This window comes from Podarcis raffonei, chromosome 13 (genome assembly GCF_027172205.1).
Source record: "Podarcis raffonei isolate rPodRaf1 chromosome 13, rPodRaf1.pri, whole genome shotgun sequence".
Lineage (NCBI taxonomy): Eukaryota > Metazoa > Chordata > Lepidosauria > Squamata > Lacertidae > Podarcis > Podarcis raffonei.
In genome coordinates this window covers 41373501-41513065 of record NC_070614.1, presented here as the reverse complement: position 1 = coordinate 41513065, position 139565 = coordinate 41373501, and the positions used below count along the sequence as shown (strand labels likewise).

The 139565-nt window shown below is 47.9% G+C and overlaps 9 protein-coding genes across 15 annotated transcripts in view; 1 reads left to right on the top strand and 8 right to left on the bottom strand.

Annotated features, from left to right (window-relative positions):
• The window catches only part of MAPK7 (mitogen-activated protein kinase 7), a 12261-nt gene extending 4125 nt beyond the window's left edge, over positions 1-8136 (bottom strand). The window contains exons 1-5 of the mRNA XM_053362980.1: positions 7966-8136; positions 5172-5404; positions 3796-3961; positions 1924-3053; positions 1-549 (exon numbers count right to left, since the gene is read on the bottom strand). The exon at positions 1-549 is cut by the window's left edge and continues 380 nt beyond it. Coding sequence (XP_053218955.1) covers positions 1-549; positions 1924-3053; positions 3796-3961; positions 5172-5391 — 2065 coding nt within the window. The 5' untranslated portion in view covers positions 5392-5404; positions 7966-8136. The remainder of the gene's footprint in view (positions 550-1923; positions 3054-3795; positions 3962-5171; positions 5405-7965) is intronic.
• A 3562-nt stretch (positions 8137-11698) lies between these two features.
• Positions 11699-17628, bottom strand: LOC128400640 (zinc finger protein 345-like). Its single transcript, XM_053362981.1, has 2 exons — positions 17416-17628; positions 11699-14520 (listed from the first exon to the last, which is right to left on the bottom strand). Exon 2 carries the CDS (start codon positions 14468-14470, stop codon positions 12350-12352), a length of 2121 nt encoding a protein of 706 aa, XP_053218956.1. The 5' UTR covers positions 14471-14520; positions 17416-17628; the 3' UTR covers positions 11699-12349.
• A 5760-nt stretch (positions 17629-23388) lies between these two features.
• On the bottom strand, positions 23389-41546 carry LOC128400643 (zinc finger protein 721-like). Its single transcript, XM_053362985.1, has 2 exons — positions 39396-41546; positions 23389-26858 (listed from the first exon to the last, which is right to left on the bottom strand). Exons 1-2 carry the CDS (start codon positions 41273-41275, stop codon positions 23849-23851), a joined length of 4890 nt encoding a protein of 1629 aa, XP_053218960.1. The 5' UTR covers positions 41276-41546; the 3' UTR covers positions 23389-23848.
• Positions 41547-44762: 3216 nt separating this feature from the next.
• Positions 44763-54651, bottom strand: LOC128400641 (nuclear factor 7, brain-like). 2 transcript variants are annotated; one of them, XM_053362982.1, is made up of 6 exons: positions 53400-54645; positions 51820-51915; positions 51490-51723; positions 50479-50501; positions 50235-50359; positions 44763-46487 (listed from the first exon to the last, which is right to left on the bottom strand). In XM_053362982.1, the coding sequence occupies exons 1-6, from the start codon at positions 53745-53747 to the stop codon at positions 45937-45939; spliced, it is 1377 nt and encodes a 458-aa protein (XP_053218957.1). In that variant the 5' UTR covers positions 53748-54645; the 3' UTR covers positions 44763-45936. The 2 variants fall into 2 exon arrangements, with proteins under 2 accessions (XP_053218957.1, XP_053218958.1); XM_053362983.1 differs by lacking the exon at positions 50235-50359 and having other exon boundaries at positions 46350-46487; positions 53400-54651.
• Positions 54652-55481: 830 nt separating this feature from the next.
• Positions 55482-67019, bottom strand: LOC128400638 (zinc finger protein 420-like). The gene is made up of 5 exons (XM_053362979.1): positions 66766-67019; positions 62248-63477; positions 61545-61671; positions 60640-60753; positions 55482-58250 (listed from the first exon to the last, which is right to left on the bottom strand). Exons 2-5 carry the CDS (start codon positions 63367-63369, stop codon positions 56773-56775), a joined length of 2841 nt encoding a protein of 946 aa, XP_053218954.1. The 5' UTR covers positions 63370-63477; positions 66766-67019; the 3' UTR covers positions 55482-56772.
• Positions 67020-71104: 4085 nt separating this feature from the next.
• On the bottom strand, positions 71105-90260 carry BCL7C (BAF chromatin remodeling complex subunit BCL7C). 4 transcript variants are annotated; one of them, XM_053361484.1, is made up of 8 exons: positions 89248-90260; positions 81991-82166; positions 81381-81485; positions 79421-79499; positions 78016-78124; positions 75505-75666; positions 74140-74225; positions 71105-72088 (listed from the first exon to the last, which is right to left on the bottom strand). In XM_053361484.1, exons 3-8 carry the CDS (start codon positions 81470-81472, stop codon positions 71945-71947), a joined length of 672 nt encoding a protein of 223 aa, XP_053217459.1. In that variant the 5' UTR covers positions 81473-81485; positions 81991-82166; positions 89248-90260; the 3' UTR covers positions 71105-71944. The 4 variants fall into 4 exon arrangements, with proteins under 4 accessions (XP_053217459.1, XP_053217462.1, XP_053217461.1 ...); XM_053361487.1 differs by lacking the exon at positions 89248-90260 and having other exon boundaries at positions 81991-82185; XM_053361486.1 differs by lacking the exons at positions 81991-82166; positions 89248-90260 and adding an exon at positions 81868-81968.
• Positions 90261-91143: 883 nt separating this feature from the next.
• LOC128399966 (cardiotrophin-2-like) lies at positions 91144-99911 on the top strand. 2 transcript variants are annotated; one of them, XM_053361864.1, is made up of 3 exons: positions 91144-91393; positions 97324-97505; positions 98230-99911. In XM_053361864.1, the coding sequence occupies exons 1-3, from the start codon at positions 91378-91380 to the stop codon at positions 98689-98691; spliced, it is 660 nt and encodes a 219-aa protein (XP_053217839.1). In that variant the 5' UTR covers positions 91144-91377; the 3' UTR covers positions 98692-99911. The 2 variants fall into 2 exon arrangements, with proteins under 2 accessions (XP_053217839.1, XP_053217840.1); XM_053361865.1 differs by having other exon boundaries at positions 91145-91393; positions 97324-97454.
• A 9955-nt stretch (positions 99912-109866) lies between these two features.
• Positions 109867-117016, bottom strand: CTF1 (cardiotrophin 1). 2 transcript variants are annotated; one of them, XM_053362266.1, is made up of 3 exons: positions 116811-117016; positions 114022-114164; positions 109867-111063 (listed from the first exon to the last, which is right to left on the bottom strand). In XM_053362266.1, the coding sequence occupies exons 1-3, from the start codon at positions 116824-116826 to the stop codon at positions 110605-110607; spliced, it is 618 nt and encodes a 205-aa protein (XP_053218241.1). In that variant the 5' UTR covers positions 116827-117016; the 3' UTR covers positions 109867-110604. The 2 variants fall into 2 exon arrangements, with proteins under 2 accessions (XP_053218241.1, XP_053218239.1); XM_053362264.1 differs by lacking the exon at positions 116811-117016 and having other exon boundaries at positions 114022-114594.
• Positions 117017-133366: 16350 nt separating this feature from the next.
• Positions 133367-139565, bottom strand: part of LOC128399825 (zinc finger protein 316-like) — a 10581-nt gene continuing 4382 nt past the window's right edge. Inside the window, exons 2-3 of the mRNA XM_053361603.1 lie at positions 138223-138345; positions 133367-136219 (exon numbers count right to left, since the gene is read on the bottom strand). Coding sequence (XP_053217578.1) covers positions 135294-136219; positions 138223-138322 — 1026 coding nt within the window. The 5' untranslated portion in view covers positions 138323-138345 and the 3' untranslated portion in view covers positions 133367-135293. The remainder of the gene's footprint in view (positions 136220-138222; positions 138346-139565) is intronic.

Sequence of the window (139565 nt, the reverse complement as noted above, 5' to 3'; positions counted from 1 at the left end):
GGGGGGCGGCTTTTGGACACGCCGGGGCAGTGACCAAGAAGGGGGCTGGCTGCGCTGGGAAGAAGTGGACCACGTTGGCGGCAGAGCCCTGGACGGGGGCCAGCTCCGCCCCCACAGGCACGAGAGTCAGCTTGGGCCCACACAAGCTGGGCACCCTCTTGTCCGGGAAGGCGAGGAAGTCGGCAGGCGCGCCGCCGGCAGGGGTCGTGGGGACGTGGCTGGCAGGGGGCGGCTGAGGTGGCAAGGGGTTAGCAGGAGGGGCCTGAGGCAGGATGTGGGCGGCTGCGTTCGCCTGAAGAGGGACAGCGGACCCATTCTGGAGTGGCTTGTTCTGGTTACGGTCCACCATCTTGGTCCACCTTTCCAGAAGGTTCCGGTCGTTCTCGGTCAACATTCCCTTCCGCTCCCGCTCCTTCTCCTTCTTCTGCTTCTCACGCTCCTTGGCTCGCTCCTGGCGCCGCTTACGCTTCTCCTCACGTTCGCGCTGGCGCTCCTTTGCCGTGACCGGTCTGCGGATATCAGGCGTCTCGGGCAGCGTAGAGGGCGTATCTGCGGAAGAAAGGGAGAGATTGCGGGAAGTGGATAAACACCCAGCATTTACTGCTGCCCTGTATTATGCAGCCGCTACGTCTATGGTCAGCGATTCAGTTTCACCTGTGTATCATAGAATTCCAGATTTGGAAGGGAACCCCAAGGGTCATCTAGTCCAATCCCCTGCAATGCAAGAATATACAGGTGGCCTGAATGGGAATCAAACCCACAACCTTGGCATTATCAGCACCACACCGTAACCACCTGAGTTAACTTTCCATGCTAGGAAGCTTATGCTTGTGGAAAATCACTAAATTTGTGAATTCCACCAATAGTCCAGCTCTGCAGGAATCACTTCACACAGGGCACATCTTTGGAAATATCCCAGATCACCTAGCCTACCCTTCCCTTCATGACAGCAGCTGCAGTCCACAACATCTGGAGAGTGTTAAGCAGGGGGAAAGTGGCTTAGAGGGTCCTACTGCCCATCAGCCTCTTCTTTTCTCTGCCTCCCAGAACAATTGGAAAGACTCCGCTCTCATAGGGGAACATTTCCCCCAAATGTGAAGATCTGGGATGGGGAATGTGTAGTCTGTTGAACTACAACTTCCTTCAGCCCCAATTAGAGTGCCGAAATCCTCCAGTCCATTGAGGGCTACCTTTGCAGGTGACCCGGAAACTACAACTAATCCAGAATGCGGCAGCTAGACTGGTGACTGGAGTGGCTGCCGAGACAACATAACACTGGTCCTGAAAGACCTACATTGGCTCCCAGTACGTTTCCGAGCACAATTCAAACTGTTGGTGCTGACCGTTAAAGCCGTAAACGGCCTCGGCCTACTATATCTGAAGGAGCGTCTCCACCCCCATCGTTCAGCTCAGGTCCAGCTCAGAGGGCCTTCTGGCAAGAAGCAAGGTTACACTGAACCAGGCAGAGGGCCTTCTCAGTAGTGGCACCTGCCCTCTGGAACGCCCTCTCTTCAGAAGTCAAGAAAATAAACAACTATCTGACTTTTAGAAGACACCTGAAGACAGCCCTGTATTGGGAAGTTTTTAATGTTTGATGTTTTATTCTGTTTTTAATCTGCTGGGAGCCACCCAGAGTGACTGGAGAAACCAGGCAGGTATAAATAATAAATAATTATTATCTCCTCTCACTGCTGCCTTGCACCAAACTGCTTCCTTGAAACCCTTGGGAAATGGCCGTAGCACCAAAGTAAGCCTTGCATTAAGAAGGGTCCCAGGTTCAATTCCCAGCATCTCCAGGCAGGACTACAAATGTCCTGTCAGAAACCCTGCAGATACACTGCCAATCAGCGGAGCTAATCTTGACCTAGATGGACCAATGGCGTGGCTCGATATACGTCAGCTTCCTTTGCTCCAAACCCTTACCTCTGGCCTTGTGCCGGAGAGTCGATGACAAAATGGCCGCACGGAGGGCAGCCTTGGTGTCGTCCGAGATAGCGCCTTCCCGCTTAGGTGGAACAGCGGCCGGAGCGCCCTCTTCGGCCTTCACCTCCGGCTGCACAACGGCCGACGGCACTGGCGAAGAGGTGAGGTCAATCGTCTCCGTCAGCAAGTAGGGCCCGGGAGACGCCATGGCATAGTCTCCGTCTCCAGCCCGAGGCGAGCCGGCACTGGGCATGTCAACGTCGCGGCAGCAGAGGAGCAATGCCTGGCCGCCTCCGCCGACGACTGCCTGCTTCAGGGCCGGCTTGAAGCTGATCTGCCGCCGAATGCCCTCCCGGCGCTCGTGGAAGTCGTTGATCTCGGCCACAATGGCCTCCTTGATCTGCTCCTTGGTGAGCACCCGCTTGTCGAAGTCGAAGTCGAAAGCCGGGACGCAGTCAGGCTCGTCGTCCGGGTCGTGGTACTTGGCCAGGAAGGGGTAGTTCAGCGCCTCCACCACAGAGATCCGCTCGCGGGGGTCGAAGCGCAGCATCTTGGAGAGCAAGGCCAAGGCCTTGCGGTCGGCGTTCTGGTAGAGGCTCTCCCAAGGCACCGGCTGGCGCGACGGCAGGCTCTGGACGTAGGCGCGCACACGGTCGGCCCCAATGGAGTGGACCACTTTGGCCGGAGGGGTCCCCAGGACCGTGATGATCAGCTGCAGCTGGTGGATGTAGTTCTTCCCCGGGAACAGCTGCTTCCGCCCCAGCATCTCGGCGAAGATGCACCCGACCGACCACATGTCGATGGCTTCCGTGTACTCGTGGAGGGAGAGCATCAGTTCCGGGGCCCGGTACCAGCGCGTGGCCACGTACTCGGTCATGAAGTACTTGTACTCGTCGGGCTTGGTGCAGAGGCCGCGGGCCATGCCAAAGTCGCCGATCTTGAGCTCGCAGTTCTCGTTGATCAGGAGGTTGCTGGGCTTCAGGTCCCGGTGGATGACGTTGGCCGAGTGGATGTACTTGAGGCCCCGGAGGAGCTGGTAGAGGAAGTAGCGCACGTGCTCCAAGGTGAGGGGCTGAGAGGAGTGGATGATCTGGTGCAGGTCGCTCTCCATCAGGTCCAGCACAACGTACCTGGCCAAGGGAAGAGCAGGTGTGGTCAGTCAAGGAGAGAACCTGAATATTGTTCCACCACAATATTCACTGGAGGCCTTTTGGCCAGACTCTGTCTCTATCTCACTCTCTCTTTTCATATCATTTTTTAAATATAAAATTTATTTATTTGTTTTTTACAGAGATATGTCAAACGTAAATCATAAAAACAAGATTCCAAAGAATCTTCTGGACTTCCGTCTTTCCCTTTGTGGGTCCTATTCTTAATCCTTTCCTCCCACATCTTTTATGATAATTCAAATCCTTTACCTCTTTCATTATATCCAGAATTCCTTTTCATACCATTTTTATTGTCTCCAAAAACATTTCAAAGTGTTTATCAACATATACTTTTTTAAAAACATACGAAGTTTCTTCTTGACTTCCCACCGCTTCTTTCCCCAATGTTTGTTTTTTATTCCTTTTTATTAGCTGTTTTGTAGCACATCTATTTGTATTGTCTAAACCTTGCTACCATTAAATCTACTGCTTATATTTCAATTTCTGCCAGCGACTTCATATACGGGTGATCATTTGATAGATCAGTGGTCTCCATTCTTCCTTAAACACTTCATCATTATGCCCTCTTGATTTGGCAGTTAATTTTGCCATTTCAGCCTAGTCCATGATAACGGATATATTAATGAGGATACTGGGAGGAAACTGAGATTTTATTTTTTCTTAAGGGCCGCCCCCCTTTATCCAGGGAAAGAATAGCACTTACACAGATTTGAATTCCGCATAAGGCACAGAGGGCTTAAGGATGTCCTTGATGGCAATGATGTTGTCATGCTTGAAATGTTTGAGGATCTTCAGTTCGCGCAAAGTGCGCTTGGCGTTCATCACCACATCGAAAGCGTTGGGGATTTTCTTGATCGCCACCTGCTGGCCTGGCAAGGGAAGAGCAGGGGAAACAGGTTCAAAGCATTAAATCAGAAAGGCATACATCTCATGCATCCGGATGCGTCACTCACCTGGTCTTTCCCTCCTTCCCCTGGAGTGCATTATGGTATTTCTCCCCCTCGCAACAACCCTGTAAGGAAAGCTAGGCTAGGCTCAATGCACCTGATGTCTCCCACTAAGGTTTAAAACCAGCTCCCTCTGCTTCACGTCCAACACCCTGAGTCAAATTAGATGTGATGGGGCAGCCCAGTTTACTTTGACATGTGATTGTCTTGTTCACATATGACATGTGAAGAATTGAGAACTGCTCTCTTTTTTAGGGAGGGAATCCTTTGATTTTTCAATTTTTAAAAAATCATTTTTAATAACAGATTACAGAAAAAATAAAGAAAAAATAGTTTAAACTTGGTAAGCTGTCACAATTGTAAATGAAGAAATATTTATTTTTTGCATTTCTATCCCACGTTCCCTCGCAAAAGTAGCTCAGGTTGGTGCACATGGTTCTCCCCCTCCTCATTTAATCCCCACAACAGCCCTGCGAGGTAGGTCAGGCTGAGAGGCAGAGACTGGCCCAAGGTCACCCAGTGAACTTCATGACTGAGTGGGGATTTGAACCCTGCTCTCTCCCAGGTCCTAGTCTGATGCCACACGACAGGATACAGCTATGCAATTTACCAAGTTAACATACCAAGAGGAAAGCGATGTGTGGCATATGATCACAAAGGGTACAGTTACAGTTCAGTGTTTAACATCAATGGGTGCGTCACCACCACCCCCAAACTCTGTTTTTATTCCCAGCCAGGCTCCAATGAGTTGAGCCGGAGAGAAAAGAAATCCCTGGGGCATCACAGCGCAGAGCAGCCAATAAGGACAAGGCCCCAAAGCCTCAATAGTCAGCTGGGGGACACAATCCGGCCTTACTGGGCAAAGCCAAAGCCTCACCCCAGTCAGACAGTGGACAACCAGGTGTCTAGAGAACCAAAACCTGAGCACAAGAGCATTCTTTCCACTTGGGACTCCCAGGAACTGGTATTCAGACACAGACTGCCTCCAACAGTGGAGGGAGAACAAAGCCCCTGTGGAGAGACTTATTCGCATCCATCCATTTGCACGGGCCCCACCTCTGCGCAGTCAGAGACCAAACAACGGCATCCTCTCAGCTTCCATCCAGCCCTGGCGCTTTCCTCCCTCCCTTACCTGTGTCCTTGCGGCGTGCCGAGCTCACCACGCCGTAAGCGCCGGTGCCAATCGTCTCAATGACCTCATATTCGTCCCCCACCTCAAAGGTGACGTCGAAGGAGCGCGCCTTCAAGATGGCCAGGTTCTTGGCTGCCACCGTGGCCTGGTGAGCTGGCTCCGGCTTGGCTTGGGCCCGAGCCGCTTCCTCGCCGTCATCTTCAATCGGTGGCTCCGCCATGGTCTGTGGGCTCCTGTCAGAAAAGGCCAAACGTGTTTAAGGAAGGACCACTGCCCTCCTTACCAAGGGGCACCATCTACCATCCCCCTTCTCCACTGCATGAGATACAGCAGACAGTTAAAATAATAATAATAATAATAATAATAATAATAATAATAATAATAATAATAATAATTGTATTATTTGTGCCCTGCCCATCTGACTGGGTTGCCCCAGCCACTCTGGGCGCCTTTGAGGTGTTGGCACACAGTTTCCAGGGTGAATCCCATTCAGCTCCTTCATTGCACAGCTTTTGACACACAGTGAAAGTATTGCTTTTACAGTGAGCATTATTTGTTTACTGATTAACATTTGTTTATTAAAAAATACTGCTATATGGCCTGCCTCATTAATTCTGGAGGCCAGCAATGTCCAAATGGGTATAAAAACATTATAATACGGGGCAGCGGGGTGTTCATGTGTGTGTGTGTGAAATTGTAAGACTAGGGCACAGTTAAAATGGTACGGTACCAGCAAAAGCCGCAGACATTAAAAACATTTAAAGCAGACATTGGCAGTCCTGGGGTCCTTCAGGAAGATGGGCATGATATCACTTTGATAAATAAATTTGATAGACAGAAACAGATCTGTGTTTTTAAAAGGACACCTGAAGATGACTAATGGGTGCATTTGCCAAGGGAATGGTAGTCCCACAGTGCAGGAATCACCACAGGAAAAGTCCTTCCTCTATGACTGTTTACTGCACTTCCATGGCAGTGATGCAACCAGGAGGGACTCATCAGTTGATCATAATGATCATGTGGGGCAGAGGTGGGGAAGCTCCAGCCCACAAGCCTAGTTAGGCCCGGAATGGGTCACAATTTGGTCCCAAGGCCATTCCCACCCATCCACCCACCCACACCCTCCTATCACACATTTGACGTTGTAAGTAATTTCAGGTGTGCAGCAGGTAAGGACACAACAATCGGATGTTACCACAACCCCTTTGAAGTTTGACAGGGGGTACCTCCACTCACTTATCAAGGTTTTGGGGGTTTAATCCAGTTCCTCACTCCTGGTGTAGGAAAACAGGGAGAAAGGTATCCTGGTCCCAAGATATTTAGGGCTTTCTAGGTCCATACCAAAATATCAAACATGACCCAGTAGCTTGGGGGCAGCCAGTATAACTCCTTTAAGCGTGATATAATATGTACAGTAATAGTATTTCCCAGTAAGTAGCCAAGTGGCTGCATTTTATATCAGTTACAGCTTCCAGACCAGCCTAAAAAGCAGTCCCAGACACAGCGTGTTAGTGATACTGAGAGGCATTGTTTTTTTAAAATATGCTGTTCACGTTATGTGTTCCAAACATTTTAATCAGCATTTAACCGTTTTATAGTTCTCCAACTCAGGGTCCTTGATGAACAGAAAGAACTATACGGTATTTCAAATATATTGGCATGTGCCAAGGTTACTTAGAGATATCAGCTACCCAATGTGGTTTATTTCCCCACCCCCCGGGTAGTTGTTTTTAATTGCTATAGCTGTCACCTAGGCAAAATATATTAAGATAAGCCAACAGTACAGTGATTTGCAAATCAAGAGCAAAAAAAAAATGGGATTAGAGGATGAAAGGAGTAACAAATATCTTATCCCTGAATGGGATTTATTCCTTATTTCAGAAAACCTGGAACCCCACATTAGGCACACACTATCCCACAGAATAATAATCCTTAGCTGCTTGCACAAAGCAAAAGGAGATCAACACACAGGTTTGTGGAGGTTCTCCGTCGTCACCCAGGATATTCAGGGGGAAGGCAGGTGGGAAGGACAGACAGCAGAGAATGGTGCGTGGAAGGCAAACAAACAATGGCAGCTGCCATTCTTTTTAATTTCATGGGACAGAGGAAAAACGATTGGGAGGGCAGGCTGGGGGAAAATGCCAGCTAGGTCTGGGATAAGCGAGGAAGGGGACATGATGGGATGGCCAGAGCAAAGACATTATTCCCCCACCCGACATGTGGTGGAATGCTGCGAATGGGGGAAAGGGAAAGATGCCAAAGAGAGCATCTTAGCCCATCACAGCCCCCCCCCACCAGAAAATAAATTGGAATGGAAGCTATTATGGGATAGAAGAGAAAAGGGCTGCCCCTCCATATCTCCCAGCAAACCAGCGGCGATAAGGATCCATCAGAAGCGGGCAGTGGGGAGAGTTGGGGTTCGAGATGTCAGTAAGGAAGAATAGGGAATATTATGGAATAGAAAAGGAGGGGTTGTCTTCCGCCATGCAGTGGGTGGAGGGGAGGGCGGAGAGAAGGGGAGATGTGAGTTGGGGGGGGACGTGCATTTCGAGGCTTTTGGTCCTCGGGGGGCGGAAAGGGGAAAGAGGCGACGTATCGGGCGGAGGAAAGGAGGAGAATAATAATTATAGTAGTAGTAATTTTATTATTTATACTTATCATGGGGAGAAAGAAGCATTGCAAAGGCAGGAAGGGATCTTGCAGTGGGAAAGGCTGAACCCTGAACCCCTTCGCCGTGCTTCTTAATGGAGGGGGGCGGAAAGAAGGGAGGGGGGAATGAAAGGTGCTTGCTCACCTGCCAGAATGCAAGGGGAGGCGCAGCAGCCCTCCGGCAGACTTGGGCGGTTCCCTCTCCGGTCCGCCACTCCCTCGCCCTGGCCGCCACCTCCTTCTTACCTCGCCTCCCCCAGAATGCCCGGATGTCACCGCTCCGAACCCGCCTGGGCCAATCAGAACGCGTGGGGCGTGGCCTCAGCCGGCGAAGATCTAAGCGGCGGCTCGTCCAAAAAAAAAAAGGAAAAAGGAAAATCCCGCCTCGCTCGCTCCAATGAGCCAATCGTAGAGCGGCAGAGAGAGAGGGAACCACTGAGAGGTGAGAGATGGGGGGGGGGGAGAACCACAATGGCGGGGGCGGAGCCAAAGCTCTCCTCGCACCTGGAAGCAGATGCATTGGCAGCAGTCAGAGAAGGCGTCGGTCTATTTGCTGCGGATTTTGGGAGCGACGCGGGGACCTTTGTTTTCTGCGTGGGGAAGAAAAGCCGCTCCTAAGTCCATAGGCGGAGTTCCAATGCTTGGCGGTGCAGTAATGGGGGAAAGCTTCACCGGTTGGACTTCTGCCTGTCCGGCAGGTGTTGGCAGCTTTTCCAGCGACTATGCGGAGCCACTCGGGGCAGCAGGGCAGGGAAAGCCCCGGTGCAGAGGTCTGCGAGGCACCAAATCCTGCCATCCTGCTTCCCCAACTGAACTGCCTACGTGTTTAATAATAATAATAATAATTTTTATTTATACCCCGCCCATCTGACTGGGTTTCCCCAGCCACTCTGAGCGGCTTCCAGCAAAATATTAAAATACAATAATTCATCAAATGTTAAAAGTTTCCCTAAACACAGCTGCCTTCAGAAGTCCACAAGTCAGATAGTTGTTTATTTCTTTGACATCTGGTGGGAAGGCATTTCACATATCCATGACTGTTTCTTCCTAATGGTTCCCTGCCTCACTGTCAAGTGTGACTATAATCATCTCAACAAATCATCTCAAGATTATACTGTGGGGGTTTTTTAATCATGCATGTAAACTGATTATCACTGACTGTATTTTCAACTCCCACCTTACCATTTTCTCTCTTACAGTGTCTACCAATTTAAGATTTCCCTTCATGCATAGGATGAAGTGGCCTTGAACCCATGAAATTATGAATCTTGCTTGTCTTTCAGGGGACACAAGATGTCACCTCCCCTGGGATGAGGGATGGACTGTGAAACCACTCTGCGAATTATAGCTCTGCGAGGGCAACAGGAAGTCTCCTACCAACCTACAGCACTCTTAAATGACAGTCCCCTGGACACTTTGAGGGAAAGCCAGGACTGTTTAGAGCAATTTGCTGCTTTAAATGCAATAGTCTGGAGAAGGCCTGCATTACTGATTGAGCCTCTGCAGTGGGAGTGAGTGAATGACCCAACTCAGTAGAATTAGCCACTCCCAACAAAGGCCGACTGGAAAAATGGAAGCAACTGTCATCCTCCTCGGATGGAAGCTTTGAGCCCAGAGGAAGCCTAGAATTTATTTACTTACCAGAGTCAAGAAAATCTACCGTTCTTGCCCCACTGAAGCTTTGGAACAGCTTTTGTTGTTGTTTCTTAATTCCCTAAAGCAGTGGTTTTTAACCAGCGTGCCGTGGCCCTGGGGTGCCTTGAATGATGATTGGGGTGCTACAAGCAACACTGGCCTCTATCCCTCTTTCCTCCCTCCTGATGCCCTCTCATGTCTCTGCCTACCAAAGGCATGTGCGGCTGTTTGATGCAGCAGCCCTGGCTACAAGCTCCCCAGGCGAATGGTACCTCTGGGGTTGGCCAGGGGTTGCCTCACATCCCCTTGTGGGGCTGTGTGAGGAGGCACCTCTCCTTGGGGCAAGGGGAGCAGCTCAGAGACCAGGGGCAGCAGCTGCGGCTGCCCAGAGGACTCCCGAAGAGGGAGGAGGCTGAGGGAACACTCCACAAGGAAGGGTGTTCAAAAAAGGGTGAGAGGCTGCCCGCTCTGCAGGCAAGGGGTGACATAACTCGGCTCCTGAGCCCCACAGGGGTGCCGCAGAAAGAATGCAGTGGGTCAATTGTTTTTGTATGCCACAGCTGCAGCTAGAATTTTGTTAGCTAAGAATTGGAAAACACAAGAAGTCCCAACAGTGGAGGAATGGCAGATGAAAATGATGGACTTTTCGGAGCTAGCCAACCTGACTGGAAGAGTCCGCGACCAGAAGGAGGAGGAGCACCAGAAGGAATGGATGAAATTTAAAAGACTGTTTAGTTAAATATGTTAAGATAACTTAATTGGAAAAATTTGCAAATATCAGATAGGCTTAGGATTTAAATATGTGATGTTAGAGAATAAATCTTTAAAGTTAAATGAAAAGAAAGAACGATCTTAAGTGATTAAGTTAATTTGATGAGAAATTTGGTTTTGAAAAAAGTGTTACAAAGATATATACTGAAACTCAGCCAGAGGGATTAGAGGAAGTCACCTAACAATGTTATGAAGATTGGATTAAGTACAGTTAAGATTTATGTTTGTTTGTTTATTGTTCAAAAAAATTGGAAAATCAATTTTAAAAAAATGGAAAAGAAAGAAAGAATGTAGTGGGTCAAGGGAGCCATGGACTCAAAAAAGTTGAAAAGCTCCGCCCTATAGGCTCATGACACAATTGCACAACCAAACACAGGATTCATGTTTTTCAAATGTATTTTTAGCTGCTTTCTTCAAACAAGAAAGAAATAACTCTCACACGGGTTTGCACAGACATTCTCAACCTCTTACTGAATACATAAACAAGGAGATTATTTGATGTTATCTGCAGAACCAAAGCAAAAGCGTTATCAGCTCGAGGGGTGCGAGGTAGAGAAGGGGTTCTTGAGGACATTACACACAGTCCAATTCTAAACTTCATTTCTCCAGAGTTAACCTCCTTGGATTCCAATTTCTAAGGGGGTCCCTGGCATTCTGACACGAAGGTAGGAGGATAATACTTAAAACATCTCAAAAGGCAGTAACAGAAGACAGAAATTTTAGTTTCTCTCTACAGTTTGAAAGGGCAAAATGGGGCTGAGGAAGTCAGAAAGGAAGGAGAAAGGAGCTGAACCCAGCAGGGTTGCCTTGTAGTGGAATTCAATAGCAGTTAGGGCCCACAAGCCCAAGACTTCTGTGTGCAAATCCCAAATCTGGAAGCAGGATATGGGCAAGATCTTGTGTGCTGGGTATTTAGGGTTGTATCCAAGGCTGGTCCTACACGGTGCAGACCCACTGAAATTAGTGACTCTTAAGTTAGTAGTGTCACTGGGCCTTCTCTGAGTCGGACAGGATACACCCCTTAACCCCTGCATTGAAGCCCAGCTTTACCCAAAGTGCCCTGGTACCCTCCAGATGTTTAGGGACTACAATTCCCATCAGCAACAGCCAGCAGGGGCAACAGTAGAGGATGACTGGAATTGTAGTCCAAAACGCCTAGAAGATGCCAGGTTGGGGAAAGGTTTTTCTAGCCCATGGGTAGGCAAACTAAGGCCCGGGGGCTGGATCCGGCCCAATCACCTTCTAAATCCGGCCCGCGAATGGTTCGAGAATCAGCCTGTTTTTACATTAGTAGAATGTGTCCTTTTATTTAAAATGCATCTCTGGGTTATTTATGGGGCCTGCCTGGTGTTTTTACATGAGCAGAATGTGTGCTTTTATTTAAAATGCATCCCTGGGTTATATGTGGGGCATAGGAATTCATTTATTCCCCCCCCCAAAAAAAATTAATAATAATATATACTCCGGCCCCCCACAAGGTCTGAGGGACAGTGGAGTGGCCCCCTGCTGAAAAAGTTTGCTGACCCCCCCTGTTCTAGCCTTTACCCAACTTTTTATGACAAACACGCCCTCTACTGAGCATACGTTTAACATCAGGCAATTGAAAAGCACTCTTCCCCACCCCATGAAATCACTAACCCGAAAGGTACAGAGGGTTCACAGCTGCCTGCCTCTGGCCAGGAACACACGGGAGCTGGTTGTGGTGATGCAGCCACACCCTTTGGGGAGCCCCTCCAGGAATTCTGCACGTGCTCTTTATCCTTCAGAGATCGCTGTGGCATTCAGGTGGGGCTAATAACGGTTTGTGAGGGTTTTTTTGTCTTCGTTTGTTTTTTTATGGTACATATTCTTGTGTTTTTATATTGCAAACCGCCCTGTGATCATAGAATCATGGAAGGAAACCCTGGGGGTCATTGAATCCAAACCCCGGCAATGCAGGAAACAAGAGGCTCAAACCCACAACCCTGGGATTAAGAGTCTTATGCTCTACCGACTGAACTATGACCTTCAGATGAAAGGCAGTATAGAATCTAAGGAATAATAAGCCATTCTCCGATATTAACCTTGCTCTGACTCCTTGTCCCCACCCACAACCCACAACTTTCCACCCCTGCAGGATTCCTTCATACGCACTCTGGGCTCCCCGAATCGGCTTGCACCCCATCAGCCCCTCTGGGAGACCCGGGCAACAAGCGATGCACCCGCCGGTGAGAGTCCAAGTGCCCCTTCTTGCCGAAGCAGCGCCCGCAGTCCACACACTCGTAGGGCCTCTCGCCCGTGTGCAGCCTCTGGTGCTCCATGAGGTGTGTGCTTTGGGTGTAGCTCTTCCCGCAGTCGCCGCAGACGTAGGGGCGCTCGTGGGTGTGCACCCGCCGGTGGCGAGACAGGTTGGAGCTGCGCCCAAAGGCCTTGCCGCAGTCCCCGCAGGCGTAGGGTCGCTCGCCGCTGTGCACCCGCCCGTGGGCCAGCAGGTCGGAGCTCTGCCCAAAAGTCTGCCCACACACCTCGCACTTGTAGGCCTGCTGAGCCGTGGGGAGGTGCGATCGGCGGTGCCGGGCCAGCGTGGCGGCCTCGGCGAAGGACTTGCCGCAGAAGCTGCAGACGTAGGGCCGCTCGCCGCGGTGCGTGGCCCCGTGCTGCTCCAAGTCGGCCAGGTCCACAAAGCGCTTCCCGCACTCCCCACAGCGGTGGGGCCGCACGCTGCCTTCGGCGTGGGTGACGTAGTGGCGGGCCAGGTCGGGCCGGCGGGCAAAGCGGCGGCCGCACAGCGAGCAGGCGAAAGGGCGCTCGCCCAGGTGGTTCCTGCGGTGCTGCAAGAGGTTGGAGCTGGTGCTGAACTGGCGGCCGCAGTCGGGGCAGCTGTACGGCTTCTCCCCTGTGTGTGTCCGGAGGTGCTGGACGAGGGTGGGCCGGCCGGCGAAGGCTTTGCCGCAGTACTGGCAGGAGAAGGGGCGCTGCCCCGAGTGGACCTGGCGGTGGTTGGCTAGGGCCGAGTTCTGCCGGAAGGTCTGGCCGCACTCGGCACAGCGGTACGGCCGCTCCTCGGTGTGGATGCGCCGGTGCTGATTCAAGGTGGTGCGGTGCCCGAATGCCTGGCCGCAGTCAGGGCAGGAAAAAGGCCGCCCGTTGACGTGGATCAACTGGTGCTTGGTCAGGACGGAGAGGTCGGCGTAGGCCTTGCCACACTCCCCACACACGTAGGGCCTCTCGCTCGTGTGCAGGGCCCGCTGGTGGCGGACGAGGGCCGAGCGGACTCCGAAGGCCTTGCCACACTCGCCGCAGACGTACGGGCGCTCACCCCGGTGGGCCCGGAGGTGGCGGACGAGGGCCGAGGACTGCCGGAAGCGCCGCCCGCACTCTGTGCACGCGTACGGAAGCTCTCCGGTGTGGATAAGGCAGTGGCGGACGAGGGCAGAGTGGCTGGCCAAGCTGCGGCCGCACTCGCTGCAGATGTGGCGAGGCTTGGAAGGCCGCTGCTCGGCTACCAGCGCCTGCACTGGGTCAGCCCAGCCGCTGAACGCCTCCTCATCGGAGCCATTCCCAGAAAGAGAGCCCTGCTGAGAGTGGATTTCTTCCTGCTCCTCGCCACTGGATCCCTCCCTGGCCAGAGAACCCTCCTGGTAAACGACGGCCTCCGATTGCCCCGCAAGGTCCACTCCTCCCAGGTGAGCTGCTCCCCAGCAAGGGATCTCTTCGGACTCCTCCCCATTGGATCCCTCAGCTTCAAGGGTCATCTCAGATTCAACCCCAAGAGAGGATGCACCCTCATAACCAACGGTCCCAGTTTCCTCCTCAGAATCCTCCCTTCCCAGAGCTGCCTCTGGACACAGGAGCAGTTGGGCTTCATCGCCACTTTCTCTGTGGTAAGCTATTTGCTCAGATTCTTCTGCAGCAAACTCATCATCCGGCAGAGACCCCTCTGGATAGACAAACACCTCTGTGTCTTCCCCAATCTCCCCTATGACTTCCTCCACCTGGGCAGAGGGCTCCTCGACATCCTCTAAGTCAGACACACACCCAACATCTCCTTGCTCCTCAACGAAGACCACGGAGCTGCTCTCAGAGGCTTCCTCCTGATCACGGTCTCCACGATCGTCCAAGCTGCCTTCCAGCCACGGCAGGTTCTCCCACTTGGCTTGGCTGTTCCTCTCCTGGAGCTCCTCCTTGGAGGACACTCTTGAAAAGCAAGCTTCCTCTGTGGACAGAGAGCGTGTTCCCTGAAACCTCTGCTGACGGCGATCCATTTCTTGCTGGGGATGGTTCTCCTCATCCTCAATTACAATCCCAATTCATCCTGGAGGGAGGTGGGGGGGAGGGAGAGAGAGAGAGATGAGCACAGCTCAGGAATACAGTGGTACCTCGGGTTACATACGCTTCAGGTTACAGACTCCGCTACCCCAGAAATAGTACCTCGGGTTAAGAACTTTGCTTCAGGATGAGAACAGAAATCGTGCGGCGGCAGTGGGAGGCCCCATTAGCTAAAGTGGTACCTCAGGTTAAGAATAGTTTCAGGTTAAGAACGGACCTCCGGAACGAATTAAGTTCGTAACCTGAGGTACCCCTGTACTAAAATACATTAAAGTCTTCCTAAGCAGTTGCACTATGTAATTCCCTCACAACAGGGTAAGTACAGAGTCCTCGCTCATCAGGAATTTGGGGAAGGGCTTCCAGATCAGAGGCTGAGGTTTGCTGCCCTCACACTCAGCTTGTTGGTTTTCTGGGAATCATCTATCTGACCATCACCAAAAACAGGATAACCGATTTGATGGACCACTGCTCTGATCTAGCAGGGCTCTCCTTTCTGCAATGAGCTTAGCTACCTTTGAGTACAAATACACCTATTACTGTAGTTCTGTCCAGTGAGCTTGGTGGGTGATCAAGCACTTGACAAATGGCCTGGATCTATTATCCTCGGTGGTGCCAGCCTTTGGAATGCAGAACCCACCAGCATTCGGAGGGGCGGGCAGGAAAAGGGGTTTTTTTTGCAGTTTGAGTGTGGGCAGAGGAAGAACTGTGTGTTGACTGAAGGTGAAGGAAAACTTTCTTTATTCGAGAACCTGAGATCAGAGGCTGTGGTGCCTGTTTTAATGAACCTGCTTGCAAAATGCACTGTTTGCATAACCTTAAGCAAAACAGACACCCAAAAGGTGAGACACTGTAAACCTCTTCTCTTGTGCAAAGGAAATTAAAACTGCTATACTCACTTAACTGAGAGTAAGACCAACTATAAAATCAGTAAGGTTCACTTCCAAGTATAGGATTGCACTGTTAAGTCCTGTACAGCTATCTTTGCTTGGGGAAAACAGGGCAAAATTTCCAGTGGGAGCCACAACAAAATGTTGCAGTTTACGAGCATACTTTTACAGTGTGTGAGTCAAACCAGCCAGGCCATCATTTCCTATGCTCCATTCTGTTTCCCCTCACTTGTTTTTCTCCCTCCCTCATTGAATCATAGAGCTGGAAGGAATCTCAGCCAGCATTCTGTGGCCATTTAGCAGACTCAATCCTTACTGAGCTATTTCCCACACCTTAGGCTTCTTTTTAATGTACTTTTACAAACTTGGGGGGGAGGTGTTCATCCAAACCTGCTGATATTTCCCCTGTTCTGAGTTGTTGTTTTGACTTCAATAAGCAATAGCAATCAAAGTCAGCACTTGCAGGGGGAGAAGAATCAGTGGTGCTGTTTCCTCAGACTTCCAACATGCACAGCTCCTCACATTATCCTGCAAATAGGCAGGAACCCCCTCAATCTCACACACAAAGACCATGCAAAGAACCTTGCAGGATCAAACAAAGCACCCACGTAGTCTTGCACCCAGTTCCCCACACTGGACAAGATCTTACTGGGAAGCCCAGAAGCAAGAGATGGGCAATGATACATGCAAATGCAAACAAACACACCATCATTTGCCTCCTGCCAACTCATATTCGGAGGTGAGGTTACAGGGAACCAGGCAGAGGGCCTTCTCGGTAGTGGCGCCTGTCCTGTGGAACGCCCTCCCATCAGATGTCAAAGAAATAAACAACAATCTGACTTTTAGAAGACATCTGAAGGCAGCCCTGTTTAGGGAAGTTTTTAATGTTTGATGTTTTATTGTATTTAATTTTTTTATTCTGTTGAGAGCCGCCCAGAGTGGCTGGGGATGGGTGGGGTATAAATTTATTATTATTATCATCATCATCATCATCATCATCATTATTCAGAGGTATCCTACGCCCAAACAAGCCCATTCAGCAATGGCTACCTCTCTTTCTCCAATCCCGACAGCAACTACTGAACTGACATTCTGGGAGCTGTAGATTGTTAGCGATGCTGAGCGTTATCTGGAGATCCCTATACCTGAGCTACAATTCCCACCCAGGGCAGTTTAACGATCAATCCATCTTCCGGGAGCTCTGGAAATTGCAGCTTTGGGAGGGGAACAGGGGCCTCCTATCAACTTTCAGCACCTTAACAAACTACATCTCCCAGGAGCCTTTTGGGGAAAGCCATGACTACTTAAATTGGTATCTCAGGGCTTGAAAGGTATGTTGGGGATGTGGCCCAACACCTCCCTTTGTTCTCAAATTAGCTTGCACAGCTGAATGCAGCTATCCTTCTTGGGGCAGCCTAGCTTGCATCCTTCCATAGCATTAGAATGTTTGTCCTGTATGCTCGTTTTGTGTCTATTTTAAGATATCTTCTTGTTTAATAAAGTTTATTTTTTTAAAAAAGAATTGCAAAAAAAAAGGATGGGTACCCAATAGATGGAAAGCACACGTCAAAAGCCTTGTCACCCCAAAATGCAAATCCATAGCACACAAGAGACCATCTATAACGAAACAGCAAAACGCTCTTACACAACGGACTCCCTATACCACAGCTTTAAAGTAATTCTGGCATTATTATTATTTTTTGCATTAAACCAATCCGAAATTCAACATTTGGAAAACCTCCCCAAATATGGTGAAAACCATTTTGGAGGCGAGCTTCCAGAACGATTTAACTCCTCCCCGAGGTATTTTGCTACCAATGCCTTGTTTTATTTGCAATTAAGGTCGTATGGATAAAATAAAAGACTCATTAACCATAACGGGATTGGGATTCATATAAAGAACACAGACCCGTTATTTTTTTAAATTAAAAAAAAAACCATTTAACCTTTCGCTAAAATCTTCGCCGTTCACGAATTCTCACGATAGCACTTACCCAACTCGGTTTCAAATCCATCCCATCTTTCGGAATAAATGCAACGAAAAAGAAAAGGGAAAGTGACGGAGAAGTAGTTTTTTTATTTTTATTTTTTCAAAGTAAGAGATCCAAAACCATCAGCACCCAAACCGAGATGGAAATAGCCAGCTTCTTCTGTGGAGTCCGTTTCCTTTGCAAGGGAGCCTGGGAAACGAAATGGTAAAAAGAGCATTCTGGGAGTTGCAGTTTCCTTTTTAACCTCCCCCCCCTTAAAGAAACAAGCTATTTTATCATTCGTTACATTTATTAACTGCATTTTTTAAAAAAATCTTTATTGAATGTTCAAAAAGTACATAATTATATAGGCACTAAACATGGTAAGATGTAAATAAAAGAGAGAAAAACAAAAACAAAAACAGCACCAGTGTAGAAGGGAAAATAAGGAGGGAAAGGGGGAAAACCCCAAACTATAAGTTGTTATTGTACTTTACCACATCTTAACCTATTACAGTATTTGTAACAATGGGTTCCAATTAATTGCATTTTTTAATTTTAATTTTCCTATGCAGCGAGAAGTCATTTTTAGCCATTGCAAAAGATGAGACTGAAATAATAAAGATTTCTGAAACTTTTTTTTTAACCCACCATAGCTGCTTGCTTCCTTTATGCAGCAGCTCTGCAACCCTGAAGAGTTACAGCCCATCAGAATAGACAGCACTGACCAATGGTTTGGCTGCAGACTTCTCACAAAACTACAATTCCCAGAATCCTTTGCTGGGGAATCAGTAGGCTGGAAGTTGCTGCATGGTTGCTTGCAGAGCACCAGGTATCCTAGATTTCCCGTGGCTTCATGCCATCCCAGCTTTGTATTGCGGAACCTAGATTGTAACAGGTTTGTATGGAGAAAACACAGGAATATTCCTGTTCTGTACATCCCTGGGCATCTCCTGCTCTGAGCTTGAGTCCGCATCACAATGCAGGCCAGGCTCCTGAACCGCCTTCCGATTCTCTGCAGGGTGCAAGGCAGCCAAGCCTACTGGCTGAAGTGTATATAAATCAGAGCTTTTTCAGACATCTGAAGCCAGTCCTGTTTAGGGAAGTTTTTAATGTTTGATGTTTTATCGTGTTTTTAATATTCTGTTGGGAGCTACCCAGCGTGGCTGGGGAGGCCTGGGGTATAAGTAATACATTATTATTATTATTATTATTATTATTATTATTATTATTATTATTATTATTTGGTTGGACAGTGTTCTCAAAGCTACCAGCATGAGTTTGACCAAACTGCGGGAGGCAGTGGAAGACAGGAGTGCCTGGCGTGCTCTGGTCCAGGGGGTCACGAAGAGTCAGACACGACTAAACAACTAAACAACAACAACATCATCATCATCATTATTATTATTATTCTCTGTTTCCCCCAGTCTGTTCCTGAGATCTCCATAAAGCCTTTATCACTGCCTTGGGTGAACTGCCGGGGATCTGTCACCTCAGCTGAATCGCCGCTGAAGACTTGTCGCCTTATCCACCTGGAATTACTGACCGCAGCCGCAAGGCCGGGCACACAGAGCAGACCTCATGGCCACCCAGAGCCACATCAAAATGGGACAGTCCCAAGGAAATGGGACTACTACACCACACGAATCGAGTTTTTCCTCGCAGTCAATCAGGTGATCTAGCCTGAACGGAAGTGGGTCACACTGTTCAGTGTGTGTGGACCTGCCATGTTTGAGATCACCCAGGGTCTATTAGCCCCGGCCCAGCTGACCAAGACTCCGTTTGACACAATAATGGAGAAGCTGAGGGCACACGTCGCTCTTCAGCTGTCAGAGATCGCCTGCCGGCATGCCTTCTACAGACAGGACCAGGCCCCAGGTGAATCCATAGGGGCCTTTGTTGCGGCCGGCCGCCTACCACTACAACTTCAGTGACCTGCACATAATGCTCCATGACCGTCTTGTGTGCGGCCTGAGGGACAAGAAGCTACAATGGCGCCTTTTAGCCATGAAGGACCTGACCATCCAGGTTGCTCCGCCTCATGGCAGAGACAGCCGACAAGATGAGGAGAGGGGTTCGCCAAGCACACAGCCCATCTATGGCCCAGAAGGCCGAGGCTGTGCACTCAGAGGTTATTGACAGTGAGGAAGGCGAGGAGGTCCCAAGACCGCGCACTGGCTTGTCCAAGCATTTTGGCCAACAGGGAGGTGCAGGGGTGCCTTGTGCCAGTTGCAGGGGCCCGCATGAACAGCCATCATGCCATTTCCGCAATGCCCAGTGCCAGGCATGTGGGAAGACCAGCCATATTGCACGCACCTGCCGAGCAAAGGAGCAGCTTGAACTCACATATACTTCAGTTCCAACTCTACAATTCTCTGATTCTGTGTGTTGCATTGTATGATATTTGCATTGACATTTAGCGTTTGTATGGCAATACAATAAAAGGGTTTGGGTTGCAAAGGATCTTTCTTTGCTGCTATAATTTGAACTTTGAACACCATAGGATATCAGGTTTGGTCCAGCTCTCCGTTCCCTACCCCTGTTCCAGCCTGATGAACAGCTCTGTGGAACTGAAAAGCTTGCACACCATTTCACATTTTGGTTGGGCCTAGTAAAGATTTTGGAATGCATAGCACTGGCCTGTGAGCAGATTAATTGGTTATAGTTACAAACCTTTGAAAGCAGACCTAGGAATAAGCCTCATTGAACATAGTAACTCTTGCTTCTGAGTAAACATGCATAGGCCTGGGCTGTAAACCAGCATACATCTATTTGCATGAGAGAGGAAAAATAGCTTTTTTCTCTTTTAATAAAGAGGTGGCATGGCTGCTGACTATGCTGTTATTTTTAAAACCAGGACAGAGGGTAGCTCTTTTGCCTTTCAAAATAGCTTTATGTCAATTAATCAACTAAAAACCACAGCCCTATTACAGTCATACCTCAGGATAAATACGCTTCAGGTTGAGCGCTTTCAGGTTGCGCTCCGCGGTGACCCGGAAGTAATGGAGCATGTTACTTCCAGGTTTCACTGCTCGCACATGCACAGACGGTCAAAATGACGTCACACGCATGCGCAGAAGCGGCGAAACTCCACCCACACACACACAGGTGCGCTGTCGCGTCTTACGTTCTGTTTGAGATGCGAACGGGGCTCCAGAACGGATCCCATTCACATCCCGAGGTACCACTGTATATCAGTTAATCAACAACAAAAACAGCAGCCCTGGTATGTTTGTTTTTAATCTGTGCCCCCTTCACTTTTATATGCAAAACCGGAGGAAGTAATAATGACGCCAACACAAAACAATCTGAATAAACCAATCTTGAGTTTGTATTAGTCTCAGGGTTGATACATTCCTAGAATTACAGAGAAAATTCAGTGACAAACCACAGAATTGAATCCATCAAGGGGAGGGGAAAAATCATCCTTGGACAGGGAAGAGGTAAGGAATCTTTGCTACCACAACCCCTTCAAAACTAACAGTCGCAGACATAAATATATGGAGAGATTCCTAGAGAGTTATCATTTGGATGCTACAGGAGACATTTTCGGTGGGGGACGGGGAGATGAGATGTTCGCCCTGAGTTACAAAAGATGAGTGCTTAAGGCTACAATCCAGCACACACTTACTTAGGAGTAAACCCCACCCCCAATGAACAAAGCGGGGCTTACTTCTGAGTAGACAGGCCTAGGATTGCGCTGCTGGAAACAAAGAGGACAGCCCCAGCAAACAAGGCTGGGGAGGAAAGGAAGATGATGAGGCTGAAGGAAAGGGTGGAGGGAAACACAAGGAAAAGTATTGATTGAATTAACACTCAATTATATCCCGCTCAGGAGATGCAGAAAGCTTCCAGTGGTCTCTCTTCCAAGCCAGGGGCATCTGAAGGTACATTTGACCAGCCTGCACTGGGCACCTCATTCTCCATGTCACAAAGGATTCTGGGACACGCCGTCTTCTGTTCTGCATCTGGGCTCTGCACAAGAAACCAAGGTTTGCATGCTGCTTCAGAGATACCTTTTTAACCGGTCCACCTTCGGCAGCTACTAAGCCTGCCTGTACAATCGTGCAGGTCCCTGATGAAGCCACAGGGAAGGCCCATTGCAGGAGATCTCTGCAGTGCTACAATAAGAAGCAACCCACACGTACAAACAACGGTTCAAATGGCGCCCGTCTTCATTGGAAGTTCAGAAAATAGCAAGAACGAGGCAGCAAAGGATGCATCAGGATCGCTCCCCTGCTTCTCTAGAGTAGCCTCATTTAACCATAGAGTGAACAGGCCAGGAGCCTGCGTAGGTTCGACTCAAGTACATTGTGGGTTGAAGGATGAGGACAACACTGTGAACTATTGCTGTGGGTGGTTTAGAGGAGCTTCAGTCTCAATGAACGTGTAAACTGGCTAGTTCTATGTAGCAGCGGTGGGGAACCTCTGGTCCTCCAGATACTGCTGAACTACGTCTCCCATCAGCCCCAGTGTGAATGGCCAATAGTCCATGGGAGTCTTGGTCCCAACAACATCTGGATAACCAAAGCTTCCCCACCCTTGCTCTACATTTTCCAAGGTGGGTCTTGTACACTGTGCTGGAATCTACCCATGTCACGGCTGGTCTCATTGTCCATGCTACTAAGCTCTCCATCTTACTATGGGTATCATGTGACCAGGAGTTCCACCTGACGCAAGCAGCCAATTTTTCTGCTTTGTCAAGGATCACGCCTCAGCTCACTTGAATAGGTGAGGTAGATGCCAGCGCCAGGGAAGAAGTTTAAAATCAAAGCTGTGCCAGGGTAAGGGAGATCTGTTTGTTTGCTTGCTTGCTTGCTTGCAGTGTATTAGGAAAAACCTAACAGCACATTCCTACTCCGAAGTGAGCCCCACTGAATTAAATGGGCCCTGCTCCCGTTTAAAGGAAGTCTAGAAACCCAGACAGATGGGCAGGGTATAAATAATAAATTATTATTATTACTATTATTATTATTATTATAGGATTGCAAACAGGTAAGAAAAGGATTCATAGCTATGAACAGCATTCAGAGATTCAGATGGGGCAAGTTAAGAGTCTGCTGCCATATATTTCCTGTGTCAGGGAATTCCACAGATTGTGTTTGTCTTTGAAGATTATTACTTTATCAACTCTACAGCACTTTCTATGGGCAAAGACCTCAACGTGGATTGGTGAGGTAGACGTTGGCACTGAATGACTGAGCAAACCTAAAATGTACAGGGATGGGGAGTATTTTTTTTGTTTTAAAATCTAACTAGGAACCCCCTCTCCCCACAGAAAAAGAAATACAACCAGTAGAAGTCAGAGATACATTGAGGGTGCAGAAATATGGAGAACCTGCTTTACTTAAGATGTGCCAAGTAGATCCTATCTCTTCACACATGTCCACAGGAACCCATTTCTGATCATCAGTGTTTTCACCTGAAAGTAGACTGGGTGGAACAGTGGAAATGTGAGGTTAGAGAAAAGCTGGTGGGTGGGAGGAGACAGGCTGCCAGCGAAATATCCTGGTTTACTTGATGCCATGTACTGGGAAGCAAGCATGTCATGGAAGGAGGAAGCAAACTCACATTCAAAGACCTAAAACCAGCCTCAGCATCCTGCTAAGTGTGGTCAGAACAGAGAAGCAACCACAAGTGGCAAGCAGGAGTAGATACAGAACGTACCCCAATGAGCCATTCCAGTATGTTGTATTTTCAGGTGATTTAAAAAACAAAACAAAAAAAACCTCCTATCTCACCTTATTTCACAAAATCTGTCTGCATTGGAATAGCTCTTATAGGAAATACCCCAAAAAAAATTGCAGGGGGAGAAAGATGGACTTTGGAAACTAGCCCTCCCACTAGATACAGAAACACAGAGAGAAACCATTCCACTTTTTGTACAAGGCCACCTGCTGTCAGCTCCTGGCTAATTCCATGTTTTAAAGGGGGGGGGACTAAGCTGAAGCTATCAAGGTGTTGCTAGGACTTCAATTTCCACCAGCCCCAGCAGGAATGATGGGAGCTGTAGTCCAGCAACATCCGGAGGACCACAAGCTTAGCTACCCTTCAAAGAGACTTGAGCTCATCTGATTCAGAGGGAAAACCAAGGATGAACGAAGGGAAAAATACCTGAAAAGGAAGAGCCACTGTGTATTTTGCTGGTAAAGAACCTCGAGGGTTTCCCCAACTTGCATTGTTTGCTGCAGCACCTCCCGTTTCGATTCTGCGCATCTGCACAGACCCCCCACCCTAATAATAATAATAATAATAATAATGTCCGTAGTATCTTCTCTCCATCGAGGGCATGTCTCCAAACCTGGGCAGACTGAGTTGCCCCAGTTTACCCCTATGTACACCCCACCCTCAGCTTTGACCATCGAACAGGGGGTGGGGAGCGTGACAGAAGACAGAGCATCACAGGTCACACCTGCCTGGTACTGACCAAATTCCACCGAGACAATCCCCCAGGGCTTCAGGGCTGCTCTGCCGTGTGGTTCTGGAGGTGCTGCAGCAATATCGAGCTGTTGCGGGAGATCTTCCCAGGCTCAGAGTGCCCAAAGTATCTGCCCTTCTCCTGCTGCCCATGGCGCTGGCCCAGCACTCCCATGGCACCCGAGGCTTTCCCCAAATCAAGGTGGAAGTAGGGCTCCGTGGTCTGCAAAGGGTCGCCTAAACTCTGCTTCTCGTTCCCACCACGATCCTTTGGCCGCAGCGATGCGCCCCTTTTAGAGACGTGGTTTTCCCTCTGAAAAAGGACAGCCGAGATCTCTGTGAAGCTCTCCCCGAATTCCAGGGGGCTCCCGGGGTCCCTCTCCTTGCCGCGATTGTTTCTCGGTGGTGGCGTCTGCCGCACGGCCCTGGCTTTCTCTACCGTGTGTTCCATCTGGTGCCGGATCAGAGCCAGCCTCTCCGGGAAGCCCTTCCCGCACTCGGGACACTTCAGCAGCCGCCCCTTCGTGTGGCCGGCCTGGTGGCATGACAAGCCACCGGCGTCCGCAAAGCTCTGCTCGCAGTCGTGGCACTTGTAGGGCTTGGTGCTCGGGCGGCGGATGAGGGCAGCCATTTCGGTGGAGACCGGAGGAGGTCTGTCGGCGGAAGAAGCTCTCTTCTGCAGCGGAGCGGCAACCAAGCTGACTTTAAGGGAGCTGTCACCCAGGGGGCCCAGACCAGCCTCTTCTTCGGGTGGGGTTTGTGAGGCAAGAGCTGAGCTGTCCTGGAGGCCCAGCCCACCCAAAGACGCCGCCTCTTCTTCAGGGATGCTCTCAGGTGTGACACCGTCCAGAGTCTGAGCTTTCGGGTGGATTCTCTGGTGCAAAGTAGGCCTCAAGGGGTCACTAAAGGGCTGTTCATCCAGTGGGACACTCTCATGGCGGCTGGACACCACTTTTTCGTTGGAGGGCTGGTCACCAGAGAATATTTTCTGGGCTGTGGTAAAACCTGTGTCAGCAGGCTCCTCCATGGGATCGCTCAGTTGAGTTACAAGATCTGAGTCGGCCTGAGGAGGTTCTCTGGATTCAAGACGTCCGTGCAATTTGTCCCCCAAGCTCTTCTGGTGGAGCAAGAGGCCTTCACGGTCCTCAAAGGCCTGGCCACACTCCAGACACTTCTCGCAGACGTGTTCCCCCCGGTGCCGAGTGAGGGCCAAAAGGCCCTCAAAGCTCTGCTCGCACTGGGGACATTTGTACAAATCCGCTTCCATGTGGGTCATCCGATGGCGTGAGAGGGCTGCGCCATCGGCAAAGGCCTGTCCACACTTGGAGCAGGTGTGAGGCCTCCGCCGGTGGCTCTGCTGGTGGTACTCCAAGGCCGAACTATCCTTGCAGCCTTCCCCACGCTCCAGACAGCCCCACGACGCTTCCCCCTCCTTACGCGGCACGAGAGCCGTCCCAACAGCAAAGCTCTCCCTAGAATCCACACGCACCGGCGTCTTCGGGGATCCTGGGCCAAACAGGAGCTTGGAGTCCTCCTTGCACCTCCCGCTCTCCTCGTGCTCCTCAAGTGCCTGGCTGTCGACAAAGCTCTCTCCGCACGCCCCGCAGATGTGCAGCGAGTGTGCTTCTTGGTGCTGCACCAGGGCCAAGCGGTCCTTGCAGTTCTGCCCGCAGATGCCACATATCCAAGATTCATGGTTCTCCTGATGGCAGGCTAAGGCACCGGAGTCCCCAAAGCTCCTCCCACATTCGGTACAGATGTAAGACGTGTGGCTTTCCTGGTGCTGCGCTAACTTGGCACCATCTTGGAAGCTCTCCCCGCATATGTTGCAGACGAAGGGGATGTGGCCTTTCTGGTGCTGCATGAGTCCGGCTGCATCTTTGCACTCTGGCCCGCACATGGCGCAAGTGGCGCCGCTCTCCGGGTGCGATGCCGGTGCATGGCTTTCCCCACAGGTTTCCCCCAGGCCCTCTGGCTCTCTGGCACCTCCTTTGCCGCTGCATTTCCCGTCCTCCTGTTGCTGGTGGCGCTGCAGCTCCTCCTCCTGGGCAAAGCGCCGCCCACAGCCATGGCAGACGTGGGGCCGCTCCTCCATGTGGATGCGCTGGTGGGTGATGAGGTTGGAGCTCTGGGAGAAGCGCCGCCCGCACTCCTCGCAGTGGTAGGGCCGCTCGCCCGTGTGCGTCCGCCGGTGCTGCGTGAGGTGGGAGCTGCGGACGAAGGCCTTGCCGCAGTCGGGGCAGGCGTAGGGCTTCTCGCCCGTGTGGATGCGCTGGTGGCGGATGAGGGTGGAGCTCATGCCAAAGCACTTGCCGCAGTCGGCGCAGCGGTACGGCTTCTCCCCCCGGTGGATGCGCGAGTGCAGCGTGAGGTTGGAGGCCAGCGAGAAGCTCTGCCCGCACTCCCCGCAGGCGTAGGGGCGGCTCTCGCTGTGGCAGCGCCGGTGCCGCTCCAGCGCCGAGCTGAGCCCAAAGGTCTTGCCGCAGTCAGCGCAGCGGTACGGCTCCACCCCCATGTGCAGGCGCTGGTGCTTGACCAGGGTGGCGCCGTGGCCGAAGCGCTTGCCGCACTCCTGGCACTGGTAAGGCTTCTCGCCCGAGTGCGTCCGCTGGTGCTGGATGAGCTCCGAGCTCTGGATGAAAGTTTTGCCGCAGTCGTTGCAGCGGAAGGGCTTCTCCCCGGCGTGGATCTTGCGGTGCTTGACCAGGTTGGCACTCTGGGTGAAGCCCTTGCCACACTCGTCGCACTTGAAGGGGCGTTCGCCCGTGTGCGTGATCTGGTGTTGGATGAGGTCCGAGGAGCGGTAGAAGCTTTTTGGGCACTCCGGGCAGCGATAGGGCTTTTCCCCCGTGTGGCTGCGCTGGTGTTTGATGAGGTTGGTGCTCTGGGAGAAGGCCTTGCCGCACTCCCGGCACACATAAGGCTTCTCCCCGGTGTGGGTCCGCTGGTGCTGAGCCAGGTTGGAGCTCCAGGAAAAGGCCTTGCCGCAGTCGCCGCAGACGTAGGGCTTCTCGCCCGTGTGCGTCCGCCGGTGCTGCACCAGGTGGGAGCTCTGGGTGAAGGACTTGCCACAGTCGGTGCACGTGTTGGGGCGCTCGCCCGTGTGGATGCGCCGGTGGCGCACCAGCTTCGACCACTGGCTGAACGCTTTCCCGCACTCGCCGCAGGGGTATGGGCGCTCCCCCTTCCCGCGTTGCGGAAGGGCCGCAGTGGGCGAGTCGTCATCCCCGACACGGCGTCCGGACTCCATACATAAAATGCCCTCTTCTTCTTCCTCCTCCTCCTCCACCTCCTTCAAGGGCTCCATCTTCTCAGCATCACCTGGCAAAGAGGCAACGAAGGAAGAAGGAATCAGAAACGGGGAGGTCTCAAATAACCTGGAACGGGCAGAAACTTTAATCTGCCAGAGCTCAGCTGTGCAAAAGTTTGGGACGCCATCCACACAGGATTCCCTTCAACATACAAAGCAGCCTCAAGAGTACAGTCCCATCTAAAGGTAAAAAAGGTAAAGGTAAAAAAGGTAAAAGGTAAAGGACCCCTGGAAGGTTAAGACCAGTCAAAGGTGACTATGGGGTTGAGGTGCTTATCTCGCTTTCAGGCCAAGGGAGCTGGCGTTTGTCCACAGACAGCTTTCCAGGTCATGTGGCCAGCAGGACTAAACCGCTTCTGGCACAATGGGACCCCGTGATGGAAACCAGAGTGCATGGAAATGCCGTTTACTTTCCCGCTGCAGCAGTACCTATTTATCTACTTGCACTTTGACGTGCTTTCGAACTACTAGGTTGGCAGGAGCTGGGACAGAGCAACGGGACCTCACTCTGTCGTAGGGATTTGAACCACCAACCTTCCGATCGGTAAGCCTAAGTGGCTCAGTGGTTTAGACCACAGCACCACCCGCGTCCCTACAAGCCCATCTATCCCATTTCTAGCCACCCTGGAACTGAGCTTGTTCCCCAGTACCGTTCTGTTTTGGGGAGACCCCGTGAACTTGGTTCTGCATCAGCTCAAGTGTTTAACTAATCACCCATTTGGAAGCTAGGAAGGGTATTTTCCTCCCCAGACCAGGCAAGTTATTAAACCAGGAAGCTTTCGTTTTATCTTCTACTTGTTGCATGCTAATTAATACCTCCCACGCAGACTGGCTGCCCCTATGGAGCTTCCTAGACACACACAAACACACCAACCGGCTGGGCTTTTGGATCTCGTCAGTGCTTCATGCACTTGAGTTAATGATGGATATTGCTGTTTAATTCATCGTCATTCGTCGCCATTTAATGCGCTGCCTTTAATTAATATGTCTTTTGGTTGTTAAGCACTTGAAACGTTCTAAATGTTGTTGCTCTTAAATGAACACAGATTCTACAACCCCCCATCATCCCTGACCATTGGCCCTGCTGGCCGGGGCTGATGGCATTTGGAGTCCAAGAAAATCCGGAGGGCTACAGGCTCCCCACCCTTGATCCATAAGTGAGGTTAGAGAGCCTGATGGAAGTGGGAGCTGCAGGAAGTCACAATTTGTTGACTTTTGAGGAAAGGGAAGATTTCACAAGAGTGAAATCCTAGAATTCAAGAAACAACCTGGGAAGAAAAGGGGGGGTGGGAAATCTAAACCTTTGGAAGGAGAGGAGGAAATACGTGTTGCAATGGATATGGATGCGAGAGAGAGGTGGGCCTTGAGCCCTCCAATCCCAGATGAATGGCATGAGAGGGCTGGTGGTGTGGACCTTATATCCCCTCTTTTCAAGACAAGAATTCCGCTTTCATCTTTCCCACCTGCATGGGTGATTCTCAGGGTCTCCCCTTCCTCCAAAGCTCCAGGTTCGTCAGGATCGCTTGCCTCCTTTGTTCCATCCATGTGGGGTGCTGCGGCAAGAGCATTTTCTAGGGGACCTGCAGACCCAAGAGTGAAAAACAACAGGCTAAGTCCATTCGCCTTACCCGAGATGTTGAAAAATCTCCTTTCTATCAGGGTCAACAGTGCTAAGCCATATCAGTCGCTTTCAGGCTGTGTGCTGGGGAATCCTGCGGTTCCTCTACTTAATAGGAGATCAATACCAGTGAAAGGCAGCTCACTGATGCCAATCATCCCCTGATCACAGAGAGCTGCAAGCAAACTAGAGTGTTTGGAACTCGCTCCTGCAGGAAGCATTGATGGCCAACTTGAGATGGCTTTTAAAGAGGATTAGACAAATTCACCGAGAAGGTTATTAAGAGCTGGTAGCCATGATGAGCTATGCCCATAAGCAGGACTTAGTTGCACTCTCCCCATAAGCAGGACATAATTGCGCTCTCCCCATAAGCAGGACGTAATTGCACTCTCCCCATAAGCAGGACGTAATTGCACTCTCCCCATAAGCAGGACGTAATTGCACTCTCCCCATAAGCAGGACATAATTGCAGTCTCCCCATAAGCAGGACATAATTGCACTCTCCCACCTGAAATTCTCTCAAGACTGATCCTGCAGGTAACATGTTGCCAGCATAGCTAGTGGCATGATTTTGACATCTATGGGTATATCTTTAAAAACTAAAAGTGACATGCACTGCCCAAAAAAGACTGGGGAACATTAGCTCCATAGGTGATACCCACTACCCAGCATCCTGTTCTCTGCCAGCCCAGCCCATAGAGAGGGGGCACCATGGACTGAACATTCCTAGGTCCAAGCGATTCCTGGCTCTCCAGTTGCTAACCAAAAAGTGGGAGGGGGGTGGAGAGTGGCAGCCGTGGCAACGGCTCACTCAGGGTGGTTCAAAAATATACAAAACAGCAATGCACACAATATAGCATTCACACCTCCTGTTGGTTCCACTATAGCACAGCAGAATGCAAAAAGTTTGTTTTTATATTTATAAATATATATATATATCCAGATGTAAAGCTAACATGGACAGCTAACCTAACGCTCATGTGATTCTTTGCTCCATCAGTCTAATCCAGGAACAGACATTGCTGTTCTTACTTGGGACAACTTCTTTGAGATTTGTTGCCCCGGTTTCAAGCCCTTATCACAAAGACGCCGACAAGCAAAGGGACCCAGCGCAGCAGAGGGTCTGTTCAAAACAGGGAAGCCACCAAGGACACAAACAGCTCTAGCACCTTAGCAAAGACACGCGTCCAAGGGACAGGTCCTGGTTCTGCCTTTGTCTCCAGAGGCTACTACGGAGCTCAGCCTTGGCAACTGGGAACTGGCAGCAAACGCCCACTTGAGAGAGGGCCAAGTCCAGATACAAAGTCCTCACTCCGTTCCTTAGTGCCTACAAGCACCATGTGCTCTTAATTTACGCTGCCCTCGTGATGGGGACTGGCCACAATTTGCAAAGGGGGGGAAGTGGAGAAAAGAGAAAATAATAATAATCAATTTAACTCTGGGAAGTGGGCAGATTCCAAACGGGTTGCAAGTATGAAGTGCGTACAAACAGACACATTAGCACTGAAGGTGAAGGCGACATCCACACAATACATTTAAAGCACTGCTATACCACTTTAAATAAGGTGGCGCTGTGGGTTAAACCACTGAGCCTAGGACTTGCCAATCAGAAGGTTGGCGGTTCGAATCCCCGCGACGGGATGAACTCCCGTTGCACGGTCCCTGCTCCTGCCAACCTATCAGTTTGAAAGCACAATAAAGTGCAAGTAGATAAATAGGTACCGCTCTGGCGGGAAGGTAAACAGCGTTTCCATGCGCTGCTCTGGTTCGCCAGAAGCGGCTTAGTCATGCTGGCCACATGACCCAGAAGCTGTACGCCGGCCAGTAAAGCGAGATGAGCGCTGCAACCCCAGGGACCCCTATTCTCCCTCCCAGAGATGCAATTCTTTTTGAGTCAGACTCTTAGTTCATTAGCACGAGTAGGGTGCATGGTTTATTCTGGCCCAGGCAGTTCTGCAGGGTCTTGCCCAGCCCTGCTAGATTCCCCATCCCCACACACAAGATCTCTTGCAACTGGCAATGCCAGCCATTGAGCCTGGGACCACGCCTGCATGCAAAACGTTCGCTTTGCCACTCAGCAATGGGCAGCTGGCTGAGCCAGAGATTGGCTGCATCTTAACCGCTCGTCCTGGCAGATCTTGCTCCTTACTCAGGAATAAGTCCCATTGGACATGGTGGCACTTCCTTCTGTGTAAACAAAGTTTAGGATTGTGCTGCACAGGTTTATTTCAGCTAAAGAGTTGTGCGATGGGCTTCGCAAATGTTCAAAGAGCTCCCTTTCTTTTTTTTTTAATTAAAAAAACCAAGGAGCCTGTGGCCCTCTGGACATTGCTGAACTAATTCTGGCTGACCACCTGGGCTATCCCTGTATGTACTCTGAAATGCATTGGTCACTGAGTTTTACTGCTGATCTTATGTTAATGCAAAACTTGTTAATTAAAATCACTATCCACACAAACCTGCCCAAGTTCTGAGATCTTCAGGGGAGACCCATCTCTTGGTTCTGTCACACTCACAGACAGCAGGGCCGCCTTGGTGGCTGCTTCCAGACTTTGGAACTCCCTTCCTAGAGAAGTTAGACTGGCTTCCTCCTTGTCCTTCAGGCAGCAGGTGAAGACTTTCTTGCTCCAACAAGTGTTTGGGAACCGACTGCTTTTAATAAGGGGGCCGGTGCCGTGCTGTTTTTGTTGCAACTGTCTGTATACTTTTAAAATATCTTAGAGAGAAAGAGAGTTTTAATTATACTAATGTTTAATTGTTTTTCCCATATATTTTTAGCTGTTCTTATTTTATCTGTAGCCCACGCAGAGTCCCTGCCAGGGGAAATGGCAGGGTATAAATAAATATAACTATCATTATTATTATTATTATTTGGGGAAAGCAACAGAAGAATTGTACAAGGAGGATCAGTGGACTATACAGAGTTAGGGGGTTAATAGATGATGATTCACAGCTAAGGAGCAGAAAAGGTTGCGTCCCTTCTTTTGGCATGAGACACCCACCCACATACGCAGGTGTTAGCACAGCACACTGTGGTTCTCTGTCCACAACTGCTTCAGAAGACACACACACACACACACACACACACACACACACACACAAAACAAACGCTCCTCACCCGCTGTTATTTCACAAAGCTTAATGCAGAATAAATGGCACTTCCCCTTGTTCTCATGCTTAGGATCAACAACGCAGATCAGGAACGCTTCTTCATCTGCTTAAATGTGCGTTGCCGAGCAAATACGAAAATCTCTCTCTCAGGTTGCAATCCTATGCACGCGTACTTTGGAGTAAATCGCGCTGGAACCCAAGGGCTCGGATCGCGTCGCTAACTCCCCTCCCCAGGCTACGACAAGGAGAGCGAAGTGATCTGAAGTACAACGCTGCCGATCTCCCGGTGCCAGCACACTAAATAATGACTTATGTTTTGATCCTTTGCAAAACAAAACCATAACAAAATCCCTGCATTTGGCCTGTCCACACAACCGCCAACGCCAAAGCCCGTCTCTTTTGTTTGCAAAATAAAAAATTTAAAAATAGAAATGCACCCATTTCCCAGCTCTTGCAAGACACCCTAAAACTCACCATCGCAGCTGCCGCTGCCTCAGACGTCTGCAGCTCTGGGGAGATCTTGCCCCCCACGGGGACCCCCCCTCCCCATAAGGCCAGGGGAGCCCCCCGCCCCGAGCTCCCTGTGCACTGCAGTAACCCTGTCTCCGCTCACCAGCCACCAGGGCTCAGGGTGACTGGGAGGGAGCGAGTCAGAGGAAGTTCCCTCCTCTGCACGGTCCCCCTCTTCCGCCGCTTGCAGGCAGGGAATGGAAGGGAGAAAGAGAAGGCATTCTCTATGGTGGTTAACCATTTCCATTTAAAGAGGCAGGTGGCCGGGGCCGGGGCCGAGGCTCCTGGCTTGCTTTCTGGGACGGAGCAGGCTCAGGGAGGAATCTCTTGGCTGCAGCTCCGGGAAGGCGCCTTGCGCCCTCGTGGGCGCATTCGATTTCCAAGGAGCGCAGTGGATTTGGGGAACTAGGATTCCCAGATCAGCTCGGCGCTCCTCTGCAAAGCGGTCCAGAGCGATAAGCGCCGGGAGCCAAGATGCCCCAACCCCCTTCCTCTTTTTTGTATATAAATTTTAATAAGCTTTCTTATTTACAATTCAATATATTCATTTTCCTTAAGACATCAACGACTTCCCTTCTCTTTCCGTGGTTCATTTTACATATCATAAATCCTTGCGTATTTTACAAAAACTGTACCATTCAATATTCCATTACTGCATCCATCAAAACTGATTTACACTGCTGAATTTATCTTAATGCTGCCAGCGTTTTCACCTATACACAATTATTTCCCATATATTCAATAAACGTTATCCAATCTTTGAACGTATGTTCTTCTGGTTCTCTTATTCTATGTGTTGTCTGTGAGTTGTGCATATTTCTCTCTTCTTTTTACAGATGCAAAGGACTCGTTTATAAAGCTTTAATACCTCCTCGGGCGAGATACTTAATTTGTGGTCCTTCTTTCCCAGCTGCCTGGAGAAAGCTGCTCCTGTTGGATTTCTGGCTGCCGTGGGGAATTTGGGAGGTGGTAGCCGTATTGTGGGAAAGGGCAAAAGGTTGAAACTGCCCACCACCAAAGAGAGAGAGAAAAACAGAGAGAGAGACTCCTAAGGGTGTGGAAGCAGTTTGTGGTTCTTCTTGGAATTAGCACGGTGTTTCCCCAGGCTAATGAAGAAATTATTTTTTAATCAAGCAATCAGACCAACACAAGCGCTCCTTGAGTGCGTTTAAATTGTTTAATTAGCCGGTAGGCAGCCTTGCTTGCTCACTGTAGTCAGGCAGGTTGATTTAAGGAAAGCGATGACAGCCAGGATTTCCCAGACTAAAAGACAAAATCTACAGATTTCCTTTGAACATCCCTTTGCCCTGTTCCATGTGTAAAATGAAGACGTCACGTGTGCAAAGCAGGGTCCTTATTGCAGTTGTCCCCAAGATTTGAGAAGCTTTTAACGTCTGGTGTTTCATTGTGTTTTTATATTCTGTTGGAAGCCTGCCCAGAGTGGCTGGGGCAACCCAGATGGGTGGGGTGTAAGTAATAAATTTCTTAAAATGATTCTGATTAACCTCCTGGAGTTGGGTGATGATATTGCCACTAATCTGCTATTGTTGGTCCTGTGTGTTCTAATCATATTTTAATTTGACCGTTTTATTCTTGTTACATCTGTTTAGTTTATCGTGATGGTTATGGCTACTGCTATTAATTATAATTTTAATTTCTTACCCATCCTTCGTCCTCAGGTCCCTCAGGGGGTTAAAACACAACATTAACAGCAACGTAAAGACTTATTATTAAAAAAATACAACCACATAACATAGGGTGGGACCTGAAAATATACACCTCACGTATCAAAGGCCAGGGTAAAGAGATGTATCTTCAGTATTCGCCCCGAACTGTATAAAGAAGTTGCCAGATGGCTGCACCTCTATGGGGAGGGAGTTCCACAACTTAGAGGCTACCACAGAGAAGGCCCTCTCCAGGCCCACCAGCCAGAGCTTCTGAGGGTGGCAGAACCACCAAGAAGGTGGGCTTTTAGGTATATGGGGACAGTCCAGGATTCACAGAAGCCGTCCCAGTTTCTGATTTGATCCTGGAGTGTCCAGCTTTTCCTTAGGATATCCCTTCATCAGACTTCATCAGTCCCTTCATCAGTATTGCTTTTGTAGCTGCATCCTAGCTGAAGGGTGTGCATGCATACATCTTGGCCGATTATTAAAATCTAATTGCATATAATTAAGAACGAAGCATGTAAAGGCATATCAGCCCCTGCGAAGAAAATCGTTTTTGCATGTTCATATAAGGGTAGCCAACTTGGTGCCCTCCAGATGTTGAACTCCAACTCCCATCAGCCACAAGCTGCGTGGCTAATGGTCAGGAATGATGGGAGCTGTAGTCCACAAAATCTGGAGGGCTACCCATTACGAATTCATGGAAATACCTGTCTGAGAGAGGGCGGATAACTCCAGAGAAACCTTGCACTGTATATAACAGTAGAGAACAGACCCAAAGTTTATGGAATAGGAGAGCCCCAAGACTCAAACCGTGCAGAGACTACAATCCTGAAGTTCAGTAAAAAAGAGATGTACACCCAGGTGTGCCCACAAGTCTTTATTACAAGCAAGTGAAAGAGGCACAAACCGGTGAATGAGATAACTCAGTTATGCTACATTCTTAATCGAGGGATGTCTCTCATCCCTGGGGAACAGGAAGCAGACGTCCATTCTGTTCCTTCTCAGGGTTTTCGCATCAACATCTTGAAAACAGCTTGATTGCTCAAGAATCTGTGAAGGCGTGTTTCAGCCGCTCTAGCTCTCCTGCTGTTCACAAGAGAGGTGTTTTCCTCTAGAAAGGGCTGTCCACCTACCTTACCCAGAATACTGAAAAGCTAATTTCTATCTCTCTGAGAGAAAGTGAGGCATTGACGGGCTCACAGCGCTGCCCTCTCTAACCCCGTTGGCTCTTGGTTCCCTGTTCTGGAACCAGTGACAAAACACAGGAGAATCAGGCTAACTCTGCAGTTCCCAACATGGTGCCTGTGGGCACCACAACACTCTCAAACAACACCCTTGCTGCTCCCAGCTCCCTGCCGCTCCCAGTTCTTAATGATTTTATTTTTTCTTGGGATTTGGTTTGTTGGAAGTTGTTGGGTCTTTGCAGACCATCACCTGCTTTTGTGTTTTATTTGTTTACAGGTGTGTGCAGGTGTTCTACCTTTTGTCTGGAGGGGGCGTCACTATGAGGATTGCCGACTTTTCTTCTGTGAAATGGGCATTTTGTGGAACCCGAAACAGTTTCTTAGATTTCCAAACATGCCCCCCCCTCTAACTAGTAGGATTCACTGCCTTTCTCAGACTTGGGGAAGGAATCAAGAATGCCAGCCTTTCTCTTAAGAGCCTATTCTCTCAGAGGTTCCCTTTCCTCCTGGTGTATGTCCTCTGGACAAAGCTGGAAGCAAAGAACAATGCTTCCTCACAACTGTTTGTCCTCGCCTCAAGGGCAGAGTGAAGGATAAAGGCCCCTCTTCTCAACCAGAAACAATTATGTTTAACTCTTTGGCAAGAGGAGGTGGTCACAGGGGTAGTTTTAACAGGTGCAGGGCATGTGGAAGATTTGCTTGCCAGAACGCAACTATTTGGCAGAGAATAAAATAACTAAAGAGAAAAATTCAGAGACTAGTGCTTGGGATTTTTCCCTCTTAAAAGTGAAGGGTGAAAGAATGTTTAGAAGGCAGCAATTAAATGTAATTACCTTTGGAAAGCTGAAGATCAGTAGTTGAAACTCTTCCAAGCACCAATTACAACTAAAAAAACAACATATCATTTATGCCAGCATTTCAAACAAAAGAAATCACTGGAGTGATTACCAATATGTCCTTAAAATAGATGTACTGAGTCCACAGTACATATTGGCCCAAATCCAGTTACTAGGCTTCCCCACAAATCTGGGAGTATAGGATACTGAACTCAATGGGATTTACTTCTGAATGACATTTAGAGGATTGCAGTGGAAATTCTACTAAAAGCAATGCTATGGATTAAGGGTGGCGTAGCTCATGTGTCCCATTGAATGTGCAGGCCAATCCTATTCATGTCTACTCAGACCGCATTCACACAACAGATTTCAAGCACTGTAATACTGCTTTAAACAGTTGTGGGTTCACCCAAAGAATTCTGGGAGCTGCTGTTTGTTACAGGTGCCCAAAGTTGTTACAGGTGCCCTATTCCCTCCACAGAGCTACAATTTCCAGAGATCCCTTGAAGAGGGTTTGATTGCTAAAGGAGGGGAACGGGAGGCAACCCAGCAGCTTTCAGGACGCTTAACGAACTACAGCTCCCAGCATTCTTTGGGGTAAGCCATGGCTGCTTAAAGTGGCATCAGAGCATTTTAAGTGTGTGGTTTGAATGTGAGGTAAGCTCCATTCAGTTCCAGAGAGACATGCAGCTGAATAGCGTACATATTTATTCAGAAGAGAACACGGCTAAGATCAACCATGCAGCCTGATATGGCAGTGATTCACAATTAGCTAAGTACCACAGACCCCCTGTTTTTCAAAAGGAAAGCCACGGACCTCCTACTTTTGAAAATTTTGATATTTCCATGGTAGTTTTTGTTGTGTGAATGGTACCACGGGCCCCTTGGGTGGGTTTCGTGGACCCCCTGGGGTCTGCAGCCCACTAACAGGGAGCCACTGCTATACAGAAATTAGCTGCACCAAGCCCAAATGAAATCAATAAGCCCACCAAAATCTCCCCAGGATCAAGCTGTCTTTAACAACTAAATTTAATTTGACAGGAACCGTTGGGTTGTATCCAATTATTAGTTATTCCCAGAGTAGACCCAAATATTCTGCTCTGGTCAGACCTCACCTGGAGTACTGTGTCCAGTTCTGGGCACCACAGTTCAAGAAGGACACTGACAAACTGGAACGTGTCCAGAGGAGGGCAACCAAAATGGTCAAAGGCCTGGAAACGATGCCTTATGAGGAACGGCTAAGGGAGCTGGGCATGTTTAGCCTGGAGAAGAGGAGGTTAAGGGGTGATATGATAGCCATGTTCAAATATATAAAAGGATGTCACATAGAGGAATGAGAAAGGTTGTTTTCTGCTGCTCCAGAGAAGCGGACAAGGAGCAATGGATCCAAACTACAAGAAAGAAGATTCCACTTAAACATTAGGAAGAACTTCCTGACAGTAAGAGCTGTTTGACAGTGGAATTTGCTGCCAAGGAGTGTGGTGGAGTCTCCTTCTTTGGAGGTCTTTAAGCAGAGGCTTGACAACCATATGTCAGGAGTACTCTGGTGGTGTTTCCTGCTTGGCAGGGGGTTGGACTCGATGGCCCTTGTGGTCTCTTCCAACTCTATGATTCTATGATTCTATGAAATTAATGGGCATGATTAGGTCCATTAATTTCAGTGGGTTTATTCTGGGTTCTACGTTGGTAGAACTCAACGTAGGGAAAAATTAATCAACAATACTAGAACTATTTAAAATGTACTCTTGCTTCTCTCCTAACTGTATAAAATAGTATTATATGTGTGTCAACCAAATTAGACACAATGTATTAATCATTCTAAAGAGGTACACACAGGTCCCACTATCCGAATACAATGCATTCTCAGGAAATCATTCGTTAGGTGAATATTTGCATAACGAGTCAACAATTTCCATTGATTCCAATGGGGAAATTTCTAATGTGCTCCCAACCACGGAACTTAAGACTTCAAAATTACAAAAGAACAAAAAAACAGGAAAACCCTCTGAAATCCTACAAAAGGCAAATATTTGTCTGATTTCTCCCCCTTTTTTTCTCCCCTGCCACTATGGTTTCTAGCAAAACAACCACGGACCAGCAAAACACAAAAAAAGTAAGACTCGTTTAAGGCAACTTTGTTCTACACACAGGTCTGGTGTTTGGCTATGTGAATCTGCAGTGTGTATGACGAGTTTGGGTACAAATTCCTCATTTTTGGATAAGTGAATTTTCAAATGAGTATTTGGATAGCGGGACCTATGTATTTTTACATTTACATTTTACATTTAGCTCTGAATGCCACGAACTACTGCAGCAGTTTTCCATTTTCCTCAGCGATTTCCCCCTAAGTTGATTAAAAATAAATAAATCAGAGGTTTTATATCTTGGAACAGGAATTAAATCCTACTTATAGATGAAGTGCTCTAGAAGTGCCATGAAGAAATCAGTGACAGTAAAATTGACAGCATTATTGGAGGGAAGAGTGCCTCCAAAGAGGAACATTTCCTCTTCTGCCTCTTGTACGCACATGTTAATATTAGGGAGCATTTCTGAAGAAAAAAGATTTTCCCTGAGGACAAACATACAAGAGGTTATGAGGAGAATATTTTTGTCTTCAACTTTCCACCCATTTAATTTTTGTCTTCAACTTTCGACCCGTTTAAAATGTCCCTCACACAGGATTTTCCTTTTCCTCTACTACATGGGTAGGCAAACTAAGGCCAGGGGGCTGGATCCGGCCCAATCGCCTTCTAAATCCGGCCCGCAGACGGTCCGGGAAACAGCATGTTTTTACATGAGTAGAATGTGTCCTTTTATTTAAAATGCATCTGTGGGTTATTTGTGGGGCATAGGAATTCGTTCTTCTTCTTTTTTCAAAATATAGTCCGGCCCCTCACAAGGTCTAAGGGACAGTGGACTGGCCCCCTGCTGAAAAAGTTTGCTCTACTACATGGGCCTGCTTTCTGCTGACCCTAATTTCCGTATTCACACCTTCTGTGATTCAAAATGGCCACCCCACTTAAGAAACAGCTGCCCCACTCCCTCTGCCACACCATTCTCCAAAGCAGCATTATGATGCTACAGGATTCGCTCCCCACCTAAGTACCATTTTTGCCTGCCACCATTTCCTCAGAATTCCCTCTGCCCTATAAGCCTCTGCTATTCCCCTCAGCCTCGTGCCAAATTAGTCACTCTCCATGTTCCGCTGTGGAAGAACCATTCGCCGTTCAAGTCTCATCCCCTGCTGAAGGTACCAGCTTGTTCTTCATTGCTAATGTGGCTGCTTCTCCTGCAAGAGCAGCAGCGGAGGCCCCTCCCCTGAAATGCGCCTTTTGGTGCCGCGTGTACTGCAGGAGGTATCGGAAGCGCTTCCCGCATTCCTGGCACGCGTACGGCAATTCCCCGGTGTGGATACGCTGGTGCTGCACGAGAGCCGAGCTCTGGCAGAAAGCCTTCTCGCAGTGTGGGCATTGGTACGGCCTCTCGCCGGTGTGGATGCGCCGGTGTTGCGACAGCGCCGAGCTGTGCCCAAAACGGCGCCCGCAATCCTTGCAAGCATACGGCCTCTCGCCGGTGTGGACCCGCTGGTGCTCCAGCAGCTTGGAACTCTGGGAGAAGCAGTGCCCACAGTCCTCGCATCGGTACGGCCTCTCGCCGGTGTGGACCCTCTGGTGTTGCGCCAAGTGCGAGCTCTGCCCGAAGCTCTTCCCGCAGTCGCTGCAGATGTAGAGGGTTTGGGGGCGGAGCTGCGGGGCTGCCCCGTTTTGGTGGGTCTTTTGATGTAGCGCCAAATGCGCCCTCTGGCTAAAGGCGCGTCCGCAATCCGGGCAATGGAAGGGGCGATCGCCCGTGTGGACTCTGCGGTGTTGCAAAAAGTGTGAACTGATGCCGAAGGTCTTCCCGCAGTCCTGGCACTCGAAGGGCTTTTCTCCGGTGTGGACACGCTGGTGGCGCAGCAGGGTGGAGCTGAGGCCAAAGGACTTGCCGCAGTCCATGCACTCGTAAGGTTTCTCCCCGGTGTGGGTGACGTGGTGCTGGATCAGAGTGGAGCTGAGCGAAAAGGACTTGCCGCATTCCTTGCACCGGAAAGGGCGCTCACCGGTGTGGGTCCGCTGGTGCTGGGTGAGGGAGGAGCTCTCGGAAAACGTCTTGCCGCAGGCACGGCAGGCGAAGGGGCGCTCCCCGGTGTGCACCCGCCGGTGGTTCAGCAAGTTGGAGTTGCGGTTGAAGCACTTGCCGCAATCGGGGCATTTGTACGGTTTCTCTCCCGTGTGGATGATCTGGTGCTGGATGAGGGTGGAGCTGAGAGAAAAGGACTTTCCACAGGTGCCGCAGTTGTAGGGTCTCTCCCCTGTGTGGACCCGCTGGTGCTGAATGAGGTTGGAGCTTCGGCCGAAGCACCTGCCGCAATCGGGGCATTTGTACGGCTTCTCGCCCGTGTGCGTCCGCTGGTGCTGGAGGAAGGTCGAGCCCCGGGTGAAGCATTTGCCGCAGGCGCCGCACTTGTAGGGCTTCTCTCCACTGTGGATGCGGCGGTGCTGGCCCAAGATGGAGCTGGTGCCAAAGCATTTCCCACATTCGGGGCACCTGTATGGTTTGTCAGGTACAGAAGGGGAAACGGGCAAGGTGGCCGCGAGGGACGATTCGCGGTTGACGTCCCGATGACCGGTGCTAATGTCGAAGTCTCGGTCACCATCGCTGACATCCAAGCAGAGAACATGGTCCTCTCCATCGTCCGCATCAGAATCAAAGTCCTCAATGGAATCTACATCTGCTTCTCCCTCCACCTCTGGACAGACACTTCGGGTTCCTTCCACATCTGTGTGGAAAGCTTGATTAGGGCTTCCACCCCTGTCTTGGTTAATGTCACCGTTCACGTCGGAAGACAAATCTTGGGCACCCTCCTCATCTAGATAGACATGCAAATCATTCGCCCCATCTAAATCCCCATCGGCTTGTGGAGGATCATTCCAGTTGCTGCCACAAGTTTGCTTACATTCTGTGTTTGAGTGCAACTTGATTATTTTCTTGATCTCGTCAATGTCCAACTCTGGGTGGGATCTCTGTTCTCCTTCAGCATCCAAGCCATCACAACATCTGCTACGGACGTCTTGTTTGGGTACATTTTGTAACCCAGCTTGGTATCTGGTATCCCCACCACCTTCCAAACCATCAATAAGCTGTTTGCTTTCAACACAGCATCTGCCCTCATAGCATCTCCCGTACATATTGACTGAAACGCCCACGTTGCTGGGAATGGTGTGAAGTCACAACTCTAGGATGACGTTCCTCATCACATTGATGCTCCTCAGTGAAAGACAGGCACAAGGTACCACTGAAGATGTCCTGGAATCTGGAATTGGGGTGGCCATTTTCTTCTTTCATTAAAGGAGCAGCATATCCCTCACACATGGTCTGCAGGCAATGAGAATGAAAGGAATCAAAAAACTAAGCTCACATTCTTGCCTTGGTAAATGAGCAGGGTTAGTGTGCAAATTCTGCACCAAGCAGCTCAATTCCTGCACCAAGGTGACCCAGAGGAAAACTTGCTCTGTCAGACAAAGATATATATCAGGGATGGGGGAACCTGTGACCTTCCAGGTGTTGCTGGACCACAACTGACATCAGCCCTAGACTCCAGAGAGCCACCACAGGTTCCCCACCTCTGAAATATTAAAGATGCATTTAATAGACCTTTGAAGTTGGTCACAGATCTGGCTCAGAAGCACAGTTTATGGTCTTTCCTCTGTGGGTCCAAATCTGGGGCAGGGCTTTCTTGGTGGTGGCTCCAGTTGTCTAGAGCTCGCTTCCTATGGCGTGGGGGAGGGGACCCAAACATCCCATCACTGCAGAATGAAAAAAGGAGGCAGAAATGTGGTATAAATAGAAATAAATTACTTCAATCACTCACATTGCTTTAAAAAAGAGGTTGGGACAGTTCAGTTGGTAGAGCATGGGACTGTGAATCTCAGGGTTGTGGGTTTGAGCTCCATGTTTGGCAAAAAGATTCTGGCATTGCAGGGGGTTGGACTAGATGACCCTCAGGGTTCCTTCCAACTCTATAATTCTATGATTTTAAGCATTTCTTATAAAGCTGATTTCTTATTTTAGTACTTCTTTGTTTGAAATACATCTTCAAATGATGTCTAAGAACTGCGTATACTACATATAAGCGTCCCCTGGCTCTCAAATGTTTCTAGAGTTGCTCTGCTGCTGAATTTGTTGAATCTCCTGACCTGGAAATGGATGGTGAAGGAATCAGAGCAGTTCCCCATAGGCCAGGACTCCCTCACTAGGCTGCTGACATCTCTGGCTGCAGTGGCAGATTGCAGGAGGTGCCAGGGAAGCAGAAGTGTTATCAACCTCACCCGGTCCTTGGATGCTGTAACTGCAAAAGTTACAATTCACCAAAAACAGCTTCTCTTGCTTCTCCCAGATTGCAATGTCCTCCTTGCCTAATCTCACTGCATCCGTCACTCACAGCTATACAGGGCAATGGATCCACATGGCATATTCCTACCATATATAGAAAGGCAATCTCACAGTGAACTTTGGTTCTCTGTGCAGATGGAAAACAAGGTTAATGGAAAAGAGATCGTTCTCCTCCAGGCACACAGAATCTTCACACCTCAGAAGGACATGGTAATCACACACAGTCACTACAGATGCTCAACCTCTGTATCCTACAATTGCTAGCGTGAATTTGGAATTATTTGGAGAATTCGTGCCATTCAGATTGGCCGAGGTGGGGGGGGGCAGGGGAATTTAATTTTTATTTTAAATAAAGGAAACCCACTCTTTGATCACCCTAAATTGAACCTATGACAACATGTGGTAAAAGGAATTTTGAGAGACAGAATGCAAACTTCAGTATGCAGAATCCAGAATGGGAGAAGACCTTTCCTGCTGCAAAAACATGGACAAAATGTACAAGTGCCCACAAAACCTTTAATTGCCCATGTGTGCCTATTTGGGGAAGATGATGGGAGCCAGAGTCTCTTCCAGCAGGTGTTTATAGAAAGATACATGTGCATACAGACAAGATGTCCACATATTATGTTTGCCCTGTGGGAAATGCAGGTGTTTTCTGTAGAAAACGTGCAGGGTTGATACTCTCCTTAAACATTAGATGAGGAATGAAGGAAAGGACGGGATTGAAAAGGAACGATGAAATCAGAAATCCATTGTAATTACAAAAAAAGGAGAAAACTCTAAGAGGAAATGAACCAAATCTCTGATTTCTTCAAAGCATTCGGTCCCCACTTCCCTTATACGAAACTTCTGCCCTCTGCCTTTTCCCCCTGCAATTATTTTTGCGCCTCTGACTCACCCAACGCGCCCCCCGAGTGTGGCTGCAGTTCGCTCTCCTTTGTTGCATGAGGAATCTTCCCTCGGAGCCCCCAAACCTCTTATGTGTCACTAGGTGGGAAGGGGAGGGGGCGAAATCGAGCTTGAAACAGGAAGAAGTCCATCTGTTATTATCTTCCCCCAAATTCCTCGCTGGGGAGAAAGCTGGCAGCAACAAAAATCAGTTCCTCTATGATTCCTTTAACTCTTCCTGCCCCAGATTGCATTTCGGATTTAAAACGGTGACTGACCATTCCTCCAGAAGAGGGCTACATTTGCACCAGGATTCAGCCCACAGTTTGTCTGTCTGTCTCGTTTGTTTCTTCCTGACAGAGGTGTGATGCATTTAGCAGATGCATTTGAGGCAAGGATTCAACAGGTGATGGGATGGTTAGTTTGCAAGTTTTTAATCTTGTTGCTTAGCGCCCTGAGACAGCATCTGTGCTGAATGCTTGCTGGGTAGACATTCAGAAAATAAGTTGATTAAAGAAACCCAAGCTATCCAAATCTCTGCCTTTCATGAGTTTTTAATAGTGCAGGAGTCTTGCAATTAAAAAAACCAAACAATTGTTGTGATTCAGTCCAGAACTCAGTATTGGGAGTGTGTAAAAAGTGAGCAGTAACGAAGACGAGAGACCCTTTCTGCCTACTGCCACTACATAAGCACATCCAGCTCTATAGACACTCTTGCGTTATGGCAGGACACACAAAAAACAACATACACAACACCCCGAAACATTTGTGGTGTGAAGAAATATAATATTTTAAACTAAGCAGTAGGACTGGCTCAAAACTTTCAGGCGCAAATGGTATTAAAAGCGTGGTCATGCATAACCAACAACATATTGAGCACAAATTATGACGATCACTCAATAAAAGCAACATCTGGAAGGGAGCTCAGACTGCATACTGAGCAATTCACTTTCTTGGCAGACATGTATGTGAAAGACAGCAGGTAGAAGGGATAGAAGGAGAGACAGAGAGTTGGTGGTGTTTTATTGCTGGAACTGAGATTGCAGCCTTCCTCCAGCTGCCCTAGGTGCACTCTGGAGACCAGCATTCTGCCAAAGGTGCCTTTCTTCCAATATGCTTGGCTCATATATGAAAGCAAAAATACTGTGGCATCATAAGTCTCCAGTGGTCTCTCATCCAAAGGATGCTGTGGCAATAGATGTTACAGATGGACCTACCCAGTGCTTTTTTTCTTTAAAAAATGTTTAGGGGTACTCTTATCTTGACTCAAGAAAATCACAATTTTTTTGGTTCAATTTGGGGAAAATGAATACAGTAAATGGACAAAAGTACAAAGATTCACAAAATGTTTAGGGGTATGCGTCCCCGTGTGTGTCCACAGAAAAAAAGCACTGCATCTACCCTGGGAAATTTGCTGTCATCTTGCACAAAAAAGGGAAATGCAGTTGGCGAGCCATTTGCAAAACACGAGTGAATATGCCCTATCTGATCCCTGGACCAACCATCATAACAGACTTGTATCTGCATAGACCCCCCCACATGCCTCAAAACAGGATTTCAGTCCTAAGACACTTTTACATAGAGCAAAAGTTTATTTATTGAGCACTTAGAATACACTGCAGCTTAAAGTCTAAGGCCAGAACCAGTTCATGGAATCCCTCAGCAGCTGCTGGGGCCCAAGAACCCCAACAACTGGGTAAGTTTCCTAGAAGAGGCCACTGAGAGGCAAATTGCCTGGGACAATAACACACCCAGAGTCAAGCTTGCCTGTTCTGGTCCTTTCCTAATGCCAGTGTGTTGGGTTATTGCCTCAACCCACACATTCCTCACAAAGAGCAAATGCCTCACATGCATCTATACTGCCTTTGCTGAGGCTTCTCTGCGCTTCCTTGCTAAGAGATGGGTTGGGGAGGGGGATTCAAATCCCAAGTTCATAAAGTCTGAGAAGTACCATTTTAAAAGCACGTTGCTTCTTAGAGGTGGCAGGCACAGTTCAGGAGAAAGACGCCTTCTCCTCCGTGATTCCACTCCAAACTTTGTTCTTGTGCCTCTTTCAAATGGACTTTGTGACAGTCCCCGCTACTGACTGCATTGATAGTTGGGGGATAAACCTGTATTTTACTGCAGTCTTTACCTATATTGGGTTTTCCTGTGTAGCTCTTTAAACATAGCAGCAATCTCCAGGGGCTTACCCTTTTCTGCAGATGAATAAATAAGAGACACTACTATTTTCACTGAAGGAGATTCTCTAGGAATGCCTTGTAGATCCATCTGTTCTTGTCTGCTTTTTCTTGAGTTGCTTATAGTCTTGTTATAGCTGTGGCATGTTGTGGGCTGGGTGTTTTGGGGTTTGTTTTGGGTTTTGGCTTTTAATTATTTTATTGTTGTTGCGCTGTGTGCATTTTAATTGCCTTGGGAGGAGTTTTCCCTTTAAAATAAATACAAAAATATTATTTGTACAATGGGAGTTTAAAGAACCTTCTGCTTACGATATGTCCAGGGCATTGTCCTTGCAGAAGCAGGTGTGAGTTGAGAAAAGAAAAACAGAACAGGAGATGTTCTTTTTCCTCTACCATAGTGGAAGATGGCATATTTTTAAGGGGGTTGCATTTTTCCCTGAATTGTACAGCCCAGGGCAAAAATAGGGGAACAACCTCCCTTTGAACCTAGAACTCGCAAAAGTGTAAAGGTGGGCCATGGTAGAAGCATCACAGAAAGACACCAGGCCCCCGTTATAGTCCAGATAAACCCCAACTCTCTTGGGGAAGGATGTGGGGCACAGCCTTTGAGGTGGGTCGTCCTTGGCCATTAGCTCCACGCCATTTCGCAGCCGGATTACCCAGTATCCACTACCAGGGGAGGCAGCGATTTTCCCTTTGCGGTTGATAGAAACGCTAACCAGGCCTAAGGTCCAAGAGAGCTTGTTGCCAACTTCTACTTCCCAATAGTGCTTCCCCAAGGAGAAACTCTGGCAACCCAACACGGCTACACAGTAGTTGAACCGCATGGGTGTGTCTGGGACTTCCTGGCGCAGGTTTCCGTCCCGGACACAAGTGTAGTCATCTGATAGGACAAGACACGGGTGTGCTGTTTCAGGGTCCAGGGTTATCCGGGGGAAGTCTGCAAAATGGTGGGAGGGGGGGAGGAAGGAAGAAAGCAAATTTTAAAATCAAGTTGTCCTTGCATTTCATAGCAACCTGATGATGATGAGGAGGAGGATTATAATATTTATTTTATAAACATCTTTATTTAAAGTTCAATAAGTATATAATTATATGTGCACTAAACATGATGAGACATAAATAAAAGAGAAAAAGAAAGAAAAACAGAAACAGAACCCTTGTAGAAAGGAAAGTAAAAGGGGGAGGGGGAAACCCAAAACTGTATACAGTCATACTTTGGAAGTTGAACGGAATCTGTTCCAGAATTCCATTTGACTTCCAAAACGTTTGAAAACCAAATTGCAGCTTCTGATTGGCAGCAGGAAGTATTTGTACAGTATTTGTAAGAATGAATTCCAAATATCGCTGAATTTGTCCGTGGCAAGACTGATACTGATGAACTGGAAAAATAAAAATGCAGCTCCCTTCTGAGACTGAAGACTTATACAAGCTACAAGCTCGCAACTGATGATGATTATTATTCCTATAATTTATTACCCACTTTTCACCCTAAGTACCCAGGGTAGGTTACAACAATTAAAATACAATAGTAAAAACAGTCTGAAACAACTTAAAGCCACAGAAATGGGGGGGGGGCTAATAATATATGGGGTGCAGCTTCAGCATTCTCCAAAAGTTGTGTAATGAAGGTACCAGCTGCAATTGTGGGGAGGGACTTCCACAATTTAGGAGCTGCACCGGAGAATGCCAGTTCCTTGGCCACCACCCCACTGAGTTTCTGAGGGTGGTGGGACAACCCAGAGGGCCCCTTCTACCAATCTTAGCCCCCCATATGATCTGTAGGGAAGGGTCTTTCGAGTCTTGGGAATGGTTCCTACCATCTGAATCACAGTTAGGGAACCTGTGACCTCCCAAGTGCTGTTGGCTCCCTCAGCACCAGCCAACATGAACAGTGGTCAGTGTTAAGTAGATCTACTCTGAAGTAAGACATCCAGGGACCACAAGGATCCTCTGGGACTATAGCTTAATGCAGGCACCCCCAACCTGCGGCCCTCCAGATGTTTTGGCCTACAACTCCCATGATCCCTAGCTAACAGGACCAGTGGTCAGGGATGATGGGAATTGTAGTCCAAAACATCTGGAGGGCCGAAGGTTGGGGATGCCTGGCTTAATGTATAAGGAAGGTATAAACTTAATAGTCTGAGATGACAAGAGTTAGGCAACACATGGTGGTTCCCCAGCCTTGCTCTAAATACTAGACGTTTCATGAGCCAGCACTAATACAAACGGCACACCCAAAATCGCTGCATTCAGTGAGTTAAGAGCTCAACACGCATTCCTCATGAGCATAACCAGAGGGGCCTGCCCCCCTCAATCAAGTAAATACACAAAAATATTCAACTAAAAGTGGAAATAATCACTGGAAAATCACTGTTAGGTCATTCGAGAAGGAAGTGCTGAAAGGGTTTTCAGCAAATCCAAGAAAGCTTGTTTTGTTCTTTGTAAATTTGCAAAAAGTACTCGATAACTCCCTGGTGTTAATTTTTTATTCCACTTCCTAGTTTTCAAGTGACTGAAGATTTTGATGGATATTTCTGAGCACTTGGGGGGGGGGGTCAAAGGAAAGTAATTTAAAACATCTGTTGTTGAGACATTTCATTCCAAATCTGCTAGACGGAGCCAGACGGGGGGGGGGTGGTGGCAGGTGGGTGTCCTCCCCTGGCCTTAACATAAATCATAAATCCATTACTCATGATCTGTACCTGACTCATCTTTTTCCTCTACCGTTCTGTTAGGTCATCCCTGAGCCTTATTAGCTCCTGGCCTGATCTTTTAATTGGCTTGGTATACACAGCTCTTCCTAGGTCAGGTCATCACCTAATCACAAAGATCCTGTTGAATGCAGAATCCTTCATTATCTGTTTTCTCAGCATCAGCACCTGGGTGTCCTTTCACTGCTCCCTGACTCACTGCGGAGCACTCTTAGTCATTCCCTCTCGCCTTCTGCATGACCCACAGAATCCCCAGCCAAGCTGAGCGAGCCCACAGATGCCAGCTGCTACAGGTGGGCTGAACAGTAAATACATAGGTACTCAAGATCTCTTAACTGTTAAGAAGAACTAATCTGTGTCAATCTCTTGCTTAGAACACAAGATGAGTGCCTTGCAAGATCAAAAAGCCCACCTAGTCCAGCACCTCTGCAAAAATCCTTTGGGAAGCAGTCAGCGGTGGGGCACAGGTTTGGTGTGCAAAAAATAAATAAATACAGTGATACCTCTGGTTGCGAACGGGATCCATTCCGGAGGCCCGTTCGCAACCTGAAAAGAACGCAACCCACATCTGCGCGTGTCACGACTCGCTGCTTCTGCGCATGCGCGTGATGTCATTTTGTGCATCTGCGCATGCACGAGCGGTGAAACCCAGAAGTAACCCTTTCCGGTACTTCCGGGTCGCCGCAGGACGCAACCTGAAAACGCGCAACCTGAAGCAAACGTAACATGAGGTATGACTGTACCACATTCAATTCCTGGCATCTCCAAATACAAAGGGAAAGGAAATCCCTGCCTGAACCCCTGGAAAGACGCTGCCCGTCAGTGTAGACCTGGGGTAAGAAACCTGGGGCTCCTTTCAGATGTTGCTGAACTACAACTCCCCAGCCCCAGTGAGCATGACCAAGGCACAGGGATAGCGAGAGCTGTAGTTTGGCAACGTCAGGTGGGCCACAGGTTCCCCTCCCCTGGCGTAGGCATTGCACAATACTGAGCTAGATTGACCCATGGTAAAAGGAGCTTCCTGTTTTCACTATTGTCAGGAACCAGTAGCAGCCAGATGTCCCACATTAGGAACTGGCTAGCAATCCACTGCTGAGAGAGTCTGCCCTACTCAAGGGAACTAATGCCAGTGTACTGAAAGAAGTAAATACAGTGGTACCTCGGGTTAAGTACTTAATTCGTTCCAGAGGCTGTGCCGCCATAGCGTGATTTCTGTGCTCATCCTGAAGCAAAGTTCTTAACCTGAGGTACTATTTCTTGGTTAGCAGAGTCTGTAACCTGAAGCGTCTGTAACCTGAAGCGTCTGTAACCCAAGGTACCACTGTACTGTATATCACCAGTGCTGAAGCAATGATTCTTCAACATCAACTTCATTGGACTGGTCATGTTGTACAGATGCCTGATGATCGTCTTCCAAAGCAACTACTCTATTCTGAACTTAAAAATGGAAAGCGTAATGCTGGTGGTCAACAAAAGAGGTTCAAATACTCTCAAGGCAAATCTTTTAAAAAAATGTAGTATAAACACTGACAACTAGGAAACACTGGCTTGCGAGTGCTCCAATTAGAGAACAGCCTTTACTAAAGACGTCATGGGCTCTGAAGACGCTCAAACTCAGGATGAAAGGGAGAAACGTGCTAAGAGGAAGGCACGCTTGGCAAACCCTCACCATGATCAACTCCCATCCAGAAACCTATGTCCTCACTTTGGAAGGACGTGTGGATCCAGAATTGGCCTCCACTGTCACTTACAGACTCACTGTTAAGACCGTGCTCATGGAAGACAATTTTACTTGGCTACGAGTAGTGAAGAAGAAGAAGAAGAAGAAGAAGAAGAAGAAGAAGAAGAAGAAGAAGAAGAAGAAGTCCCAGTGGAGAAGGAATACAATCAGTCTGAGTCAAGATTTGTTCATGCGGTCCACTCAGAAAAGGCAACAAGGACGCTTTTTGAGTTCTCCCAAACATCACCTTTACCTATGCCGAGTGCAGATTTCATTTCCCTCCAAGCGGCACACTGTAGAGGCCCCTTGAACTGGCCAAGGGTCTGCAGCATGGGGCGCATAAGAGGAAGCGTTGGTGTGGCTTGTTGTTGCTTCACCCTTAGCCAGGTGGGAGGGAAAACAACCACACACATACAAGCAGATGTTAATAACTAAAATAAAAATAGGGGTGTTTCTTTATGAATAAGAAATTACTCTTTTCATTTTGGTTCACTCACCTGTTCAGGAGAGAATGTATTCCCTGTGCATGGGAGGGGGACAAAGGGGAAACACATGTTTAGAACAATAGCAAGGAGATTTTAAATTTTAATAATTTTGACCTACTAGAGCCGGGAGTTCCTGGTTTTGCTATTTTATACAAGTAGCAACAAACTGCCTGCTTAAATGCTCTTCCTCATCCATCTCGCAATCATAGTATCACCCGCAAGGTCATCAGTGAGGCCAAACGTCATCAAAACAGAATCCCCACCAACTTCAGAATCACCCCCAAGAACCAGCACAGTTATTCTGTGAACTGCCCTGAGATTTTTTTGATGGAGGGCGGTGTTATTAGAATTTTAAGGTCTCAAATATAGGATAAGTATTCATAAATGCACACATATCTAAATATATGAACCACGTGTCTGAAATAGTACGGGAGAGCAATCCTGAAGCCATTTTGACTCACCCAATGGCCTCAAATATTCCTCTGCAGCAAGGGAGGCAAATGGGGAAAGCCTTCCCATTGTATTTTTGCTTGCAAATCCTGTCTTAAGGGTGCATTTGTGTATGAATAGGGTGAGCCTGTGACCTGGATTCAGGAACTAAAGCATTAACGACCACAAAAGAATGAGCAGACTGAGCAGGTAATGAAATCAGTGACCATTATCAGGTATCCCGGCAGACAGGATTTCTGCTGTAGACCGCCTCCTTCTGTGATGTATGATGTCTTGGGCTACAGGGTGGCAATTTCAAAAGTCTATATAAGGGCTTGTGCACCATTGTTCAAGGTTCTCCTCCCTCCTGCGTGTGGTGAGTGAGGACCCTGTTGCAAGAGTTTAATAAAGATCAGGCTTACTAGCTGCTTTGCTTCTCAGTATACTCTGGTTGGCCTCTGTTTTCTCTTACTGATGGGGAACCCACTTAAGGACTCTATAGGGGCTCCGGAATACCCCATAAGGGAAAGGGAGCAGTTTTTCTTACAACAGCTCCAGCCATAGAATCTCCATGGAAGCCTGTTTTCTCCTTACCGCTAGGAAGCTTGCAGAGTCTTGTAGCTGCAGGTGACCCCCGGCTTCCAACAGCAGCTCCTGGCCCAGCTGGCAAGACTCCCTCAGTGCTCTCAGTCTCTCCTCCTCCTCCCGAAGAACCTGTGCCCCTTCCTCCTCCAGCCTCGCCTTGCACGCTTTCTCGTGAGCGTAGAGGAAGCGATGGAGATGCTTGTATTCGGTGGAGATGTGGTCATCCAGACTCAGCAAAACTGCCTAGCAACCAGAGAGAGATCTAAGCATATTTCCCTCCAAGATATATAAGCTTATTGCCCTCATTAAATGTCTCCTCACCGCCCCAGTCATCTTCACCTGATGGTTCTGGAGCTTCTCTTCTTCCTCCCTCGTAAGCAGGACAAGTTTGGTCAGGTTAGATTCCATCCGCAAAATAGCCAGAGACAGCTCCTCCTATTCAAGATGGCAAGTGGAAATTAAAAATAGCCGGAGAGAGCAAGCGCTCTCTCTCTCTCTCTCTCTCTCTCTCTCTCTCTCTCTCTCTCACACACACACACACACACACACACACACACACAGCACAAAGTAAATGCACATTTAACAGTAACCTGACCATTCAGAAATTGTCCACACCAGGAAAAATGTCACCTGCTTGCCATGAACTTGACTGTCTCCAATCGCATGGACCTATTCCAATGGTTCTGTGTGATATAAACTCCAATGAGCAATTAAGGTCTTCACAAAAGGGCTGGGTGTCCCTTGATGGCTCCTGCTTTTGGAATCCAACATGTGTCACTTTGGGGAGCAATAGAGACAACTGGGAGGGTATTTTGCCATTTTAATTTAGGCAGACAGGAGGAACTATTCACTAGCTGAATAAAAAGTCACCCTTTGAAGGATATCTAATGCAGATACAGTGGTACCTCGGGTTACAGACGCTTCAGGTTACAGACTCCGCTAACCCAGACATATTACCTCGGGTTAAGAACTTTGCTTCAGGATGAGAACAGAAATCGTGCGGCGGCAGCAGGAGGCCCCGTTAGCTAAAGTAGTGCTTCAGGTTAAGAACAGTTTCAGGTTAAGAACGGACCTCCAGAACGAATTAAGTCCTTAACCCGAGGTACCACTGTATAGCAAGTGGATTGCCTACTAACCTGGTGGGGGCCTTGATTCCACTCTGCTCTGCTTGTATGTTTGTAAGCAAACTGTTAAATATCTTAATACATAACACTAACATCTCTTACAAAGGCAATAGAGAAGTCAAGCTGTAACTAGATTCCTTGCATGGAATAATGATATTATTTGTGTAGTTCTTCCTAGTTTGCTGCCAATTGGGACAGGTGTTGCTCATCTGTTTTCTGTCTTATTTATTTGCTAAATTTATATGGCAAATGCACAAGCAATCAAACATTTTAATATAATTCCAATAAAGGTGCAAATTAGGGGTGTGGGAGGGAATAGAGGTTTCCAGTGCTGCCTTATCCAAAGGAAACTCAGCGCTTGCTATAAAACACTCGAACATTTCTCCATTCAAGGGAGCAGGGAATGGTTAACAAACCAGCTGCTGGAGTACTGTTAAATGCATGGGAATGTCTCCATTATTTGATAATAATAATAATAATAGCATTTACATCCTACCTTTTCCTCCAAGGAGCTCAAGGTAGCATACATGGCTCCCCCCGCTGTCTACAACAACCCTGTTAGGTAGGTTAGGCTGAGAGCCTGTGACTGGCCCAAGGTCACTCAGCGAGCTGGCATAGGTCACTTTGAGATCCCTTAATAATGCTAATTCAGCCAGCCAGCCATAGAAAAGCTGCCAGCCTTTCTCCAGACTCCCCGTTCCCACCCACTGTGCTCTCACACACCCCATTCATCACTATTACTAGCAATCTGGGAACAGGACACAGGGGGCTCTGCCTGGACTCTTCCCCCCGCACCTTGTACAGCTTTGTAGTCTCCTGGACAGAGGTCAGCGTGCCATTCTGGCGCGGAGCAGATTCTCTGGGCTCAGTGCGTCGACCTTCCTCGACCTCCCCAGCTCTCATGCCGCCGATTCGGTGAATCAAGGTCCCCAGGAGCTTGCACAGCGTGTACCTCCTCTCTGGAAACTGCTCCCGGCACTGAGGACAGATGGGCTTGCTGCCAGGGACTCCCCACGCTGCCTCGATGCAGGCCTGGCAGTAGAGGTGGCCGCAAGGGAGGGCAACCGGCTCCCAGAACCACTCCAGGCATACAGGGCAGGAGAAATCCGTAACGAGGTCCTCAAAGTGTGTGGAGGAAGCCATGGCGAAGGCAGGTCACTCCTAGCAACTTCAAGAAACTCAGGTCCCAGCCCTTCTTTCTGCCCACAATATTATAGCTGGGAAGAGTCTGCTGCCAAAGTCTGCTGTTCGGCCGTCTTTCTGCCCGCCCACCCCCAAAGCGCCCAGATGTCTCTGCTGGAGTTAGGAGACAGCAATCCAGTGGTCCAAGCTGTCACACTCTGCTGTCAAGTTGTGGGGCTTCTGGCTTGATCTAGACCCAGCCACTGCCTGCGCCTGTCAGAAATCCAATGCTGAACTTTGCTCCCAAACGCCCAAGATTTGCGCTTATCGCTCACAGGGGTGTGGGTGCGGGAACACAGATGTTTAGCAACCCACCCTCTCTGCATATAACACTTTCACAAAAGCAATGTGGGCTCCCCTCCCCTTTTAAAAAAACAAAACCTGGCTCTACTGCATTGCACAGCTTGCCAGAAAAGATTCCTTTGCTACATTTCTGCGCACAAGGCTGCTGCTAAAAGCACAGAAGGGGCCTGTACAAACACTGCCAGCCCTATGCGTTTCAGACCAAATGGACTCAGGAGAGAACGTGCATTTCTAAAGTGTGCAGCTCTGCTATACAGCTTCCTCTGTTACTGGTAATCAGTTACCTGTGAGGATAAGGACACACTTGATTAAACAATAAACACCAGGCACACCCTGGTGGAAGGTTTGGAAGTTTTGGATTTGCATGCTATCCGAATAATGGAGCAGAAAGGGGATTTCATGGGCCAGGGCCAACCTAACTGCCGCAAACACGTTAACTTTTAACAAAAAGCCTATTTGCCAGGGTGCAGAGAGAAATGTCCTTAAATATGGAGCTGGAGGAGGTGGGCAGAAAGTAGATCAGCAATTTCCTCACAGAGTACATCCTTATTTGGGATGCATTCCCCTTTCAAGGCTCTGGAAGAGACCCCAGACCCACCTTCCTACTTATTCTGTTTGCCAGCAGCAAGAATCCAGCCTTGGGATTTTTAACTTCTAACAAACTAACACCTTTTTCAACTTTCAAGTTTTGTCTACTTCACCTGTTAATAAAGGTTTACCTGTCAGATTTAGGAGCAGTGGCCCCTCGTCCATCTCTGCTAGATCAGCCTCCAGGTCCTACGACTGCTAGTAACATTGATTTCTATAAACCTTCGAGAAACATTATTGCCAGTATGTGGTCTAGAGCAGGTAGATAATACATAGACCCTCAACCATTCATACAACTCTGGGAAACTTGCAGTACATTGGCAAAGGGATTCTGTCTCCCAATTGTCTTTTAAAAAGCAAGAACAAAAAAGCCTCCCTATTATTATTATTATTATTATTATTATTATTATTATTATTATTATTAGCAAACTGGGTTGTTAAAAAGGAACACTTTGGGGGAAACCAGAAACAAACTTGTGTGCTTGGTTCCACAAATGGTTCAGCAATTCCTGGGCTTATAGCACATGCTCAGAGGCACCCTGGTCCTTAATTCTTCACAGATATTTGCCCAAATGAGCCACTGCTTCACACCTGGCTCCAGGAGGTGGGGCACGCAGGACCAGTTGAAAACAAAGCATAAGCCAGACGATTGCCCTAAAGGTTATAACAGGAACTCTGTGCTGCCAGAAATGGAAGAGTAACACTTTCATCGCTTTGGGCACCAGATGGAAGGGGGTTGTATGTGTTACAGATCAAAAAAATAAAAATAAAAATAGTTCAATGGATTAAGCCAGGAAAACTATGGAAACAAAAAAAGGAAAATATATTTTATTTTCCAAATGTACAATCAAGCAGCGCAAAAATCTCCCCATGATGCTGAATCTCCCAGTAGGTATTGCCACCTTCCCTGCCCAATGGAAAACCACGGCGGAGAGTTCACAGCAGATAAAAAAACTTAACATGTACAAGACGCTGCCATTAGCCATCTCTCAACCAAGTCACTGCAACGGACCATGCTTGAGAACTGAGGAGAGAGCCTTGGAGGTAAGCTGGAGGGTGAAAAATTACAGCCAGGAAGTGACTGGTTGAACCTCCAATAAAAGAGGCATTGTGTTGATCCTGAACCCTTAGAACTCTTAAATTTGGGAGTTCTGTTTCTGGGCTGTACCACTTCAGACTGCTGGAAGGGTTACACAGCTCCCTGTAGGGAGTAAAATAACACAATTCCCCGGCATGTCAGGGAGAAAGGTTCTAAAACAATGCTCCCTGCCCCCAGCCCTCCGCCCTGCTGGCTTTCTGTGTGCAAGAGATTCGCCTCCACCAAATACTGAAAGATTTAAACACACACAAGCATCTTGCAGGCCGATATGGTACAGTCCAGAAACAGGCTTGCCATGTCATTGGTCCTTAGGATGGGGACCATGGTTGTGGCCCTGGAGATGAACCCTCTATAGTCAGGCATAGGCAAACTCGGCCCTCCAGATGTTTTGAGACTACAACTCCCATCATCCCTAGCTAACAGGACCAGTGGTCAGGGGTGATGGGAGTTGTAGTCCCAAAACTTGTGGAGGGCTGAGTTTGCCTATGCCTGCTCTAGCTCCTGAATACCTGTTCCAAAGTGACCGGCACCAGGAAGTTGCTTTGTTCCAGCAAGTGGGAAGCGCTAGCTTGTCCCTTGGGTTGTTCTAAGCTTTTATCTGTTTATAACACTCATTGTTTGAGGTGCCCTATGACACCGAGCAGAAACCTAAAGACTGTAAGCTCCCCTTATATGGCTCCCCTTGAAATCCCAAGTCCCCTTTCTGGATGTAGGCTTGAACAAATCTTTAAGAGTAAGCTACGACCCTGAATATTTGCAAGCGGGGGCTATTTGATCTCTGGGCTCACAGCCGCCCATTCGCAACGGCGTGCACCCCTTCTTTTCCCAACCCTTTCTCCAAATAACTCCAAGCTGGAATTTTCCAGCAGTCACCGCCCTCAAGATCATGGTCAGAACAAACTGCTCAACCAGCTAATGCAAAAGCGGCTCATCAAAATCTAGGGTCCCATCAGAAAGCGGTCGCTTCCCACAGTGGAATTTGCATGGCGTTCCCGCTCATAAAATCATCACCACGGGGTCACGCGAGTAAGGAGAGGCATCCCGCACGGGAGCCAGGCCCAAGGCCTCCGGCTTGCTGTGGAAGCGCTGGTGCCGGCGGAGCGTCGAACGGTCCCTGTAGTTTTTCCCACACTCGCCGCACTGGAAAGAGCGCTGGCCCGTGTGCACGATCTGGTGGCGCAGCAGCTTGGATCGGTGGCTGAAGCTCTTGGGGCAGTCGGGGCGCTGCCCCAAGGCGTGCGTGAGCTGGTGCAGGGTCAGCAGGCTGGGCAGCGGGTGGTGGTGCTGCGTGGCATGGATCCGCTGGTGGCGGGAAAGGCTGGAGTTGCAGGTGAACGTCCGCCCACAGTCAGTGCACTGGGGGACCTCACTCCCTTCCAGCGAGGTTTGGTTGGTGGGTTGCAGGTCCTGACAGGCATAGCTCTCCCGGCTGTCAGAGCAGAGGGGCCCTCCGTCGCTGACAAGCAGACAATCGGCATCTTCCTCCTCCTCAATCCATCTGGGCTCCTCACCATCCCCTACGCGCAGCTCCACTATTTCCTCGCTCTCGCGGTTTCCAGCACACAGTTCCAAGCTCTGCTGGTGCCCAGGGGCCCCAGGCTGGAGCACCATAATTTTGCCGCTGTGGAGCTCCGCGTCCCACCCATGCTCAGAATCCCCAACACGGAGCTCTAGGGTCTCCTTGTCCTCCTGGAGCTCCGAGCGTGGGTTGCCCTCGCCATTTCCAGCACGGAGTACGTCATCTGCCTGCTCGCCACCCTGCCCGTCCGCAATCCACTCGTATTTCCAATCCTCCTCACAGAGGTCCGAGCCTGGTCCGAGCTCGGCATCTCCCACACGGAGTTCCCCGCTGGGCCCTCCTTGCTGCTGCCACTGCAGCTGGTGCACCCGGAGGTGCTGGATGAGGTTGGAGCGTCGGCTGAAGTCCCTCCCGCACTCGGGGCAGCTGTGGGGGCGCTCACCTGTGTGCACGCAGCGGTGCTGCCGCAGGTTGGAGCTGAGGCAGAAGCTGCGCCCACACACATCGCAGCGGTACGGCCCCTTGCCCGAGTGGGTCTTCAGGTGGCGGGCCAGCTTGTAGCGGTCACAGAAGCGCTTCCCGCACTCGGGGCACTTGCAGGAGGGGTCCCCGGGGTGGAGGCAGCGGTGCTGGGCCAGCTTTGAGCGCTGGGCGAAGCTCTTGGGGCAGTTTGAGCACCGGTACGGCTTGTCCCTAGCGTGCGAGAGCTGGTGCCGAGCCAAAGCGGATTGCCAACGGAACGTCTTGCCGCAGTCGGGGCACGTGAATCGTGGCTCTGTCCGATGCCAGCGGGGCTTGCTGCTGTCCGTGCTGGGAGGGCTGCTTTTGACAGCCCTGTCCGCGCTTCTGAGACCGCTTCTGGTTCTCGGCACAACCGGAGGGATGTCCGCTGCTTTCTGTTCCTTCCAGGGCAACAGCTCCTCACAGTCAGACTCGCTCGAGAGCTCAGCATCTTCTGGAAAAGGGAAGAAAGAGAAGGATGAGGAAGGATTATGCAGTCATAGGAAAAAGGAAGTATACCCTCTTTGAATTCTGTGGTTTTACATATCAGGACATTATAACAAATCACCTGTTCCTTAGCAGGTCTTAAAATTAGGTCATTACAACAACACGGGACACATGACACTGTGTCATGATTTACTTAACAAAAATAAAGCCAATCTGGAGGCGCCATGTGTGAAAAACTAAGTACAAAGCTAAGTTCAAAGAGAGTGTGCCTTCTTTTTCCCATGACTTTATTTTTATTTATTTTTTATTGGGTTTTATAAGCAGGAATAATGTTCTACAAATAAGTATACCAAGTTTTCTCATGTCACTTGTATATCACAAAAACAGCATAATAAATGCGGGAAAATATCTACAACATAGGTTTCATTAGTAGTGGTGAATGTATAAGTTCTTGGTTTATGAACTGGTTTAAACAATTAGGAAGAAGAAGAAAAAGCTGGGGGAAAGAAAAAAGGGAGAAGAGGGGGAGGGGGAGGGGCAAGTGGGGTGGTTATGCTTCTTTTCTTCTACTTATTGTATGTATGGGGTTTTGTGTCAGCGTTACTTGTATGGGTTCTCTTACTATTCACTTGTTGTATTTCCTTGGTGGCGAGAGAGGTTGCGTGTGGCTGAGGGTGTGGCTGGTTGTCTTTGGCTGGCTGGAGTGAGATTTGTTTTTGTGTGTGAGTGGGGTGTGAGTGTATATTTTTTAATCAGGTTAGCCAGATTGATTCGTATGCTGTCGGGGGGTTCTTTTTTTAAAAAATTTGCATTTTATTTATTTGTTAACATTCTTATATTACATCGGTAAACGTTGTCATATTACAGGACTTACTATAATTTCCAACATGTATACAAAAATTATATACAAATTTTATATAGCTAGAAAGAAAATGAAAGAAAAAAAGAAAGAACAAAGAGAAAAAACAAAAACAAATTCCCCCCCGCAAAATCATATACATACCAACACACTAGACTTCCTGTCTATCCCGCTGTATATTCCTTTTTTTACAAATGACTGTACTCTTATTATTGTATATTTCTTTACATTTTATCTAATACATTCCTATATCAATATGTGCTTTTAGTCTTATTTCTCAACTCATTCTCACTCCAACGTCAATCAAATGCTAGCATAGATAGCAAACCTTTACTGTATTTTTGAACATATGTTTTATAGCTATCCCACTTTTCCATAAATTTTTGATCGGGGATTCTTCTTGTCTTGTTGGGCTGTGTATGTGATAAAGGGGAACCATACGAAGGCTTCTTCTTCTATTTGTCCCCGTGTCCCCCATGACTTTGTAAGGTAGATGTTTGTCTGGGTTTAGCCCTACCTGGGAGTTGAGGCCTCGGGGAAAGAGAAGGAAAATGCTCCTTACTCCCCAGCAGATTTCAACACCACAAATGATCCTAAAGAGTAATTGAATTTAAATGTCCCTGTCCCAGGGCATAAGCCAGCACACTGGCCATGTGGGTTCCTGGCCAGCTCTCAAACCTCCTCCAGCATCTCCACCAGGGTCAGGGGAGCCGAAGAAGAAGAAGAAGAAGAAGAAGAAGAAGAAGAAGAAGAAGAAGAAGAAGAAGAAGAAGAAGAAGAAGAAGAATTTGGATTTGATATCCCGCTTTATCACTACCCGAAGGAGTCTCAAAGTGGCTAACATTCTCCTTTCCCTTCCTCCCCCACAACAAACACTCTATGAGGTGAGTGGGGCTGAGAGACTTCAGAGAAGTGTGACTGGCCCACGGTCACCCAGCAGCTGCATGTGGAGGAGCAGGGAATTGAACCCAGTTCACCAGATTACGAGTCCACCGCTCTTAACCACTACACCACAATGGCCAAAGTCTGCACTGCAGTGTTGTGATGTGCACCCCTTATGGGACCCATTATGAAGGCAAGTCGTACGTCTTCCTGACAAACGGGTTCTCAAGCAGTTGTATCTTTCTCAGAATCCATGTTTAGGACTTGAGAGGAATCGCTTCATAGAATTGTAGAGTTGAGAGGGGCCTCAAATGTCATCTAGCCCAACATCCTGCAGATGCAGGAGAGCCACTACTACAACCTCCCTGATAGGTTGGCCACCTGGCCTCTGCTACAACCTCCCTGATAACCAGTCTAGCCTCTAATGAAGGAGAGTCCACCACCTTCTGAATACAACTGTGTTTTGTTGAAAGAAACCAGAGTTATAACGCATGACTTAAGCTTAGCTTGTTTCTAACAAACCATGGTTAAGATTAACCATGGTTTACTGAGTTTGGACAACACTATAAGCTGTGTCCAAATAAACAGAAGCGAAAGCTTTCAAATCTGAATGCAGAATAAAAACCAGTAACATCAAGGGCAGTTGTTTTCTCACCAGCGTCTCTTGGTGGGACTCCTTTTTTTGACTCCTGGAGATCTTGGAAACATGGAACCGGGTTCTTGCTACTTTCCATCTTGGAGATCAGATCTGGTTTGCGAGTTGGAAATCCTGCAAAGTGGAGAAGAGAAACAAAATAAAAAATATTTTAAAGAAGAACAGATTTTTTAATAATAATAATGAAAAGAAACGGGCAGGGGCCAAGGGCAACCTTGCTTCAAACACAAGTGTATTTACACTTTAGAATCTGCTGAGTCACTCTAACACGCCTGCTGAGTCACTCTCACTTCATCAGTTGCTGGTGCAGGACAAACACACGCAACTTAACCCTTCCTTGCCCTTTTCCCTCTACATCCGTAAACCTTTATTCATTAACAAAATATTCCAGTCCATGATAACGAAACACAGTGCGGAATCGTTAACTTGTGATAACCTTGGGACGCCTAAATGTCACTGCAGGGTCCTTCAAATCGAGCCAATCACATTTAATATCATTAAAAGTTGTTAAAATTTTGTATTTGCATTTTCCTTTTTGATTGTATCCTGAACGTTTGGATGGTGTTCCAGAGCAGGAAGCCATCAAGTAAAGTATGTTAATCTATGCAGAGAGCAGCTAAGGATGAAAGATTTATAACTCTGTTTCTACTCAACAGATGACCCATCTGTAAATGGCTCTGAGATGGTGGTTTAGAATGCAGTTAATAAATCAACTGTAATCCAAAGGAGAGCACCACTACATTTAGCAGTCAAGTCGAGCTAGCAGCCCCTCCGAAGGCTACAACTTCGTCATTTTAATAGGACAAAGGCTTGGCAACACCTCCCCACCATGAATGTAAACAATGGAGCAGCCAAGCTGATTTAGAGATCCTTCACCAACGACTCTACAGACATTCAATTCTCACCCAGTGACCGGACATTCTCATAATTCTCTAGCATGACCTCCCGGTAGATCTGCCTCTGAGTTTCATCCAGGAATCTCCATTCTTCCTCAAAAAAATACACACCCACCTCTTCAAAGGTCACCAGTGCCTGAAACAATGCAATATATATTTTTTAAAAAGCATATGCACGCAGCAGGAAAAAATACTACTATAAATATATACTTTTAACCAGAGAAGCAGTATAAATATGAAGAAAATTTCCCCCAAAATTATTCAATTTATGTTTGTGAAACTGCATTCCAATAGGAAATAAACCAACTCCTTTTTTCAATAAAGGCATTATCACTTTGCCTCTCCCCTGCACTAACCCTAAATATATTTGTGAGTTTAATCACTTGTGAGTTAAATCACTTGATTTTTCCCATTTTTGGTACTCATGGCTCCCCTGAAATGACTTGGGATCTGACCTCCTTCAGGCATTCCTTTCCCCACGTGATTAATATTAATATTGTGTGAAGGGAGAAGCAGAGGTGAATTTGAATACACAACCCTAGGCTACCCTCCGCAAGTTGTAAAGAAAACACATTCATTTTATTGGCCATTTATATTTGTCGTGCATGAAAAGTGGATCACAGCTTTGAAAATGCCTGTTGTAACCCCCCCCCCAAAACCACCCCATGCCTCATGGCTAACCCACATGTGATCCCCATATGGGGTATCTCACCTTTTCCCCATGTCTCTGAAGCAGAGAAAGGCCTGTCAGGAAGTTTTCCACCAGGTCCACGGCCTGCGCACACGTCTCTGGGTGCTGCTGCCACACCCAGCTCTGAATTTCCTGAGGCAAAATGGCCAGGAATTGCTCCAGGACCAGCAGCTCCAGAATCTGCTCCTTGCTGCGGCTCTCCGGCTTCAGCCAAAGGCGGCAAAGTTCCCACAGCTGCCCGTAAGCTTTCCGCGGGTCCTCAGCTTCCTGGTAGCGAAACCACCGGAAACCCTGGCGGGCAGTCTCCATGGCGATACCACCTTCTCCCAAGATGACCCCCTGACGTTCTGGGCTGTTGCAAGCCTCTTGTGTTTCTTCTCCTCCTCCTCCTTTAGGGTCGTCTAGTTTCTCTGGAGAAGCCCGACTGGCCTTGCCACCCTCCTTAGATGCCACCTCAGATTCCATTAACTCTTCCTCTTTGGAGTTGGCTGCCTTCTGGATAGAGGCCTTGCAGCTCTCAGCACTGTCCCTCTGTGTCGGTTCGGTCTGGGTGGCCCTTTCTACTCTAGGGAGACCTGTGTGTTCAAGAGACTCAACGAAATCCTCAACGCTCCCTCCATCTATGATCTTAGGCTGGGTCTCCTCTTCCTCTTGAGAACCTTTTCCAGAAGACACCACACAGGCCTCAATGTCATCATCATCTGACACAAACTCAGGTTCTGGCGACTCCTGCTTTTCAGGGTCAACCTCCTCCTCTTCGATAGTAATCACGCAATCCGGGCCAACCATCACTTCCGTTTTGGTCCCTCTCTCTTCTTTGGGGTCAGAGGTGTTTTCAAAAGAGACCACACAAGTCTCAATTTTATCCTCCAGCATCACCTTAGGTGCATCTGCCTTAGATGCCTCCTCTTCTGGAGTGGGGAGAATCACCTGTTGCCGGACTTCCCAACACTGAGGCTTCACAACAGCTTCATGCGGATCCATCCGGTCCTTGCGGGAGCGAGAGCGCTTGAGGATCTCCTTGATGGTCCCAATGGGAGGCGAGGTCTCCTCCATTTCGACACTGATTTGGACCCCTGGTTCTAATGGGGAAGGGAAGCGGAGAACCCAAGTAGCTGATGAGTCACCTTCCTTGGTGGTCATAGTTCAGCCGGCTTCCAGAAGGTTATCCCACGTTCTGGAGCCTCAATTTATATTTGGTGTATGAACAGCCATCTCATGACAGTGGCGAGTTTGAAGGAAGCCAGGCAGCTGAGAGGTGGAAAAAGTAAATGCTATATGGTTAAAAAACATAGGTATGGGGGGTACTTAAACATTTCACCCTTAGACAGAAGACAAGAGGACTCAAACAGAAAAGTCACCTGCCACTACAGAAATAGAGACTAGAAACACACAATATCATTGCATTTGTTGGCACTTCTGGTCGAAAACTAAATTGGTTTCCCAGTCTGACTTCCACTGCAAAATAATGATGATGATGTATTTTTCCGTGTATCAGACTATATTTCCCCCCAATTTTTTTTTAAGTTTAAAACTGGGGGTTGTCTTATACATGGAATGTTGCAATTATTTAATTTTGGGCTCAAAAAATTGGGGGCGTCTTATACATGGGGGCGTCTTATACACGAAAAAATATGGTGATTTATTATTTATACCCCGCCCATCTGGCTGGGTTTCCCCAGCCACTCTGGGCAGCTCCCAAAATAATATTAAAAGCGCAGTAAACCATCAAACATTAAAAACTTCCCTAAACAGGGCTGCCTTCAGATGTCTTCTAAAAGTCAGATAGTTGTTTATTTCCTTGACATCTGATGGGATGGCGTTCCACAGGGCGGGCGCCACTACCAAGAAAGCCCTCGGTATGGATGTAGTTTTTATTCATAGAATCATGGAATCGTATAGTTGGAAGGTACCCTAAGGCTCTAGTCCAACCCCCTGCAATGTAGGAAACACAGCATAAAAATAAAAGCTTCCAGTTCATAATGATGTGTAAAGGGCTTTCCATGGTCACTCCAGCTCCAAAATGGCAGGAAATCACAGGAATTTACACAGGTGCACTATTTACGCAGAACCAGTTTGGGACGCAACCAGTTTGGGACTTAAGTTTGGAGGGTCCTAGAACATTTGCCCAATCAAACAAAACAGGGGAAGCACAGGGGCACACACCAAATGCAAGGGGCAGATTAGGAAGAGGAGATCTGTATCACTGAGCAGCAGCCTGCACCGTCTGCAGAAGCAAAGAACCTGGAACCTGGGCTATGTCATCAACTGTCAAAGGTGAGGAAACTGTTTGCAGAAGAACAGAAGAAGGTCTGTCTTCTTGGCTGCCTGCAGCTCTTGAGCCTTTCCCCAAAAGTCTGATCTGTAGGAACCGCAAAACTTCTCATAGGAAGAAAAGTATTATGAGGCCTGCTAATAGCTCCAATTCCATTTGCTGTTAAAATAGGAGCAGGGCCTACTGCTCATCGTCTGATTAGGAACACAGGAAACTGTTGGTATTTAACTCCCAGTAAATTAGCAAATTTTTTTAGCAAAAATGTATAAAACAGGGTCAAATGTATGTTGGAAATGTAAGAAAAAAGAAGGCACTTTTTATCATATGTGGTGGAAATGTAAGGTAGTAAAAGAATTTTGGGAAATGATATATAATGAGTTGGGAAAAAATGTTTAAAATAACTTTTTCTAAAAAACTTGGAGCCTTTCTTTTAGGAATCTTAGGAGCTGAAATCCCAAGGGAGCAGAAAAAACTATTTATGTATGCGACCACAGATGTGTGGATGTTATTGGCGCGGAAATGGAAAGAAGATAAAGTCCCTAGCAGAGAAGAATGGCAGATCAAGTTGATGGGATTATGCCAAAATGGCTAAAATGACCCAAAGAGTCAGAAATCAGGAAGACCAAAATTTTAATAAGGGATGGGGAAAATTTATAATTTATCTTAAAAACCATTGTAAACAGTTAAAGTAGGATTGGAATAACACTTGTAGTTTAATGGTGATTTTTGGACATAATGGAGATGTAAAAGATTTGGATTATCATAAAAGATACAGGAGGAAATTATTAACAGTAAGATTCACAAAGGGGAGGAGGAAAGTCCAGGAGATTCTTTGGAATCTTGCTTGTATATTGTATATTGGATATGTGATTGTAAAAGTTTGGTCTGAAAACCAAATACTGTAAACAAATTTACACACACACCAAAGGAACGCAGGAAACTGTTTTCTACTCAGGCAGACCATCAAGCTCAGTATTGACTACACGGACTGGCAGCTCCAGGATTTCAGCCGGGTTCCTCTCCCAGTGTCATCGCAGTCGGCAAGTGAGTAAAACTCCCCCGTATTGGGAGGCTGTTGCAGCGGCTCGGAAGTCAGAAAGGAAAGTGAAAGGTGAAATGGCCGGGCTCCAAAATGGGGAGGGTCTCGGGATTGCCTCTCAACCCCAGTCGGAGGAAGGAGGACCCGAGGCTGGAAGGAATGGTGGGGGCGCGCAAGAGGTCTCAGCAGGATGCCTGACCTTTCTCTCTTGAAAGAGGGATGGATAGGTTAAAGCCGAGGGAGGGAGATGCCAGGACGCCTGGGTTCCCTCCGCCCTCCCCAGCTGTGGGAGGGAAGCAAGGGGGCGGGGCTGCTGTTTGGGTTAAAAGGCAGCGGCGCTTGTGCCTCCCCTCCGTCTCCACGAGGCTGGGAACCACCTCTAGGCAAGGGGGCGTTGCAGGGAGGGAGGCGAGGATCCGGACTCCTGGGTTCTCCTCCCACGCTGTGCCCGGAGCGGGGCAAGGGGGGCGTTGCGGGGAGAGGGAGAGGGAGGCGAGGACCCGAACTCCTGGGTTCTCCTCCCACGCTGTGCCCGGAGCGGGGCAAGGGGGGCGTTGCGGGGAGAGGGAGAGGGAGAGGGAGGCGAGGACCCGAACTCCTGGGTTCTCCTCCCACGCTGTGCCCGGAGCGGGGCAAGGGGGGCGTTGCGGGGAGAGGGAGAGGGAGGCGAGGACCCGAACTCCTGGGTTCTCCTCCCACGCTGTGCCCGGAGTGGGGCAAGGGGGGCGTTGCAGGGAGAGAGGGAGGCGAGGATCGGGACTCCTGGGTTCTGCTCCCACGCTGTGCCCGGAGTGGGGCAAGGGGGGCGTTGCAGGGAGAGAGGGAGGCGAGGATCCGGACTCCTGGGTTCTCCTCCCACGCTGTGCCCGGAGTGGGGCAAGGGGGGCGTTGCAGGGAGAGAGGGAGGCGAGGATCGGGACTCCTGGGTTCTGCTCCCACGCTGTGCCCGGAGTGGGGCAAGGGGGGCGTTGCGGGGAGAGAGAGAGGGAGGCGAGGATCCGGACTCCTGGGTTCTCCTCCCACGCCGTGCCCGGGGTGGGGGAAGCATGTACAAAAAGCAAATTGCCCCCCCCCCGCACCTTGCGTCTCCCTAGTCGGAAATCCCTATGCACGGAGAGGGAGAGCAGAGCCCTGGTGTCGTCCCCCCCACACACACCTACCAAGCCAGGCAGCCCCCCGCCCCCCATTCACTCCTGCTGCTGCGCGTTCCCCCCGTCTTTTTTACCTGTTCCAAATGATGATCACGGCGCCTCCTCCGCAGCTGAGAGCTCGAGACTCTTCCGTGAGGAGGATGGGGGGGGGCGTCTCTCGCCGGCAAGAGCAAGCCCACCCTTCTCTCTCCCCCTCCGAGCACCGAACGGACCCCCACCCCTCAGGAAATGAGCGAACAGCCCGCGCTGCCGCGAGCCCCTCCCGACGAGGCGCTGCCCGCCCTCCCCTTCCGTCTCTGCACATGGAGACGGGCGCGATATTGGGGCGGGGGGGGGTCAGGGGGAAGAGAGTGGGTAGGGTTAACTATTCCTTGCCCGGCCTGATTTCCTGCAAAGATCCACCCCATTGCATTGCATTGCATTATTGCAACCCTGAGCCCTGCAGAGGGTGTCACTGTGGACCTGAGGTCAGGAGTGTTTACTCGGAAGAAGGGCCTACTGGCTTTCTCTCAAGTTAAGGGGACAGACCACTTTGCAGCCAGAGAGAGAGATTACTTGCCAAAGACCAGCTGCAACAATCGATTGAACTGAGGGGGGGGAAAATCAGTTAAAAAGTTGATCTTCAGGAATGGAACAATTTTATTGGGGGGTGGGTTGAATGAGAAAGAAAGCGACTCGCAAAACAATGTGGCTGATGCCATCTTGCAAGAGACACACTCCTCTCTCAGTAAGGAAGGCCTTTTACAAGATGATGCTTTGCTGCCACGTGGGGAAACAAATGAAATGAAAACAAAGTATGCTCTTTCTCTCTTCAGTACAATGGCTTATTTGTATGGCAGTGTATGCAGTTTTCATGAATTAAAGGCTACAATCCTAACATCTACTGGGGAGTAAGCCCCACAATTTCACTGGAACAACTTCTTTTTAAATTAATATTGTATAACTTAACAAAAAGAAACAACAGCAGATCCCATTAGTAGTGCAATAGCCATTAATACAGCCCATCTCTGTTTAAACATATAAGTAGACACCGTCCATCTGGGTGTTCTGTTAAGATATACAAACAAAGTTGGCATTTATAAGAAATGCATTCAAATGTATCAAGGGCAGTGAAGTCCCTACTGTACAATAGATGGTGGGTATTTTATCCTTCCAGGTGATTAAAAGAGCTCACAAAATCCACTTTTGTTGTCCTGCTGTTAATTCCCAAGCCACAGGGGTATAATTCTAATGGGATTAGCATCTCTGTACACGCGGTTAAAATTGCAGCCTTACTTATTCTCACATGGCACAACTGAGTCAGACCATATTGGTCCATCTAACTGTAGAATTGTAGAGTTGGCAGGGACCCCCAAGGGCCATCTAGTCCAACCCCCTGCAATGCAGGAAGTTCAATGTTGTGTACATATTGGGGGGTGGGGACAGGACTCCAGTCCTAGGGGCCAAAGTAGCCCTCCAGGCCTCTCTGTTCAGCCCTTGGAAGTCTTCCTGGGTCATACCCCTCACCATTCACGTTCCACATTCTACCGGAGTGCTTTTGACTTGCTAGATTGCGTCCTTGAAGTCCAGTAACACCTCTTGTTTGTCTGGATGGTGTATGGGGAGGAAAGTGTGTGGCTCTGTAGAAACCGCTGGCTGTTGTGTGGCTGGAATGCAGCCTAGGGTACAAAGGGAAGAGTCACATCTGTTGCTCCGCCTACTCTGGCCCTGCCCACCACCAGCATCACACACACACACACACACACACAGCTTGCACAAGGGAAAATGCTGAAAAGAACTTCCCCAGCAGCAGCACTTTGGGTAGCGTTTTCTCCAGCACCACCTCAAGATGTTGACAAGCAAACCTGGAGTCCTCTGCTTGCAAAAGCATGTGCTACCCCCTCCTCACAGCGGTTCCACGCCATACATTAAAGCACATGGGTTCCCCCAAAGAATCCTGGGAGTTCTAGCTTCCTCAACACAGAACTACAATTCCCAGCACTCGTGACAAACTACAGTTCCTTCCAGGTGCTGGAAATCTTATGTGCTCAGATGTCTGGTGGGTGCTGAACTTCTTCCTACCATTAAAGCTGTGCCTTCTCTATCTCTCTCCTCTCCCCAAAGCCGAGGTTAGCTCTGTGCAAAGAAAAGTCATTTATGAAACAGCCCTGATTAAATGCACCCAAGGCATGTACAAAGCGATCAGGATGCTTAGTGAACTGTGACCGTCTGTATCATTATTAACTTTCAGGAGGAATTTGAAAACATCCCTGTTTACCCAGGCATTCGGTGACTAAATAATTCAATTCCAGATCCTTGGATGGGAGAATGCTTTCAACTGGTGAGGAAGGGCAGGACATCAATATATGCCATTATTAGTAATGATTCCGAGTTATATCAAAGTATACCTTCTCTCACGCATGAACAGACACACACGGGCTCAGGATGAGGAATCTCCTTTATAGACCAAGAGAATTACAATGTAAAATTGCTTATAAAACAATAGGTAAGAAAACAAAAGAAACATTAACACGTTATTGCTGAAATAAACACCACACTCCCGCTGCTACTAAGGGCTTCGCTGAATGAGTGCCTTAAGGGCCTATGTTGAACATTTAAAAGCTCCCACATGGAAATCATTTCCATGCTTGACATTGTGCAAATACCACGCGAGACATGATGGCCCCACAGTATGACCCTAATGTCTTTTTCAAGGCAAACCCACAACTGGAGCAACTTACTTGGGCCGGCTGCATGTGAGAAAGTACATGCACATGGGTCTGTTACATGCAGCAGACTACATGCAGGATTTGTGGAATTGTCACGTTTGAAGCACACTGAATTAACCCAGAAAAGGTATTTCCCATTGAGCCTTGGCCAACCACAAGAGGAAGAAGGTGGGAGACCAACAACAGAGTATGCATTTCCATATGTTCCTGTAGTCCCTTTTTTATCTTTCAAAAAAACCAACAACTTTATTTTACTGTTCTTTAATGCTATCCCAAAATTTGACAGCTGAGGGGTTTAGGGATTATCACCTTGCCTAATGGTAGGCATAAGGGTTTGAGTCCTGTTCTTTTCAGCTCCTGCTCGAAGTCGATTTGGGCTGACCTTGAATTCAAAGTTCCTGATTACTGAGATCACTTGAAAGCTGCGTCTTGCAAATCTGAGGTGCAGATTTGGACTTGAAAAGCTAAACTGGGAGCAAGCAGGTTGTTGGTTTGCAGAAAAGAGCCGTGCTCAGAGGGCTAAAGCATGACAACCGCACAAACGGCCAATAATTTGGGGAGATTGCCCACAGCCCAGGTGGGTAGGGGGTGATGCCAGCAGCCATGATTGGTTGGCATCCTGCCCCAGGGGGGAAAAGCCAGCTAGCAGAGGGGGTGGATCTGAAGCATCCATTTGTGTGCTTTATGTACACAGTGATATCCATGAGCAATGCTGCCCCACAAAACCCGGAGAGGCATTTAGTTTCATTGTTCAAACAATCATCACCCCTCAGTCCTCTTGTTACATGAAGAAGTCACAAGAAGGGCATTTTATCAAAGAGCAAAACTAGCAAGGGGGGGTACTGAAGGCCTGAACACATCCAATTTGTGGTAGCCTGTCGAAACCAGCATCCTCTGGCATTAAAACACCCCTCCTGATTATCAGCTGCAGTGCCACAGTTATCCAGGAACTATTATATGATGGTATTAAGGAGATAAGGTGCTCTTAAAGCACCATGTCTCCATCTTAACAGGGTGGGAGTGGGGAGAGGAGGAAGAACAGAAAGGAGTAGCAAAGCCCAGGCAACCAAAGAGAAAGCTAACAACTGTTGGGGTAAGGTATGGAAATGTGGAAGCTCCTGTACAGACACAGCTTGCTGTTGAGCAGCAAACTATAACGAAAAGAAAGTGTATATACACCACCAAACCCCAAATGCCGATTGATTCTCTACTATTCCACTAGTTTGGAACCTTTTTTGCCTCCTGATTCCTTCCAATTTTGCATCCGGATTGGGGGGGGGGGGAGAACCAGGAGTCCTAGGCTTCCACCTTTCAACCCACAACACTCAATGCCCTTCTAGCAAAGGCTGGGCTCTATTTAGTCCAAGAAGCATGGGCTCAGACACATCCAGCTCCCTCTTCTCACCTCAGGAGATGAGCCTGCCTTCTTCTAGAGGCAGAAATAGAAGCCAAGCTCCTCCATCTCCCTTGCCATGAGTTATTGAGAGTCCGAAGTGACGAGGTCTCTGCCCCCAGACTGTTTCAGTTCTAAGGTTCTGAGCTCTACAAACATTAAGGAACAACAATGCAGGGAGTTTTTCCCTAAGCATATAGAGTTCCTTTTCCTTTCCCTAAAGGCAGCCCCTGCACACCTGGGATTAGGCAAAGGAGCTTTCAAGGCAGAGTGCATAACATCTACATAGCTTTGGCCTCCAGGACTTGGCCTATCCTTCCCTTAATCTGGGCTCCACAGTATCCTGTGTGCCTAGAAAACTGTGTGAGAGATGATGCAATCTGCAATTCTGAAGAGCTCAGAAACACCTCCACAATCCTCTCCTTCGAAAAACAAAAACAATACAATTATACAGAAGTAAGCAAAGATCCTTATTTGGCTGTATTTGCCAGATGTTTCTTCCCAGTTGTAAAATTTGGATTTTGGGTGGGTTTGGTGGTCCATGCAGCTTGGCTTTTAAACCCCCAGATGCCCTCAAGCTCTCTAACCTGGGGTAGAAAAAAACAACAACCTGGGAGTTTGTGGCTTTCCTGATTTATTTATTTTTCCTAAATCAAGCCTTTGTTCCTTTTTCTTTGGGCTTGTGTGCTTATGCCTCCCTTCCTCTCTCACAGTGCCAGAGATCTCTATATGATGTATTAGGTCCACCGGGCCTTTCAGGAAACCTTCCCAGTTCCCCTCTTGTCACCATAATCTCCCCACCTGCCTTTGCTTGAGCTTTGCTCCCCACCAGCACATTTCCTTTTAATACTGCGAATCATGCATGCACACTGTGGGGGGGAAAGGGGCTGTTGAATGTAAACAAACATGGCTTCTGAGGGTATCCAAGGATGGCCGCCATGTTTATTCACCAACAACAGTCTTCTGTTTGCCCAGCGGCTGCACCAGGGGGCAGCAAGCGTAGTGAAATGGTGACAGTGCCCAGGTGGGCAAGGTGGCATAAAGGTGGGCTGGCCACCATATTTTAGCATAATATGTTAATATATATCTCCCAGCAAGTCCCCTCTCCCTCCCCTGTCAAAAGAGATGGGGAGAGCAAAAGCAGGCCTGAGGTTAAGCATCTGAGGGCTGGCTGGACTCCGACTCTTGTGCCTCACTGCGCATCCGCTTCAATGGCGGAGCCTCAGGCGGCTGTTCTGCCTCAGGCGTTGGTACTTCGAAGGCCTCCTTCGCGGGCTTCGCAGGGTCTGCTGTGTCCTGTGCGGGGAAGAGAAGGGAAAGGATCATGTCCATGCTATAGCAAGGGGAGAACACCCACTTCTGCCTCTAGTCCTGCCCACCACTCCAATGTGGCCCCCAGAAGACTGCCCAGGAACAAATGTGGCCCTCAATCTGAAAAAAAGTTCCTCATACCTGGTGTAAAGCGCACATGAATGTAAATGTTAGAGGAGCACAATTAGCATTTTGAGAGTTCCGCTTAAATATCCTACAGCTTTTTAAATGTGTCTGTGGAAAGCGGGGGTGTTTGTTTTGTTGTTTTTGGTTTTATTATTTACTTGTGTTACCTTGTATTTTATTCTGTGAACTGCCCCAAGATCTTTCGATGGTGGGGGTTGTTATAAGAATTTTAAGGTCTCAAATATAGAATAAAGGTAAAGGTAAAGGACCCCTGACAGTTAAGTCCTGTCGCGAACAACTCTGGGGTTGCAGCGCTCATCTCGCTTTACTGGCCGAGGGAGCCGACGTTTGTCCGCAGACAGTTTTTCCAGGTCATGTGGCCAGCATGACTAAGCCGCTTCTGGAGAAACCAGAGCAGTGCACGGAAACACAGTTTACCTTCCTGCCAAAGCGGTACCTTTTTACCTACTTGCACTTTGACGTGCTTTCGAACTGCTAGGTTGGCATGAGCTGGGACCGAGCAACGGGAGCTCACCCCGTCGCAGGGATTCGAACCGCCAACCTTCTGATCAGCAAGCCCAAGAGGCTCAGTGGTTTAGAACAAATATTCATAAATGCACACCTATCTAAATATATGAACCATGTGTCTGAAGTAGTATGGGAGAGCCAATTTGACTCTCCCAATGGCCTCAAATATTCCTCTGCAGCAAGGGAGGCAAATGTCGAAAGGCTTCCCATTATCTTTTTGCTTACAAATCCTGTCTTAAGCGTGCGTTTGTGTATGAATAGGGTGAGCCTGTGACCTGGATTCAGGAACCATCACAAAAGGCTGGCCAGGCTGCCCAGGTAATGCAATCAGTGACCATTATCAGGTATCCAGGCAGACAGGATTTCTGCGGTAGACCACCTCCTTCTGTGATGTATGTATGATGTTTTGGGGGGTGGTCTTGGGCTACAGGGTGGGCAATTTCAAAAGTGTATATAAGGGCTTGCGCACCATTGTTCAGGGTTCTCCTCCCTCCTGTGTGTGATGAGTGAATAAAGATCAGGCTTACTAGCCACTTTGCTTCTCAATATACTGTGGTTGGCCTCTGTTTTCTCCTACTGATGGGGAACCCACTTAAGGACTCTATAGGGGCTCTGGAATACCCCATAAGGGAAAGGGAGCAGTTTTTCTTATAACAGTGGTATATAAATTTAATAAACAAAATAAAATAAATAGGGTGTTACCAAGTAACAACCCCTCTCCAAGAAACATTCTGCCTTGACCAACCCCCAAGCCTCACCCCAAAAGGCCACCACACTAAAACAGGTCTATTGTACGGCTTCAGCCACAAAGGAGAAACTTTGTGGAGCTGGTCGGCTGGTCCCACTCAGCCCTAGATGGAACATGCTGCAACACTGTCTGTTGACACATTTCAGGGAGATGAAGAAGCTGACTGAGTCAGGTCACTGGGTCTATCTAGCCGAATATGGTCTACTTGGAAATGTCGCCATCGAACCTGGGAGCTTTGGCATGCAAAGCAGGGCCTCTACCACTGAAATATACTCAAGAGTCGCAAAGTGATTTCAAGCTCTTTATTCAGCTCATAGTGGTGAGGAGGAATGAATGAATGTCCCCTCAAAGTATCTGCTTTATATACATTATTTACACAATGGGCTGCACATGATTGGCTAATTCCGGAATTCTACTGTAAGCCAATCAGGTTGTGGATTCACTTCTATCTGGGGCATGATTGGGTGGTTCCTGCCAACCAATCATAGTGCTGCATTGTTCTAGGACCAACCAGACTGCTGCATTCTGAATCCTATTGTTCTAGGACCAATCAGACTGCTGCCTTTTGGATCCCATTCAACTCAGTACATAACAACCACTGAGCTCCGTCCCTTCCAAGGATCAGCACCCTCACCTGGGTCTCTGATGTCTTGGAATCCGGCTCTTCTTTGGTAAGCATGGGAGGTTCATCTGTCCCCTCCAGAAGCAACACTCCGGACTCTGCCACCCAGGAGAGAAATGGAGAGATTGAACAAGTACGGAGTGTAAAACAAAAGGATTTAAAACCTCAGCGTCCTAGAATAGAATAGAATTTATTATTTTTACCCCACCCATCTGGCTGGGTTTCCCCAGCCACTCTGGGCAGCTTCCAACAAAGTATTAAAATACAGTGGTCTAAAAAATAAAATAAAATAAAATAAAATACAGTGGTCTAAAAAATAAAATAAAATAAAATAAAATACAGTGGTCTGTTAAACATTAAAAGTTTCCCTAAACAGGGCTGCCTTCAGATGTCTTCTAAAAGTTTGGTAGTTGTTCTTCTCTTTGACATCTGTTGGGAGGGCATTCCACAGGGCGGGTGCCACTACTGAGAAGGCCCTCTGCCTGGTTCCCTGTAACTTGGCTTCTCGCAGTGAGGGAACCGCCAGAAGGCCCTCGGTGCTGGACCTGTGTCCAGGCAGAACGATGGGGGTTGAGATGCTTCTTCAGGTATACTGGGACAAGGCCATTTTGGGCTTTAAAGGTCAGCACCAACACTTTGAATTGTGCTCGGAAACGTACTGGGAGCCAATGTAGGTCTTTCAAGACCGGTGTTATGTGGCTTGGTGGCCACCCCCAGTCACCATTCTAGTTGCCGCATTCTGGATTAGTTGTAGTTTCCGGGTCACCTTCAAAGGTAGCCCCACGTAGAGTGCATTGGAGTAGTCCAAGCGGGAGATAACTAGAGCATGCACCACTCTGGCGAGACAGTCTGTGGGTAGGTAGGGTCTCAGCCTGCGTACCAGATGGAGCTGGTAAACAGCTGCCCTGGACACAGAATTAACCTGTGCCTCCATGGACAGCTGTGAGTCCAAAATGACTCCCAGGCTACACACCTGGTCCTTCAGGGGTGACAGTTACATCTGTTGAATGGTCACTTTAAAATGTGAAGGTTCATTATCACTTCACAAGTTGTGTATGTCTTTAAGGGCCAGGGCAAATAACGAGACCCAGTCTTACAGCTGTGAAACATAGCAGGTGCTGCTGAGTTGTGTTAATCAAGCTGTGTCAGCAATTGGGTATAGTATATCAGGAGCAGCACCTAGCTCTCTCATTATTACCCTGGGGGATGGGTTGGTGGTTGGGTCGTGTCTGGTGTTGTTATCTTTAGTGTAAAAGGAGTTTGTTTTTGTTATTAAAACCTTTGTTAAGCTTATTTTTGAGTTCCTTGTATGCATGGTCTCCCCAGCAAGCTCTCTGCAGCGCTACTAAGCTGCAAATAGCCAACAACATCACCTACCTCCTTCCTGCCCCAGCAAAGGAGGCTGAGAGTCCTCTGCCTTGAGCTCCCCTAGTGGGGTGGGAGTTACAGTCTGGCTGCGGTCCAGGGTGGAGCTGGGGCTGGTGTCCCCGCCTTTCAGCAAGGAGGTCTCCGAAATGGAACTCTGATTGCTGTTCTCATCTGCGGAAAGCAGAGCATTAGGAATTGTCTGTGGCTGCTGTTGTTGGGCAGCTTGGTGGTTGGCGGTGAGGATCCAAACGCCTCTTTGATTTCCCCATCCACCCTTCTTGCATGAATACACAGGGTGCCTGGTGCCATTTTTAGGCAGGGCTTTTTTCCCCAGCTGGAACTTACTGGAACTCAGTTCCGGCACCTTTCAGGTGGGCACCATTGCCATTATAAGAGAAAGAGGGAGGCGCTCATGGTGAGTTCCGGCACCTCTTTTCCCAGAAAAATAGCACTGATTCTAGGCATAATGTCAGCATTTCCATGTGCTTAAATAACAGAGCTGCTCCGCCCTCCAATCACATACGGCCACTCCAGACTGGTTGGTGGTTTTTAGGGGTGTCTTCTGCAACATGTCACTAGTAACAGGGGAGAGGAGAGTGAGGGGAGAGACTTCATCAGGCGAGGCCTCCTTCCACCTGCCTTGCCTCCCTGCCCTGACCCTGGGACTCCTCATAAGGAAGCTGTGCCTGGAGGAAGAACTGTGCGGGGAGAGATTCCATCAGGCAAGGCCTCCGTCCACTTGCCCTGCTCTACCCTCTAGTCTCTGCTTCTCAATTTGTATTGTATTGTTTTATGTACTGTGGCTTGCTGTTGTTTTATTGATTATAGTTTAGAAATTACTTATTGTAACTGTTGAGAGGATTTCTGTTTAACTTTTATATGTTGATATTATTACTTTATACTATTCTAATGATTGTTGAATGTTACTTTTTTGATGTAGGCTGCTTATTTTAAAGTTTTGTTTTATTATCACATTTTTGTATTGCGTTAGATTGTTATAAGATGTACATTTCTTGTTTCTTCAGCTTGTCAACCGCCTGGAGTATTGTAAGATAGAAAGACAGTATACAAATTAAAAATGATGGGGGGGGGGAATGATGAACAGTGTATGATTACCACTGTCCACCCATCATTCCACTTTGTAATTGGTTCTGGTTTGCTTCCCCAATGTTCTCACACTATTGCTTTCTGGAGAGACACTCCTGCACTTCAGCCTAACGAAAGAGGGACAAAACCTGGAACATCTATGGCAGAAAAAGGGAAAGGATTTCAGCAGGAAGTTACGGGACTTACGCTGATTGCAAACAAAGCAGTATGACTGCCCCAAAACTTTTGCTGGTGCAAAGAATATTGAGAGAGGAATTGTGAATAGCCACCCCAATACCATCATCACCTCGATTCAGAGAGGTTCAGCTGGTGCCTTCATTATATAGTAGTACCTCGGGTTACAAACTTAATTCGTTCCAGAGGTCTGTTCTTAACCTGAGGTACCACTTTAGGTAATAGAGCCTCCCGCTGCTGCTACCTCATCCTGAGGTAAAGTTCTTAACCTGAGGTACCACTTCTGGGTTAGCAGAGTCTGTAACCCGAAGTGTTTGTAACCCGCAGTACCACTGTATATCTTTATGCACCAGGGGGAAACTTTCTTCTTCAGCCTTTGCCTGGTTAACCATCTCTGTCCTTTTAAATGTAGGAGGAGGAGTTATTAGTTTGTTCTTGTTATGTGCTTTGTGGTTTTATTCTGCGTTTTTATGCTGTGAACCGCCCTGAGATCTTCTGATGAAGGGCCGTACTGTATACAAATTTAATAAATAAAAATAATATTTTTTTTTAAAAAAATGAAAACATGATAAAAAAAACATGACGGGAAGGAAGTTCTTCTACCTACAGAACATCAGTGATTTAGGGAAAGTTGTCACACACGAGATGTAAGGAGAGGCTTACTAAGCAATAAAAGGAAGCGTCTTCCCGAATGAAGGAGCAGATATGAAATATTTTCCTTTAGCTTTGCAGAGCCCTATTCCGATGCCACCGCTCGGGCTGGCAGAGTGGTGCCTCTGGAAAGAGGCCGCAGAAGAAGGGGAGGTGAGCCATAGGGGAGGGGGACAGGATCCTAGACTCCACCTCTGTCACAAGCCCCCCTTTGCTTCTAAAACTGGGTACGTCCCCCTCTTTCAAAATGCTTCTTTCTAAACAGTAGCCAAGAGCAGGGGTCACCAACCTTTATGGACTAGGGGCCATGTTTTGAATTTTTGAGAGAGCGCCAGGGGCACCAGTCACAAAACAGCTGACATAGACACCACTGAAGTAAACACTGCCCTGGATATGCTTAGTTTCCAGAAGCAGCAAGCAGAATCTCTTCCCAAGGTTCAATTTCAGATCACCTTTGGGGAAAACCTTTGGCGAACCAGTGTGGTGGAAGAGGCCTGGGCAGCCATGTGGCCTTGGAAGTATCCTTTCTCCCCGGCCTGACAAGTGTTTGTCCCTCCCCTCTCCTGCCCCCCACCTTCCACAATGTACCATTGAGGTCCAGCATGAGTAGGGCTGGGTTCCTGCGAGGGCTGGGCATGCGGGCTCTTCGCTCTTTGGTCCGCTGCTGCTCGCTGTTGCCTGCCAGCCGCCTTTTCTCCTGTCGAGGAAGGAAATGGAGCCATGAAATAAGGGAAGCCTTCAAGAGGATAGGAAAGGGAGCATGAGAGAAATTGATGTTTTAGCACAGCAGGGCCTCTTCTCTGGAACTCCCTGCCTATTGATATTAGTCAGGCGCTGTGGGGTCTCAGGAAAAGCGACAGAGGCCCGTTTTTGTCCTGTTTTTTGGCTAGCCTAACTGATGCCATTTTGCTTCTGTAAAAAAACTGCCTGCTTTAGAACAGGCATAGGCCCTCCAGATGTTTTGGGACTACAATTCCCATCATCCCTGGCCACTGGTCCTGTTAGTTAGGGATCATGGGCGTTGTAGTCCCAAAACATCTGGAGGGCCGAGTTTGCCTGCTTTAGAATTTAGGAGGGTGAGCCACAAATATGTGAAGACCAGATAAGGTTGCTAGGCGATTTTCAGGAAAACCTCCCTCTGCCAGACAATTCTCCCCTTCAAGGTCTCCAGGCAGGGTGTCCTGTTTCAGATCAGCGCAAGGAACCTCTAAAGGGGGGGGGGAAAGTCTATCACACTGGTGAGTGTGGTTTGCCCACTCTGTTTTACTCAGCTGAATAAAGGAGTGTTTATGGGAATCTCCTCTGTCTATGGCATTTATTGGCTTTTCAGTGACCAAGGCAGCTTGGGCCTGATTAGCGGACCCCAACAGCGCCTTCGTTGTACTGTTTTCAACACCAGCTAAACACTTCTTTGCTTAGGAAAGCCAACCCACTAGACATGTAATTTCATTCCCAAAAATGGAAAGAAGAAGAAGTCCCAGCAAAGGAAGAATGATACAAAAACTTATGGAATATGCAGAAATGGCAAAATCCGAAGAATAAGAAATCAAAATAACAAACTTTTAAATAAAAGAATGGAAATGGTTTATACTTACAGATAGATTGTAAACAGATAGGAATGTTGGCAGGGTTATTGTAATAATCTGCAGTTTCATAAGAACATATATTTAAAGAAGATGAACAAATGAGCAAATGTAGTTAATTAGGATATGCAGAAGATAGTAAAAATAAATTTAAGGAGCTGCAGAAAGAGGGGGGAGGAAGTCAAGTTTGGAAACGTCAAAATGATTGTAAAATCAGTGAAATGTATAAACTTGAAAATTTCATTATGTACTGTTGATTTTATCTATCTTTAGACCCCTTTTATTATGTTTACTGTTTTTATTAGTTTTTAATGAAAATTTTATACTTTCCTATGTAAACGTCTTTTTAAAAAATTAAGTGTTCTATAAACTGAGCTAAATAAATATAGAGATGGACCTCTTCCCCTTACCTCATCTCGGGGGTCCACAATAGGTACCCACTTGTAGATCCGAAGAGATGTGTCCCCAACCGTCACCCACCGCTTTTCCCTAGGAAGCAGAGAAGAGCAAATGGTGTGATTGTTATTAATCAATTAATTAGTATTGTTAATTATGCAAGTTGCAGCTTCCCATGTGAACCCCACAACCTATTTCACCTCAGGGAAACTTCCAGCAGTCATTTACAGAGAACCAATTGACAGGAAGGGGGTTCTAAATATTATATTACCCATGCATTTATATAAGGAAACATTTAATATACTGCTATTCCACTAAAGAACCTTCGGTGGCTCATAATGGCAAATATATAAAAGCAACAACAAAAATTTAAAAACCTTAAAAACAGCCATAAAAGAAAAAAATGAGCCAGATGGAAACTGGACCACCACCAGCAACTAAAGTGAGCCAAATGTTTTCATAAAGAAAGACATTTTAGTTGCTCATCAAAAGACAAGCAGCAAGGTGGATGCAGCTTTCCTTGGGAAGAATATTATACTGCCCTCGGAGCCACCACCGAGAAGGCCCCGTCACGCATTCCTGAGCTGACGTAACGTATCAGCTAACGGACAGAGCTGTGAATCAGGAAGCCTTCAGCTCCAATTCCCCCATTGCTATGACCTCGCTATGTAGTCTTAGGCCAAGGATAGACAAGGCAGTGTGTACCAGGTGTTGTGGACTACAACTCCCATCAGCCCCGGCCAGGATGGCCAATAGTCACAGATGAAGGGAACTGTAGGCCAGCAACATCTGCAGGGCATCAGGTTGGCTCACTCTGCCTCATCCCACCTAACGTTGTGGCTGTGAGGAAGAAATAATGGCAAGGAAACAGTGCTTTTCAAAAGCCCTCCCTGGAAAGGAAGCAAATGTGGTAATTTCTTGGCTGGCAAATCTAGGATCACCCCACACCACCAATATCAATGGACGGAGGAATAATAATAATAATAATAATAATAATAATAATAATAATAATATTATTATTATATTTGTACCCCGTCCATCTGGCTGCGTTTCCCCAGTCACTCTGGGCGGCTTCCAACAAAGATTAAAAATACCTTAAAAATACAGTGGTACCTCAGGTTACATACGCTTCAGGTTACAGACTCCGCTAACCCAGAAATAGTGCTTCAGGTTAAGAACTTTGCTTCAGGATGAGAACAGAAATTGTGCTCTGGCGGCGCAGCAGCAGCAGGAGGCCCCATTAGCTAAAGTGGTGCTTCAGGTTAAGAACAGTTTCAGGTTAAGAACGGACCTCCAGAACGAATTAAGTACTTAACCCGAGGTACCACTGTACATAAAAACTTCCCTAAACAGGGCTGCCTTCAGATGTCTTCTAAAAGTCAGATAGTTGCTTATTTCCTTGACATCTGATGGTAGGACTTTCCACAGGGTAGGCGCCACTACCGAGAAGGCCCTCTGCCTGGTTCCCTGTAACTTGGCTTCTCACAGTGAGGGAACTGCCTTAAAAAATGCAACCTGACAATCCCCATTCCAAAATGCATTTGGCAAACATTCGCAAAAGTGCATGAAACGGATCGTGTGCTTCCCAGTGTTAAACTTTGGGCTGGAATACACAGGAGCACAGGCAGCTACAGCAGGTCAGAACCTTGGTGCAACTAGTCCAATATTGCCTACACAGACTGGCAGCAGCTCACACAGGTTTCAGACAAGGGACATTCCCAGCTAGGGACACCAAGGTTTGAAACTGGGGCCTTCTGCTCTGGCACTGAGCTGCAGCCCCTCCCTGCAGCCCAAAACACAGCTGCCAAGCCTGTTGTTGTGCCAGGTGTTGTGCCACATGCACCCCAAAGCCCAAATCAACCCCTCGCAACCGGAACCGTGGCAACCAGCTCACAACCATTCTAAAAATGGGTGCAGCCAGAGATGCCAGGTCCCTCCAAAAGTTCCTCCGGCCCCTACGCCCATTGGCCTCACCATCTGCGGACATGCTCGATGGCTGCCATCACTTTCTTGATGTCATCTTTTGCCCGGCTGCGTGTCTCAGCTCGAACCGCCCGTCCAGACATCACCGGGGAACAACTTTGGAGAGTTGAGCAGAGTGTGGAGGAGCAGATGCAGAAAAGAAACAGAGAGCGTTACGACTGGGATTGCTTTGTTTTGCTTATGTTCTTCTGCTCTCTTTATCCCATTTCTTTCTTCCTTTCTCTTTCTTTTTTCCTTCCTTTCTTTCCCTGTTCCTCTGCCCCTCTCTGACTCCTTTTGCTGACTATCCGAGCACGGAACTAGAAATATTCCCTGTGCATCACTCTGCCATCCGGATATCCAGCCATAGCCTGCCTCTCCATCAGTCAGTCTTCCTCCTCTGTCAGTTTGCGTCAATATTTTGCTGTTTCTCTCCTCTTTCGGTTTCTTGGTTTTTGGTTTTTGGTTTTAATCTGAGCCCTCATCTACCGGTACTCACAATTCTCCCTTTCGGCTTAGTCCACAGTTAATCTCTACTTCCTCCTCTTTGTCTTCTTTTTCCTGTCCTCCGTTTGTCAAGGGGGGGGGGGAGAAAAAAGAAAACGGAAAAAAGGCGGCTCACCATCGGAAGAAAATAATATAAGTTCTTTGGGTTGTTTTTCTTTTTTCGTAGAGATTTGCAGCACAGGGAGCGCCCTCTGGTGACTAGGAGAGCTGGAGAAGACGAAGAAATTGACAGTCTGAAATAGAAGATTGCATCCTTTTTGACAAATGCAGAGAGGCAGATGATGGAGCAGCCTGCAGGTGGAAAGACAGATTAAGGATAGGCAAAAACAGAGCAAGCGATTAATTGTGTACACTTCTCCTTTGAGCTCAGAAAGGATGCTCGGTTGATCATTTATATCAGAGCTGCAAGTTTTAAACATCAGGTGGGACCGCAGGAAGGTAACACCTTTTACTAGGACCAGCTAAAATGCAAGAAGACAAGCTTTCAAGGGCTGTGTACAGATTCCAATTTATTCTACATCCATTTAGCACTGCCTTGGGAAGCAGCCTATGCACGACTTAGCCGCAATCTGTATCTATCCTGTCCTTTCTTATGAAATGCTGCATTTTGGCACGTATTTCCCAAACCAGATTTGATCCGAATTGAGAAAAAGAACAATTTAGCTGCATATTAAGCTGGCAATGTGCACACACCCACCTTCTCCAGAATTATTCTTCTTCAAGCTGGATGTGAAGCAAAATGAACAGGGGATACGGAAAGAGAGAAAAGATGTAGCGCAGAAAGAAAAGGTGACAGACTGAAATTCAGTCCTGTGTTACTCAGAAGTACATCTTGTTAAACTAAACGAGGTTAAGCGTGTGTAGCGCTACACATTTACTTTGGAGTAAGTCCTACTGAATTTAATGAGACTTACTTCTGAGTAGGTACGCTTAGGATTGCACTGCTAGCTTCCGCTCCTGGGCACATTTTTTCAGTGGTACGCCCCAACTGAATTCATTGTCACTTATTTCTGAATAAATGTGCATACAAATCACACAGGCAGGTAGATTGCTAAATGCAGAACCGATATTGCATCTTCAAGAGGGGCTGCACCTGTTGCATGCCTGCCTGGCGCATGCCTATTAGAACTACAGAGCCTGTGCCGGAAATTGTGTGGTGACCCAAAAACTATGACAGAAGGGTGGGCTGGCAGCAGTCATTCAGCCGTGAGAGGAATCTAACACTCTGCACATGCTCAGGAGATCTTCCTCCTCAGTGGGGTGGGGCAGGGAGGGAAGAAAGCGGCAAGCAACTGTCAAAAAAAGCAGCTGTTTTCACACAAAAAAAAAATACAATTTTTTACAATTAGCATGTGTTTTTCTTCACTGTCTTGTTTTCTTTTCCCATGCCATCCCCCCCCCACGCTTTTCAAAGCCTATGAGACAGAACCAGTTAATCTCCGAAAGCTGCTTTCTGGGGATTGGACTTGAGAAGCAAAGCCATGTTCCCACGCGGCGCTCAGATCCTTGCGGTGAGTCAGAGGCGTTTTTTGGGGTCGCCATTACCTCAGCTCGGTCTTTGCAAGGCGGGGGGGGGAGGCCCACGTGCTTCGGGGCCCAGTGGTACACTTAGATAATTTTAGGCTGAGGAGGATTTAATGCTCTTATAGAGGCCCCCTCTTTCGATAGGACCTGCATTCTTTCACTAAGCCCCCCCCCCATGTCTACACTGTGCATTTAAAGCGGCGCCATGCCACTTTAGACCCTCGTGGCTTTGCTCAAAGAAATCCATAGTTTGTCCAGGGTGCTTAGAATTGTGAACAGGCCCCCATTCCCCCCTCCCCATGGCCACAGTCTCCAGAGTTCTCTGGGTTTGGATTTCATGGCAGCTGTTTTTATTTTATTTGCGGGGGTTTCATTTTAAACATATTCTGTGGTTCCTTGAGCAATTGGAAAAGGTGTGTGTGTGTGTGTGTGTGTGTGTGTGTGTGTGTATAGTGCTTTTCTAAAAAAAAATGTTTAGGGGTACTCTCATTTTCCTACTCATATTGAAATACTGCCTCTCAAGGAGGCCAAACTTAGATTCACAAAATGTTTAGGGGTATGCGTACCCCCAGAAAAAAAGCACTGTATAGATTGTATAGCATGGCCCCAAGATACTCTCTGCTGCCTAAGATGACAGACAAGATGTACAAAAGACAACTGCACCTGCAGCCAGCTCTCACTTTGGAATCAATGGGGCAGGGTCATCTGAAGGCAGCAGGCTAGGTTGGGGGGTGGGTTATAGGGCAGGCAGTGGTGGTTGGGACTGGTGAGGCAGAAAGCCGGGAGGCCAACAGTAGGTGGAGCCAGAGCCAATGAGAGGCGGAGTCACCTAATTGCAGTTTCCTCCCTCTCTTCCTCCACATTGAGTTGTGCAAGAGCAACACTGAGACTAAGGAGGTGGAAGCTGACAGGCTGTGTCACCCTTTCAACTGATTGTAAGTTTTTTTTAAAAAAAAACACACACACAAAATAGGTAGGTCAGTGGGGGCTGCCTGAGGGCAGACTCAGGAGCGGAGGAAGGGGGTGCGGTGGGTGAGGACCGCCCCAGGTGTCACCACTGAGGGGGGTGACAAAATGGCGGATGGCACTCACTGTGGAGCCTGTAATGCGCCCGAGCCACGCATCTCAGCTGGGAGTGATACGGTGGCTTGGGCACCCACAGGCTCCGTGCTGCCCCAAATGGTCTGCCCACCTCCCCTTCAGCTGTAGGGCAGCTGAGTGGGAGGAGGCAGCAAAACTCCTCGGCGGCCCCGCAGAGCGTCCTGCCCCAGCTCACCCCGCCACATGGGCGACTGGCCCCACCTCTGGGCGCAGGGCACGCGTGCTGCCCCAGGAATCCAATTGTCTTCTCTGCCACTGGGCAGACTAAGGTTATTAGGGCAGTCTCTTATTTGTAGTAACTAGCATCATATAAAAAGGGACGTGGGTGGCGCTGTGGGTAAAAGCCTCAGCGCCTAGGGCTTGCCGATCGAAAGGTCGGCGGTTCGAATCCCCGCGGCGGGGTGCGCTCCCGTTGCTCGGTCCCAGCGCCTGCCAACCTAGCAGTTCGAAAGCACCCTCGGGTGCAAGTAGATAAATAGGGACCGCTTACTAGCGGGAAGGTAAACGGCGTTTCCGTGTGCGGCTCTGGCTCGCCAGAGCAGCGATGTCACGCTGGCCACGTGACCCGGAAGTGTCTCCGGACAGCGCTGGCCCCCGGCCTATAGAGTGAGATGGGCGCACAACCCCAGAGTCTGGCAAGACTGGCCCGTACGGGCAGGGGTACCTTTACCTTTACCTAGCATCATATAACCAGTATTCTTGAGTCTAATTACCGGTAATGCATGAAGGAGTTAATGCCATAGAGTAAGCTGTCCTGCCAGGCTTATCAGCTATGCCACTTCCCCTCACCTCGGGAGGAAATGGGCAGCCAAGCCTTTTGTTGTACTCAGTCTACATATGAGGGGCAGCCTCCATGCCACACCTGGAATACTGTGTCCAATTTCGGACACCACCATGGAAGAGGGATGTTGACAAGCTGGAACGTGAGCAGAGGAGGGCGACCAAGATGATCGAGGGTCTGGAAACCATGCCTTATGAAGAACTGTTGAAAGGAGCTGGGTATGTTTTGTCTGGAAAAGAAGTGACAGAGGAGATCTGATAGATGTCTTCAAATATCTAGACAGCTATCACATGGAAGATGGAACAAGTTTGTTTTCTCCTGCTCCGGAGGGTAGGACTCAAACCAATGGCTTCAAGTTACAAGAAAGGAAGAACTTTCTGACAGTAAGAGCTGTTCGAGAGTCGAACAGACTCATTTGAGAGGTTGTGGATGCTCCTTCCTTGGAGGTTTTTGAACATCTGTCATGTATGATCTAGTTGAGATTCCTGCATTGCCGGGGCTGGACTACATGACCCTTGGGCCTCTTCCAACTCTACAATATTATGATTCTATGATTTACTTAATATTAAGGGTGTGTCCTCCAAACCTTCAGCACACAGGCACTCTCAGGGCAGCTTAACCTCTTGTTATAGGATAAAAACCAATATAAATCAAACAATGAAAACCAGTGAAACAGCAAGAAACAACCGATAAATCATACTGAATACATATATAAAAAAATAAGGAACAGCTAGTAAAAACTATGACTGGCTTAGAAGCCCTAAAAAGTTCTAAATCCGATTGATGGATTGCACTTTCGTACCGCCCACCAACCTGGGCAGTTCACGAAGCTATTTGTAAAAAAAAAACACAATCCAGGAATTTTTTTTTAAAAAGCTGTAAAAACCTTGGAAGAATTGAGCTGTGATCCTATGGGGCTTACTTCTGTGCAGTCATGTATAGGATTTGCTTTGTAAAAAGCTGCCAAAATCCTCCCTGGGGACAGGAGGGGTGCCACTACCAACAAGGCCCCCTCTTCACCACCGTGGAGGTGGTTGTGAAAAGGTACGCTACCCTCAAGCTTTTGGGAAGAAGAGGGAGATGGTTTTTAAAAGTGCGAGAACAAATGCACATTCTGTGCAAAGGTACTGTGGAAGGGAACATAAGGATCGTGTTTCTGCGCCTTTCCCACTGCGACCCCCTTGTCTCCTTGAGTTCAGATAACATTGTCATTTTCTTGGGGAAAACAACAGGGGAAATCCCAGCCGGCCAGCCTGCTTCCTTAAAGAAAGTAACCAGCAAAATTCCTTGGGTAGCCCAACAAGATGGATTATCGTTCGCAGCTTGACCACATAATGTTGCAACCCAGCATCAGTCTGAAGACAAGGCTCAGTTGCCCTCGCTCAGCAGCTAGGCTTCTCTACTCCCCAAATCCCTCCGTGTCATGGATGGGGTGAGGCCCAAGGGACAAAAGAAACCCCTCAAGCTTCTCTGTCTGTCCTGCAGATCTCTCCCGAGGCCACATCCTCCTCTGTGGCCTGGATTCGAATCCCGTGTGTTTTTGCCTAGCTGGAACGTGTCCTTGCATTCAGATGATGACGCTTCCTGCTCACCTGGGCAGAAAGGAGTGTGTGTGTAGAAACTGCCCTGCCCATACAAAGGGAACATTTGCATCCAGTGCTGTGGATGTGGCCCTCAGGAGGTTTTCCCAGAGGGGATTGAGGCCCTCAGAGTGGAAAAGGTTGTTCTCCCTGCCCTGATCTATAACATTATGCTGGGGAAATTGCCCCGTCAATTTTCAAATAGTAACAAATTTCCTGGGAACTGTAGTTTGTTCAGGGAATTGCTGGAAACTGAAGCTCTGTGAAGAAGGGTCTCCTAACAAATGGCTCTGAATAGCTCAGTTGGCACAGCATGAGATTCTTAATCTCATGGTTGTGGGTTCGACCCCCACAATGGACAAAAGATTCCTGCATTGCAGGGGGTTGGACTAGAGGACCCTCACAGTTCTTTCCAACTCTCAGCACCCTTAAGAAACTATAGATCCCAAGGTTCGTTTGTGGATGGGGGGGTGTTCTAGCGAGACAAACAAGAGAGACTAGCAAGCACAAGGCTAAAGTCACTCTGCACCTGTTGAACAAGGACAGAATAGTCAACTCTTTAAGCATGTATAGCACACTCCGTTTAAAAAGAAAAATCTTTGTGGCGAAGAGTTCTGTGTAACCCAAAAGCTTACATTTGCCAACACCACATATGCATCTTAAACAACTTATGTTCATTTGTTCCTGCAAAAACCTGCACCTATCCATTCTTGCTCCTTATCCTGCCCCCTGAAAGGATGTGGGTCGTAGGGTCTGGATGGGCATCGCACTTCATTCCTTACATCATATGTGTGGTAACTGTGTCCATGTGTCCAACACCCCAACATGAGATTTTCAGAATGGTGACTGTGAGAATCGGCTTAAAAGAAAAAGGAAAAAAAGAAAACATTCCTTTCTAAACAGATCTTCCGGTATTATTTTACGATAAGCCATCTAGGCTTTTGGGTTTTCCCCCCCCCGCCCTTGACCTGACTTACCGTAAAAGTAAACTCCGTATTGATTTTAATTTTATAATCTTTTACTATTTTATGACTGTGTGCATTATCATTAACTACCTTGTTGTACGTGTCTAGGTTTATAAACTTATATAAACTCAGTATGGGTGCAAACTTCCTGGTGATACAGAGCTCTCGCTCAAACAACTGACAGTTTTGATGAAACCATGCAAGAATGATCATGCTGTGATACGCCAAGGAATCCTGCTGGCCTGGCATTTTCTCCCCAACAGTGGTCAGCCTAGGTGCCTCAGGGAAACTAATGTGCAGGGCCAGAGTGGATCAGCCATGAGGTGAAGGATGAAATGATCATTTTGGGGAAGACTATCTGCTGTAAAGATGTATATGCCACCTAAGATGTTGTTTTTATTTCAAACAAACCCAGTGATCAGTGGGGTGGGACACTTTAAGGATTGGCAAAAAGCATTATCAAGATTTATCTGGCGGGGAAAAACCAATAATTACTGGTAAATATAAACTTCTCACAGTTGTAAAAGAAAGAGGTGGATTCTCCCTACCAGACTTGAAATTATATTATGAGGCGTCCTGCCTTTGCTGGCTGAGGGATTGGATATTGTTGGAGAATACAGACTTACTAGATTTAGAAGGCATGATAATAAATATGGATGGCACACATATTTATGGTATGACAAAGTCAAAGTTCATAGAGGGTTCCTGAAGCACACAATAAGAAAATCAATTTATGAGGTATGGAATAGATATAAAAACTTTTTAGAATGGTGTGGATCAGCCATTTAAGAGCATTTAAGACCAGGCCAATGGCACCCTCTTCTTACAGTAGGCACACAGGACATTGGAAACAGAACATTGTCAGTGGGCTACGATCCACTTTCTCACCACAATGCCTAATTGTTTACACCTCAACCTTTCCTCTAACCTAATAAGTCCCAAATGTTTTAACCTTTCGTCAAAGAGGAGTTGCCCATCCCCTTAATTACAGACTTTCCAAGTGTCCCTATTGTCCAGGGACAGTCCTGACTCGAGGGTAGATAGGATAATTTTTTCAGCCCAACTTCTATTCCCCATTTCCAGGGTTTCTCTTCACAAGGGGGAAAACATCCTTTGCGGTAACATTTGATTAGCAAATACGGTGGTACCTTGGTTCTCAAACTTAATCTATTCTGGAAGTCCGTTCCAAAACCAAAGCGTTCTGAAACCAACGCACGCTTTCCCATAGAAAGTAATGTAAAACTAATTAATCCGTTCCAGACTTTTTTAAAAAAACCCTAAAACAGCAATTGAACATGAATTTTACTATCTAACGAGACCATTGATCCATAAAATGAAAGCAATAATCAATGTACTGTACTATAAAATAAATAAGACAGTATTGTAGATGATAAAAATTAAAAAATAATAATAATTCTTACCTGCACTGATGATAGTCATTGCTTGGATGGGTGGCTTTTATCCATTTCCACTATCACACAATCAATCCATCAGTAGCTGAACTGGGTTCCAGACAGTCACAAAAACAAATTAATCAAAAATGCCTAAAAACAAACACAAATTAAACATCAAAAACAAGAGCGCCAAACTTAATCTGTTCCGGAAGTCCATTTGACTTCCAAAATGTTCAAAAACCAAGGAACAGCTTCTAATTGGTACAGATGCCTTGGAAACGATAGCCAACAGCCACATAGGATGTTCGGCTTCCAAAAAATGTTCAAAAACTGGAACACTTGCTTCTGGGTTTTCAGAGTTTGAGAACCAAAGCGTTTGAAAACCAAGGCATTTGAGAACCAAGGAACCACTGTAAAACGTTGAACTTGCTTTTCTTGTCTTTTTTGGTTTGGTTGTTTATCCTGGTATTCTTGCACCCCCCCCCCTTTTTTTTGGCAAATAAAAAATCCCCTGCTGTACAGTCTCTGTCCTGATCAGTTTTGGCACGCACAGCAAGGCTGTTGTTGAAAGTTTGCTATCCGGTTCCACCACTACCGCCAAACCGGGCTGTAACAGTGTGTCTGAGCTTTCTTACTTAAATTACACAGCATTCTTCTTAATTGGGCAGGACTGACCTTTCGGGAACTGGTGAGTGAAGCGTGTCGAGGTTTGGCCTAAGTACTTTTTGTAGTCCTTCCAATGCATAATACTCCCAAACCAGTTTTGATAATGAATAATTATTTAACTAATCATTTACATTTTAACTAATTCATAGATCAAGCAATTACAGTCGCATATCCAGATGCTCTTTGGAGATACCGAAGGATAAAATATGCAGTGATCAAAAGCTGTCCATTTCAACTGTACTTGGAAGTCAGTTCCCTGGAACATAGTGGGTCTCCCTTTTAAGTAAATAGGCTCAGACTGCGCAGCTTAAGACAATTCATTGAAACCGCTAAAGGTTTCAGCCACATTTGAGTTTATTTTTCTGTTATGTTTTCCAAAAAATAAAAATTTAAAATAAATCTATTTTTATTATTGGATCAGCTTCGACCGGTGTCAGAAGAAGCACTCTGGATACTCCGGGATGGGATGGCTCAGAAGAAGAAATTGCATAGGTCCCAAAATTGTTTTCTGCTAATTTAAAACAAGGTGTGTTTTTTAAAAAAATAACACTTAATTCTGAGACCCCAATATTATAATAACTATGTAAACTGGGCCCACACTTTAAAATCCCTGGGGTGGGGGGGCTAATTCCACCCCTGTATGGTTCTTTCCTAAATAAAACGAATCCATGCTTTCAGTTCCTCCGAACTCTTCATAATTCATCTTTTCCTATTACAGATAGGTAGCCGTGTTGGTCTGCCATAGTCAAAACAAAAAAAATTTTTTCTTTCCAGTAGCACCTTAAAGACCAACTAAGTTAGTTCTTGGTATGAGCTTTCGTGTGCATGCACACTTCTTCAGATACACATCTTTTCCTATGTTGCTGTCTTTTTTTCTCTCTCTTTACTGACCTGCTGTTTTGTAATCATTTAATGCACCGGATTTTTAACTTGGCTGCTTTTCATGTTTGGATTGGCTCTGGAAAATCCTTGAAGACAGAAATATTTGGATGGAGTTGAATTAAATCATAGGGTCTGCAGCTTCCTCTCTCTGATCTTCCCACCCTAGCCCAAAAATTTTAAAAAAGTAACCGCGGCCCCTTTAAGTCCCACGAGCTGACTTTTGGCCCGGGGGCAAGTGGACGGCCATTCATCGGTACCCCAAGGAGAAGGGGGCGGAGAGAGGCATGCGGCCCGCGGGCCGTGCCCTCTAGCCTGCCCCTTGATCTGCCCGCGCCCAGTTACCCCCGCGGACGAGCGGACAAGTGCCAAGTTTCGTGGAGGTCGGGGCGGGGGGAGAAAAGGGAGAGGAGATTAGATTCCTTGTTCCGGGAACGGAGGCATGTGTGATCTCAGCCTCCTGGAATCCGCGAGTCGCCTGCGATCCCGGGATAGGACGAGGGAGGCGGCGCGCGGGGGGGGGGGAGGAAACCCGAGTCCTATAAGAAGCGCGCCGCGACGAAGGTGCAACAAGTGGAGGTAATCCGAGGCTCCAAAGGCACTGCTGCAAGAATGGAGGTGCTTTCAGGTAGGGGGAAATTGCCAGGAAACTTGGGAAAGGGGGGGGTGTAGAGGTAAATCTTGCCGCAAGTCCTGTAAATCCCTTCTCCCACCCCCAGCAAAAAGGAGAATGGCTCGATCGAGTTCTTGCTCTGGAAGTTTGCAAAATTTGCAAATAGAAGTCAGAGTTCGCAGACAGCGATGGGGGAAGAGATGCAGATAGTTGCCCCCCTTAAAGGCAGCTTCGATTGGAGACGTTATGGAAGGATCATTGCCATATTCTTTTAAAAGCTTTTATCTGCCGATCAGGCTGGTGTTGTTTGTCTATATGCCCAGATAAGTTGGCAAAAAAAAGGAGCTCTTTTTTTCTTAAAAAATGTTTAGGGGTACTCTCATTTTGACTCAAGGGGGAAAAAATCACCATTTTATAGTTTTATAAGTTGGGGGAAATAAATACAGTAAATGGACAAAAGTACAAAGATTTGCAAAATGTTTAGGGGTATGAGTACCCCTAGGTCCCCCCCAGAAAAAAAGCACTGGCAAAAAGGAAATGGGGAATCCCCAGTTGGGATGAGGGAAGCAATCCTGCAGGAGCTCCTAGGAGCAGGAGTGGGTAGGAAAAATTGACTGTCCCCTCCTGATTATTATTTTTTAATTGCCTGGAGCTTTATTATTATTCTAACCTAACTTCAGCTATCCTCTTGTGAAGCAGGCTTTTCCCTTGTTTTCAAAGGCAGGTCTTCTGTGCCTTTTAACAGCTGTTTAACGGGCAGGGATTCAACTGGTAAATCTCTCCCGTGAGCCCATTTGAGAGAGAGAAAATGAACTACTACCTGTCTCACAGGTTTTAAATGCGGAAGAAACCTGCCTGAAAAATAGTTAATCTAATGTAGTTAAGAATTCCGTGACTTTTTGTGTAATGAAATGAATAATCGAATGGTAGTTCTGCCTTGGCTTCAGCTGACCCAGGCTGGTAAGAGAAAGGAAGTTTTTATCGGGGAGAATCATCAGGGCCAACTTTTGTTTGAACTTGCGCAGTGTACACAAGTTCAAACATCTTGGCATCTGCATGAATGAGTCTAGAGCATCTGGATGCTATGAATAAGACAAGTCTTTGGTTCAGATTTTCCCATTAGCAGTATGCTCTACAGAAGAAGCTGGTGGAAAATTAACTCAGGGTAAAGGACGCCAAATCCAAACTCTATTCTGGAACGGGGCTACTGCTGGCTTAGCCGGCAGAAGGAGCACAAATCTTTAAATGGTGTTTTTGCTGGCTTATGCCAGGTTCACAAGTCAAAATGCTGAGCTGGCTAGTTTAGGATCTGGCCTAAGTCCTCTTTTTGGGTCCTGCCTGTGCCACACCCCTGGAAACCCCCTTTCCAGGGCTTACACCAGCCAGAGACCCAACCCCACTCAACTCAGTGGAGCAGGACCCAGCCAGCTGAGCCCAACAACATAAGCCCTGAAAAGGGGAAGGGAGAGGTTATGGGATGGGACTAGAGAGTGGGGACTTAGGCAGGATCCTGACATGGTCCCATGTGGACTAGCAACCTGGCGGTAAGTTACACCACAAAAAGGGTGGTGTTAACTTGAACACTATTTTAAAGGCTCCCCCCGCCAGGTTTAGGATGACGGCTGAGCAGCTGCAGTCAGTTGACCAAATTTCCCAAGTTGTGCAGATATGTTCTTGGGTGTTCATTATGGGGAAGAAGCTCATAAAACATGGTTAAGTAATACTGTACTTCAGATGTGTCTCTTATGTCAACTGTCAAAAGTTGGTTGCGGAGGGCAGGCTGCTGGGTGGTTGGGACGGGCAACCCATTTGCGCACCTCTTTCCATACCAGGTGGTAAAGGGTTAAGCTGTTTTGACTCTCCACTTTCCCTTTCTAATCTTTCCTGTCCAAGCCAGAATTGTAAAACCTGAGCAATTTCCTTTTCTCCTTCCCTGCCTTCCTGGAGAGCAATGAATGAGAGATAAATCTTTGCACATATCTCCCGCTGCAGTACCTGAGGCCAAAGTTAAACATTCACTCAGAAGGAAATTTCTCTTCATCTTGGGGGACTTCTATGCCTGGCCATGGATTGCCAGTGTGTGCTTTGCACTTAAAATGGCTGGGTGCTATTCTTTGCATTCCCCCCCTTGAAGGATTGCAGCTGCGAACGGCAAAGATCTCTCTTGACTTCCAAGGCTGCATACAGGCCATGCTCCATGTCAAACACCTGACAAAAGATTCCCTAGAATGGTAGTTTGTTAAGGGTGCTGGGAATGGTAGCTCTGCAAGGGTGGACTACAGTTCCCAGGATTCTTTGGTGCAAATAATGTGCTTTAAATGTTATGTATGTGCACAGCCCCCAATGCCATACAGTGGTACCTCGGGTTACATACGCATCAGGTTACAGACTCTGCTAACCCAGAAATAGTACCTCGGGTTAAGAACTTTGCTTCAGGATGAGAACAGAAATTGTGCTCCAGCGGCAGCAGGAGGCCCCATTAGCTAAAGTGGTGCTTCAGGTTAAAAACAGTTTCAGGTTAAGAACGGACCTCCGGAACGCATTACGGTAAATACTTAATCTGAGGTACCACTGTATTGTCTAGTATTCTATTTAGCAATAGCAGCCAACCAAATATCCCCAGGAAGCCCCCAGCCACAGCAGGAAAGAATTTGCCCTCCCTGTTCTTTTGTACAATCCTAGCATCTGATTATTATTATCCCTGAACACAAGAGGTTCCATTTAATTCACAGGAGAAACAGAGACATAGTAGAGGCTTATTTAAAAAGCTTAAGCCTCTGCAACTCTCCTCACCCAAGCAATTTTATTTTATCATTTCATCGTGTTTCTTGAATCCTCCTAGGAGATCAAAGGGACATACATAGTTCTCACCCTGCCTGTTTCATCCTCAAAACAACCCTGTGAGGTAGCTTAGGCCGAAAGCGAGTGACTTGGCCCAAGATCACCCAGAATGGGGATTGGAACCCTGGTCTGCCAGGTCGTAGTCCAAAGCTCTAACCACTACACCACACGAGCCCCAGGCCCCCAAACTCTCCATCCTGCCCTCATAGAGAAAATGCTTCAGCCTTTTAGACATCTTAGTTTCCTTTTTCTAACTTGGAAACCCAAGACCCTGGGAAGCTGCTGCTTTGCTTAAGGCAGCAGGTAGACCTGGGTAATAATTGATCAGTGTATTTCCCCCCCCTTTTCAAAACTGGGGGAATCGCCCATCCTACCATTTCTTCATCCCTATGTGTAACCTGAAACTAGCACCCAGAAAGAGCCTCATAACTAATTAAGTCTGCTGCCTCTTCCTACGCTCAGACTTTATGGCTTTGACGCCAAGTCAGCTTCTCCTTCTCTGCCCCCACATGGCTTAGCACCTAGCCTGATGAAGAGCTCTGGGGAACTCTAAAGCTTGCACAGCTTTTGGGACCAGCCCCACAATGCCAGGAATTAAAATGCATTTTAAAATGTCCGGAAATAAAAGCTATCGCCCTCCTGTGGATTGTGAAATGTCTTCTAGAAATTGGTCACACTCTCCTCTATTTCCAGGGAGCCCCTCTGTGGGGTTCCCTGGTGTTCCTTCCCACACATAACTCCTGGGTTGTCCTCCCCACCTCTCAGCTTCTTCCAAGGTAGAAACACAGGACACTGCTTCCTTCATCTACTCTGTCTACTGTGACTGGCACCTGTCCTTCCCCCAGGTTTCAGGCAGGAGCTTTTGCAAGCCCTACCTGGAGATACCAGGATTGAACCTTTGACCTTCTGCATGCAAAGCAGATGATCTACCCACTGAACTACTCCGCCCTTACCCAAGATGTCTGTGATTGCTGCATGAGAGGGTGGGGAGACCAAATTGCTTGGTTGAAGAAAATCTCGTTTAATTGAGGAAATTCTTAGAAGGATTAGAATGCTTCTGATGTGCAGTTAATAATCTGTGCATACAAATTGTCTCAGTGAGAAGGGTGGAGTGTGCCTGATAAGGACAGGCAGGAAGCCCTTGAGCTGTCTATGATGTGTGTAGATAAGTTGATGCTGTGGTTTTCCCACTCAGGGGAAAGTGATGTGGACTTTGCCTCTGGTAACCTGGGTCAGTAATCTGATATGGGAGTGCTATTTTTGTTTCAGTCTCTTTGTGTATGTGTGTGTGTATACAGTACTTAAAAATCCCTTTGCATATCACCTGTCCTTAACCTACCCTTGCAAAGTAGGTCAGCTAAAAGGTTTCGCCCTTAGGTACAGACTCCAAAATACAAAACTGCAGGTCCATTCATTCCATCAGCTGTGAAGACTGCTGGTGTGCCTAAGTGAAATGCAGTTTAATGGGAAAGCTCTTCACTCTTCAATACTGTATACTGTTATGTGTGGTTCCAGAATTGGCCTCCACAGTCACTTAAGGACTCACTGTTAAAACTGTATTCATGGAAGACAATCTTACTCGGCTATGAGTGATCACCAAAGTAGAAGAACGCGACACACACACACACCATTTTCCAGCAGTGTGAGATTCCCAGGGTTCCAGACGCTTGCTCATGTTTCTTTCAGAAATTGGGCATGGCAGAGACTGTGATGTCTTTATGATATATGGATTTATTACACATATATTCAACCTGTACCTACATGGAGGGATTACAGAGTATTCACATCCTGTGAGGGTCTGGCTTCCCCCTTAAGGGCAGCATTGGAGTCAAATGACAGCAAAAAGTCTGTCCTCTGTGCCTCTTAGTTCCAGCCTGTCATTCCCAGCCCCTCCTCCTTCTTGCTGCCAACCCACTTGAAGGACCTCCATCATTCAAAGTTGAAACCCTAAACCTGGCTTTTGCCTCTGCACCCAACAAGAAGGGGCCCCACTCCCCTTTGCCTGCAATCTTGCCTTCCTTGATGAGTTTCCTTGATGGGTCATTACTGGCTTTTGTCTCCTGCTACTGGCCCATCCAGCTAGCTCTGCATAACTAAATCCAGGGGTTTCTGTGTTTGGCAAAGTTTAATCGCACCTTGATTAATTCTTACTTTTACTAAATCCAGGAATTATGGGGGAACCTGGCCCCCCACAAATCAATAGCAATGTTTTAAAAGGGGGATATTGCAATTAAACACAGACACACCTTCTTCTTCATATCTGACATGTGCATGTTCTAGAAGTTTCGCACTTTTTTGCACATATAAATATGCTTGGCATACTCGAGTTTTTAAAAACATTCTCTTTCTGATCTTTTGGAGGCGAACACAAAAGCCATATATTTATGATTTTGTTGGGTTTTGTTCTGTGGTTTTGAAAGCTGCCTTGAGAGCTTCCTAACCAAGGTGGCCCATAAATATTATATTTAAGACTGTTTTCAGTCCCATTCGACTCCTGCCTTCCCCAACAATTGAGTTATCCTGCTGGGCGAGGGGGGGGTGGGGGTGGGTGGAGTTCCAATATGGGGAGTTGTTTTTTGGATCCCAGCCAACTTCAGGCATTTCCAGTGGTGGGGAGTTGTGACTCTGAAAACACACACACAGCCCTATCTGCCCTCTCCCAAAGTGATTTCGCATGTTAGTATAGAATAGGGAGGCATTATTTAGAGTGTTGGACTCCAAGACCTGGAGGTCCCCCCTCAGACATGAAGCTCTCTGGTGACTTTGGCCCAGTTGCTGTCTCTTAGCCTAACCTACCTCACAGGTAGCATAAAGGGAGGGGGGGTCCTTGGAGGAAAATTGGGATGTGTATATGTACAGGTAATAAATAATGTGTGAGAGGTGTCATTGCTCCTTTCTAGAAAACCCCAAAGGTCCCTTGGGTGCACACCGCTCGTTGCATGTCTGTTGGGGGTTACACTCTGGGGGAAACCAGTCTGCCTCATTTGTCTTTTCCAGCCCTCTCCCCTCGCAAGCATCTGCAGAGGCCCCCCTTGAGGTTTACTGTGGGCTGTGAGCTTGCCCAACGCAGCATCTTAACTTTCTGCTTGCTTCTTCTTCTGCAGTGGACTTGCCAAGCCACCTTTCGTCATCGCCACCATCTCACTCCCAGCAAGAAATCGCACTCGGGATCAAAAATGCATACAACCTGGCCATCAACATGCAGGATGGCGCAAAACAGCTGCTAGCAGACTATGTGAGTCCTCAGAACCTGAGAGAAATGAACATATTCTTGGAGGCCAGGAAGGTGTGTGTGTGTGTGTTCAGCTAAGCACTGAAATTAATGAGCCGAAGACAGCCATGTCCTTTTACTTCAATATTGATTGATTGCTTTTATATCTCACCTTTTTCACCAACCCTGTGAGAGGTAGGTTAGGCTAAGGGGCAGTGGCTGGCCCCAGGTCACCCCATGAGCTTGTGTAAGTCACTTTGAGATCCCTTGGTGCAAAAATGTGGCTACAATAAAGCCAGCTATGCATGGAAAGACAGCCAGCCTTTTTCCTGAATCCCAGCGAGGATTTGAAACCTGATCTCCCAGGTCCTAGTCTGACACTCTAAACATGAGGCCGCACTGGCTCTCCTCCGATCTGACTAGCCTTGTGTGTAAAATGATACTGGTTTGCCTTAACTCTGAGCACAGGACGGGGGCTGACGCAGGTGCGGACAGCCTAGCTGCAGTAACTTGGCCCGTGATCAGAGGGATGTTGCGTTTGAATTGTCTCCTCTTCCCCCATCCCCACCTCCTTAGATCATCTCCTGGTTTGCTATTTCCCTGTAGCTCGGCAACTGACCTTGGCCTAGCCTCGGAATATCTCAGGCAAACAACGACGTTACAAAAGAGTGTTTATGAAGACAAAATGCGATTGTCTCATCTGCCGGTACCTTAGAGAAAGGGTGGGGTACAGAATCCAGGAACCCGAACGTCAAGGCTTAAGAGCTCTGACCGTCTTGTGTGTCTTTTCATTTCTCAGATGTCTATTCAGGACGAACCCTTCACAAATGCCGGTTTCAACCCTCCCGTCGAGCCCTTCCCAGGCCTGCCGTCGCCATCCCTTCCCCCCAGCGCCTGGCTGGACCTTAGCGACGCCGAACGCCTGCAGCAGAACGTCACGGCCTTCTCCAATTTGCCAGTGTTCCTGTCTGCCGTCAAAAGCCAACAGGAGGTGATGAACTCCAATGCCAGTGACCTGCACCACCAGCTCACGTTGTCGCGCCTGCAGTGCCTTGGTCTGTCGAATCACCTTGCATCCATCATGGCCTCCATGGGCCTTGTACCTGCTCCAGCGACGCCGGCTGAGCCGCCAGGACTTGGCAGCTCCTTTTTCATGAAATTTTCCGGCTACCGCGTTTGCCATCTCTACCGGGATTGGGTCCTCCGTTGCGTAAAGGATCTGTCCCTCCTGGCTGACAGATACCCTGTCCCCTCGCTCTGAGGGGAAATTGTGTGGTGTCGTATGTACCATCCCGGTTGGCTTCTGTTTTTGTGTTGGTGAGGGGAAGTTAGGAGAGTAGTAAACTTTTTCTCTCTGCCCACGGGAAGGCTGAAGGAATGAAACGCCCTTCCCTTGTGAGGAATGCTTTTCTCATGTAGCTGCCCCAGCAAAGCAACGCTGAACTGCCTCCATCTTGCCTATCTCCTTCATATTCTCATTCTTGTCCTTCTTGTCTTAAAAAAAATAAAATCCAGAATATGAAAGGAGAAAATCTTTGCAGAGGAGCAGCATTGGCTCTCCCGCCTTTTGGCAGGGCCTGAATGCCTTTGTTCACTGTGAGACAAGAGAGATGGCGCTTCCACCCCACAGCAGCCATTTTGTGAGAGCTACTTTGGCCTCTCAATTTGGAAGAGGTTCTCGAGGGGAGCAGGGTATCTGGTTCCAAATTTTTCGCCTCCCTGTAACACTGAACACTAAGAAACATGATGCTCAAAGGCAGTGGAAAGCCAATATAGCCTATGTGCCTTTTCTTATCCTCTGTGTGGCGCATTTAGGAATTCAACAGGTAAAGAAAGCCTGTAGGCCCTGCAGATGGCTAACGAGAGAAGTATGAACCTACCACAGTTATTCCTGTCACAGGTGTTAAAGGTGCAGAGCGGAGGTGGGGAAAGGTGATTAAGATGGAGTCCTTATGAGCAAGGCTTTTTGTGGCATTATTCCCTTTCAATCTGAACACCTTTCTACTGGACAGTGAGACACATTGAAAGAGGCTGTGTGTAGTTCAAATCCCTTACTCGGGCCCTAACCTACCTTACAGGGTTATTGTGAGGATGAAATGAGGAGGGGCAGAGCCCTATAGGCCACCTTGAGCTCCCTGGAGGCTATAAATGTAATAATGATTATTTTTTTCCCCATTGGTTCCTCAGTGCCGAGTTAGTTCTCTCAAAGAATTATCTTGAGGGAGAAACCATTACCTATTTCATGGTATCTTGTTAACCCTTAATAGCCCTTCTGACCCCACCCTTTTCTCCAGTTCTGGGGAGGAAGAGGCCTCTTTCTGTGCAAACTCTGGTTTTGAGAAAGCTGTTCTCTTCAGGGCTTTTGACCCTTTAGTTTCTACTGTATGTGTTATTTTTATATTAATTATATATGTGGATATATTTATATAGCTGCAGCCTAATTATGTGAATATTGTTAAATTAAACTATTTTTAGTAGGAAGCATAGTCATTGTGACTTTTCTCTGCCACGGTGGGGAATAGAGCTCACGTAATAAACTTCTGTCAGGTTGCTTTTATTTCCCGAACCTATGGAAGCAAGCATTTGAACGGTATATGGAAGGGGTGGCCAAGGAAGGGCTCGTGGCTGCATCCATGCGCACAGATGCCTCCCCTGTGGCCAACACCGTCCTCTTACGATGCTGAAATTAGGCTTGAAAGAAGCATTTTATTAGAGTTAACAGGATAGGCTTGGGGGGTGGGTGGGCTGGTGCTCTGTTGCAAAATCTGTGGGTGTGTGACTTTCAGATGTGCCCCTAGGCCCAAAAGAGGTTTGTTTCTGTCAGAAGCCTTCTTGGGCCTGCCAAGGGTGCCTTTCCCTCACTGCCTAATAAATAGCCCTGTGCGTCGAGGTCGAGGGGCCGAGGCTGTCAAGTCCAGAGCATGGGGCTTGCAGAGAGTCTTGTGCCTCTGAAGCCTTTTGGAGAAAACATGTTAACTCCAGCCTGGCAAGTGAGTCCCATCCGCAGAGGGGATCAAGGGCAAGAGAAGAACTGCACGCACGGTGGTTATCTCTGCTGACAAGTGCTTCCAGCAGGTGTGACAATTAACTTAATGTGGAAAATCCCTCCATGTTCCATGGTGATAGGCACGGTTGCTGCCACTGAGGCAGGCAACTGAGGCGCTGACTAAAAAAGGCAGCAAGCAAACAGTCATGAGGCAGGCGAAGCAGCCCTGACAGCGGCAGCAGCAGCTCAGAAGACAAGTGACCCCCAGCTTGCAGGCTTCCATCTGCAATTTTTGTCGCAGTATTTTTTGTGGACTTGGCTGCCAAAGCAGGCAATGCGGCCCATGGGACGGACCACCCTGGCCTAGAAGCTGACCCCGCCCCCATAAACACGCACACAGACACTTCTTCCTAAATACTGTACTGACTTTATGATTCCGACTTAGGCGGTGATGTACCAAACTGGTAGCCAGAACACTTCAGCATTTTTCATCAACTTCTTCTGCCGTTTAAGTGGAAGTGAAGTGAGCGGTATTTCACTACGACGCGGCTGTGTTACAGAGCTTTGGGCCCACTGTCAACTTCAGGGTCTATATAAACAAGTGCCAAAATACAGTGAAAACAGTTTCCAAAACTGCAGAAGTGTGTGCTGCCTGTGTAGAAAACTGGCAGGGAACAGCTGTCTCTGTGCGTGGAGACATGCAGTTCTGAGCAAATACAGTATTTGGCAGGGAACAGAACTCATTTCAGCAGTGTCTCTCTATGTGTGTGTAGATAAAACCAGAAACTTGCATATAAACAACTTCTGGCTCAATAACTGACCCTACGCCATGCATGCATTATGAAGAGGGATTTATGCTGCCTGCCGTGTTAACTTTTCCCCAAAAGGGCTTGTCCTAAACCAATATAAAAGCCAAGAGGGGGATGGGAATCCTGTTGTCCTCCAGTTTCTGGACTACACCCGCATACACACCATACATTTAAAGCACATTCTCCACCACCACACACACAAAAGGAATCCTGGGAATTGCATTTTAAGGGTGCTGGGACTCATAGTTCTGTTAATGGGTAAATTACAACTCCCAGGATGGGGCAGGGATGATAGGTTCCTTATCTCTGATATACCAGAAGCATGGAAAACATGCCTCACCATCTGCTGCATGAGCAGCATACAAACAGCATTTCATACACAAGCGTTTTTTGGACACTGGGGAGATTGTGCAACCACTTCCCACTCTGGAAACACGATGGTGAGGTAGGGGCAGCTAAATCCCAAAGGACCAGGAGTTTAGTAGCTCACACTAACAAAATATTAAACTGCCCGCCTAACCCTAGGCAAAAAAACCCACAACACCCCAGGATAATGATTTTCAAGAAACCGGGCACTGTTGGTGTGTACATAACTAGGTTATAAGTTGCATAGCCGGACTGAAAGTGGCTGGGCAGGACTTGGTTTAATTCAGGCGAGGGAGTTCAGGAGGGCAGATTGCTGTGGCTTGAGCAGCCTGCAAGCTTCATCCCAGTGGACAGGGACAGAGAGACAAGCAGGAGAACAGGAGATACAGGTCCCAGCACTGCCAGGCTGGAACTTTTGAAGAAGGACCATAGCTCAGTTGAAGAGCATATGCTTTTGAGTGCGGGTCCCAATTCTTTCTGCAGCATCTTCAGTTAAAGCATCAGGTTATGGCAGGGGCTGTAAAAGCAGGCCCAGCGCCAGCAGCCAGCCAAGTAGGACAAGGCCCCAGGTTCCTGGAAGGGCCCCAAGTCAGCCTGATCCAGCTGTGCCCTCCTGGCCTGGCCTCTGGATGCTCTTTGGCAGTGGGTGTTGTAGCTCAGCTCCCATCCACAGTGGCTGACTGCCATTTTAAGTTATCCAAAATGTAAGACCCTGGCCCACAGATATATGAAATTTTCTGATATTATAGGTTTCTGGTCCAAGTAAGACCTGGGATGCTGCCATGGACTCCCCCCAAATCTGGTGCCAACCCAGTGTAAAACACATCTCCCCGAAAAACCACCACTGCCAGTCTGTATAGCAGAGGGCAATTCTAAGCTAGAAGCTCAAGCAGGCTGACCTGACAGAATGCTTCTTCATATGCCTTAAAAATAGTAATAATAACAACCCCCCCGACAGGAAGAATAAATTATGCCAGAGCAAACCACGCCAACTTTATAGGATGGATGCAACATTTTTCTCCCCGGTTTTGTCTTATGGAATTTATACACAGCTCTGGCAAAGAATGTGTTTGTTTGCTTTAGAATATCCCTTTTGCGTCATTCAAAGATCCTGGGCTACGTCCAACGACCCAGTGGAACCAGTAAATGAAATATGCCTTCAGCTATAAAGCACCGCATTGAATTCCGATCACCCACCAGCCCCGCCACTTCCTGCATAAACCCGATTGTTGGATGCCAGCCCAGATAAGGAGTTCTCTGTGTCCTTAGTTCCATGACAAATCTCCAAAAAGGTTCTTCACATAGGTGGGGGGGGCAGCCTCCGAGGGAGCCCCTCGGGATTTCGGAAGATGTTTGGACTGCTCAGGGCAATACATACACCTCATTTTGTGAAACGTTGACGTCAGGGTTCTCCATTTTGCCTTTTGGGAAAAAACCACTGACCTTAAGGAACAGACCTACCCAGCTACTGTACAAGCTAGAGCTGGAGAGAACTTGCCCTAACTTTGCACTTCCATTTCAAATGTGTGGAGCCCCATTGGGGAAAGGAGGGTTCCGGTAACCACAGATATTTGGTTGGTCACTGAAGAAAGCTAGGATTTGTCAACCTCTGCTTGCTTCAGAAATTCCTGGATTCAGTAAAAACTGACTTGGAAGGAGAAAAGAGGATCTGCATTATCTGGACAGGAAAACCACAGAGAGCAGAAGCGGATGGGGAGGGAAAGCTCATGTGCACTAGAGATCAAAAGGCAGCCAGTTCAGGCAGAAGTTCAGGCAAAGGGACCAAGGCCTTCTAGGGTGTCAGAGGGAGAGGAAGACCAACACAGCTCAGCTGGCAGAGCATGGGACTCTTAAACTCAGGGTTATGGGTTCAAATTCCACATTGGGCAAAAGATTCCTGCATTGCAGGGGGTTTGACTAGATGACCCTCAGGATCCCTTCAATTCTACAATTCTATTCTATTATAAACACCATGGATTATGGGTTCTTAATCCATGACCAAGTGAGGAAAAATCTGAGTGAGAGTTATCACCTCTGCAAAAAACAAAAAACATTCAGAGAGACGTATAAAAGAATAGCAGAGATTTAAATAGGAAGGACTCACAAAGCTTATTTTGAAGAACAGAAAAGAGGACACATTTGCCAACTTCTACTTTTAACTATGGATCACTATGACGACGCTACCCATGAAAAAGAGGATGTGCCCTGGAAAAAGAGGACATATGGGAACCCTACCTAGATGAACCTTCCCCCCCCCCCCCACAAAGCTACGGTTCCTAGAGGGATTTAACAATGAATTCACAGGAAACTCTGGGAATTGAAGCTCCATGAGGTGAATAGGAGACTCCCAATGACTTTCAGCATCCTTGACAAACTGCAGTATCCAGGAGTCTTTGCAGGAAGCCATCAAGTGTTTAAAGTCCTGTCCTGAACCTCTGGCCTACCTGGCAGCAAGTTAGTAGGCCAAGTCCAAAGTTTGAAGCCTGAAGGTCAAGCCACACAAGTGAAGTCCAAAGGTCAGGAAATGAGGTTCAGGGTCAATCCAAGTAACCAAGTCCAAAGTCCAGCAGTCAGGAAACAGTCCAGAGTCAGCCCTGAAGCCCAGTTCCATGGCTGTCCAGCAACATTCCAGTGAAGGACCATCAACATGGAGAGCTAAGGAGACACAGCACCTCGGCTCTGCTGCCCTTTTATACTTCGCATGCTGATGGATTGCATCATCTGGGCTCAATGAGGCAGGTGAACCTCACCTGTCCAAACCTACCCCAGCCGAGGACTCACACACCTCCTCCCAGAGCCTCACGTGGCCAGCTAGGGAGCTGGGCTGTGGGTCCTTGCCTGCCTCAGCTTCCTGGAGCACCCTGCCCACTTCTCCCTATGCCTCAGAGCCTGCCTTGTTTGTATTTTTATTATTATTTCGCGCCCACCATGTTTGTAGAGACAGGGGCCCTCTGGCTCTGGTGATGAGTCCTGCTGCTCTGGTTCCTGTGCACTGACCCCCATCCCCTCGTCATCCGCCATCACTCTGTGAGCGCTTCCTACACCAGCCTCTCCTTCCCCATCCCCAGTTTGCTCCATGGTGTCCCAGTCCCCGGCTACACCCCTTGCCAGGATCCTCTTCCTCCTCCCTGTCATCCCGCCAGTTCATGACGGTATCATCGCGCTTCAAATGTATGGTGGGATTGTGGCCAAAGAAATAAAGAAAAGGGGGAAAGCAGATGGGGGAATAGGAGGAAATCCAGTGAAGCTGAGCATGTTCACACATTACACTGGAAACAGGTGCAAGCTTGCACCTGTTCAAGCGTTTGGTGAAAGACTGTACACTTTTTTATTTGCACAGCTCAGTTATCATGTACACAGATACTGCACGCATCGAACATTACAAGTGAAAAGTACTCATGCATGTACAACTATTTTTCTATACAGGGATGAAGATTGTACACCCTTTGAGACTTACGGGTATCAAAACGGGGGAAAGTTGATAAAAGTCTAGATGTATCATTCTTTATAATGACCTGAGAGAGGACAAGGGTCTTGAGCATTCACCCTGAATTGTCTGCGCAAATTATGTGGGGAGGTGACAGCTGCTATTTATTATTTCATTCTGATTTGTTTGCAAGAAAGGCTATACAATGTTGCATCAAGCGGCTGTGATCCCACACTTTCCTGTGTATTTCCCCCTCACTTTACTTGCCACAAAAGGTATGGAGTGTGTGTATGTTTTGGAAGTTGGTTTGTTACACGTGCACCACATCCGCTTTAATTGTGCAACCTAAACTTGCCAGTATGCAATTGAATCCCACCCACAAGATAGCTACGGCTTCTTCACCCTCTGTGCATGATCAGAATTTCCCAGGATAAATAATGACATCCTCACAGCATGCTGTTAGTCATACCGGGCATATAAACATGTTTCATCATCGTATCTGCCGCTTCTCAAAACAGAAGCAAACATATTGCGGTTTCTCCTGCTATTGTGCTTCCTGACACTATTCCTCATGGCCTCTTATCAAGCACAGTGTTTCCCTTATCTCTCCAGGAGCCAAAGTCTCACCGGGACTTATCCCTCCTGTCACAGCAATCCTTACAAGCAGTTTCCAAAGAGCCAAACAGCTTCATGAATGCCATCAGTTTTGCTCCATTCAGTAGGCCTCGTGGGCTGGGTCAGGCTGGATTAGCACCAAGTGAGGCACCGGTCACCAACGTGGTGCCCATGGCTGCAACCACCTCTTGTGGTGCCTGGAAAATGTCTTGGGGAGGGGGAATCCCCACACTATTTTGAGGGCCTGCCTCTTTTTCTGTGTTTTTTTTTTAATGTCAGCCATTATGCCACACAGTGGTACCTCGGGTTACAGACACTTCAGGTTACAGACACTTCAGGTTACAGACTCTTCTAACCCAGAAATAGTACCTTGGGTTAAGAACTTTGCTTCAGGATGAGAACAGAAATCATGCGGCGGCAGGGAGGCCCCATTAACTAAAGTGGTACCTCAGGTTAAGAACAGTTTCAGGTTAAGAACGGACCTCCAGAACAAATTAAGTTCTTAACCCAAGGTACCACTGTACTCCCATGGCAGCCATTTTGTGACTGGCGCCCACACCACTTTCTCAAAAATTCCACATGTACCCACTGGCCCAAAAGAGGTTGGCACACCCTGCTCTGAGGAATTATGAGAAATTCAAAGGATGCCTAAAGAGCTTCCTGTCTCACGACTCTTCAAACATGGATCTGGACCCAGGGGTGCACATCCACGCTCAGAAGCCTTCTTTAACCTTCTTATAGAGCCCTTCCCTCTCACAAAAACCAGCGGTTGCCATCTTTTCTCTGGCGGCTAGATGAAAGGTGCCAATAATACAACTGGCTTTCTTTTTTTTAATCCCCCAGCATGAAGAGGCAGGGGGGAGCTGCACCTGTTGAATTTCGGCCCGTCATTCAAAGCATAGCAGGAGGCTTGTCTGTGGCAGTGGGGTCTTTCTTTCCGCCTCTCTTTGCTTCCTTTGGGGTTGAAGCAAACAGGGATAAAATGCACCCGTGCTCATCCAACAGGGGGCAGCCGTGGCCGTGTCTTGATGGGGGTAGCGTTTGGTGGGTAGGGGGGTAAAGGAAGGATGGAATTAGAAATTATAAAGAAAGCAGGGGAGACAAAGGAAGAAACTGAACACCACCGTGGGCTTAGAGAGCCTACACAACAGCCAGTTTCAATCTCTGCACATTCCCAGCGACAACACCCAGAATTCCTGGCTCCCGTCCATTGCTTTCTTTTCTCTGCAATTCGTTGGAAAGGGTGTGAATCATTTTTTGAGGGAGAGTGACACTCCGGTCTCTGAGCAGATAACCTTGGACTCAGAGGCTGACATGCTTCCCCACATGCCTTCAAGAGGCAGCAAACAAAGGTCACACTTTCTCCTCCTCCTCTAGTGCCAGGGAGCTTCAAAGGCAGAAAGCGCCCGGTCCTGTCACTTTCGTTTCCTCATAAGTGGCGCAGGACAACGGACACATCTATCCTGCAAAAGATACGTGCAGCACGACGGCTTGGAACTCCAGGGTTACGCCACTAACTGTAGACATTTCATGCCGTATTTTCGCACCCAGTGAGGACGCACTTCTTTTTAACTACCGTATTTTTTGCTCTATAAGACTCACTTTTTCCCTCCTAAAAAGTAAGGGGAAATGTGTGTGCGTCTTATGGAGTGAATGCAGGCTGCGCAGCTATCCCACAAGCCAGAACAGCAAGAGGGATTGCTGCTTTCACTGCGCAGTGATCCCTCTTGCTGTTCTGCCTTCTGAGATTCAGAATATTTTTTTTCTTGTTTTCCTCCTCCAAAAACTAGGTGCGTCTTGTGGTCTGGTGCACCTTATAGAGCGAAAAATACGGTATATACTTTTTCTGGCGGAAGTGTTCCCACCCAATTAGCCCCAGGCAGCATGGGAGTTGTAGTCTGGCAATGTCTGAGGGCCGCAGATTCCCCAGCTCCACATTAAGCTATTGTTTATTACCGTTTTGGCCTAACTTAGACACTGCGACTGTCCCTCCCTCTGTGCAGATATTCTGCAAGCTGTGCTTGCAGACATCAAGACAGGAACCAGACGGAAAGGCTAGATATTTAGGTGCAGGGTTACGTGGCCCAGCGCCACTTCTTGCTCCCGTGTTAATAACACCTGCACAGGGATTTTGCAAGTCTGGAAAGCAAGTCTCCTGTTTCCTCAAACACAATTTTGGGGCTTCTCCAAATGACCTGTTCACTGAGCCATTCCATTTGCTTTGTTTGCACAAAGCTTAGACAGAAGTTAGAATATCCCCAGGCGTTACTGAGCGCTCATTCTGATTTGTTTGCAAGGATGTTATACAACAGTGAAAACCTTCGTGCTGATTTGCTAAGACGTTTTCTTGTTAACCATTTGTATGCCCCTCACTTTTCAGTGCATTTCCTCATCACTTTCCTAACTGCAAAAAGTTTGTGGTTTTTTTAAGTAAGTTTGTCATGCTACGGTGACATACTTTAGTTAACGAAACCTAAATTTCTGGTATGTGGTTGAATCCCGCCAGCAAACTAGCAATTGACTAGAGGCTCCTTTTGTTAGGGATTGCATACCTGCAGCAGTCTTTTGCAAGAAGCATAGTACAGCTCACATTTTGTCTTTGGAAAGTCTCTCAGTCAGGCAGTGTATAAGGATCACAGGGCAAATACATCAGAGAGGGGGGTTACCATTTTTACTCTTGATTTTGGATGTTAATTTGAGCTCTTCTTCAACCTAGTTTTGCCAAAATAGACTACCGTTGCCCAAACACCCACACCTTCACAGACAAAAAGAGAGAAACCCCGGGGTCCTCCAATGTCATGGATTTTATTAGACAAAATAAAGTCCCATGTATGTACAAAAGGCAAGGATACATCCGAAGAAATCCTGCAAGGAAAATGGATGATCGTTGAGGTACCAAAAATATACTATTTTCAACATTCTTTTTTTAAGTATTTAAAAATATACAAAATAAAATCATTTTTTAAAAAACCAATTTATATCATTGAGAGGTGAGAAAAATTATGAAGAATATAAAAGACTTTATTTTAAAGCCACTTGGTTTTACCCAAGATGGCTGCATATCCTCAGGACTTTACTCCCTACATACCCAACCATCCCAGAAATGGCTATACCTCACTGCTGTTACAAATATCTAAGGCACAGAGCAAATAACAGCAGTCCCATAACTCTTTTCCTCACTACCACCAGGTCTGATGGGCTCTTCAGATGTGGTTAACCAGGATGACATCAAACCAAGCAGTAATGTGCACGTGTGAACAGCTACCTCAGATAGAACTCCCGTTATCTCCTCACATCGCCTGAAAGGCACTGCAAAGTTCACAAATTCATCAAGGGAACTGGCCATCACCCCCAGCCTGGTGTCCTCTAGATATTTTGGACCACATCTCCCATCATCCATAACCACTGAGTGCTCAAGGGACCATCAGGTAGTGTGAGACAACCGCCTCAGGTAGTAAATGCTGGAGGGCATGGAGCAGCAACAAGGTGTTGTGGGGACAGAGCGGCATGTGCCCTGCAGCCTGCCTCACATCCCACAAACTAGCCTTCTGCCCTAAGATGCAAGGGAGAACGCTGTTCTGTTGACACTGTTGACATAAGATCCAACGGTCGTCGCTTCAGGCAATGAAATGTTTTGGGCCGGTTCTGTCAGGTGACAAATGTCTATGTGTGATGCCCCCGCCTCCTTGAGGAAGTACTGATGAATATGTAAATTACATACACTGGAAAGTGTCAAGTATGGATATGAAACACTGACATGTCACAGACAGCCATGTGTTGGGGTTGCAAGCACCAGAGTATTGACATACATTATTAGTGTCCTCGTTTTACAGTCTATTTTGTAATTTTCCATCCTTTTCTAAATGGCCACCCCCTCTGTGGAATTTCTCTCTCTCCCTCTCAAAATAGAATAAATTAGATCCCATTGCCCCTTGTTAAATAGTACATAAATAACCCATGCAAACTTCGCTGGGACATAAATAACAATCATTTCATAAATATGCATGTGTGTGTGCGCACACATGTGCTTGTATATAGATCAGAATTGCCAATGTGGCCTACTCCAAATGTTTTGGACTACAACTCCCATCAACCCCTGCAAGGACTGCCAAGCTGCCTAGAGCTGATGGGAATTGCAGTCCAAAACACCTGAACAGCAGTAAATTGGAAAAGGCTGGGATGGATGGACAGATCAGTAGACAGATCTAGTTCTCTCTCTCTCTCACACACACACACCCCGCATTGTAACAGTAGAGTTGAAATCATATTAATCTCAGTTTACGTGTATGCCTGCCTGTTTGCCACTGAAAATAATAGACCACCCCCAGCAGGAGGACAAAGTGCAAAACCAGGAAGCATAAATGCAAGAGATCTCGCTGAGCACAAGTGCACAAGTTGACCTCATAGGGTGAAGACAGACTTAAAGAACTTGGGGTGACCAAGGCCTTAGAACTGAAGTGACAGGCAAGTCTGCCAGCCAATCATGTTCAACCAACAGCTTTGTCCTTCCTCCTCACTGACACTTGCAGGTAGGTTGTCTGTCTTTTTAAACACACCTTTTAAAATGCTGCATAAACATTCTTATGCATTTATCATTTGTTGCCTTATTATTATTATTTAAAATGGGAAAGGTGTGTTTTTTTAGTACATGATCTGGAGAGGCCCTTGGTGACATTCCAGGGGAGCAGCAGCCAATGAGCACCATGCACAGCCAGGGGAGGCACCCAATCAGCACCACGCACAACCACAGGCTTCTACTGAAAACCTGAGGAGTGAGTTGTTGCTTTTTCCAGAGCTCAGCTCTGGAGATAAATAGATAATGTTCGGACTGGACACAAGGGCACTTCCAGACTTTCTCCACCAGTCTGTGGGTGTTGCGTCTGTCTTCGCCCTACGCCTGCTTCCCTAAGAAATCTGCAGCAAGGAGAACAGATGAACCCTTTAACCTGGGAGTTACTCCTTGAGCGATCCTTAGGCTGGGAATTTCTCCGCGAGGAGAGAGAAGTCTTTCACCGTCCTGTCAATCCACTCTTTGTACGTGTGGCACACCACGTAGCCCCGGACTTTCTTTTCGAACGTGTCGGCTTCCACAGACTCCAGCATGAGGGGGTCCGTGACGGCAGCGGGCGGCGCTCCCAAGGCAGACATGATGGCCGTCAAGTTGCTGAGGAGACCTTGGATGCGCAAGCGAGTCACCTTCAGCATATCCAGAAGTTCCACTTTGGTGGGGTTGAGCTCAAACTGGTCGTCCCGCACCAGCTGCAGGAACTCCGCGAAGGCGGTGTAGGCCTCGTAATTCTTCTCCACACGCTTGACGTGGCTGAGAGTCCGCCATTCCAGGAACGGGATGGCGGCCGTTGGCACCCCTTCGTAGCGCAGCCTCCGGGCATCGAAGCCGGAGTCGCTAAACGGGCTGCCTTGGTGACTCAGCTGGGAACAGAGAGAAAGAGAGAGGTTGTGTTTTTCAATTTAACAGGATTTGTACGCAACTCAATCACCCGTAACCTCCAAGCAGAAGAAAGCTGGCGCAGGAATGCGCTGGAGAAATAACCGTCAATAAAGGTTGCGTTGTCTCCCGACACGCTCCGTTTTTATGGGGCTGCTGGCCCCTGGCACCTACATGCCAGGAAAACCTGTCGAGACTCTGCCAAAGGCATGGGACAGGAAAACCGATGTGGGAAATGTATTCCAGGGAAACCACCGGCAGTTCAGGGAAAGGCCTACGGCTCAGTGGCGGGGCATGCGTTTTGCATGCGAACAATTCCGGGCTCAATCCTCAACATCTCCAGGAAAGTCTGGGGCTGAGAAAATCCCCTGCTTCAGACTCTGGAGAGCTTCTGAGCTAGATGGACCGATGACCTGGCTCATTTTAAGCCAACTTCCTTTGTTTCCACTACCTAAAAGGTAGACAATTTTCAAAGGGGTTAAATATTATGAGCAGCAGACATGCATGTGGGCTCAAGGGTGCCTGCTGCGAAATGTGCCCTCGTCACTTCTCAGAAATCCTGGGGGTGGCACCCACCAGTACCGGGCTCCTTCATCCCTTTGGAATTCCTTGCAGGGAAGGCCAACAAAAACAGGCCTTTCGTTGTTCCCCAGATCAGCCGGCCGTAGTTCCACCTGAGTTCTTCCCCCCCTTTTTACGAGGATGCCGTTGGCAGCTTGGCTGCACGCCAGAGCCCAGGCTGCAATGACCTCCCTACATCTGGCATCTTGTGCCCAGGCAGGTTGCGGGAAGCAGGGCACAGCAAATCTTTGGGCACTCAGCCACTGCGTGCAGGGATCAGAATAAAGGCGAAGGAGCGGCCACCGGAGAGCGGGAGATTTGCACTCTCTATTGCAGCTTTGGTGGGGGGGGGGCGACCAGTGACTCCTCTCTCCCTCGATCATGTTGCAAAGTCAAGGAACAAGCGTTGCGAGAACAATGGAGCAGCCGCGGGCAACCTTTCCGTGCTGTTTCCTGCTGGCGATACAGGTTTGCTCTGGATCCACCAGAAGGCAAAGGGCTCGGTGCTGCTTTGGCTGCGGGTGCCTTTAGGCTGTAGCCTGAGTTGGGCACAGCCTGTTTGGTTACGTTGCCAGGACTGGCACCCAGCCTGCAGCATTTCTGAGTCCTGCAGGGCCGAAGCTTGATCTGGTGGGAGGCATGGAGCTTGGTGGCGTTGCACTGAGGGAAAAGAGTGGACCACTTGCCCTCTTTCCAGCACAGAGGTGGGGAGCCAGATCCTTAGGAGATCCCAGCCTCACGGGCCAAATTCAGCAAGTGGAAGGCACCTGATATCTCAATGATAACAGGTGACTGGGCGCTTTGAAGCCCCAAAGTCACTAGCACTTCAAGGCTCTTGATTGTGCACCGGCAGCCATTTTTCTACCTGTACAGCTCCTGACACCAGGTGCGGAGCAAGTGGGTGCAGCTTCGGGGGGGGGAACGGTTTCATGGGCCAAGTTTGGTCCACAAGCCCTATCCCTCAGTGATTACACATGTGAGGTTTAAAACCCTTTCACAGAATTATAGAATTGTAGAGTTGGAAGGGACCTTGAGGATCATCTAATCCAACCCCTTGCAATGCAGGAATATGCAGCTGTCCCATACAGGGATCGAACCTGCAACCTTGGCATTATCAGCCCCACGCTCTAACCAGCTAAGCTTTGCTTCAGTCCAGCTTGTAAAGTGACAGTGAGACGTCATATACTTTGATTTAAATTATAGCAATTCTTTCTGAAGGTGCATGCACACTTATAAATTGACATATCAATTTTTGTGCAAATCTGTACCCTCTGGTTTTTCTTTTGGTTATGCATACTCTCTGTGTTGGTTATGTGTAACTGGCCACCTTAATACACAGATACTGCATATACAAGCAATGAAGTCAGATGGGGCCGTGACCTTTAGGAGCTGCTTGTGAATTTTCCATAGGTATATGGCCGGGTGCTGTTGGAAGGAGAAAGCTGGACTAGATAAACCTTGGCTTGGTCATTTCTTAAGTCTTTAGCTTCGGTGACAATAATGGAGATTTGAGCCTTACCTATGAAAACGTCCCAAGGATACATCGGAAATTTTTACCCAAAGAGCCTCCTATAACTTCACTGACGCTACAAACATATCCCCTGACTTAAAAAAGGAGCCTTGTGTCCTCCATACCAAAGAACGCTGATTATATATCCAATGTGTTGTGTAGTTCTGCAACCAAATTCAGGAACTGGTCCTGGGCACAGAATCTCAACCTTTCATTTTTATGAGAAAGCACGCTTCTAGTCCTTAACGTCGCAAGGAAAGGTTGGAAAAGATGCAGGCAAAATCTTAAAAGCATTGCGAGGGATGGTGGCTCTGAGCAGGATTCTCAGATATCAGCAGCACCACTGCCCTGCATATTTTGCCCTCTGTCATGCCAGGACTGGCAGAAATAAGGAAATGCATATGTATTTGCTTCATTTGCCTACTTTGCATAATCCTGCCCTCACTTTATTTATTCTTTCTTTTGCAGAATATGGGTCTGGAACAGAGCAGGTATTTTAAAAACATACTTACAAATATATATATGTTTAGACTTTCAACTTGCTGCTTGTCCATTAAGGACCCCCTTGCTATGGGCAATCCAGAGGATTCTGGGTTACATTCTGGGTGGCATGTTCTGCTCATGCAAAGCACTTGAATTGAAGGTGTAACATTAAACAAACAAACAAAAAACCCTCAGGAAATTCTCACCCAACACACCGGATTTCAGAGGAAAGTGGGGAATCATGAGAAAGCTGCCTCCTGAGGAATGCCCACAAGGTAATAGGCTTCTGAGGAACTAGAGGGATTATTGGGAAATAGCTGGGAAGGGAAACAACCTTTGCGAAGCATAGGCAGAAGCTGCTCTTCCAGAAAAAAGGCAAAGCTCTTACATAGGTGTTCAGAAGGACGGTGCTGTTGGCTTTCATGAGGCGGGCCAGGTTGAAGGTCTGGCCAATGATGGTGCTGATAGATGAATCCCGGTCAGGGGAGACGATGTGGACCAGGCCTGCACAAATGACGAGGAGACTTCTGGCTGAAAAGGAACCAAATGAATATTCAGTGCAGGATTGGCGCATGGTTGGGGTTTTTTAATTGGGCCCACCTCTCTGAATGTGGCTCCTCACCACTGTCACTGCCATTTCCCTTTCGCTTCCTGTCTCTCCCGTTGCCTCAGTGTTGAGATAAGCTCGCTCAAAGTTCAACCTCCCTCCCAAAATGTGGCAGCATCCTTGAGACGGCCATTCCCATCTGCCTGAAGATCTCCATCAGGTCAACGTTTTCCTAACCTCGGGAGTCAAGACAGGGACAGTTTGAGACTTTTAAGGACACACAAGGCAGCCTCTGTTTACGCTGCGCAGTCATCCGAAGCAGGAACACAGTCCTGCCATTAGGAAACAGCGCAAGGGTTTTAGGGCACTCGTAAAGGATAGAGCCGGGACGTGGGTGGCGCTGTGGGTTAAACTACAGAGCCTAGGACTTGCTGATCAGAATGTCGGCGGTTCAAATCCCCGCAATGGGGTGAGCTCCCGTTGCTCGGTCCCTGCTCCTGCCAACTTAGCAGTTCGAAAGCACCTCAAAGTGCAAGTAGATAAATAGACACCGCTCTGGTGGGAAGGTAAATGGCGTTTCCGTGTGCTGCTCTGGTTCGCCAGAAGCGGTTTAGTCATGCTGGCCACATGACCTGGAAGCTGCACACCGGCTCCCTCGGCCAGTAAAGCAAGATGAGCGCCACAACCCCAGAGTCGGCCACAACTAGACCTAATGGTCAGGGGTCACTTTACTTTTACCTTTAAAGGGTAGAGCCAGCGGTGGTTGTAAGGGTTAGTTAGAGTAGGGGTGGGTTCAAGGGCCACATATCCTTCTGGACCACCTCCCAAGGGCCACCTGGGGCCAGAGGTCAAAGTAGGCAGGGCAACACATGTTAAGTAGGCTCGTTTCGAAACACGCCCCTCTCTAGACTCCAGTCAGACAACGAAGAGGCGTTGGCAGGGTTCAGGGACACATCCCAGCCAGGCAAAAGCATGCACCACATGAAGCAGGCAAGGCCAATGAGGGGTGTCTAGGGAGAGGGGTGTGGCCTGGGGAATGTTCCGAGGACCAGACAGCAGGGCCGGACCTGGACGTTTTGTCACCTGAGGCCAAACTAAAAGTGCTGGTCCTCCCAGTTTGCCGCCGCCGCCACAGAAACCTTGACCACCTCCTTGACCACAATTTCACAGGCACACCGGCACTATGGCGACCGGCCTGGAGTGTCTCCAATGGCAAGATGGCTGCACCACAGCGAGGAGAGTTGTAGGAAGCGCCTTGTTTACACTCCCGGTTTCCCCATCACTCTCCCCGTCATAGCGCAGGTGTTCTGCATTGGTGATGCTCCGGGTTGGCCGCCATAGTGCTGGTGCGACTGCACATTGAGCCAGTGGTGGGAGGCAGTAGATGCAGCCTCCAAGGAGCGCACCGCAAGCAGCCTTGGCTACCACAACAACGGGCAACACTCTCCTTGGAGGATGCTGCCTCTGTTGATCCTGCCACTTGAGGCAGCTTCCTCAGCCCGCCTCTTGGGTGGGCCAGCCCTGGCAGACAGAGAGCGCTGCAGGGTTAGAGTGTTGGACTACGACCTGGGAGACCAGGGTTCAAATCACTCTCTCAGCCTGACCTGCCTCACAAGATTGTTGTGATGATAAAGAGAGACAGGGGTGCAAGCTATTTATATGCCACCTTAAGCTCCTGAAGGAAAGGGAAGGTCCTGTGATAAGTAAGAATGGAAGCAAAAGGTAGCAATTGTATTTCATTTAATATTTAATTTGTGTTGCCATGGGGAAGGGAAGGGCCAATTACATAATCAACTTCATGTCCATGCCTAAAGATAGAAAGAAGAAGAAGAAGTCCCAGCAAAAGAAGAATGGATACAAAAATTTATGGGATACGCAGGAATGCCAAAACTTACTGGAAAAATAAAAAATCAAGATAACAAACTTTTTTTAAATAAAAGAATGGAAATGGTTTGTTGAATATATACAAACAAATTGTAAACAGATAAGAACATTGGCAGGATTATTGTAATAACCTGCCGTTTCATAAGAGTATATATTTAAAGTAGATGAATAAACGAATTAATTAAGTCAATTTGGATATGCAGAAAATATTAAAAATAAATTTTAGGAACCACAGAAAGAGGGGGGAGGAAGTCAGGTTTTGAAATGTTAAAATGGCTGTAAAATTATTGAAATGTATAATAAATAAATAAAATTTTTAAAAAAGCACTTCATGTCTTAGCATGATTTGGCATTAATGAATCAAATAAAGACACACACAAATGTCTCAATGCAGACATAACATGCTTTGGACTGCGACTTGGGAGACCAAATCCATTTCAGACATGAAGCTCACCTGGTGACTTAGTTAGTCACCGTTTCTCAGACTAACCTACTTCACAGGGTTGTTTTGAGGGTGAGCAGGGTAGAACTACCCAGAAGGATAAAATGAAATAAATAAAGAGAAAATAGTGCTAGCTTGCATCCACAACTAACAAAAAAAAAGTGATACGATTACTGGAGCCATAACGTAACAAGTAGAATCCTCAATATTTTTCCGCCACCTCTAAAAAAAAACCACCTTAAAAATCCAAGCACACACATGCATGTATTAGACCACCTTGGGCAAAAAGGAAGGTTGCACTTACCCAGAGAAAGAGTCATGGTTTCCTCACGGTTTTGAATCCCAGCAGAAATGCCAAGTTCTCTATGTCACCCCCTAATGGTTGGCAAAGGTATCGCTCCTTCCAAGAAATGGCTGCTGTCGCCCCCAAGTGGAGGATGTGGGTATCCCGCTGCTTTCTCAAATCACCTCTGCTGCCCCCAAGTGGAGGATGCTTGAATGTCTGGTCCTGATCTCTCTCTGCCTTTTTCTGAACCAGGAGATGCCCTCTAGTTGTGGGTTTCCTCTGCCCTGAGGCTGCTGCTGCTGCTGCTGCTGGTTGATGAGCCCCACTGAGACAGCTCTTTATATGCAGCCAAGGTGTTGTCCCCATCTTCTGAAATTCCCCAGCCTTCCTCCCCTCCCCTCTGTGGGCAAACACCTCCTACAGAAAGAGGAAGGGGGGGGGAAGCATCATTTCTGCTTCCTGCTCCTAAGACACTAGGCTGGGGGGGAGGAGGGAGGGAGGGAGGGAGGGGAGGGGCAGATTGTGAAATCTCTCCAATTTCCTGCACACTTGGGAAGAGAAGGAGGGAGAAATGAAAAGAAAAGCCAGGAGGGCATTTTCCCTTCTGAATTGCACAGGGCTGTAGGTTGCTTGTTCAACCAGTGAGGCTCTGCTCTGGCAGATGGGGCTGGACGATTTGGGCAGTTGCCAAGGCCCAGGTGGCGTGGGATGGGCGACCCCAGACCACCACCCCACTGCTGAGGAGGGGCAACAGCAGCTGCCTCTGACAGTCCCCTCTCTTTGGTAGGGGGTCATCTAGTCCAACCAAGAACTGGGCCTGTCTGGGAGGATTGCATCGTTCAACCTGCTCGTCTTCCTAGCCCGCGACTGCCACCAGGCCTGCCCAATTTTGGGGGGCAGATTAGGGATAAGGGAAAGAGCAGGGGCCTTGCAGGCAGCTGTGGGACATGTTGCTCATCAGTCTCCCCGCCGCAGTCGGAGATGAAGGGAGGATCCCCCGGGGCTGAGGCGGCCAAATCGGAAGGGTGTGGAAGGGGCACAGAGCCAAGGCCTGCTCGTCCCACTGTCTGGGGCCAGGCTCAGATTCTTCCTTTCTTGACGCAGCACATTCCTCTCTCAGCCGCACACATTCCTGTCCCTAAAGCGGATCCTTGCCATGACCTTGTGATTCCAAACAAATCAAGCCTGACCAACTTTCTCTGGTTGCTCAGAGTTGCGAGGTCTTTCCTGGCAGCATGTTTAGCAGACAGAAATCCAACAGGCAAAGTTTCCCCCACCCCAGGCTGTTTTTCCGGGCAGGGGGCAAAACACTCGCCTTGTTTGATTCCTGCCTGCCAAGCAACTGTTAAAGGCACTGGCAACTCTGCCCTGGGGGCGGTAGAAGAGAGAGAGGACGGACCTTCCATTCACGCTACCCTAAATCCGTTCTTCCCGCCCAGCCCCGAATACACTGGCATTATGCTCCACATTCTGACACAGTTTTATGGGCACGGATGGTGCCAAGAGCCAGACATTCCCCCCCTCCAAATAGCAGGAAGAGTCGGGTTGCTTATGTGTGTGTTTGTGTACATTATGTACATTACCGAACTAGGCGAATGCAGGGTGGGGTGAGGAAAGAGATTGTGAAGCTTTTTCCTACTCGGGAGTAAAGCTTTCATTTGGGGAGAATCTGTGGGGCTCCAGAAGTGGGGAACAGGGAGCTCTGATCGAGTTGGACAAACAAAGTGAAGGCCTCGGGGCCGTGCCACCTGCCTGCTACAGGCCTCCTGGCACGTCCTGGCATCGGGTTACTGTTTGCGAAGAAACCGGAGACGCTCAAGAAAGAAAGAGGAGCAGCGGGCAAAGTGCCGGGCAAGGAGCCAGGCCTACTGGGTCCCCTTCCAGCTCAGAGACGGGTGGGGTGCGTTCGGAGTCTGGTGGGCCCATCGCAGGCTCCATATCCCGTTCGGAGGGAAGGGAAACCGAGGTGCCAAGTAGGGGAGATCTCGCGCCTGCTTAATCAGGCATGCCACCCATTCATGCCAATTGCGTGGGAAGAGCGGCTGCGCATTCAGGCCCTGTTTGTGGGCTCCCCACAGGCGCCTGACTGGCCACTGGGAGAACGGGATGATGGGCCCTGGGGCTCTTCTTACATTTTAGCAGGTGTGCAGGAGAGGGGGGTCCAGCAGGTGCAGCTTGCCGCATGACGCAGGTCAGAAAAAGAGGATTTAGAGGTGGCATGAATAAAGACTTGGCAGCTGGACTGCCCTTCTTCTCACCCACCCTGGCAAGCCTCCCATGCCTTTAAGGGCTGCTCGACAGGCAGAGCATCAACAGGTGTGGCTCCCCATCGCACACAATAGGGGGAGGCATTACCAGTTGGATCTCTGCCTGTTCCTCCTTTTGTCAGAGGCCCAGAAGCCTCATCTTCTGCAAACACCTTTGGCCCCTCCTGCCAGCAGGAGCAGCCACAAGTCCGGAAAAGACATCTGAGCAACCCTTCACTGGGGGGGGGGGACAATGGAGGGTGGAGGGGAGGCTCCAGTATCTTCCACTTGGGCCTCCCACCCAGCCTAGATCTGCACGGTCTACTCAGTCTTCATCTGCTTTCCTGCTGCCCCTTCCCTAAAACATGCTTAGAGCCAGGATAATGGAGCTCAGCTGTTTTGAACAACTACTCCCATCAGCCCCCAGCCACTTTCTTGAGCTCCCATCCCCACCTGCTTTCAAAGTTCAAGCAAATATTCTGGTCCTGAGGCGTAGATTTTTTTATATATACAGTATAAGAAAGTCGAAGCAACACTCTTGTTCAGGTTTGATGAGGCCCTAAGCTACTGAAAAGGGGTCGGCGGTTCGAATCCCCGCGGTGGGGTGAGCTCCCGTCTTTCGGTCCCAGCTCCTGCCCACCTAGCAGTTTGAAAGCACCCTTAAGTGCAAGTAGATAAATAGGTACCGCTTTATAGCGGGAAGGTAAACGGCGTTTCCGTGTGCGGCTCTGGCTCGCCAGAGCAGCTTCGTTACGCTGGCCACGTGACCCGGAAGTTTCTCCGGACAGCGCTGGCCCCCGGCCTCTTAAGTGAGATGGGCGCACAACCCTAGAGTCGGACACGACTGGCCCACAACGGCAGGGGTACCTTTACCTTTAAGCTACTGAAGGTAATGGTGCCCTTTATATGTCCAGCTGTCCTTTGTCAATAACAAATTGTCACTCTTTTTGTGTTGAATATATGCTATATGGTAGTTTATGGACCTAATAGGTATCTAAAGCCATTTACACATAACAAAACATGCATTTTATCAAAGTAATTGTTGAACTGAAATACAATTTTAGGGAGCAGGCTAGCAGGCGGGGCCCATTACTTACATCATAGGAGCCTACACAACACTAAACACTGTTGCTGTATGTAGGTTTAATTTTATTTATTTTTTATCTTATATTTTGGAAATGTACATCCAGGGCTTTTTCCTTTAACTTTTTTGGGGGGCCCCAAGAGAGTGGGGGCCTAATCTATAGCTTGTTTAGCTTATATGTAAATCTGGTACTGCTCTTGTTGATGACAAGGCAACTGTGGTCAGTCCCCCTCCAGCTGCAAATCAAAACATAACAACCTTATAAATCCAGCTGCATCCATAATATTGTTGAAGAGGCACTAAACGAGAAGACTTCCTTTCTTTTTCCCTTTTCTTGTTCTTGCAAGCGTTACTGGGTGAGCAGAATACGCTTAATCATTTTGTTCCTGCAAAGCAGTTTCGGGCTCCGGTTTCTGATGCGTGGGGCCTCGGGTGTGTGTTATGGGGTGGACCTAAAATTCGTCTTGGTTCACTCACTAGCAACCTTTCCAAGAGTTAATTATTAGGTGCCCTAGACAGTGAAACACACTCTCCTTCCCAGTGACTGATTTCTCTCTCTCTCTCTCTCTCTCTCTCTCTCTCTCTCTGTCGCTAAGGAAATGAAGTCGGATGCCTGGACATGCCAACTTCTTCCACTGCAAGTCTGGGCCTATCCCTTCATCTGGACTGGACCTTGACGTCAGGTGGTGAAATCCGCCTTCACCCTCTTCTGGAGATTCCCCAGCGTGTCTGTGAATCGGAAGCAAAATCTGGGACAGTGAAAGTGACTCATCCTGGCTAGGAAGGCAGGTGGACTTAGCCCCAGGCAACATTGTCTGAGGCCACTTACACAAGCTCAAGCTCATGTTGCCTGCCTCTTCCCTGCAAAACGCTTTTTAAAATAAATGAACAGCAAGCATGGTTGCTTTGACTTTTGTTGCTGCTGCTTCCATTCAAATCTGGCACTGGAATTATTTTGGCTGGGTTTGGGGGAGTCAGGATTCCTGGGTTTTCTCTCTCTCTTCGTTTTGCAATTTGATGAAAAGGAGCAGATTTCTACCTTAAAAAACCCCTGCCTGGCCACTATGGTGTAGTTGTAGTTTGAGGGCTGGATTCCAGGGGAAACTCGGAGACCTGAGTTCAAATCCCTGCTGCACTGAGGTTTCCTTTTACAATTAAGAGCATATAAATTTTGTGAAATAAATAAATAAAAGTGAAAAGGCATTCCTCAAAGACTCAGAGACATTGCAGAGACACGTGGCAGGGCTTTCCGGTGTAGCGGTTGCAGCGTAGAACTGGACTTGGGTTTGAAGCCCAGCTCAGGGCTTGTCCACACTCCTGCTTGTCCAAGTGTCCCTATTTTCCAGGGACAGTCCCAGATTTACAGAAGCCATCCCGGTTTCTGATTTGATCTCAGAATGTCCCGCTTTTCCTTAGGGGTAAAGGTAAAGGGACCCCTGACCATTAGGTCCAGTCGTGATCGACTCTGGGGTTGTGGCGCTCATCTCGCTTTATTGGCCAGGAGAGCTGGTGTACAGCTTCCGGGTCATGTAGCCAGCATGACTAGGCCGCTTTTGGCGAACCAGAGCAGCGCGTGGAAACACCGTTTACCTTCCCACCGGAGCGGTACCTATTTATCTACTTGCACTTTGACGGGCTTTCGAACTGCTAGGTTGGCAGGAGCAGGGACCGAGCAATGGGAGCTCACCCCGTCGCGCGGATTCGAACCGCCGACCTTCTGATCGGCAAGTCCTAGGCTCTGTGGCTTAACCCACAGTGCCACCCGTGTCCCTTGGAGGACATGGTAGGAGGTCCCTATTATCATCAGCAAATTGTTGGAGGGTATGGAATAGGACGCGGGTGGCGCTGCGGCTTAAAGCCTCAGCGCCTAGGACTTGCCGATCGAAAGGTCGGCGGTTCGAATCCCCGCGGCGGGGTGCGCTCCCGTCGCTCGGTCCCAGCGCCTGCCAACCTAGCAGTTCGAAAGCACCCTCGGGTGCAAGTAGATAAATAGGGACCGCTTACTAGCGGGAAGGTAAACGGCGTTCCGTGTGCTGCGCTGGCTCGCCAGATGCACCTTGTCACGCTGGCCACGTGACCCGGAAGTGTCTCCGGACAGCGCTGGCTCCCGGCCTATAGAGTGAGATGAGCGCACAACCCTAGAGTCTGGCAAGACTGGCCCGTACGGGCAGGGGTACCTTTACCTTTACCTTTATAGAATAGGACACCCCTATTTTCACCAGATAACCTTTTATTTTCATCAGATAATTGTTGGGATGCCCTTATTTTCACTGGAGAAATGTTGGAGGGTATGCTAGAAAGCATCAGTCAAGTTTTCCGCTTGTCCGGTTTCTAGGCAGGGGTCTGAGTGGTTTTTGCCCTTGCTTTCTCTGGGAAAACCTGCTCTTTAGCAATAAATGTCAGTCTGGAGAAAACCCAATTGATGTTTGCTCTGATTCAGTGGTCAAGATCAGATTTCCCTGGTATGAATGAAATGAAATTTATTACAGTCAGAGACCAGCTGGAGAAACACAAATGGAACTACAATCCCAATAGCAAAACAAACATTTTAAACAATATACAATAGATTTTAAGTTTAAAAGTGTGATAGGCATAGAAACACATAAAAACTTTAAAATAGACTACCTTAGAAAAATTTCCCTGGTAGAAAGCGGCACGGTAAAGGGATGGCATGGCTGTGGGTCAGCCACTGAGTCTCTCTGCCAAACCTGAGGCTGAACCAAGCCCAGGGAAGGAGCACAGCTCACAGGTATGAGACATACGCTTGGCATGCAAAAGGTCCCAGGTTGTTGTTGTTAAAAAATTTATACCGCCCTATAGCCGCAGGTCTCAGGGCGGTTCATAGAATAAAATCATAATATAAAAACACAAAATACATAAATCAAAAACAACCTAATAATCCCCCCTCACTATCTCCAGGTAGGACTGGGAATCTCACATCTGAAACCCTAGAGCAGGGGTCAGCAAACGTTTTCAGCAGGGGGCCGTTCCACTGTCCCTCAAACCTTGTGAAGGGCAGGACTATATTTTTTGGGGGAAAGAGAATGAATTCCTATGCCCCACAAATAACCCAGAGATGCATTTTAAATAAAAGGACACATTCTACTCATGTAAAAACATGCTGATTCCCGTCCACGGGCCGGATTGAGAAGGCGATTGGGCCGGATCCAGCCCCTGGGCCTTAGTTTGCCTACCCATGCCCTAGTAGCCAGTCAGTGTTGATGGTAAACCCAGTCAGATAGACCAACTGTCTGACTCGGAATAAACCTGTTCTAAGCCTACCTCAGAGACTGTTCTGAGGATGAAGAGGGTGGATGGGGAGAACCCAACGTACTGCCCTGAGCTCCTTGAAGGAATAAGAGTAGATTACGATGTGCCTGACAACAGTTCTGGGGCAATTCTTCACCCACCGTATTTCTCGTTTCTTGCTAGACTTTCTGGTTAGCGCAATAGGTGCAGAAATTCCAAGGGAGCAGAAAAGACTATGTCTGCAACCACAGCCACATGGATGTTATTGGTCCAGAGATGGAAAGAAGATAAAGTCCCTACCAGAGAAGAATGGCAGATCAAATTGATGGATTATGCCAAAATGACTAAAATGACTGGAAGAGACAGAAATCTGGAAGACCAAAATTTTAATAAGGAATGAGGGGAAATTATAACCTATCTTAAAAAACCATTGTAAACAGTTAAAATCGTTAGTAGGATTGGAATAGCACTTTAGCTTAATGGTGAATTTTGGACACAATGGAGATGTAAAAGATTTGGATTATCATAAAGATGCAGGAGGAAATGATTAACAATAAGGCCCACAAAGGGGAGGGGGAAAGTTCTTTGGAATCTTGTTTTTATGCTGTATGTTCGATATGTGACTGTAAAATTTTAACCTGAAAAACCAAATAAACAAATTTCTATTTCTCGTTTGCTTGTTTGTTTATACTGTTCTTTGTTGGGGGGGTGCTGACTTTATGCCCCTTCTAATTCTTGGATCTGGCAAGTGTTAACATCTAAGCAAATTCCTGGAATACCCAGGCTAGCTTTCTGGTGAGGTAATGGCCCATGAAGGTAAGAAAGGAAGTCGTTCAGCACCAGGGGACAAATGGTTGGATCCCTGCTCCTCTCTCAACTCACTGGTAGTTAGAAAGACAAAGGCCAAAGTGGATAATTGAGGTGTGTAATCTAGAAGCTGGAGGAGGAAGAAGGCTGAAGCCTGTGAGACAGAGACATGCCTCATTTCTGCTTGCAGCCAAGGCAGCGGCCATGACTCTTGGGGTGTTGGTGCTTTGAACCCCTCCATCGTAGGCTCAGGTTGTATGTGTGTGTAAAAAAAACTATTAAATAGTGGGTGGGCATAACAGACGACACAGAGATTTCTCCAAGTAGTTCTTTATAAGCAAGCTGCAACTGAACTGAACAGCAAACAGCTCAGCCAGCCTGCTTTTATAGGCAGCCAGCTGTCAACATTGTAACAACAACAACCCAGGGTTTCCCGCCTAAATTAACTGACGTGGACCTGAGTGAAAACTATATACACAATACCCCTGGTGGCCAGGGTGAGAACTTCAATACATAACATAAACCATATCTCATAAAGATGCCACAGTCTCCGCCGTGCCTCGTGCCTCGTTTCAAAGGAAACACAAACTCTGGTTAAGCGCCTCAACAAATAACTGGTCAAACTTGGGGATCCCTGGATGCGGGCAGCCATGCAAGGTTCAAACTAGCAGTTAGCTGGGATAGCGAGAGGGGGAAAACTTTATTTGGAGTTTTGGTTTTCATTGTTGTTGCAGAAAAGCCACAGCTGGCCTTCACCATGCCAGCCTCAAATCAGGCAGAGGGCCTTCTCGGTAGTGGCACCCGCCCTGTGGAACGCCCTCCCATCAGATGTCAAGGCAATAAGCAACTATCTTACTTTTAAAAGACATCTGTTTAGGGAAGCTTTTAATGTTTAATGCTGTATAGTGTTTTTAATATTTGGTTGGGAGCCACCCAGAGTGGCTGAGGAAACCCAGCCAGATGGGCTGAGTATAAATAAATTATTATTGTTATTATTAAATCAAAAGGAACATGACAGATGCCATCAAGTGACTGGCAGAGAAATGATTACTGTATTAAGGAGAACTTACATTTTGCAGCATGAAATACAAACTGTTAAAATATTTTTATTATTTTTTTAAGAATCTTTTCCTGGAACAATTTTTTAACATGTGGATTTGGTTTCTGTCTTCCTCTGCCAGCTTTTCTCCTGTAAAATGGGTATTTTGTGGGGCTTATGATAGTTCCTTAGATTTCCAAGAGTTCCCCAGGGTCCAAAAAGGCTTGGGATCAGGGCGTTGATGGGGATGGTCAGTTTGGTGTTGCCAAGGGCCTAGTTCTCACTGAGGTAGCAATTCCTTGTGGCTTGGCTGTACCCCTTAAGGCGGCAGGTGGGGGTTACATGCGTTGGAACGCTCTTCCATTTTGAAGGGGAAAACATCCTACACACAGAAAATTAGATTTCAGGGGGGAAGGCATGCAAAGATAATTTTTTTGTAAGATGAAGCATTTCAAACACCCCATTTACAGTCTCAAGCGGTACAGCCCAGACCCAGGATTTTTAACACCTCCGTGGAAAGCTGGTGACAGTTATGGTGGTACAGGGGATTATAGCAATTTTTCTGGTGTTTGTTGGTGGGGGTGGCGGGGCCCAGCTGTGTGCAGGTTTATGACTGTGTGCCGAGCAGAAAATCAAGATGGCAAAACCCCCAAACCCACTTCCTAAAACACACATCTCTCATATTAAAACAGTTTTGATTAATAACATAACCAGGAGCCGCAGGCTTTCCAAGTAATTCTGTATTGTTTTAAAGGAGGAAATAATCTCAACTATTTTATAGATAAACAAGCCACTAAAATGTCCTTGCTCCTTAGCTGGAATGTTGCATGTCTACTAAAAATAGGTCCTTCCTTTTAACAGAATGAATCATTACATATTTTGGAGGGGGGAAATGGCCTTGTATAAGGAAACATAAATACAGCTCATCAGAATGGCAGGTTAAACTGAGATATCTCCCCTCACAGTCCTACAGTTCCAAGAGAAGAGAGACTGACGATTCAACTGCTCTGGGAATTGTAGATCTATGAGGGGAATAGGGGTCCCCTAACAACACTCAGCAGCATTAGCAAACTATAATTCCCAGGGTTCTTTGGGGGGAAGGCGTGCAGTGTAGATGGGGCCCTGGTCTGAACTGGAGTTGTCAGAAGGCGCTGTGTGAGGCTTGGCCTAGGAGCCCTCCTCAGGTGCAGGATGGCGCAGATGCATGCCGTATCAGCTGATGTAACAAAACCTCTGGATGAGCCAGGCCTGGTATAAATACAGATAACTCGCAACTTTCTGGGGTTATGTTCTGGGGCTTGTGTGCAAAGCAGTCAGAGCAACCTCAGAAATGCCCTCACAAAAGCCCTCCCTTTCCAAAGTTACACGCCTTGCCTGCCATGCAAAGCAGAGGCCTTTTTGCGTGTTCAGACCTTTAAACCTACCTCTTAAATAAATTCAGACAAGACTCAAATTTTGGTTTGTTTTTTTGGAAGAATTTAGGCCAAACTTTATTGATTACGGCAAGTGAGTGGTTGCATAGGCTCTGGTTCGACTAGCTCCCTGCACCGTTGCAGGTAGCACTGACCCAGGGCACCAGCATAGGTCAGCCTAGGGTGAACACCTGGATAAGCGGAAAGCTGGGAACGGGCTAACTCTGCCACCCAAATGCCCCCCTGGACTCAGGCACGGGCACAAACCCCTCTCAGGGGTTGACCAAACCATCGAGTCCCTGGATTCCTTTAACAGAATACCCTTCACATAGGGATGGCGAGAGCGTTCTCCCATCCCTATCACCTGAACCGGAGCCTATCCGCAACCTTACAAGTTGTGATGATTTGCGACGTGGCAGGCGAAACCCAAATGGCACCAGCCAATCAGGCAAGTGGGGAAAATTCCTGCTGTGCCCCTGTCCCAACGACACACGACGGCATAGCAAGGTCAAGTGCACAAGCCCTAAAAATAGGGAGAGGTGGGTGGGTGTTCCGAGGCACGCGCCGAAAGAGGAAGCTCGGGGTCACGTGCATGGGTATATATAGGTCCCTTGATCCGTTTAGCCTGCGTCCCATTGGCCTGATTAAACCCTGCATGAAGGGACTACCAAATGGGTGTTGTGGCTATCCAATCATGCCCACCCACAACACAGGGTTTGGTTGCCAGGTCTCACCGCAACACGTGCCCTCTTTAAGGGAGGACCCGATTTATCTCCCCTCCTTGCTTGCTAGGCTCTGGGATGCTCAGTCTCTGGAGGTTCTCATGGGATCTTGAATGAAATTTCACGAGAGTCTCCCTAGCCTGTGTGAGAGCTTCCTGGGCGGGAAAACCCAGTGTGGCAAGAGCTTTTAAGCTCCCCGTCTTGCATGCTTTTGATTTGCATGGTTTCAGCTGGCCAGTTAAAAAAAAAAGCTGTGACCATGCAGGTTAAATGCCTGTGAGTTGCAAGTCAGCTGTACTTGTGGAGCCTGCCCTTCTCAGCCTTTTGGCCAGGAAGCCCTGAGCTGGAGACTCTTCAGACCATGGTGCCCTGGCCAGCCAATAAAAGGCACTGAGCTGAAGGAAGCAGAACGCCAATGGCAGAGGTCTGAGAATGCCGGAGGAGGGATGTTGCAGGCAGACAGTGAAAGGATGGGTTGCTCAAGAATGGGGATTATTTTGACTCTCAGGCAAGAGCTGGGAGAGGGGTGGTCACTCTGATTTTTGTTGTTGTTGTTGTTAGTCGTTTAGTCGTGTCCGACTCTGCGTGACCCCATGGACCAGAGCACACCAGGCACTCCTGTCTTCCACTGCCTCCCGCAGTTTGGTCAGACTCATGTTTGTGGCTTCGAGTCCAACCATCTCGTCTTCTGTCGTCCCCTTCTCCTTGTGCCCTCCATCTTTCCCAATATCAGGGTCTTTTCCAGGGAGTCTTCTCTTCTCATGAGGTGGCCAAAGTATTGGAGCCTCAGCTTCAGGATCTGTCCTTCCAGTGAGCACTCAGGGCTGATTTCCTTCAGAATGGATAGGTTTGATCTTCTTGCAGTCCATGGGACTCTCAAGTGTCTCCTCCAGCACCATAATTCAAAAGCATCAATTCTTTGGCGATCAGCCTTCTTTATGGTCCATCTCTCACTTCCATACATCACTACTGGGAAAACCATAGATTTAACTACAGTGGTACCTCAGGTTACATACGCTTCAGGTTACATACGCTTCAGGTTACAGACTCCGCTAACCAAGAAATAGTGCTTCAGGTTAAGAACTTTGCTTCAGGATGAGAACAGAAATCGTGCTCCGGCAGCGCGGCAGCAGCAGTAGGCCCCATTAGCTAAAGTGGTGCTTCAGGTTAAGAACAGTTTCAGGTTAAGTACGGACCTCCGGAACGAATTAAGTACTTAACCTGAGGTACCACTGTATACGGACCTTTGTCGGCAAGGTGATGTCTCTGCTTTTTAAGATGCTGTCTAGGTTTGTCATTACTTCAACCCAATTCTTCAGATTCACTTACGGCATCGTGAAATGAGGGGTTGGTAGAGTTTACTTGAAAGGGAGTCCAATTAAATGCAATAGAACGTTTTTGTTGTTTCACAGTCTGGTTTTTGTTTTGGGGTTTTGTTGAATTTCTCTCATTTCAGTGTAAAACCCACATCAAAACCTTTTATGTAATACTGTAGTGGAAAGCTCTCTCCCTAGGGATGCTTGCCTGGCGCCAGCACTGACAACTTTTCAGCGCCAGGCAAAGACTGTTCTTTAAAAAGTCTCCCAAGTGGGCAATAATTTTGTTCCGATCTAGGAGTTACAATCCTGATTACTGTATAAAATACAATATTGTATAAAATGCAAAATACTTTTAAGGCACCTCTAGGCCATCACTATTTCTGGACGGGATTCAGTCACATACCATCATATTCAGGTGGCACACTTAAAAAAGGGGCTTGAGAGGTCTTGTGCAACGAATCTGCTTCTTTAGAAGACTGGACTCTTTGCAAGAAAATGGTGGGGAAACCCACGGGAAAGTGTGGGACACTTCCTTTGAAGCAAGGTCACACCTTCCTGCAAACAAACGAAAGTGGATGCTCGTGTCTAATCTAACTGCAAACAAATCAGGATGAATACTAATTGAATAGCTTGTCCGGAAGCACCCTGAGTGTAAAGTATCGCTTCAATGGATAATGTTTGCTATGTGTGGTATGTTTTGCATATTCTCTCTCTCTCTTTTTAAAGTCACTTCAAGTCTTCCTTGATTGTCGGAAGTGATAAATAAATTATAATAATAATAATAATTTATTATTTATACCCCGCCCATCTGGCTGGGCCTCCCCAGCCACTCTGGGCGGCTTCCATAAAAACCAAAAATACAGTAAAATATCACACGTTAAAAACTTCCCTGAACAGGGCTGCCTTAAGATGTCTTCTGAATGTCAGGTAGTTGTTTATCGCTTTGACATCTGCTGGAAGGGCGTTCCACAGGGCGGGCGCCACTACCGAGAAGGCCCTCTGCCTGGTTCCCTGTAGCTTTGCTTCTTGCAATGAGGGAACCACCAGAAGGCCCTCAGCGCTGGACCTCAGCGTCCGGGCAGAATGATGGGGGTGGAGACGCTCCTTCAGGTATACTGGACCGAGGCCGTTTAGGGCTTTAAAGGTCAGCACCAACACAATTGAATTAATTGTATTCATAAGCAAAGCTGCTCTCTTCCCAGGGCTTCATTTGAGCCGGAACTCATGTAGCGGTTGAAAGCATGTGTGCTCAGCCAGGTTTCCTCTGTTTGAATGCCCTGACACCAGGTAGCTAAGGCAACATACTCTTTGGACTCCTGCAGTCTGGTGGGTTCTTCGCCACGTCTACTCTGTAACTTATCATTGATGCAATAACAGTGCATTAGTGGGAGATTTTTACTGGCTCATGTACACACTATTTCATTTTATGAGTTGTTCTGCAATGCCTCCCCAATGCTATTAAATTGTTGCGCTCGTTCGCTCTGCTTTAACACATCCAAAGTGGTAAACACACACACAAACAAAAACCAGGAAACATTTGAAGTATAATAAGTTACAGGATTTCAGTAGGAAGTTACCTTTTTGAGGTTCTCTACAATATCCTTTTCAAGGTTCGGTGGTCAGAACGGTGCACACACCGTTCCTAGGGTAGCTGCACCAATAGCTCTGTATTGCTATGATCACAATTATTATTATTATTTATTAAATTTATACACTGCCTTTCACCCAAAGATCTCAGGGCAGTTTACAAGATTAAAAAAATACAAGACAAAAGCACAAATAAATAGAAAAACAAAACAAAAACAAAAACACCCCCAACCCCCACATTTAAAAGACCGTAGAATATTAATCAGCCCACGGCCTGGTTAAAGAGGAACATTCTTTTGCACGGCCCTTAAAGTTGTATAATGAAGGCGCCAGATGAATCTCTCTAGGGAGAGCATTCACGGACGGGGAGCCACTACAGAGAAGGCCCTGTTCTCGTGTTGCCACCCTCTGGACCTCACATGAAGGAGACACAAGGAAGGGCCTCAAAGAATGTATGTGGAATCCTAGAGAAGTGGTTCTTGAGGTATTGTAGTCCTGAGCCATTTAGGGCTTTGTAAGTCAAAAGCAGCCCTTTGAACTGGGCCTGGAAACTGATTGGCAGTCGGACTAGGATCAGTATAATATGCTCAGACAGTCTTGCCCTGGTGAGCAACTTGGCCACTGAATTCTACACCAGCTGAAGTTTGTGGGGTGCCTGGACTCCCCTTCTAATTCCTGGGTGCCAGACGTTTAATTTAGCATGTTAAAATACAAGTCAGGAGCCAGCCTGGTGATGGCCTACTAAATAGGAGCCATTAGCTGGGACAAAGCTCTGTGCCACAGGGCGAATGGGTGGCACCCGCCCCAATGGAAAGTTAGAAAGACAAAAGGAGAGTTTTAGGACAGAGCTTTTGCAATGATGTTGCAGTCCATAAAAATCAGCAAGCTGGAGGGAGGGCCAGAGCCACATTTCAAAGTATGCTTGATTTCTGTTTGAATCTTCAGCTGTGGCTATGGGAAAAGCAAGGCCTTTTGGGGTGGCAATGCTCTGACCCGCTCCATTGCAGGCTCAGATTATTGATATAGGTTTTGTGTGTGTGATTTTGTGATTCCATCAACGGTGTCTCCGAAAAATTTTACACATCACTTGGGAAGACAGGCGAACTAATATCAGTGTACTGAAAGAAGCAAAGATCTCCAGTGTTGAAGCAATGATTCTTCAACATCAACTTTGTTGGACTGGTCATGTTGTGTGGATGCCTGATGATCGTCTTCCAAAGCAACTACTCTATTCTGAACTTAAAATGGGAAAGCGTAATGCTGGTGGTCAACAAAAGAGGTTTAAAGACTGTCTCAAGGCAAATCTCAAAATAGTAGTACAGTGGTACCTCGGGTTACATACGCTTCAGGTTACATATGCTTCAGGTTACAGACTCCGCTAACCCAGAAGAACTTTGCTTCAAGATGAGAACAGAAATCGTTCTCCAGCAGCACGGTGGCAGCAGGAGACCCCATTAGCTAAAGTGGTGCTTCAGGTTAAGAACAGTTTCAGGTTAAGTACGGACCTCCGGAACGAATTAAGTACTTAACCTGAGGTGCCACTGTATAAACACTGACAACTGGGAAACACTGGCCTCTGAACGCTCCAGTTGGAGAACAGCCTTCACCAAAGGTGTCATGGGCTTTGAAGACACTCGAACTCAGAACGCAAGGGAGTAACGTGCTAAGAGGAAGGCATGCTTGGCAAATCCACACTGTGATCAACTCCCACCTGTAAACCAATGTCCCCACTGTGGAAGGACGTGTGGATCCAGAATTGGCCTCCACAGTCACTTACGGACTCATTGTTAAAACCACGTTTATGGAAGACAATCTTACTCGGCTACGAGTGATTGCCAAAGAGGAAGAAGAAGAAGAAGAAGTGTGTGTGTGTGTGTGTGTGTGTGTGTGTGTGTGTGTGTGTGTGTAAATAAGCCATATATCAGGGGTCAGCAAGGTTTACCTCACTGGTAAGGTTCACTCCAGCTGATTTCCGGCGTCTGTGTCTGCGCAGACGCGATTTCCGATGCCGTGGAAGCAAGTCCCCACGCTGCACTGTGCCGGTTTATCACAGTGTGAAGGGACTTGCTGAGCAGGCGGCTCAGTTTGGGGGCGCTTGTGGCCCATGGGCCTTAGGTTTCTGACCCCTGCCATATATCATAAATAAACAGCTGTGCCTCATTTCCAAAGGAAACAGTAGTGTAAGGGACAGGAACCCTCAGAATCTCAGCACTGCTGTGGAGATTGGGGTGGCAGGATATATAATATCCACTGAAGTTTCATCTCTAAGTAGATGAAGTTAAAGTTTCCTCTTTAACCATACTACAGTGGTACCTCGGGTTACATGCACTTCAGGTTACAGACTCCACTAACCCAGAAATAGTACCTCGGGTTAAGAACTTTGCTTCAGGATGAGAACATAAATCGCGCATCAGCGGCAGCGGGAGGCCCCATTAGCTAAAGTGGTACCTGAGGTTAAGAACAGTTTCAGGTTAAGAACGGACCTCTGGAACGAATTAAGTTCTTAACCAGAGGTACCACTGTATTTACAGTTTTCAGAAGGGGTGGAACTTTCATAGATGGTGTTTTTGGCAGCAAACCCTCCTTATGCATTCTTGATGGCTCAGTGATGCCACCTCGTGTCCATACTGCAACATGCCGGTTTGGTTGCCCCTCACTTGGCGATATTGAGGGAAACATTCCTAGCTCGCGTTCAGACAAAGTCTGTTCTGAAATGCTCATTCCCACAGACAACTAAGAGCTCCCCTTTCTCCCATACTTCTGCCACTCCCATGTTAAATTAGGCCACGGCCTACAATTAATGACAGAGTGCAAGTCAATGCCATTTTATTGATTCTCTCCTATTCTGCTCTTGTACCTCATCTGTTTTGCTTTCTGTTAAACCCCTTGCATGAGGGATGGAGAACGTGTGGTCCCCGCTAATGGTCAGGAATGATGGGAGTTGGGAGTCCAGTGATGTCTGGATGACCACAAGTCGCTGTTGTCCTCCCAATCTTAAAGATTGTCATGAGGGCTGGATACTAACCCTCAGGTTAAGCAAGCTGCAAAATGGGAACCTGGCTCAACAGTGGCTCAGAATGTTTGGACAAATAATTGAAAAGGGATCATGCTGCTTCAACTATTTTATTTGTGGCATGAAACTTGGGAGACAACAGGTAAGTTTGCTAGATGGTCAAGGATGATGGCAGCTGAAGCCCAACATCTAGGCCACGGGTGTGGTACCTATGGCCCTCCACTAGCCATGCTGGCTGGGGCTGATGGCAGTTGGAGTCCAACAGTATCTGAAACCACAGGTTTGTCCCCTCACAATGATGTTCTTAAAGCATCACCGTTATTATTGTTATTGTAATTATTATTATTTGATAATAAATACTTCCCACTACACCACAGAGTCCCCTCATGAGATTTTTGCAGACATCACCATTGTATTATAATCATTTGTTTAATAAAAGGCCCCTGCTTGTAACAGGCTTAGAGTCTAAATTAGACAATTTTAGGACAGAAGTATGGGGGAGCAGGGAGGGCAAAGACCAATAAATACATTTGTCATCTTACAGTAGTGAGAAATTCCTAAAAAACCCACACACCTTTCTCTGAAACAGGCAGAACATTTACCAGTGAAGAAAAGTTGACTTAACGCCAGCCTGGGTTCCAGCCCCAATGTATACAACTATCTCCTGCCACAAGATGGCTGCCTTGTCTCCTGGTCGAAGTGTCCGTTTTGCCATCCAAAAATCCTCCTGCCTTCCAAACCTCCTCCTTTCCCAAGAGCCCCAGCAAGAAGTTGGAGGTGGAACAGAGAACCAAGGCTTGAAGGTCTGGCCAGTCTACCTGCTGACCAGAAAATAAATGTCGGGCTGAATGAAAAAAGGCTTGAGGACACCTTAACGAGTTTTGGTTTTTGGGATGCCTAAATGGGGGAAAAACAACAACCACAGAGGACACGACTAAGATGGCAACCAAACCACCCATCTCCTCACACCTGTGCTACCTCCCATCTCCTAGCAACCAATCTGCCAATCTCCTCCCTTTCAAGCCACAAGCCCTAGCAACTGAGTGGCTGGTCCCTGACTCCTTAGCAACCAAAGTTCTGAAATCACCCAAGCTGCCCGTTTCCTCACTTCCTAGCAACCAACTGCGATCAATGGGACTCCGCAAAACTCATCTGTACCTCTTTCAAATTGGACTTCCCTTCCCTTGATAAGTTCCTTATCTCACACAGCTTACCCGATAAAGAAACACTGATGTTTTCGCTAACCCAACCCTGAAGCTGTTGGGCCTTCTCCCTCCGCCAGCTGCCATGTTTGTGGGCTGCCCTTCCTTAGTCAAATCTCTCGGCCTCCGATTCCACTTATCCATCATTCTTTGGCTACCATGGAAACTGGCCGCTTATAACGAGGGCATGACCAATCTTTACCATTCCCTTCTGACGAGTGATTTACTAAGATCTCCGCTGTCTTAATTATCTGGATAACAACCCAGGATTCCTCATGATCTCAGCCTTTCTTTATCAGAATAAGTGAACAAAATAATCAACTTCATTGAGAGCTAATTCTGTTTTCCTTCTGCTTGCTTGAGAACCTGAATTGTAACTTCCTGAATCACCATCCAATTCACCTTTCCGTAGCAACTGATCGCCCATGGTAACCAAACTACCCAGCTCCGTTGCCCTGGTAATAGATGCATCGCCCTAGAATACCCTTCCAGGAATGGGATTGGCTCTGGTAAGCAAAGTATTAGTGTTGGGAACCGCACTCCCCTAACCCATTTCTCCCCCAACAACAAATTGCCCTCAGCAAAGAGCCCACAGCCAACCTCTTTGCCTGGTGGTCAATAAACGCTCTGTGGTAAAATCACCAGTTCTTCGGTCACCATGGCGACCGAGCAACCAGTCCCCCATCACCCATTCTTTCCTCCCAAGGACCGATGTCCTCTTGGCGATCAAATCCTGTGGCCGCATGCATTAATCATCTCGCTTTCCAGAAACCAGTTGCCACCAGTATTGTTGTGTCTCGTACGGACCAGACGCCCAGCCTTTATTCAACGCCCCACTGCCACCCCATAATCCTCATGGAGCGCGGGTCGATCCGAGGGGAAGACGGCAGGGGCAGCATGGAGGGCGTGAGGGAAGGCCCGGGTAATGTTGGCGACCTCTGCGGAGACAGGGTTTGTTCTGAGTCCCCATCGCTTGGGCTGGGGCTGGGCAGGCGAGCGAAGGCCGTCCAGATTCCACGAGGTCGCGGTTTGTCTCCTGGGGCGGGCGCCGGGTCGCCGTGCACGCGCTGGTGGCGGATGAGCGTGGAGGAGCGGCCAAAGCTCTTGCCACAGCGGGCGCAGCGGTAGGGGCGGGCCCCCGTGTGCGCCCTCTGGTGGACGGTGAGGTAGGAGCTGTCGCCATAGCGCTTGCCGCAGACGTTGCACTTGAAGGGCTTCTCGCCTGAGTGGATGATCTGGTGGCGGATGAGGTGGGAGCTCTCAGAGAAGGACTTGTCGCACTGCGTGCAGCGGTAGAGCTTCACGCCCGTGTGCGTGCGCTCATGGCGCACCAAGTCCGAACGCTGAGAGAAGCTCTTGGCGCACGACCGGCACCCGAAGGGCCTCTCCCCCGTGTGCACCCGTTGGTGGCGGATCAGGTGAGAGCTCAGAGTGAAGCTCTTCCCGCAGTCCGTGCAGTCAAAGAAGCGGGTGGGAGGGGCCGCCACGCGGCGGTAGCTTCGGCGACAGGGGCGGCTACCCCAGGGGCGCCTCCCTCGGCCGGATTTGGCCCCTCTCGCCTTGGTGCTGCCGCCCCCCTCCCCGCCGCCGCCGCTGCTGCTGCCGCCCCCCTGCAGGACTTCGCAGGCCTCCTCCCAGCCCAGGACTGGGGCGGAAACCAAGGGGGAACCCTCAGAGTTGGGGTCCTCTGGAGCAACCGGGGTTTCTTCCTCTTCCCAGTCCTCATTCTCACTGGTTGTTCCCTCATCTGGAGAGAGAGAGAGAGTTGAGAAAAGAGAACAAAAGTGTTGTGATTTTTAAACTTCTTCTTCTTTGTGGTTTCTGCATTTATTTACTTGTTTTTTAAATCCATTTTATATTGCCACAGGCAATAGAAACAGAAACAGTGAGATGATGCCAGGCAAAGACCTGGGGGGCGTGAGGAGCCCCTTCCACAACAACTGCAGCAGCATAATTGAAAATGGCCCCCCATCTTGCTAGCATACCCATCAACTGCCCTGGAAAAAAACAGGACTTTCCTGCTTTTTCTCGCAAGAGGACAGCGGCCAAAATGGCCGCTGCGTTTTCTTTTCTTTTTTAAAAATATTTTTATTAGCAACTTCAACATAACAACTTATCAAAACATATCATATTCATTATTTCCCCCCCTTTTTCCCCACCCCCAAACCCTCCCCCGGAGACTTCCCTCAGCTCCTCTCTGATTTCTCAACGCATATTATTCTCTGCATGTTATAAAATTATACAAATCCTTACATTATCTATCTACCATGTTGTCAATGAATAAATTGGTGTATGTTTATTCAAAACCTGCCAAGGAGTCCAATTCATTTTGTTGTGTTTTTAAGTAATTTGTATAAAGTTCTCATTCCTCCTTGAAATCACAGTTGTCCCTGTCTCGCAATTTGTGTGTCAATTTAGCCAGTTCTGCATAATTCATCAGTTTCTCTTGCCACTGTTCTTTTGTCGGGATTTCCTCATTCTGCCATCCAATGGCCACCGCGTTTTCATGCAATTTCGAGCTTTTTTCAAGCACGATGCCCCGAAAGCACATTTTTTGGGGCGGTGTGTCTGAAAAAAAGCGGTTTTGTGGGGACACGATCTCACATGGGTCATTTGACACATGGGGAGTGCAGACCCGGAAGACAATGTCCTGGATATGGGCTACAGGTAGGTAGCCGTGTTGGTCTGCCATAGTCAAAACCAAATAAAATAAAAAATAAAAAAATTCATCCCAGTAGCACCTTAGAGACCAACTAAGTTAGTTATTGGTATGAGCTTTCATGTGCATGCACACTTCTTCAGATACACTGAAACAGAAGTCACCAGACCCTTATATATAGTGAGAGGGTGGGGAGGGGTATTACTCAGAAGGGTGGTGGGAATGGGTGATTGGCTGATAGGTGTGGATTTGGGCGTCACTGCGTTGGAAGATATGTGCCAGTCCAGGAACACAGGGAGCTGCCTTGCCCTGTGTCTGACCGCTGGGTCTACCTAGCTCAGTACAATGATTGGCAGCAGCTCTCCAGAAATTCAAGCAGGGTATCTGTCTCTGCCCTACCTAGCAAATGAACCTGGCACTTTGTGCACGCAGAGTAGGCGCTTCAACCACTGAGCTCCCACCCTGCTTCCTCACCTGCCTGGGCACCTGAACTCACAAGGCTTCAGGATGCTAAGTTGAGGCAAAAGCCGAGCACTCTGCTGCTCTTCCCAAATTTGAACCACTTACTGTACTTTTTGCTCCACAAGACACACTTTTTCCCTCCTAAAAAGTAAGGGGAAATGTCTGTGCATCTTATGGAGCGAATGTGTGGTCGACCGCTGGCTCCCTTTCTGGGCCCGGCCCCTTGCCCAGGTCTCCATAGTTGAATGTTCTGCAGACGGAGGCTTTTTGTTTCCCCAGCGACATGTGATTGGCTGATTCGATTATCTGTCTGGAAACTGTAGAAACGGCTCCCTTTCCTTTCCTAAAGAAGCTGCAGAACTGTGAGTTGAACCCCATAAAAACAGGATTTTTCCCCTTTGCAAAGTAAGCTCAACAACTTTGAGCTGATCCTCAAAAAAAGGGGCTTTTCCCCTTTTCTCCTCTAAAAACTAGGTGCATCTTATGGTCAGATGCGTCTTATGGAGTGAAAAATACGGTACATCCAAGTGACACCACGACACCATGATCCCCGCAGAACCTTCCCAGAGGCTTCTGGCCCCTTCTAGTCTTGCTCCCCTGTTCTGTGACAGTTTTGCCACTTCTCTCACCTGTGTGAGCATCCCTTGCGCTTTCCCTTTCCTCTGGCCGTCGCTCCAGGTCCTGGTTCAGGACTCGCGGCTCGTCCCTTTGCTCCATCCAGGAGATCATGTTGGGTTTAACGATGGGGAATCCTGCCCACGACAGGGTGGGAGAAAACAACAGCCGCAGACTGTGAAATCTGAACACTGCAGTCTCTTCCGAGCATCTCAAATTGAAACAGGAGGCAGAGAATGGATAGAGCAGTGGTCCCCCCCAAAAAACATTTTCCCCACGGGCTGCTTGGAAATTGCTGAGGGTCTTAATGATTTTCCTGCCCTTCACAGCAATTGTAATGCATTGCACTGGAGGCTGCGAAAGTTTTAATTGTGTTTTTATTGCCTCTTTCATTTCTCATATATTGCATCTGACTGTATTTCAATTTGGATTGCGCAGAATGCAAGGCGAACGGCAAAAATAAATAATAAGATGCAATATAGAGAAATGAAAGGAGCAATAAAAATACAATTAAAAAGCAGTATGAATATTTCATGGGCCGGCCCCACCATTTCATAGCTGCTGCTCCCGCAGGGTTCTCCACACACACTGCGGACCAACTGGATGATGCCTATGGGCCACTGTAGGTCTGGAAATCCTTGGGGCAGATAGTCATCCCAACCTAAGAGGGCAACCTAAAAGTGATTTTTAGAAAGGAATTCAGTGAAGCACTATGGCAAGCATTTCAGCTTGTCAGACAGAACCATTTCCCCTCTCCTCCCCACACCTGGTGTTTGGGGGGTGGGGAACGGTCTCCCCCCACCAAAAAAACACCAAGCCAATTTGTGGGGATGCAAGGGGCATATGGAAGAAGAGCACAGTTTGCTTTCCCTGGTTTGCTTTCTACTTTGGGCAAAAAGTAGGGTCCGTTCCAACTCTACAATTCTATGATTCCTATCGTCTTGGAGTCTGTAAAAAGAAGAAGAAGAAAGTTATTCCACTCTTCTTTTTAACATACAGTGGTACTTAATTCATTCCGGAGGTCCGTTCTTAACCTGAAACTGTTCTTAATCTGAAGCACCACTTTAGCTAATGGGGCCTCCTGCTGTTGCTGCACCGCCACCGCACGATTTCTGTTCTCATCCTGAAGCAAAGTTCCTAACCTGAGGTACTATTTCTGGGTTAGCGGAGTCTGTAACCTGATGCGTATGTTACCTGAAGCGTATGTAACCCGAGGTACCACTGTACAGTGGTACCTCGTGTTACGTACCATCCCCCTTACGAATGCTTTGGGTTACGCGCTACACTAACCCAGAAGTAGATGTCCCCTGTTGCAAACTTTGTCCCGAGATGCTAGCGGAAGTCACACTTCGGTGGC

Coding starts and splice junctions, on each gene's coding strand:
- LOC128400643 (XM_053362985.1), bottom strand. CDS start 41,275: ATGTACGGGAGATGCTATGAGGGCAGATGCTGTGTTGAAAGCAAACAG. Junction 26,859..39,395: donor CGCTTCCGATACCTCCTGCA/GTACACGCGGCA, acceptor CTTCACCCAGAG/CTCCCACCTGGTGCAGCACC.
- LOC128400640 (XM_053362981.1), bottom strand. CDS start 14,470: ATGGATCGCCGTCAGCAGAGGTTTCAGGGAACACGCTCTCTGTCCACA.
- CTF1 (XM_053362264.1), bottom strand. CDS start 114,207: ATGCGCCAATCCTGCACTGAATATTCATTTGGTTCCTTTTCAGCCAGA. Junction 111,064..114,021: donor CCGTCCTTCTGAACACCTAT/GTAAGAGCTTTG, acceptor CTCTGTTCCCAG/CTGAGTCACCAAGGCAGCCC.
- LOC128399966 (XM_053361864.1), top strand. Junction 97,506..98,229: donor TATTCTTGGAGGCCAGGAAG/GTGTGTGTGTGT, acceptor TTCATTTCTCAG/ATGTCTATTCAGGACGAACC.
- LOC128400638 (XM_053362979.1), bottom strand. CDS start 63,369: ATGACCACCAAGGAAGGTGACTCATCAGCTACTTGGGTTCTCCGCTTC. Junction 61,672..62,247: donor TTCAGAGACATGGGGAAAAG/GTGAGATACCCC, acceptor GCATTGTTTCAG/GCACTGGTGACCTTTGAAGA. Junction 58,251..60,639: donor AGTCCCACCAAGAGACGCTG/GTGAGAAAACAA, acceptor TCCCTTTTCCAG/AAGATGCTGAGCTCTCGAGC.
- LOC128400641 (XM_053362982.1), bottom strand. CDS start 53,747: ATGGCTTCCTCCACACACTTTGAGGACCTCGTTACGGATTTCTCCTGC. Junction 51,916..53,399: donor AGACTACAAAGCTGTACAAG/GTGCGGGGGGAA, acceptor CATCTTGAATAG/GAGGAGCTGTCTCTGGCTAT. Junction 50,360..50,478: donor ATACATTCTCTCCTGAACAG/GTGAGTGAACCA, acceptor CACCTGGCTAAG/GGTGAAGCAACAACAAGCCA.
- BCL7C (XM_053361484.1), bottom strand. CDS start 81,472: ATGTCTGGACGGGCGGTTCGAGCTGAGACACGCAGCCGGGCAAAAGAT. Junction 79,500..81,380: donor ATCGAGCATGTCCGCAGATG/GTGAGGCCAATG, acceptor TCTGCTTCCTAG/GGAAAAGCGGTGGGTGACGG. Junction 75,667..78,015: donor ACTCATGCTGGACCTCAATG/GTACATTGTGGA, acceptor TGCTTTCCGCAG/ATGAGAACAGCAATCAGAGT.